The sequence below is a fragment of the Narcine bancroftii genome, chromosome 13 (assembly GCF_036971445.1).
Source record: "Narcine bancroftii isolate sNarBan1 chromosome 13, sNarBan1.hap1, whole genome shotgun sequence".
NCBI lineage: Eukaryota > Metazoa > Chordata > Chondrichthyes > Torpediniformes > Narcinidae > Narcine > Narcine bancroftii.
In genome coordinates, this window is record NC_091481.1 from 67,193,543 (window position 1) to 67,315,438 (window position 121,896).

General features: G+C 47.2%; 1 protein-coding gene and 1 pseudogene across 5 annotated transcripts; both read left to right on the forward strand.

Moving 5' to 3' along the window:
* The first annotated feature begins 6,717 nt into the window (after positions 1–6,717).
* ppfia3 (PTPRF interacting protein alpha 3) lies at positions 6,718–121,371 on the forward strand. Of its 5 annotated transcripts, none has more exons than XM_069908100.1 (29): positions 6,719–7,107; positions 21,116–21,449; positions 49,174–49,275; positions 51,098–51,262; positions 53,463–53,537; positions 55,842–56,054; positions 59,218–59,364; positions 60,778–60,912; positions 62,267–62,350; positions 64,932–65,063; positions 74,913–74,975; positions 77,514–77,599; positions 79,498–79,645; positions 84,161–84,384; positions 85,231–85,468; positions 86,544–86,692; positions 87,537–87,664; positions 87,757–87,795; positions 90,379–90,472; positions 91,802–91,883; positions 93,408–93,608; positions 94,397–94,459; positions 105,585–105,760; positions 107,441–107,538; positions 110,523–110,698; positions 113,061–113,129; positions 115,164–115,332; positions 117,749–117,820; positions 119,229–121,371. In XM_069908100.1, exons 2-28 carry the CDS (start codon positions 21,216–21,218, stop codon positions 117,805–117,807), a joined length of 3,549 nt encoding a protein of 1,182 aa, XP_069764201.1. In that variant the 5' UTR covers positions 6,719–7,107; positions 21,116–21,215; the 3' UTR covers positions 117,808–117,820; positions 119,229–121,371. The 5 variants fall into 5 exon arrangements, with proteins under 5 accessions (XP_069764206.1, XP_069764201.1, XP_069764203.1 ...); XM_069908101.1 differs by lacking the exon at positions 6,719–7,107 and adding an exon at positions 7,511–7,556; XM_069908102.1 differs by lacking the exon at positions 87,757–87,795.
* Positions 66,625–66,753, forward strand: LOC138749073 (U1 spliceosomal RNA; annotated as a pseudogene).
* Positions 121,372–121,896: the final 525 nt, after the last annotated feature.

Sequence of the window (121,896 nt, forward strand, 5' to 3'; positions counted from 1 at the left end):
GATAGCACATAAAACAGTAAATCTCAGGAACAGGCCCTTTGGCCTGCACGTCTTCACCTAACATACACATTTAAAATTTAGATATACAGCAGGGAAACAGGCCTTTTTGGCCTTTAAGGAGTGTGCACGTTCTCCCCGTGTCTGCGTGTGTTTTCCTCAGGGGGGGTCTGGTTTCCTTCCACCCTTCAAAAACAGGGGGGTGTAGGTCAATCAGATGTAATTTGGTGGCACAGGTTCATGGGCCGAAATGGTCTGTTACCATGCAGTATGTCTAAATTTAAAATTTTAATTTAATTTGCTACTCCTCCTGTGTATTTCAGGCCCCGAGCACTCACCCTGTTAATTATTTGCCTCACACATCTCCATTATACCCCCTCCCCACCAGTTTAAATGCACGTACACTGGTGTGTGAACCTTTTGCAATGGGGAAAGGGTTCAGATTGTTTACCCCATCAAGGCCTCTCATGACTTTGTAAACCTTTCCAGTCACCCCCTCAGCAATATATTCTCCAAGAAAATAACCTATGTTTGTCCATACCATCTGATTCAGATAACATCCTGGTAAACATCTGCTGTTCCTTTTCCAAAGCCACCACATCCTTCCTGTCATTTGGCAACCAGAATTGGACACAACCATCCAAGTACAACCAAACCAAAATGTTATGCAGCTGCCACATAACCTCCTTACTCAGTGCCCCACCAATCAAAACCAACCATACCATCACAGGCAAAACCCTCCCCACCATCAAGAACATCTTCAGGGAACGCTGACGTCAGAGAGCAGCAGCGATCATCAAGGATCCACCCCGCCCAGCGCACGCTCTGTTCTCACCACTGCCATCAGGAAAGAGGTATTGGTGCCACAAGACTCGCACCACCAGGTTCAGGAACAGCTGCTCCCCCTCCACCATCAGTCTCCTCAATGACACATTTCTCATTTAAAGACTCTTATGTGCATTTTATTGATTTTCTTTTTGTTCTCTCTGTATTGCACAGTCAATTTGTTTACATTTGTTATCTGTTTACTGTTCTTGATTTGTTTACATATTTTCACTGTGTACGGTTTTTTTCTGCACTGCCAATAAGTGGTAATTCTGCCTCGCCCGCAGGAAAAACATTCTCAGGCTTGTATGTGATGTCATGTATGTACTCTGACAATAAATCTCAACTCTGAAGGATCAAGACTTGCATTTCTGTACCGCTCTTCACAACTTCCCACTGTTCCAATGAAGAATAGTCATCATGATCTGTAAATGCACAGCGACATCCCACTAAAAATGACCAAATCACTTTCTCATTAAAGAAGATAAGTTGAAGAATACACGTTTATGTAATACTTGGGTAATAACCCTGCCCTTTACTGAAGTTTTGGGATCTTTTTGTACATAGTTCCCCTATTTCAGGGCATCATAATGTTTGGGGCATTTGACTTGCCAGGTGTTTGTACTCTTGTATGTTTAATTACTTCATTGGTGGAGGTATACAGAGCTAGGCTTTTGATCACCTTTGGACTCTACAGTTGCCATTTTGAATATGAGGACCAAAGTTGTGCCCAATGAAAGTCAAAGAAGCCATTATGAGGCAGAAAAACAAGAATAAAACAGTAACATCACCCAAAACTTTAGGACGACCAAAATCAACAGTTTGGAACATCATTAAGAAGAAAAAGTGCCCTGGTGAGTTCAGTAGTCGACCAAGAAAACTCCACTGCTGATGGCAGAAGAATTCTCATCACAATGAAGAAAAATCCCCAAACTCCTGTCCGACAGATCTCCAGCAGTCAAGTGTCGACGTGTCAATGACGACTGTCCGCAGAAGACTTCATGAACAGAAATACAGAGGCTACACTGCAAGATGCAAACCACTAGTTGCCCACAGAAACAGGACGGCCAGGTTACAGATTGTCAAGAAGTATTTAAAATTCTGGAAAGTGGTCTTGTGGATAGATGAAACCAAGATTAACTTGTATAAGAGCAAAGTGTGAAGGTGTGAAGGAACTGCCCGAGATCCAAACCATCCCACCTCATCTGTGAAACATGGTGATGGGGGGTGTTAAGGCCTGGGCATGTCTGGATGCCGCAGGTACTGACACACTTATCTTCATTGCTGATGGCAGCAACAAAGTGAATTCTGAGGTGTATAGAAACATCGCACTTGCTCAAGATCAAGTAAATGCCTCCAAACTCACTGGATGGCACTTCATCCTGCAGCAGGACAGTGATCCCAAACGTACTGCTCAAGCAACAAAGCTAAAAACTGGACAATTCTCGAGTGGCCAAGTCAGTCACCCGATCGAAATCCAATCGAGCACGGCTTCCATATGCTGAAGAGAAAACTTAACGGGACAAGCCCCTGAAACAAGCAGGAGCTGAAGGTGGCTGCAGTAGAGGCCTGGCAGAGCATCACCAGAGAAGATACTCAGCACCTGGTGATGTCGATGAATCACAGACTTCAAGTTGGCATTGTGTGCAAGGGATATGCAATGAATTGCTGGACATGACTACTTTAATACATATACCATTGTTGTTCCAAATATTATGATGCCCTGAAATGAGGGGACTATGTATAAAAAGAGCTGTACTTTCTACATGGACAAACCAAAATGTTCACAAATAACCTTGAATAAAATCTAGAATGTGCACTTTAATCATGTGTGAATTGCTTGATTTAAAGCTGTGCAGCACAGGGGCAAATAAATTTGAAGTTTAGACATATAGCATGACAACAGGCTCTTTCAGCCCACAAACCCGTGTGGCCCAATTACACCTGTTTGACCTAAATGTTTTTGAACGGTGGGAGAAAACCGGAGCCCCTGGGGAAAACCCACACAGACACGGCTGAGAAGGTACAAACTCCTCACAGACACTGAGGGATTCGAACCCCAGCCCTGGTCACAGTCACTGTGACAGCTAATCGCTACGGCAACCCTGCCGCCCCATATGCGGGAAAATGGTGTCTTTGCCCTAAACCTTATGGTTAAACAATGTTTAACGTCAGATCTGAAAGTTGGCCCCTCTGATGTTGCTGCTTTGGGATTGTAAATCCAATTTTCTGATTCAGAAGCAAGAGCAAAGAAGTGAAAATTTTGCCTGTAAAAGAATCCTTTAATAGTTGGAAAGATCAGCGTCACTCTGAACGCAGTGTGTGCCAAAAATAAATTGCACAGCACTTTTATCGTGCCACTTGCAATGTTTCGCTTCGTGGTGCCTTTTCAAGGCTCCCCCCCGTGCTCTGCAAATGTGGAACAGCAGCCAAGCATCTCGATTGGAGGAAGTCAGGACATGACTCTTGTCAATGTGAACATGAGGCTCCAGATGCCACGAAGCATATATTTTCATATATCAATCCAGCGTCGTGCTGCACCACTATGGCCAGACTGCCAATCTCCCAGCATAGTTTTCCAATTGTGAATACATTTTAAGTACCACAGTAGCATAGGATGTTCTGCACAACCACGACTTGGATTTCAAGTCCCTCAAATGTGATGTGTTGATCCACAGGAAGTAGCATCAATCAACACATTGACACTGAATCAGAATCAGACTTTATTGTCATGAACTTGCCATGAAATTCATTGATCGTCACAGTCAAAACATTTCTATAAACCACCTTCCAAAATAAATAAAAATAGGGCAAGAAAAAGAAAAAGTCCAAGTGAGGCCAGGTCTGTGGTTCATTGTTCATTCAGGAATCTGATGGCGGAGGGGAAGAGACTGTCCTTGTGCCGCTGAGTGCTCGCCTTCAGGCTCCTGTACCTTTTTCCCGAGTGAAGAGGGCATGGCCTGGGTAGTGGAGGTGGGGGGGGGAGGTCCTTAAGGATAGAGGCTGCTTTCTAAGACACTGTCACTTGCAGATGTCCTCGACGGAGTGAAGACTGGTGCCCATGATGCCAAGTTAACAAGCCTCTGGAGTTTTTTTCTTGACCTGAACGTTGGCACCTCTGTACTAGACAGTGATGCAACCAAACACAAGGCTCTCCCTGGTCCTCCTGTAGAAGTGTCTTTGGTATCGTACCGAATCTCCTCAAACTCCTCACCAAGTCTAGCCGCTGGTGAGTCTTCTCCGTGATTGCATCGACACGGAGGCTCCAGAACAGAACCTGACAGATGTTAACACCCAGGAACTTGAAGTTCTTGACCCTCTCCTCTGCTGTCCCCTCGATAAGGACTGGTTCATGTTCTCCTGACTTCCTCCTGAAGTCCACAATCATCTCCTTGGTTTTGCTAACTTTGAGTGCAAGGTTGTTGTGACAGCACTCAATGAGCTGATTGATCTCTCTCCTGTGCACTTGCTCATTTGCCGTCTGTTTTTCTGCCGATGACCATGCTTTCATTGGCAAATTTGTAGATGGCATTGGAATTGTGTCTGACCACGCAGTCATGGTTGTGGAATGAGTAGAGCAGTGGGCTAAGTACGCATCTTTGAGGTGTGTTGATCGTCAGTGAGGAGGAGACGTTGCTTCCAATGTGTACTGACTGTGGTTTTCCGATGAGTAAGTCAAGGATCCATTTGCAGGTGTGGGGAGGGGTAGTATAGAGGTCCAGGGTTTGGAGCTTGTTGACCATCACTGAGGTGGCTGAGCTGTGGTCGATGAAGAGCAGCTATATGTGTGAGTTGCTGTGGTTTTGGTGATCCATGCTAACCTGCAGGGCCAGATAATGGATTGTTGCCATTCTCCCCCGATCTGGACTACTTGTGACTTCAGCCCCAATTAAATGACCTCCAAAAATGGCCCAGCCAAAATCACGAGTAGGTGATGGGCCATAAGCATTAGCCTTTCTCTAAAAACACACGTGCAGCCTATGACTGGATATTTCAGTGAAAGTACGGGTGACGAGAGTGTCGAACAAAGGGGTAAGACTCCTTGACAGGAAAGTGGACAAAGGAAGGGAGGACAATGGAGGGCGGGTGAGCAGAATCCGGAGAAGTCGATGTAAAAGAAACTCCAGAGGGTTGTGGCCATCACGGCCACTAGTCTTCACTCCATCAAGGACATCTACAAGAGGCGGCATTTTGAGTACCCTCCCTTCTCCCTTTTTCCTCTTTCCTCCAGCTCTCCACCCCCCTTCCCCTCTCCATTCACTGAGCCGCCCCCCCTCCCCCCCCCCCCCCGCTGGCTGCTGTGCCCTCCCTCCCTTATCCACCTATTACCTCCTGCTCCTCCCCCTGCCCCTCCTTCCCATGCCATTTCGTTCAGGCGCCTGCCCACATTTTGTCCTTACCTTGATGAAGGGCTCAAGCTGTACAAAGTCCACTCTTTGATCTACTGAGCTTCTGCAGTTTTTACCTCAACCACGGCGTCTGCAGACTTTCATGTTTTACTTCCACTTGGAAACAAAAGTTGTGGTTTGAATCCAGTTCTCACAAACTCACACAAAATTCAGGCTGCCCTTTCTGAGAGGTTCTGCACTCAGGAAGGTCCCACCTCTCTGATCTGAGCTAAACATTAACCCCACAGAGGCTGCGGTCTGTACCATTGACAACAGTCCAACCCCGATTCCCAAACTCAGAAAAAAAACAAGGATAATGATGCTAAAACAGAGGAGTTTGATCGAGGTGGGGCAGATGTCAGCCCTAATGCTGAATAAGATTTGGAGAGAGTTAAGACAGCAGAGTTTGGATTAGCACAAATCTAGGCAGGTAGGAGATGGAAGACTGCCAGGCAATCTGCTTTATTACAGTGACAGTATTTTTTTTAACTTTGCATTCAGCTCCCTGCAGAACAAGATAATATTGGTGTCAATGAAAGGAAGCGTGCAATAAAACCTTTCCAGAAAATGGTGAAGGAGACTGTGGAAAACAAACATTGCAAGGGAAGGCACTGACTGGCCAGTGCGAATAGAAGCTGGGTGTCCGCGAATCAGATTAAATGTGGGTGATTTGTGGAAATCATACCCTGCAATATGCCAGGTGCTTTCACAGGAGGATGACAAGAGTCCTGACCAATCGCACGACTGGAAGGAGAAAGAGGGGTCAACCCGATGGACCTGAATGTGTGTGGCAATGGATGGGGCACGAAGCTGGGCCTCTGAGATCAAACTGTTGTTCCAAGGGCTGTGTACGGAGTAAGAATCTGCTAGGTTTTTTTTAAAAAAAGCCTGCTCATGGTTGAAACCCGGAATAAAATGAAAATGCAGAATTTGCCAAGTCTCGAAAAACGAAAAGAACAGGTAAAAGGGTCACCTATTAACTATTTGAGAATTCTCTCTCTCTCTCTCCACACACAAGGCTGCCAGTATATTAGCAAGAGAGGGGGTGGGGGGGTTTGTTCTCGTTTTGGAGATGAATGTGAGGTGCTTATGTTGCATGGATTTAGCACAGCCCGTTCGGGGGATTTAAAACATCTTTATTGAATGGTTCCATTTACAGGACTGAATTAAGTCATTTGTTTTGAATGGGAAATTCAAGCTGTTGGTGGTGGTGGGGGGGGGGGGGGGAATGGCTTTGCTTTTATTCTAATTTAGCATTGTTCAAACTTCAAGGAAGAGATAAATCCTATTATTCTTGTTCTGAGGTTTGCAGGATGACAGATTGCAGGAATTTGGGTTTGAATGTACCCCAGGTTACCGCACCTGGCCCAGCCCTGGAATGACATCACACCCTTGAGCAATGACATCATCCCTATTGAAGCCCCGCCCCTCCAGCCGGCTCCCACTGGCCGGCCGCGGCCCGTTCCCACCCACTCCACAGGCTCCCGAACCCCCGTCAATCACCGCCGCCGCCCCGCCCCCTCTCCTGCCTCTGCAGTTGCCGGCCGCGGCTCCGCGCGCGATTGGTCAGCTCAGCAGTCAGCGCGTGTGATTGACGGCCGCCGGGTTGGGAGGGGGTGGGTTCTGAGCAGCCGTGGCTGCAACTCCTGTCCGTCTGGAGTAAATGTGGGCGGGAGTTGCAGGGACGGATTCTGGGTCCTTTTTTTTCAATGGGAAGTAGTGGATGAGTGAGAGGAATTTTGGGGAGGGGGGGAGTTTGATATTAATTGCTTTTTCATTTCCCCCCCTCCTCCCCTTTCAGGTGAAAGGAGCTTTGGAGAAGAATGCAGGGGTAAAGTGAAAAAAAGGTGGGGGGGGGAAGTGAGAAGAGGAGAGGGCGAGAAGCCGGCTTGCAAATGTGAGTATCTTCCATGCCATTAAAATTTTCTGTGCGATTGGAGGCAATTTAGTGGTTTAATTCTATTTCATTGCGAGCACAATGTGGTCTGGTCATTGGCCTTGGGTCTTCGTGATGCTTGGAGGCTGAGATTTCTATCTGCACGGTTTCAATCCCCTCCCTCTGCCTATTTGTAAAGGAAAAGGGGCAGAAAAGTGGGAACACTCTCTGGGTGGGGTATATATTTATTACAACATTTGTTGCAGTCCTCTGACTGAGGATGAGGGGGGAAATGCGCTGGTTTGTGAGGTTGGAGATGCCTTTTTACAAGGGGGGGGGGGTCAAATCTCCCTCTCTGTCAGTGCATTGGGTTGGACGTAACAATTTTGCACTGAGCTGGACGTGTGTGGCTCCCAGTCTTCATGGGCGCTCGGGGTACGCCGAGAGTTGTCAGGTCTGAATGAATTAACGTGAGTTTTCGCCCCCCCTCTGTGGGATGCAGCGGTGATGGGCGCTCCGTCTTAACCTACATTATCCCTGGGTGCAATCAATCGGGGTGGAGGGGGGGGGGAGGGTCCACCCTGTCAACCCCCACTAACCCCAATCTCTGCCAGAGGGCTTTTGGGTCCCTCGCTGATCTGGGCACCAAATTTTTAAAAAAGGAGTTCAGCGCTGATGAGGGTTTCGTTTTATCCACTCGACTTTTTTTTTGCATTTAAATGCCCCCCCCCTTCCTCCCCATGTCTGTATTCCCCCCCCCCCCCACTTCTTGCCTCGGTGATTTATAGACGCTGACGCTTCCATTGCTGGACATGAGAGGGATCTCGTTTAAAATGCAGTGTTTATTGCAAAAGGCGGGGGGGGGGGGGGGATCGATTCTTTATTTCCGAATGGGCGTATTTTCATTCACCTGGTCAGCTCTGTATCAATGATCGCCGCTGACGATGCGAGCAGCGGGTCAGCTGCAGGCGCCCACTCAGTGCTGGGGCACTGCGCTGGTCTGGGGTGGCCCGGACCGGGGCTCCCGAGGATCCGCAGTGAAGAAGTCGGGGTTGTGGTGTAGTTCCCTGTGATTGATGCCTCCGAGGAGGGGTTTCGTGCTGTCCTGTGTCAGGCCACCCTGGCCCCGCAGTCGTGGAAGGTAATGAAAAACGTGTGCACGAATCTTGAGCCTCTCGACGCTTTCAAGGGGGGGGGGGGGGGGGGGGGGGGGGGTTGCAATCATGTACTGTTGCTTTATCACATGTCCTTCTCATTCTTTTGAAATGAAAAGCACATTTAAATGCATCAAGGGTTGGCTCATGAGATCAAGGGAGGGGGGAACTGTTTCCAGGAGAGGGGATTTCTGAACAAGAGACCAGATGATTTCACATTCTTGGACACCATTGGGCCGGAGAGGCTCCCAATGGGGTGATTGCTCCCTGACCTTTCCTTTACCTGGACAGCCCACCAGGCTGCCCTTGACGGGGATGTCCTCTCAGGAATTTTGAGCCCCTCCAGGCTGAAGGCTCAGACATTTGGTGCTCGAATCGATGCCTTGCCTCTCTATCTCTCTCTCTCTTTCTGACAATTCATAATTAATTCATCGTGGATGAAATACATATTCAGCATCTTTTTGGGGAGCAGCGGGATAACTGGATCTCTTTACCCAAGTGCGGCTTGGCAAAAGTATCTCAAGGGGTGACGTGATGAGATGGTACTAAAAGGTTGAATTGGTGTCTGTTCATTCACCTGGCTTGACCCAACAATGTAAACCACAAGTAAAGCACCGAGCTTTAGCTATGTTAATATTCTCTTGAATTAGAATCAAAGTTTACTCGAAACAAGTCACGAAATTCGTGGTTTTGCAACAGCATCACGGTGCAGACATTTATATAAATCACCTTACAAAAGAAATAAAAGTGGTCCAAGGAAAAGTCAAAGTGAGGCAGTGTCTGTGATTCATTGTTCATTCAGGAATCTGATGGCGGAGGGGAAGAAGCCGTCCTTGTGCTCATCTTCAGGCTCCTGTACTTTTTTCCCTGACGGTGGCAGAGTGAAGAGGGTGGTGGGGGAATCCTTGAGGATAGAGACTGCTTTCTTAAGACACCGCCTCTTGTAAATGTCCTCAATGGAGTGAACACCGGGGCCCGTGATGTTGCAGGCTGAATTCACAGCCCTCTGGAGTTTATTGTCCTGTGCATTGGCACCTCCAGACCAGACAGTGATGCAACCAGATGGAATGCTGTCCATGGTACACCTGCAGAAGTTTTCGAGTTTGGTGACATACTGAATCTCCTCACAAAATATAGCTGCTGGCGAGCCTTCTTCGAGATTAGGATCCCAACAATAATTAGTATTGTCGTAGCTTAGGATTGTGTTTAGGATAAAATAACATTTTTTCCCAAAGGGTTTGTTTCCTGAAATAAAAATGGGGATTAGTATAGACGGCTTCAAGCTGAACTCAAAGATAATTTCTGATTCGTTGTATCACGTAGGAAGTTGGAGAAACATTAAATTACCTTTGATTGAATTTAGTATATTTAATCGCACAGTGATGCCAACACGTTGCGTTAGTTCAACTGACCTAAAAATGTTTTGCCGCTGATTTTCATTTGTACTCAGCATCTGATGCTTCTCGTGTCAGTGTCCAACAATAGTTGGCCGGCACTGACGGATTTCAGTTGCCCCGGTATCGCTTTTTCACAGTTGCCATGTCCTGGTGAAACCTTTCCCCGTGTTCATCACCGATGGCACCAAGATCAGCAGGGAAGACGTCCCAAGTGTGAATGCAGAACATGAATTTTCAATGGTTTTGTGTGCAAAATCTGAGGAAGCAGACTCTTTGTTGTCCAGTGTAGTTGGTGTTGGCTAGTGGTTTTCAAACTATCCCCCTAAACTCACATCCCACCTTAAATATTCCCTATGCTGTAGGTGCTCTGTGATTAGTAAGGGATTGCTTAATGTGGGATGTGAGTGGGGAAAAAAGGTTTGAAAACCACTGCTTTAATCGTCCCTAATTGACTCGTTATGTGCACAGTTTCATAACTCCCAAAGGAAACGGGCCAATGACAGTTTTTCTCAATATTTCAATAACAATTGGGTCTAGAGCAGTGGTTCTCAACCTCCCCTTCCCGCTCACATCCCACCTTAAGCAACCCCTTACTAATCACAGAGCACCGATGGCTTAAGGATTACTTAAGGTGGATTGTGAGTTTAGGGGGTAGTTTGAAAACCACTGATTGAGATCATGTTTGTGGCTGCACCTGTGCCTGAAGATCATTTGCATTTATTGGTGTGGGGAAGATGGTAACTAGTGTTTGAGGCTGTGGTCTTCTCCAGGTTTTTCAGTCTGTCCTTTGCTGGGACCACTTGCCCCAGTTGCTAGGAACTCCTGTTACTGCAGGGGACTGCTCCGAGGGTTGTCTTGCACAATCAATCCGCCATCTGGTCCTCCCTGCCTCAGCTCCATGAAGAGATGGCCCCCTCTTTCTTGATGATGTACCTCAAGCACCCGAGAATGTACAGTCGGCAACAATGCCCCATTTGCAGGCTGTGTTTGATCTCAGCATTGGTCATTCAATTCTGAAACTTGTCCCAGTTGCTGTTTGCATCTGTCCCAACCAGGCAAAAACAGGAGGTGCTTGGCAGATCAGAATTCAACTTCAAGGTTAAGGACCCTCCCTCAGAACTGGGTGGCGACCTGCTTCTCTTCCCATGGGTGTAGTCCGTCCTGCTAAGTATTTTTGGCATTTTCAGATTTTTGTTTTTAAATTTCCAGCCTCTATAGTAGTATTTTTACAAAGGAGCTGCAACCAATGTGAAGATAGAAATGGTTGTAGCTTCCAGAGTGGATGGGAATGCTCTCTCCATGAAGACCCTGGCAATGGGCTCACCATGGGCAGGGCCTTTCCCTTGTTGAACCATTCGTGAGCCACTGCTTGTGAGTGGATTTCCCATCCTTTGTTTCTGGTGAGCACCTCCTACCTCTTATCTGGGCCAATCAGCAGGAATCGAACATGTCCTGATTGGTCTTGAGGAGATCAGCTTTTCACACACCTCCTCCTCACCCCTGCTGACTCTTCAAGCGTTTCTGGAGACTTGCTGTGGACAACACTTGAATCAGCTCGAGTAGTTCTGCCTGCCCTCTGCTTGGAACTGAGCTCTCATTGGCAGGCCTGGCGGCTTAGCTTGCAGACCATTTATATTGATTGCATTTGTACAGCACACCTATTGTCAGAAATCATACTGACAACTGGTGCTCAGAAGCAGTAATAAATGGACTGTGCCAAACAGTTTCCAGAACCGCTATGCTATTGATGATTAACAGAAAGGGAGCAACATCTCTCAACCATTGAATCGTAAATTCATCAGTTTTGTATTTGAATGTGGTGTTTTGAAATATGAAACATTCATGATCCTTTCCTTCAAGTTCAAATTCATTATTCAACTGGACGAAACAGTGTTCTTCGAACCTTGGTGTAAAAACATGCTAATGCATTTAATGACGTATTTACGAGTGATTTATATGTGGCACGTGTAGGGATCATATGAGCAGTTCAGCAGTTTCACTGCCTGTGCGAAGAAGCTGTTCCTCAGCCTGGTGGTGCTAGCTCTGATACTCCTGTATCTCTTCCCCGATGGGAGTAGCTGAACGATGCTGCGTGCGGGGATCGTAACGTCTTGGCAAGCCCCCTTCAGGCAACACTCCCAGTAGATCATGTCGATGGAAGGGGAGGGAGGCCCCAGAGATCCTCTCTTGTGGACCTCTGATCCATTTCTCTGCAGCCACCAGGCCGAACTGTGATGCAGTTGGCCCGGATGCTCTCGATAGAGCTCCTGTGGAAGGTTGACGTAAAGGTGGCCTTACCCGCTTCAGGCCTCTCAGGAAGTGGAGTCGTTGTTGGGCCTCCCTGACAAGTGAGGAGATGTTGAGTGTCCACGATAGGTCACTGGTTAAGAGGACTCCAAGGAACTTGGTGCTCTCCACTCTCTCCACTACAGTTTCATGCATTCACATCTGAGGAATACTGGTTTGGGTTATTTTGAGGTGGTCCAGCTGGGCAGAGTTGCTGCCTCAGCATCATCTTTGGTTCCCTATAACTTTTGACACTGATCATAAGTACACAATGGTGGCCTCCACAGTTCAACAAATTCCATTGCCAAGGTTGTGCCATCTGAAACGAAACTCTCCTACTACTTCCTGTCCATTCCATCTAGTTTTTTCAATATCACTAGACAACAAATTTATTCAAAATGTTTGCTTCTTGGGGGGAAAAAATTGGGGATTATAATCGACAACTTCATGCTGAACACAACGGTAATTTCAGATTTGCTGAATCACGCAGGAAGTTGGAGAAACATTAAATTAACTTTAATTGAATTTAGCCTGTTTAATCGCATAATGATGCTGGCACATGGCCTTCGTTCAACTGACCTCAAAATGTTTTGCCGTTGATTTTCGTTTGTACTCAGCATCTGATGCCTCTTGTGTCAGTGTCCAACAATAGTCGGCCGGCATTGACGGATTCCAGTTGCCCTGATACCTTTTTTCCACGGTCGCAATGTCTTGGTGAAACCTTTCACCGTGTTCGTCAGTGACGGCACCGAGATCGGACAAGTGCAGAAAATGAATTTTCAACGACACATTGCACTTCGTGGTTTTGTAAGCTTGAAGTTGACTTAAAATATGACAGGAAATCACAAAAATAGGTTGTATCTTTTTTTAAAAAAGTACATGCCGGAAAAATTTTAAGGTGATTTTCGTGACTGCAGACCAAAATCCCTAAAATATACCCAAACATGTTGAAGAAGCAAAATCTTCGTTGTCCAGTGTCATCTGGATCCAAGATGGGGAGAGAGAGGGACCAAAAAGGTTAAGGATTATGAAGGCAAAGAAAGCGTTGAACAGGATGAAGGAGAAACACGAGGTTAGATGAGGAAACTTGGTGTTTATCATACTGCAAGTGGCCCAACTGGGAAAGCGGATGAGCTGGAGGGTGTGGGTAAGTACAAAACACAGAAAATTTTAGTCATAGCAGAGAAGTGATTGAACTGACCTCAATGCTCCAGGGTCCTGTGGTTACAGGCGCGATGGGAACAGAGGGAAGAGAGGTGGGGAAATAATGGTCAGGGAAGATATCTCAATAGTAGAGGTGACATTGCCAGAGAACTATCGTGCGAGGTGGAATTCGGGAACCGAAAAGGAATACTGCAGGCAATTTCATACTGGGGAATGTCAAAGTGTAAGGGGATTGGATGGGGTGCCTTTTGTTAAGTGTGTCCAGAGAATGTAGTCCAGCAATAGGTGGACTGGGGAGGGGGCAATATTGGGCCTTGTACCAGGGGAACGAGGCTAGCCAGGTAACGGAGGTATCAGTAGGGGAACAGTTTGAGAAGGTTGACCACAATTTTATTAGCTTCAGTCAGGGAAAGCCATAATGCAGGCCCTCCACTTAGAATCCTAATATGGGGCAAGGCTAATTTCGACAGGATTTAGGTCACACCGCACTCGGGAGTGCTGTGAGTAGTTGTGGGTGCCAAATTCCAAGGAGAAGGTCCAGAGGAGGGTTTTGAGATTGATCCTGGAAATTAGAGGGTTACCATTTGAGAAGCATTTGATAGCTCTGGGACTGTACTCGCTGGAGTCTAGAAGGATGAGGAGGGTCCCATTGAAATGTACCAAGGATTTTGCTTCTTGAACATATTTGGGTATATTTTAGGGATTTTGGTCTGCTGATAATAAAAATCACCTTAAAATTCTCCTATTACCTACCCTCTTTTAGATATAACCTAGTTCTGTAATTTCTTGTCATATTTTAAGTCTAATTGAAGCCGACAAAACCATGAAGCGCAATGTGTCGTTGAAAATTCATTTTTTGCCTTCGCTCTTGGACGACTTCCCCGCTGATCTCGGTGCCGTCAGTGACGGATGTGAGGAAAGGTTTCACCAGGACATGGCGACCACCAAAAAGTGGTGTCAGGGCAACCGGAATCCATCAGCGCCGGCCGACTATTGGTGGACGCTGACAGGTGAGGCATTAGATGCAGAGTACAAACGAAAATCAGCGGTTTTGAGGTCAGTTGAACGAACGCCATGTGTCAGCGTGATTTAATGTTTCTCCAGCTTCCGACATGATACAGCAAATCTGAAATTGTCTTTGTGTTCAGCTTGAAGTTGTCGATCCATAATCCCCATTTTGTTTTCAGGAAGCAAACCTTTCGGGGTGGGGGGGGCGGAAATAACATGGTCTCGTGTAAAGTGAAAAAGAATGACTTGGAATTAAGTTTTGCATCCATTTGGGTATTTAAGAGCATGCTTTTTTTAAAAAAAAATGTTTGGTCTTGTCAAACTCCCAAAAGACATATTAGTTAAAGATTCCCATTGGGCCTAATTTGCTGAACTAATCCATCTCTGGTAAATGGTGCGAGGATGAGAGCTGTCACTTCCACACTACATCACACACGTCCTGATTATTTGATGAAGGGAAAGGATTGACTATTACAACTTCCTCCCCCCGATTGATGCCAACTTTCTCCATCTGCATCCCCTACTCCAACTCTCAGGTCAGTATTTTATGGTGACTCTTTTAGCCTCCTTGTTGGACAGTTGGTGTTTTGATCTGTTCCCAGTCACTTGATTCCTGCATGATCTCTGGACCCTTCTAAGAACCTGGTCTGTTGTCCCTCTCCGCCACTTTCTCTTGCTTAATTCTGTGATTGAATTCCCAGTTACAGTCCTGTTTTTGAGGAGGGTGTACTGAGTGCATACCATTTGGTCACCCTCCCCTCTCCCCCACCTACCTGAGATTCGCGCTTCCCGTAACTTAAGTGAGATGGACTTTGCTGCACCACCTATCTTTCGTCGAAAGGTGTCTCCAGAACAACTCCTTCGAACACAGGGCCATTAGGCAGTGGTCAGCACGGAATGTCCTGAAGAAACTGAGAGATGAGGACTCGATGGGCCTGATGGGGGGTTCCTCGAGCAGACTATCCAGGTTGTTTGGTGGAATGCCTCATCGCCAGGGCTCACTAAGAAGCACCAAGACTTGGCCTAGCTGGTGGTGAGAGGGGCCCACCCAGTGAGTTCCTTCCTGAACGAATGGATCATTACCCTCAACACACACTGTCCCCGAGATGACTGTGGTGGAGTGGAGACCGTCGACCACCTTCTTTGCAATGTGCAAATTTGCTAAGAGTATGTTGAGAAGGGGGCAAGGGTCCTTTTCACAGTCCATCCCCAGCATCAATGTGACAGAAGGTGCTCTGTCCCCGGGGACGAACATGGAGTCAGATATCTAGAACTGCTGGATGACCATCAGCTCGGTGAAACCTGGCGGTCCTTCAGCACATGGAGAAGTCAGTGGGGGAATGCTCCCGACTGCCACATTCCAGGCTGCAGGAGGATGTCCTGAGGGACACACTGAGGCTTGGTGCAGCCAACACGAGAGTGTTGTGGGGAAGGGCCACCGACCAGATAACTTCTGTTCCTGGACATGGAGTGATTGGTATCCCTCAAACAACATGGTGGGGGGGGGAGGGGGGAAGAAATGACAAGGCACCACAGTGCTGTAAATGGAGAATGAATGCAACAATGTATATTGATGGAAATGTATGGGTGTGACGCTAAGGATGTGAGAAGACTTTCCTTTATTGTAAAATCATCATGAATATAGTTTATTTTTAGAAAATAAATCCCTCCCCTTTGTAATCAAAGAGATAAAGGCATGAGAATCAGAATTTATTGTCATGAACAAGTCACAAAATGCAGTGTTTTGCAGCAAATGTTCATATCAACCACTTGTACAATAAAACTAAGGCGTTGTCTGTGGTTCTTTGTTCATTCAGGAATCTGATGGCAGCGGCAAAGAAGTTGTCTTTGTGCCGCTGAGTGCTCGTCTTTGGTCTCCTATGGTAGCGGAGTGAAGAGGGCCTGGCCTGGGTGGTGGGGGTCTTTGAGGATAGAGGGTGCGTTGGTAAGACACCACCTCTTGTAGACGTCCTCGATGGAATGAAGGACAGGGCCGTGCTGTTGCAGACCGAGTTATCAACCCTCTGGGGTTTTTTTTTTCTTGTCCTGAGAGTATGTGTGTGGCTGGACCTTTGGTTCCATCTGTTACACTATGGGCAGCTCGTGGTTGGTCGCATCTGGTTACACAGATCCCATAAACAAGGATAATTTGTGTACCTCATTTTCAGGGAACAAAGCATAACCAAGGGAGGGAGGGAGGGACTTCTATTGAAGAAAAGGGAAGACTTGAGAAGAACAGATCCACAAATTACTGAAGACAGCAGTGGTAAGAAGATAATTTAAAGAAGATTTAAGCAAAAGATCATCGGCAAGTGCACTCCACTGAAATGCAGAATAGACATGATGACCAGACTTTGCACCTGTTTCGACACGTGAAGGGCTGGGTTTTGTCCACCTCTGAGAATGTTGACACTGGACAACGAAGATTTTGCTTCCTGAACACTTTTGGGTGTATTTTATAGATTTGGGGCTGCTGTTCACGAAAACAGCCTTAAAAGTTTCCTACCACGTCCTGGTTTTTTTTAGATATAACCTATTTTTGTGATTTCCTGTCATATTTTAAGTCTACTTCAAGCGCACAAAACTAACATGTCATTGAAAAAACATTTTTGCATCCGCACTGGGACTTCTTCCCGGCTGATAATGAAGCTGTCAATGGCCCCTTTCAAATTGCAGCACCTCTTGGGACCTGGGTGCGATAACTGGGGCAAAGGCACTGGAAGCACTTTTCAAATCGCGGGGGGGTGGTGGGGGGGGGGGGGGTGTAGACCCATCAAATGCTGACGTCACCAGAATAAGCGGGAGGGCCATTTTCCTGTTCAAATCGCCTGCGGATGCGACCTGGGTAAGTTTAACTGGGTTTCCCCAACTACCTCTGGGGTAGGTCAGGGACCTGGTTGGGTTCCGACGGGGTTGGACCCTTTCTAACTGCCTTGTAACTGGGGTGCTAACTGTGCAAATTGACCGATTAAACCCCATTTTGCACAGCAGCTTGAAAGGGCCCTAGTGACGAACATGGTGAAAGGTTTCACCAGGACACTGTGACCGTGGAGAAGTGGTATCAGGTCAACTGGAATCCATCAATGCCGGCCGACTATTGTTGGACACTGACACAAGAGTACAAACAAAAATCAGCGGCAAAAACATTTTGGGTCCGTTGAACGTGCCAGCCTCATTACACGACTAAATGTGTTAAATTCAATAAAAGATCATTTAATTTCTCCAACTTTGTACACGATGCAGCAAATCTGAAATTATCTTTACGATCAGTTTGAAGATTTCTATCACGATCCCCATTTTTCTTTTAAGGAAGCAAACCTTTTTTAAAAAAAAATTGTCCAGCGATTGGAAGGTACAGGATGAACTGGGAGTTGATTTACAACTCTGATAATCAGATTACTGTAAAACAGTAGAGTGTGTGGCCTTTTTGCAGTGCAGAAGGTTTAATGGAGTCACTTGCTTTTCCTTACCAGAACCCACGCCAGTTTGAAAACCTCTTCGATTCCTGGCCAGTTCATTGCAAGCGCAAATCGGAGCCCCTGGACCAGGGGTCACATCAAAGCAGTTCAATTCAAGCCCCATGCCTCACAATAACTCGTGGTGCCCAAGAACAGCCCTTCGGCCCACAGAGTCCATTCTGACCATTCATACTCCCACATCAGGACTCGATTTCACCCCTCACCTATATGCCAAGGGGTCGCCGAGGAGCCCCACGGTTCACAGGGAGAGCACGCAAGCTCCATACGCGCAACAAGGTTTGAACTTGGTTGACTGGAGCTGTGAAGCTAGCGGTGCCACCCACACTAACCAGACCGGGTTTCGATGACAAGTTTCCAGATGGGTTTTCTGACCATTATTACTACTCCTTTTAAATTGTGGTTTAATTGAATTAGCATCCTGGAGTTTTCAGTTACAGTGCCAACAACCCGGGTTTGAATCCGGGGCTATCTATTAGGAGTTTGTACGTTCTCCCTGCGTCTGTGTGGGTTTCCCCAGGGGCTCTGGTTTTCTCCCACCGTTCAAAACATTCGGGGGAGGTAGTTTAATTTGGTGTATTTAGACAGTACGGACTCAAGGGCCTGTTAACGTGATAATGTCTAAATTTATATTTAAAAATTCAATGCAAAAAATTTAAATTTAAAATTTAGATACAAGCCCTGCTGTCAAGGGAGGAAAGAAATCAGACCCGAAAATCTGAGACAGAAATGCTGAAACTCAGCAGGTCAAACAGTGTCCTTTAAAGAACAAAGACTCAGGTAGCCGTCTACATTTTGTCTTTACCTTGACAAAGGGCTCAGGCCTGAAACGTTGATTCTGAATCTTTGACCTGCTGAGCTTTGTGTTTCTCCACGGAGAAACAGCCTCTCTGTTATAACTCGAACCCTCCGGCTCCAGTCGCACTCTCGTGAATATTTCTGCCCCCTTTCCAGCTTAATGATATTTGTCCCACAGCTGGATAACTCCTGCAGTCCGTGCCCTGACTGAAGGCACGTGCAAAACGTTGTCTTCACCACCCACTGTATCTGTGTTGCTTCTTTCATTATCTGATTGTACCTGTGCACCCTGGCAAAATGGTGTTTGGCAGCCCACAGCGCAAAAACACATAAAAGCATAATACACAGGCAAAGGGGAGCTGGAGCTCACCAAAAATGGCGACAAGGAAGTGCTCGGAGCAGCCCCATGGGGTGCCTGATTGAGTTTGTTGTTGAGGAGTCTGATGGTGGAGGAGTGACTGCTATTCCTGAACCTGGTGGTGCGAGTCTTGTGCCATCAATAACTCTTTCCTGATGGCAGCAGCGAGAACAGAGCGTGCTCTGGGTGGGGTGGATCCTTGACGATCACTGCTGCTCTCCGACGGAAGCGTTCCCCGTAGATGTTCTTGATAGTGGGGAAGGTTTTGCCTGTGATGGCCTGGGTGGTGTCCTCTACCTTTTTCAGGGTTTGACACTTGTGGGGGCTGCGGGTGTCCCCAGACCATACCCTGATGCAGCCAGTCAGCACACTTGCCACCACACATCTGTAGAAATTTTCCGAAGCCATATCAAACCTCCGCAAGCCCCTGAGGCAGTAGAGGTGCTTGTAAGGATTCTCGAAGGAAAATGGCTTTCAAGTTCAACCACTCATGTAATTGACAGCATAAGGCGAGCACCTTGAAGTGTTGCAGGTCAGGAAGGCACTTCATTCACTTCAAGGGTAATTATAGATGGGACTTTCCAATGATGGTTAGCTCCTTAAAAAAATATAGTGTAGAATTTGCAGGGAAGGATCTTGAGGATGGGTCACACTGACGATGCTGTAGTCTTTTCCCTCTACTCCGTCCTGACCCACTTGGAGAAGGGTGTCTCGTATGCCAAGCTTCAGCTCGGGGTTTAATACGATCATTCCCCAGAGGCTGGTGGGGTTGCCGTCCTCGCTGGGACACGACATCCCTTTCTGTAACTAGATTCTGTTCTTCCCAACGGAAAGACCAATGTCTGACCGGGTCAGTAGCAGAACGTCGAGCCGAGCACAGGCCTGCATAGCCAGGGCCAGATCCAGCTCCAACAGAGTCATCGAGTTTGCAGATGACAGGCCAGCCATTGGCCTCATCAACAACAAAGATGAGTTTCCCTGCAGAGAAAGGTAAAGCTTCCATTATTGGAAGCTAATACTACATCTAGAATTTAACAAGCTTTAAATTCTTTAACTTTGTCTCAGAGAGTCACCACTTTTTCCAGTGACCCTCATAGAAATGAGGAACAAACTCGCCACCCCTGGTTTACAAGACCAGTGCTCTAACCACTGAGCTACCGGATCCTCAGAGGAAAATCTCGTGAAATGGTGCAAGAGGAATAACCGGTTTCTCGTCGTGGACAAGACGAAGAAGATGATTGCGGACTTCATGACTGCCAGGAACGACTACCCTCCTGCTACACAGCAACAACTCTGTATTGGACAGAGTCGAGGGCTCCAGGTTCCTTGGAGTCCATTTAACAAGTGGTGTATCGAGGACACGCAACATCTCACTTGTCAGGAAGGCGCAACAGCGACTGCACTTCCTGAGAAGACTGAAGAGGGCACTATCATGTTGACCTTCTGCAGGAGCTCTACCGAGAGCGTCCTGGCCGGCTGCATCACCATGTGATACGGTTGCTGCAGAGAATTAGACCTGAGGTCAATCCACAGGACCATAAGAGTGGCAGAAAGGATCACTGGAATCTTCCCCATCCCCCTCCCCCCCCCCCCCCCCCCCCCCCCCAAATCGACGTGATCTACCGGGATCATTGTCTGAATAGGGCGTGCAAGATAATTGAGGACTTTCACCCTCCACACAGCATCTTTCAGCTGCCCCCGTCGGGGAAAAGATCCAGGAGTATCCGAGCCAGCACCACCAGGCTGAGGAACAGCTTCTTCCCATGGGCAGTGAGAATGCTGAACGACCAAAGGAACTGCTCACACTAACCATGATCATGAAACAATATTTGTTTATTTATATATCTGAATACTTGTTCTGCATATGTGTTGCTTGTCTTTATGTGAGATGTCTGGTTGTGTGGACCGCGGACCGGAAAATGCTGTTTAGTCGGGCTGTACTTGTATAATCAGATGATAATAAACTTGACCCAGTTGCAACAGAACCCTACACTGTGATCTGAAGTTGCATCTGCTGGAGATTGGGTGTGGTGGAACACTGGTTGAATGGTCAGAAGTTGTAATCTTTTGGATCTTGAGCTGTCTGTAAAACTAATATTTCCTGCATCTCCTAATACAGTCTTGGAAATACTCTGGCAACATCTGTGGATAGAGAAGGTATTGGTGTTTTGCATCTGATAGTCTTCATCAAGAATAAAGGAAAGACTTCGGATAGGGGGAGACCAAATGGTCCAATGTGGCATTTGGAAGCCCATCATTGCTTTTGTCTTTGCGTTGATGATAGCAGGGGTGTTGCAGGATGCTCAGTAGACCAGACTGTGCTAATAGAAAGATGCTCTCCACAGGCACTGATTTATGCTTCTCATCATTATCTCTGTGTATCTGTAGCATCACTTCACCCTGGCCCGGGAAACCGTCTATGAGCTTGCTGCTACAATAGCCGCCATCCTGTCTCTCTCGTGATTTCCAATGGTCTAACCCGGACAAGATGATGTGCGAGGTGATGCCGACCATCAGTGAGGACAATCGCCGGGGGTCCCAGTATGGGGCGGACGATGCCAATTTCGAGCAGCTGATGGTGAACATGCTGAACGAGCGCGAGCGGCTGCTGGAGAGCCTGCGGGAGACCCAGGAGAGTTTGGCCGGTGCCCAGCTTCGCCTGAGGGAGCTGGGGCACGAGAAGGAATCGCTGCAGAGGCAGCTCAGCCTCGCGTTGCCACAGGTAGGAGACTTCCTTCAGCAAAACTCAGTAAAACCCCTGGTTTCCAGCTCACATGGGGATTTGTAGATGCCGGATAAGTGTATTTTCCGGCTGCTTAAGGCTTGCTCTGTCAATGGTCAAGAATAAACAGTTTAAAAGACAAAAGTACTATACTGTACTAACACTGAACAAACTTCACTTGCATGATATAAGAGTTGGGATGTTATGGTAAAATTGCATAAGACATTGGTAAAGGTTTCATTATTGTAACATTTCATTTAGAATGTAATGTACATGAAATTCTTTAACGTTTGTCTACTGTAAGGCAGACAGAGTCACCATTTCAGTGCCCCTCACAGAAACCCACAGCTCCTGGTGTTCCAAGGCGGTCTTCCCTCCAGTTACTGACCAGGCCTGAGCCTGCTTAGTTTCCGAGATCAGACAATCACAGGTGAATTCAGGCTATTAGATGCTATCACGTGAGGTCAAATTTGGAGTATTGTGTGAAGTTTTGGACTCGATAAAATAGATAGAGAGCAGAGAAGGTTCACTAGGATGTTGCCCGGACTTCAGGAACGGAGTAACAGGCTAAACAGGTTAGGACTTTATTCCCTGGAGTGTAGGAGAATGAGAGATTTAATAGGGGTATTTAAAATGATGAGGGGGATAGACAGTAAATAGGCTTTTACCACTGAGGGTGGGTGAGATACAAACCAGAGGACGTGGGTTAAAGGTAAAAGGAGAAATGTTTAGGGGGAACTTCTTCACGCAGAGAGTGGTGGGGGTGTGGAATGAGCTGCCAGCCGAAGAGGTGAATGTGGGCTCAATTTTTAATATTTCAGAAGAATTTGGACAGGTTCATGGATCGGAGGGATGACACAAGATATTTTCCATCTACTATTCTGTAGTTTAAAAAACACTTGCCAGTACAGCAAAATCCCCATTATCAAGTTCAACCAACCAGTAACAGAAATTGTGGAAAATTAATAGGTTTTTTAAAAAAAATGCTAAGTCAATTGGTGCACCCTACTGGTTAGTTTACCAATTGCGCCACACGCAATCTCAAGCAACCGGAAAATTCACTGATCCAGCATCCACCATAGGTGCAGGATTCTGACGGCTTTTACTGTAATTAGTTGAATTAGAATTGAGTGGGTCCTGTTTTTTCGATCGGTGGGTGGGGGGGGGGGTTGGTGGGTTGGATGAAGTTACAGATTTACTCAATAAATTAGAATACATTGTGAGGATTAAATATATTTCTACGTTCAGAAATGCGAGTAGCCCTTCACCAAAGGGTGCCGTGAGCTTTCTCTCACGTGGAGGATGGGGTGACTGACTTTACTTTCAGTGGGGGGTGCTGAGAGGAGAAGCAACAATGATGATCAAAATTAAATCCTTTTGAAGCCATAAACACAAATCTCATGACAGCAGCAGAATTTAAATTCATGAAAATTAAATTCATTTTGGTAACTAACTGTAAACCGCTTTGACTCACCAATGTCCTTTTGAAATCTGCTCTTCAGTCCACATGTGCTTGTATCTAAGCTAAAGAAGTGCAGAATAAAGACGATTACCACTGACTGGTGCAAGATCCCTGGAGGAGGTTGAAGCGGAAGATGAGAATTTCTTTTGTCAGTGAGTTGTGATCTGGGGCAGTTGTGATCTTTGATTCTTGAGACCAGAGGATGAGGGTGGAAATTGGAGTTGAGGTGGAAGTAGCAACTTTCAACAAGGAACTTGAAAATTATTTTTTTTTTCTTTTTCATGTATTTATCAGATTTATTGTCAGAGTGCAAACGTGACATCACATACAACCCTGAGATTCCTTTTTCCGCAAGCAAGGCAGAATTTACCACTAATTGGTAGTCCAAAAAATAAGCTGTACACAGCGTAAACATGTAAACAGATGAGGAATTGTAACCAGATAGTGAATTTAAACGAACTGTGCAATACAGAGTGGGGGGAAAAAAAAAGCACATGTCTAAGAGTCCTTAAATGAGTCCCTGATTGAGTTTGTCGTTGAGGGGTCTGATAGTGGAGGGGGAGCAGCTGTTCCTGAACCTGCTGGTGTGAGTCTTGTGGCACCGATACCCCTTTCCTGATGGCAGCAGTGAGAACTGGGCTGGGTGATGAGGGTCTTTGATGATTGCCGCTGCTCGCCGAGAGCAGCGTTCCCTGTCAATGTTCTCAAGTAGTGGGGAGGGTTTTGCCTGTGATGTCCTGGGGGAATGTCCCAAAGTGCATCTTGAAGCTGTGCAGTAAAATCACTGTTATCCGGAATTCAAGCCACAGGCAACAGGTTTTGCCGCCCATTAACCCTGGTACATTCTGAAAGGCGAGAGGAAACTGGAGAACTCGAGCAGGCGTGGAGAGTACGTACAAATTCCTTACAGACAGCGTGGGGGTTCGAACCCCTGTCCCAATCACTAGCGCTGTAACAGTGTTGCGCTAACCCCTGTGCCAATCGTGTTGATCTTGGAGAACCTTCCTTGTTGTCCACCAAACCACCGACTATTTATTTATTTATTTATTTTTAACGTATACTCTCCATTCATCTGCATTCTGAATCAGGTCAGTAATAGAAATAACTACCCACTGGCCTCCAGTCTGAAAAGCAAACATCCACATCCACCATCTTTCTCCTGGTGCCAAGCCAACTTTGTATCCATTGGGCAAGCTCGCCCTGATTCCCTCGTGATCTGACCAGGCGAGAGAAGGATGAGAGTGCAGAGATTAGAAAAGGATTAGTTTAGCAGATGGGTTAAGAAATGGCAGATGGATGTTAATGTAGAGATAGCTGTGAGACCATGCATATTGAAGCAGGAAACCTGACATGTGAGTAAGTTTGATTTGGCATGGACTGCTTGATCAGTTTGTCATTTGGCAGTGCCTTAGAGTTTGCACATGGGTTCAGCTGTGGCATAGAGACAAGCACATCTGTATTTTGTTACAGCTGTTGCATTTTGAGTCCTGTATCTTTCTAATTTTTTATATAATCGTAGGAAGCTTCTGCAAGCTGTCTTGGACTTTTCTATATGCTGAAATAGAGAAAGGTGAGGGGGGAACTTCAAATGCTGAATCAGAATTTATTGTCACGAGCAAGTCACAAAATCCGTGGTTTTGTAGCAGCGTCACAGTGCGGGCATTTTCATATAAACCACCTGACAACAATAAATAAAAATAGTGCACGAAAAATGGGGCAGTGTCCGTGGTTCATTGTTCATTCAGGAATCTGATGGTGGAGAGGAAGGAGCTGTCCTTGTGCCACTGAGTGCAAGGTAGCAGAGTGAAGAGGGCATGGTCTGGGTGGTGGTGGGGGTCTTTGAGTCTTTTAAGTCACCGCCTCTTGTAGATGTCCTTGATGGAGTGAAGTCTGGGGCCCATAATGTCGCAGATCGAGTTAGCAACCCTCTGGAGTTTTTATTTTCTTTTCCTGAGCATTGGCGACTCCGTATCAGACGGTGAGGAAACCAGCTAGAATCCTTTCCACGGTCCACCTGGAGATGTTCTCGAGAGTCTTCCGTGACATAACGCAAAGTTGTTGGCAATGCACCCTTCAACGTGCTGATCTTTCTCCCTCCTGATGCTTTCACATTGCCATTCGTGATTCGGCCGACAACTTTGGTGTCATCGGTGAATTTGGAGATAGCATTGGAATTGTGCCTGGATGGAGTGGACATTCTTGGTAGTGCCTGGGTAGCGTGGACGTGCATGGTATTGCCTAGGTAGTGTGGACATGCGTGGTAGTGCATGGGTAGCGTGGACGTGCGTGGTAGTGCCTGGGTAGCGTGGATGTGCGTGGTAGTGCCTGGGTAGCGTGGACGTGCGTGGTAGTGCCTGGGTAGCGTGGACGTACGTGGTTGTGCCTGGATAGTGTGGACGTGCATGGTTGATTCCCATGGAAGGGAAGAAGTCACAACTTCAGAATAAATTTAAAATAGATGCAAAAAAAAAATTCTTTAGTCAGAGGGTCGTCAGTCTGGAACTTGCTGCCACAGGCGGCTGTGGTGAATTTAAGGCAGAGATTGACAGGTATTTGATTAGTCAGGGGATCAAGAGTTACGGGGGGAAGGCTGGGGAGGTGGCGCTGGGAGGGTGGATGGATCACCTCGTGATAGAACAGTGGAGCAGACTCTGGGCCGATTGGCCTACTTCTGCTCCTCTATCATGTGATCTTGTATCTCAGAGTGGCAGTTCTCAAGCAGCCAGCAGAGCCTTTCCCATCTCCCCTTCTAGTTTCTGCATTCTTGTTTTTATTAGATGACTTCAGAATTATCCTAAGGAGTGATCGAGTGTTCTTCCAAGCACAGGGAGTGGGAGGTGAGGTGGTTGCCAGAGACAACCATTTGTGAACCTTGAGGCCAGTTTTCTGTTTTGGAACTGAGAAGAAATGTTCATCCTGTGATTGTGAATCTCTGAATTCAGTTACAAAGGTCAATGAATGGTATGATGAGGGTATTGAAGGCTGGAATCTGTCGGAAGATTTTCACATCTTGATACAGGTTAACCTCTTTAATCTGGTGACGTTGGGACCTGGCCATTGCTGGACCGCAGAAAATAGCAGTCAAAGGTGCAGTCGGTGCCTCGATCCCATTTTCTGAGCTAAAAGGATCAAATATATCACAAATCAAATCGCGGTTAGTGCAGCGCCAGCGATCGGGACCGGGGTTTTGAATCACACGCTGTCTGCAAGGAGTTCGTACCAACGTCAGCAGATTCAAAACGTGCCGGCCAACGTGAGTTTCTGAACCACAGAGCCAGATAATAGAGGTTCAGCCTGTACACGTGACAATAAACTAAACCTCTAAAGATAAACGTTTGCAGGGAATCAGGGGTGAGTGATTTGGACGGGAAGGATAGTGTTGTAGAAACAGGTCTTTTCAACCACTTGTCTACCCTAATCCCATATTATTCTCCCTGCGTTTTAACCAACTTCTATCTCCCCCCACCTCCGCAACCTCCCCCCCCCCCCCACCCCACCACTGTGCAATGGCTAATTAACTTGCCAACCTGCACGTCTCTGGATGGTGGGTGGAAACCAGAGCAGACCCTGGTGTCCTCTGTGTGAGAGAGAGAATGTGAATTCCACACTGGATGGCTCTGGAGTTAAAGCGCTGAGAGTATCGGCCATGCGGTTTTTGACCAGTGACCAACCCTGAACAGAAGAAACGGGGGTTGGCTCAGCCCGGTCTCATGGCAGCCTCTTGTTTGCTTATTTATAATGCAGTGTTTCTGAGCAGAGACAGGAGATGGTTTTCTCTTGGCGAGGTTGGGAGACGACAAGACATCTGTTCTGAGCTTGGCTTCAACTTTCAGCTACAAACTGTTGCTACTTCCAATGGTACCAAAATGCGCAGCTCTCTTTCTGTGGCTGGAGTGTGCAATTCTTATAACGTGGATGATATCCATTAGCGAGGGGTCAGCTCGGCTAAGAAAGAGGATGGGAATTTTCCAGGTGTCATCCTGAATAGTAACCATCTCTAAACCAACATTGCTGAAGACACTAAATCAGTGGTTTTCAAACCTTTTCTTTCCACTCACATCCCACTTTAAGTACTCTCTGTGCCATCGGTGCTCTGTAAGGGATTGCTTAAGGTGGGATGTGGATGGAAGGGAAAAGTTTTAATCATCCCTCATTGACTCGTTATGTGCAGGGTTTCAGAACTCCAAAGGAAATGTGGCCAATGGCAATTTTTCTCAAGCAAAATATCTCAGTAACAATTGGGTCTAGAGCAGCGATTCTCAACCTTCCCTTCCCACTCACATCCCACCTTAAGCAATCCCTTGCTGATCACAGAGCCCCGATGGAGTTCCTAGGCAGTTGCCCCTCCAAGTACCGCAGGCAGAGGAATTACTTAAAGTGGGATGTGAATGGAAAGAAATAGTTTAAACCACTGCTCCAGAGCATTGGATCAGAGGTTAATCCACAGGACAGTGGTAGAGAGGATCATCGGGGTTTCCTTCCCGCCTCCCCCCCCCCCCCGCCCCCACCCTGATCGACGCGATCCACCAGGATCATTGTTTGAAGAGGGTGCAGTTGATCGTTGAGGACTCCTACCACCTCACCTGCAGCACATTTCAGTTACTCCCATTGGGAACAAGATACAGGAGTATCAGAGCCAGAACTACCAGGCCGAGAAGCAGCTTTCTTCTTACGGGCAGTGAGAATGCGGAATTACTGCTGAACTGCTTTTTGGGTATTTGCTATTTACTCACTTTTTAAAACATGTATATAGGTAAGGATATTTGTTGGGGCTAACCTTATGGTCTTATCAGACAGGATGAAGGATTAGAATGGTTATCCATGTGTGGGTGTAACTGGGCAGCACGGGCTTGTGGGCCGAAAGGGCCTGTTGCCGTGCTGCAGGTCTAAATTTTACAAATTTGGAACTGTGAAGGCAACTATTGTTGAGAGGTTCGTTCAAGTGTCTGAAAATAGTGAGAAATTGTCCTTGAAATCTAGAGATGCACGAACTTGCAGTCAGATAGAACACGACAGCCCCTTCACCCTCGATGTTGTGCCAACCTGTATATTCCTTAAAAAGCACTGAACCCTCCCTACCCTGAAACCCATCTATGTGTCTCTTAAATGTTACAGCCTCCATCAGGGCATTCCAGGCATCTACAACTCTCTGTGTATATTTTTTTTAAAAAACTTGCCCCTGATGTCTCCCTTCAACTTCCCTCCCTTAACTTTGTGCAGATGTCCTCTGGTGTTTGCTGTTCCTGCTCTGGGAGATCGGGTGGATGGCCAGCATCTATCTATGCCTCTCATAATCACAAATCTTCTCCACTGGAGGAGGATGAAGTGCATGGCTGAGTTTTTTAACGTGTTGTCATCATTTCTTAGATAGTGGGAAAGATAGTGGACCTATTTCTATCCATATAACCATATAACCATTTACGGAGCGGAAACAGGCCATGTTGGCCTTTCGAGTCCGCATTGGTTCACTGATTTGTAAAAAGTTCACCAGGCTTCCTCTGCATTTGAAATGCCTTTCTTGCTTAGATCAGAGACTTTTCTAACAAGTGCACATTCAGGTAACCATTCTCTTTGAACAGATGCGACCACTAGGCCGGCTGGTAGTAATTTGCAGTGGCTGCCCACGAACCAGGTTGACCTGACACCGATACAATAGTCTCTTCCCTATTGCAACAAAAGGACAAATGGAATAAATGCTGTTTATTACTGGTGAATTCAATTGAAGTTGGAGGCAGAGTTCTGTGCTTGCCTGCCACACATGATATCAGATACAAATGCTGTGAATCGGAAATTAAATGCCAAAATCCAAAATAAGGCCAAATATGCTGAAAATAATTTGCATTTCTGGGGACATCTATGGGGAGAAGGGGTTAAAGTTTCAAGTGGGTGATTTGGAAGAGCATCTCCAGGCAGAAGAGGTTATGTGGTGGTACACCACCGGCCTACTGCAGGGGGCAACCTCTGTACCTGCAGGAGTGTAAGGGGACAGGACAACACCTGGCCGGCTGTCGATCAGTCGGCTTAAATGGATCAAGCCCCACCTGGTCGGTGTCAATCACCCTCCGAGATATAAGCCTGAGCCGGCCTCCCGAGGCCTCACTCAGAGCTACAGCCAGCCTGGCTCTGCGGAAGTCTTTGTGGATTAAAGCCTGTTGTACAGTCTTTATCTGTGTGTCTCTGATTCTGGTTAACAACACACCACAATTTAATCCACAAAATTTTCCCACGGCTGCCATGGAAAAACTCCTGAGCGCAGGGAGCCTCGAAGTCGACCCACACAACCCAGAAGCCCAGACATGCTTCGAGATCTGGCAGCACGCGGTCGAGGCAATCATCGAGGCGCATGCAGGTGGCATCCTGGACTCAGATCGGAAGAGGCTGGTCGTACTCCAGTTGAAGCTGGGTTCCCATGCCTTCCAGGCAACCAAAGGCTGCTGCACGTACAAGAGCGCAATGGACACTCTCAAGAAGTTGTACAAGCCCCCCATGAATGCGGTCTGTGCAAGGTACCTCCTCAACACCCTAGCCCAGCAACCCGGGGAGACGGCTGAGTCTTACCTGGGACACCTGTGAGAGTTGGCCCGACAGTGTCTGGCTGAACCCGGGGTAGGCGCAGAGGAGGTCAAAAGGCTGATCTGGGACGCCTTCGTCCGAGGGCTGGCTACGCTCGAGGGCCATCCGGCAGAAGCTGCTGGAAGATAGTATCTATGCCCTGACCAAGACAGCGGAAGTGGTCCGAACCCTGGAAGCTTCAGCCTTACACATCGAAGCCTTCGATTCCAGATTCCCCCAGGCTCCCTCATGGCCCTCTCACACTGCAGATGCAGCCCCAAACCGAGCTGGAGAAGAGAACGTTGCTGCGGCAGGCGCCCGGAGCCCCTGTAAGTACTGTGGGTTCTGGTGTGGGTTGGATTGATGAAACTGTCCAACTAGGAACCAGTACTGTTCCCGATGAGGCAAGAAAGGCCATTTTGCAAAAGTGTGCCTCTCAAAACCAGTCGGCAGCTCAGCGGCCCTCTATGACCACCCTGTGGACCCCTCCATGTGCGCGTGCCGGGCAGTGCCATTGACCCGCTACAACTTCCGCCTTCCCCGACTGGTGCAGCATCCAGCTCCGCCAGCGACGATCGTAGCATGTGCCCCAAGCACCCAGATCAGCCCTCACCAGTGCCGCTTGCCGAGAACTACAGTGACATTACTTCTGGCTCATGGCATGACGTCACATCCGGCAGACGCAATGACATCACTGCCACCGGCCGCGTAGACGCCACTTCCCACGGTGGAACGAACACGACTGGGGAAGGAGGCCAGCCACGCAGTGGACCCCCACATGCCGCCGCCATCTTGGGCCAGGCAGCGGCCTACACGGAGGGTCCCCGATGATGAGGAGAACAATTAAGTCAACATGGGTAATGACCAGGCCACCCAACTGACACTCTCCATGCCTCCGTATGCCATCAGCTGCCGCACGCCGCACCCTGGTCAACACGGGCGATGACCAGGACGCCCTCCTGATGCTCCCCACACCTCCGGACGCTGTGCACATGTGGAGAGCGACGACTCTGACCCCGAGACAGTCCTGGCTGCCACCACGCTGACCAGGGATATCCCTCATGACCTCGGGCGCTCTATGATGGAAGTGCAAATTAACGGGCAAGTAACAAAATGCCTGATTGACAGTGGCAGCACCGAGAGCTTCATTCACCCAAGCGTGGCCCACTCCCTGAGATTAAAAGTTCACCCCACCACCTGCTCGATCGCCCTCACTGCCAAGGATAAGACTGTTGGCACCCTTGGGTGCTGCTCGGCCAATATAACTGTGGGAGGGGAAACTTACTCGGAGCTCAGGCTCCTGGTCATGCCCAAATTCTGCACCCCAGTCCTCCTGGGACTAGATTTCCAGTGCCACCTGCAGAATGTTACTCCTGCCTTTGGGGGGCCCCAACCTCCACTCACGTTACACAGTACGCCAAACTTCCAGCCCCGGCCAACCTGTGGCTTCTCTACACTACACATCACTCCACCGGCGCTCTTACCACATTTTATGCTCGGCTGCAAGCCGATTGCCGCCAGAAGTAGGGGCTATTGCACCACAGACAGAGACTTCATCAAGGCGGAAGTGCGGCGACTCCTGGCGGAAGGTGTCATAGAGCCCAGTAACAGCCCTTGGAGAGCCCAAGTCCTGGTGGTCAAAGGGGGAAGTAAGCAGAGGATGGTTGTGGATTACAGCCAGACCATTAACCGGAACACCCAGCTGGATGCCTACCCTCTGCCTAGGATCGCCAACATGGTCAACAAGATAGCCCGTTACCGGGATTTCTCCACGATTGACCTGAAGTCGGCGTATCACCAAATCCCCATCCACCCTAAGGACAAGCCCTACACCGCCTTCAAGGCAGACAGGCGCCTGTACCAGTTCTGCCAAATTCCCTTTGGGGTCACGAATGGAGTCTCCGTCTTCCAGCGGGAGATGGATCGCATGGTAGACCGGCACAAGCTAAAGGCGACATTCCCGTATCTGGATAATGTCACTATCTGCGGCCGTGACCAGCAGGACCACGATGCTAACCTGGAAAAATTCCTCCAGACGGCCACGGAGCTGAGCCTCAGTTACAACAAGGAGAAGTGTGTGTTTAGCACGACCCGCCTCACCATCCTGGGGTACATCATGGCCCATGGGGTCGTCAGCCCAGATCCAGAATGGATGCGCCCATTAATGGAGCTACCTCTCCCCCCCCCCCCCCCCCCCCACAGCTAAAGGCCCTCCACAGGTGCCTGGGTTTGTTCACTTATTACTCGCTTCTCGGACAAGGTCCACCCACTTGCCCAAGCTACAACTTTTCCCCTCCCACCCGAGGCAGAGGCAGTCTTCATCCGCATCAGGCAGGACATCGTGGATGCCACAATGAAGGCCGTGGATGAGGACTTCCCCCTTCTAGGTGGAGAGCGATGCCTCCAAGGTAGCCCTTGCCGCTACCCTCAACCAAGGCGGGGGGGTGGGGGGGGCGTCCCGACGCGTTCTTCTCTAGGACCCTCCACGGCTCCGAGCTAGGGCATTCCGCCATTGAAAAGGAGGCCCAGGTGATTATGGAAGCGGTCCGCCACTAGCGCCACTACCTGGCCGGCAGGTGATTCACCCTCCTCACAGACCAGCGGCCCGTGGCGTTCATGTTTAACACTACCCACAAGAGCAAGATCAAGAACGGCAAGATCCTGCACTGGAGAGTCGAGCTGGCAACCTACAGCTACAACATTCAGTACCGCCCCGGGAAGTTTAATGACTCCCCCGATGCCCTCTCTCGGACCTGTGCTTCTATGCACGACGACAGGCTGCAGGCATTGCATGAGTTCCTCTGCCATCCAGATGTCACCAGGTTGTACCATTTCATTAAGTCCCGGAACCTGCTGTATACCATCAGGGACGTCAGGGACATGACCGAGGCCTGCCAGGTCTGTGCATAGTGTAAACCCCGTTTCTTCCGCCCATCGCAGGCCCATGTCGTAAAGGCCACTTGGCCCTTCGAGCATCTCGGCATGGACTTCTAGGGGTCCCTGCCTTCCATGAACTGAAGCGTCTACTTCCTCCACGATAGTGGACGAGCACTCACGCTTCCCTTTCGCTATCTCTTGCCCGGACACCTCCACGGCCACCGTCATCAGGGCCCTGGGGCAGATCTTCACTATGTTTGGCTATATTACCTTCATCCACAGCGACTGGGGGTCTAGTTTTATGAGTGACGAGCTGCGCCAGTACCTGGCGAGGGTCATCGCGACTAGCCGCTCGACGAGTTATAACCTGAGAGGCAATGGGCAAGTGGAACGCGAAAACTGGGTGGTCTGGAAGGCAGTCCTCCTGGCTCTCAAGTCGAAAGGGTGGGCCATTGAGTACTGGCAGGACGTCCTGCCCAAGGCGCTCCATGCCATTCGGTCGCTGCTATGTACGGTTACCAACGAGACCCCTCAAGAACGTCTATTCTAATTCCCCAGGAAGTTGGCGACTGGAATGTCCCTCCCAGCATGGCTTATGTCCCCGGGACCGGTGCTCCTGCATAAACACGTACGGACACACAAGGCTGAACCCCTGGTCGAGCAGGTCTTCCTCTTACACGTGAACCACAACTACGCCTATGTTAGGTTCAGCGGTGGCAAGGAGAACACAATCTCAACCAGCAGGCGCACCCACCACTCCACGGCATCCTTCAGCCCAGGCTGATGCTGACCGGACATACATCCCTGTCCCCAGGCAGCTATGAGGCGCGCAAGACCTCCTTGACCACCAGGGGCCCGCTTTAGCCCTGGGGGATGAACCTGCCGCCCCCCCCCCCCACCCATCCAATACGACTCGACCTTGGCCACCCCTCCGCTCTGCACCACACCAGTCACACAGACCCCTGCCGCCTTCCCTTCCGACCAGTGACCAGGAGCCAGTTCTATGACGCTCACAGAGACCCTGGCGGCCGCCAGATCATCTCAATCTGTAAATTTTATGTAGTGGTTAGGATTCCTTGTTACTGTCCCCCTCCTGGGACAATTTTAAAGAAGGGGGTGAATGTGGTGGTACACCACCTGCCTACTGCAGGGGGCAACCTCTGTACCTGAAGGAGTGCAAGAAGACAGGACAACACCTGGCCGGCTGTCAATCAGTCGGCCTGAATGGATCAAGCCTCACCCGGGCGGGTGTCAATCACTCTCTGGGATATAAGCCTGCGCTGGCCTCCCGAGGCCTCACTCAGAGTTGCTGCAGCCACAGCCAGCCTGGCTCTGTGGAAGTCTTTGTGGATTAAAACCTGTTGTACAGTCTTTACCTTGTGTGTCTGATTCTGGCTAACAGCGCACTCTACGTGAACTTTTCTTCTATTAGTTCACACTGTAATTCAAGAAGTTAGGACAAAGGTAAAAGGCAAGATAGATCGTCCACCCAATCTGCAGATCATTGCTATGGAAACAGGTAACCAAGAACGTACATGGTTTGGAGGAAACCCAAGTGTGAAATCAGTGGAATAATTTAATATTTGTTCCATTCAAATGTGCAGCTTTGGACATGTCTATACTGGTTGAAAATGGAGCATCTTTGGTATTGCTTTCATTTTCTTTTGCTGGGGCTTGTAGGTCATTTCTCGTCCAGAGGTATCTACAGGGTCTTTTAATTCTCGAGAGTTTGTGTCTCTTACCATTTCAGGAGGCCTGGAATAGCCAGTCTCTGGAGAGGTCTAGCACCCGTAATTCTCCAACTGAAGCAAAGGTGCCAGCAAATGAAGGAGAATTGGTGAACCAGTTCCTTTCACCAGAGCACTTGGGCAGTGCTATGCCTGGCACGTTGCCGTCAGACCATTTATCCACTGAATTCCTGGAGTTATCCTTGTGGCCATTCCTGAATGCGGGTTGATATATCAAAGGTTTGTTTCGCCATCATCCTCCAGACGTCATCTCATGGTTGATCTATCCTGGATAGGGGCAACCTGCCTCAACCTGCTACATCGTCTCTTACCAACCTTGGTATTTTCAGTGGAGGCTTCACATTGACAAACCCTCTGCAATCGCAGCAGTTCACCCTCCTTCTTGCTGGCACCAAACATGCCACGCATTTCTCCCCCCCCCCCCCCCCCCACCAGCTTGTTTCAAAATTCTCTCTCTCGAATGAGAGTTGGCAGTCTGGGCGGGTGATCTAAATTTCTGTCTGTTTTGGCCTCTGGTTCCTGAACAATGATGCGATGATCTTTCTGAAAGAATAACATAGCAAAACCCATGGTATCCGGCCCCTATGGAGATTGGTAGATGCCGGATCCAGATAAGTGTATTTTCCGGTTACTTGAGTTTTGTAAAGTGGGGTATACCCTTATAGATAATTAATCCCCACTCCTTCCCCAAGTTTACAGGTAAAGCCTCTGACCAGGGGTGACTCTAACTCAGCAGGGATAAGGAGATGCTTTAAGAGAATCACCCCAACGGTGAGCGGCATCGACCAGCTCTTCATCCTGTTTGAATTCCAGATACAAGGGGTTTTACTGTCCTCATACAGCAGGTAAACAGTCCCTTTGCCCCACAGAATCCACGCTGACCAAAGCGTTATTCTCCCACATTTCTATAGACCCCCCTGCCTATTTTGCCACTTACCTACACCCTAGGGGCGATTTACAATAGGGAATCAACCGTTGCCCTTAACAGGGAGGAAGGTACCGTAACTGGGTGAAACCTACAGGTGAACGTGAAAACTCCACATCCACAGCACTGGATGTGAGAAATGAACCTGGTGCAGCAGTTGAAGGTGGTGGCACACCATTGCCTCCCCACGGACATTGAGGGTGGGTAGAGAATGGCAGTGATGGCCACATTCCATGAATGAAGAAAGTTGGCACTGATTGTCACCTGGTGGTGTCAGAAGGGCCTTGATTGACGTGGATGCTAATTCCTGCTGGGAGCAGATTGTCACCCAGCCTGCAGGCTCTGATTATAGCAACAGCTCCAAGTGATTTAATCTGTCCGCACAGTCACTGTCATTGGCCCTGAAAGCTGCATGCTGATGGAGGCATGTGTGGCTGCCAATTGTACCATTGGAGTCTGGGGCAAATGCATCCCCTCCTCCTCGAGGAGCTGTGAGAAGAGAAATGTGACCAGGGCACCAAGAAGTACTTTTGTAGATTTTGGGAAATGAGTAGAAAATGCGGGCCAATGCTGAGCGAGCGCCCGTCAGACTTGTCTGCCGTCATTCAACTGTGGTTCTCCTGCAACTGTACGAGGTACTGGTGAGGCTGCATCTGGAGTTCTGGTCTCCTTATTCGAGGAAGGCTTTGGAAGTGGCGCAGAGGAGGTTCACCAGGTTGAATCCAGAGAATTGGCCGATGAGGAGAGATTGAGTCATCTGGGGCTGCATAAGAGGGTATTTTATAGAGATGTATAAAAATATGAAAGGCATAGCTAAGATAGAGGTAGGTAAGTTGTTTCCATTGGTGGGAGAGACCAGAATGAGGGAACATTGCTTCAGGATTCAGAGCAGTAAATTTTGGACAAAGATGAGGAGGAACTGCTTTTCCCAGAGGGTGGGGAATCTGTGAAATTCTCTGCCTGTTGAAGCAGTGGAGGCTTGGGTAGAATTTTACGAAGTAGTCAGTGAATTAAGGGACACGAGGAAAAGACAAGACGGTGGAGATGAGCCCATCATCAGATCAGCCATGATCTCAATGAATAGGGTCGATGGGCCGAATGGTCTACTCCTCCTCCTATTTCTTATGTTCCTCTCTTTGGTCTCAGGTGGTTGGAAAAGGATCTCGAGTTCATTGTTTAAAAGATAAAAGTGCAAACATTCTCTCCTCTACCTACACACACATCTACACCCTCTCTCACGCACACACACCCCTACCTACACCCTCACGCACACACACACCCCTACCTACACTCTCACGCACACACACCCTTACCTACACTCTCACACACACACCCCTACATACACTCTCACGCACACACACACCCCTACCTACACTCTCACGCACGCACACACCCCTACCTACACCGTTGCACGCACTCCCGCCCGCGCTCCCGCCCGCGCTCCCGCCCGCGCTCCCGCCCGCGCTCCCGCCCGCGCTCCCGCCCGCGCTCCCGCCCGCGCTCCCGCCCGCGCCCCCGCCCGCGCCCCCGCCCGCGCCCCCGCCCGCGCCCCCCGCCCGCGCCCCCGCCCGCACCCCCGCCCGCACCCCCACCCCCGCCCGCACACACACCCCTACAGGCATGCACCCGCACACACACACCCCTACAGGCATGCACCCACAACAAGCACAGCAAGTATATAATGCAACCTTGTCATTGAGCCCAGAAGCTGGTACCTGGAGCAAACAATCCCCTGCTCAGGGAGCTCAGCTGGTCAGGCAGCGTCCATGGAGAGAAATGGTCAGTCATTGTTGTGGGTTGAGGCCCTTTCTCGACATTAAAGTGGGAGAGAAGTATCAAGTGGTGGACGAGGCTGAAGAGGACAGGGTTCCTTTGGAACAGAGGTGGCTGAGTGGAGATAAAATGAGAAGGGTCGTGGCGAGAGCTGATATGATCTCAGCTCAAAAACCAAGGGAATGTAGCTTAAAGCTGATTGGGAGAAGTGTTCAAGGGAGATGGGGATTTTTTTTTTCTGCATGTACGCCGTATGTTCAAGGAGCGTTTGAAGTGGGATGAAGTTTCTGGACGTTGTCCAGAATTGCATAGGAGCTAAAATTAATTCACACAAGAATTCGGAGCAGAGGAGGCCATCTGGTCCTTCGAGTCTGCTCTGTTATTCGTGGGCAATAATATTAATAAATTGATGGTGGATGTTGTAAGTTCTAACTCCGCCTGCCAGAATTTCCCCTGGCAGGAGAACTGTAGAGGAGAGGGGTTCAGAAGATGGCAGGAAGGGTAGAAAAGGATGCCTGTCTTTGTTGGATGAGGCACTGAATGCAGGAGTGGGGAGGTCATGCTCAAATTCTATAAAGTACCTGCTGTGGCACAGACTGTGGGGAGTGATTGTAGTTAAACCACGGAAACACTGGAGGAACTCGACTGGTCTCGCACTGTCCACAGGAGGAAAAGCTACTTCACCCACATTTTGACCCAGAGCCCTTCTTTGAAGTATAAGCAGAGAAGAGAAAGACGTCTGAATAAAGACTGAAGACTGGCCGGGGGGTGGGGGGGGCGAAGGGAGTCGAGACCAACACCCAAAATATGCTCATTGGATATGATGAAAATTGATTTTTGACTCTGGGAAAGGGAAAATTGAGAGGCAGAGCTGGGGGAAAGGCGACGGGGGACGAAGAAGAGGTGGGGTTTAATGGAAATCGGAGAAGTCGGCGTTAATGCCATCTGGTTGGAGGGTGCCCAGACAGAAGATGTGACGTTTTTCCTCTAATTTACGGGGAAGTTTCAGTCTGGCCATGCACGAGACCGTGGACAGACATGTCAACGAGGGAATGGGATGGGAAATTGAAATGGGCATTTACCAGGCACAAACTGTACAGTTCAGGATGGATGAGAGGGTATTGGGAGAAAGGGCTGGAGAGACTGTCTGGCCTGGGGTAGTCTGCCTTGGTGCAAAAGAGCATCACAGGAAATTTCATTAAGGCTAAACAGTGACTTGTAGACAAATTGAATTAAAAGAGATAATAAAGACACAAGATAAATAATAAATATTCACAGTAATTTGAGTTCAAAAATTATGACTCTGCAGTGTAGAATGGCCTTTTGTGCAATTGCAGTGGTCTGTGATTTGCATATCAAGGGGGTAGTTCAAGAGTCCAACAGCTATTGTTCTTGAACCTAGAGGTTCTCTGGCTTCTGGCTGAAGGTAATGGTGAGAAGATGTTGTGACCGGGGAGGTGGGGATGCTTTGTGATGGCTGCCTTCTTGAGGCAGTGCCTCATTTAGATGGGTGCGAGTCCGGAGCCTGTGGTAGACTTAACTATTTAAATTTTAAATGTAGACGTACAGCAAGGTTACACGCCATTTCGGCCCATGTCACCCAATGACACCCAATTAACCTACAGTCCTGGAATGTTTTGAACGGAGGGAGGAAACTCGTGCAGACATGCGGAAAACATACAGACAGTGCCAGACTCGAACCCCAATCACTGGTGCTGTAACAGGGTTGTGCTAACCATGTGCTTTCCGGTCCTCGGTGCAAGTATGCAGACGTAACACACTTACAGATAGACAGTACATATCCAGGACAAGTATTCATATGTACAAATAAATAATGTTATTTTGTGACTATGAGAGTCTTGGGTGATCAGTGTGAGCAGTTCCTTGGGTCGTTCAGTGTTGTCACAGCCCGTGGGAAGAAGCTGTTCCTCAGCCTGGTGGAGCTGGCTCTGATCCTCCTGTATCTCTTCCCCAGTGGGAGCAGCTGAAAGATGTGTGCAGGGTGGATGATTTTGCGCTACCCTCTTCAGACATCAATCCCGGTAGATCACATCGATGTGGGGTGGGGGGAAGAGAGAGAGAGAGAGAGACGCTATTGATCCTCTCTGCCACTCTTATGCACCTGTGGATTGACCTCCGATCCATTTCTCTGTAGTAGCTGTACCAAACTGTGATGTAGCCGGCCAGGACACTCTCCATAGAGATGCGGTGGAAAGTTAACACGATGGTGGCCGGTAGCCTTCCCCGTTTCAGTCTTCTCAGGAAATGCAATTGTTGTAGCACCTTCCTGACAAGTGAGGAGATGTTGTGTGTCCACGATAGGTCACTAGTGAAGTGAACTCCAAGGAGCTTGGTGCTCTCCACCCTCTCTTCTACAGCGTTGTTGATGTGTGGTTGTCCCTGGTCCTCCTAAGTCCATGATCATCTCCTTCGTCTTGTCCACGTTGAGACTCAGGTTGTTCCTCATCTCAGATTTTCCGCCTCGTCTCTGCCGTGCGTCTCATCGCCATCGCTGATGAGGCCGACCACTGTTGTGTCATCTGCAAATTTGATAGCACTGTTGGACCCGGATCTGTTGACACAGTCATGGGTCAGTAGCGTGAATGGAAGTGGACTGAACGCGCGGCCCTGAGGTGCGCCAGTGCTCGACGTTCTGCAACCGACTCAGACTGTGGTTTCTCTATTAGGAAGTCCAGGATCCAGTTACAGAGAGGGGTGTTGGGTCCCAGCGAGGATGGCTTCTCCACCAGCCTCTGGGGAATGATGGTATTAAACACCGAGCTGAAGTCTGGCGGGTGAGGTGTTATTCTCCAGGTGGGTCTGGAGGGAGTGAAGGGACAAGGTGATTGCATCGTCTGTGGAATGGTTTCTTCAACAGGTGAATTGAAATGGATCCAGCGTCCCTGGGAGATGGGCTTTGATGCGTTCCATCAACGGACGCTTGAAGCATTTAATAATGGTAGAGGTCAGTGCTACAAGGCGCTAGTCACTGAGGCCAGTTACTGTGGACTGTTGCAGTGATGATTGAGGCATGATTGATGATGAACAGGCTTGAGGGGACATGTCCTGCTCCAATTTTCTGGTGTGAGTTTTTGTGTGTGAACAGATTTAAAGGCAAGAATGAAGATTTAAAAGTTGCACTCACTTGACCAGGAACCGATGTTGTCAAATAGTTCAGCCAAGCAAAGAATGAATCCAAGATTATGGTAAATGTCGGGGTAAAGGATGATAGCCAGGAGAGCGGAACAAAGGAATTTGATATGAATGTTTCAGCAGAAACACGAGTTACTTGACTGGTCGCCATGATTCCTGCTAATATTGTATCTCTCGACTGGGTCTGGGCAGAGAGCCTGACATGATGAACTCCCGCGGCGCTCTCTGCCACCACGCCAGACAGCAAGCCCAGCATGGTTAGCTTCCTGTGCGTAAAACTGGGCTGCAGCCTTCAACCCATTCGAGGAGCTCTCTTTTTTAATGAGGAATCTGAGGTCTTTTACAGACTCTTTATACAAAGAGGGCATTAAATACCCAGCCTGAGCAAAGTGCTCTTTGAAGATGGGGTTGTGCTACCCCAGAGAGCCCCGTGACCCGCTGTTCGCTCCTGACAACGCACACTTTGGAAAACCGGGCAATGTATGTAAGTCTAAAAGTACACAGCAAGATGTTCATCAGTGCTTGTGGAGAGAATATGTTGGGGGCACGTGTGGAGGTAGGTGCTTTGAGGTTGTGTTTTCTTCTTGTTGGGGCCTGAGACCCACTTTATAGCCTTGTTTCTGGGGGAGTTGGGGGACCGCTTGTGTTGGCCCTGAAGGGTTGCGAGCAGATTGTGCCGATTTCAGACAGTGATCAGTTGTTTGGCTCAGTTGTATTGGGAAGAACAAAAAAAGCTCACCAATTTTGCAAAATATACGCACAATCGTCCACAAAGCGAATCAGAATTTATTGTCACGAAATTCATTGTTTTGCGGCAGCGTCGCAGTTCCAACATTTAAATAAACCATCTGACCAAATAAATAAAAATAGCACAAGAAGAAGAAAGGTCAAAGTGAGGTCGTGTCTGTGGTTCATTCAGGAATCTGATGGCAGAGGGGAAGAAGCTGTCCTGGTGCGGCTGAGTGCTCATCTTCAGGCTCCTGTACCTTTTCCCCTGTTGGTAGCAGAGTGAAGGGGGCACAGCCTGGGTGGTGGGGGTCTTTGAGGATAGAGGCTGCTTTCTTAAGATATCGCCTCTTGTAGATGCCCTCGACGGAGTGGAGAATGGTGTCGATCACTTGTGTTCGCTGTGACCCAGGCACGTTACCAAGACTGGAAGTCGTGTGGTTGAGTGGACACATGAGATTTGGGGATAATTCTCCACAGATGGAGAACAGGGCTCAAAATGATCAGGATTGTACTCCCGGCAAGTGGCTGGGGCTGTGTTGAAGTACTGGAGTGGGAATTTCATTGAAAGATGCCTTCATTGAACTTGATCGAGCAGGATGAGACAGTGTTGATTTGGATCACCTCAGAGGTAGATAGGAGAAGGTTTGATTTATCACTGCAATATTGTGGCCTCATCGCCCATGTCCCATTGAGAATCCTCATTAATTCCACCTGTGCCTTTGAGGTGGGGGACGTGCAATAATTCTTGCTGTTGGGTCTTGAATGAGTTTGTTCCTTTGCAGTCCATTTGTGCTGAAGTTAGTGCAATGGAAGCGGCGGGAACCAGAGAAGGTCGGAATAGATTTTTACATAGTAGGGGAAAAGGCAGGTCGGTGGAGATGAGCTGATCGTCAGACCTCATTGAATGGCAGAGCAGGTGCGACGGGCTGAATGGCCGACCCTTTGCTCCTATTTCTTCTTTGAAAGCATGGGTGGATAGGATGGACCGGGAGTGCGATAGGCTTTTGCAATAAAAGCAGAAAATTGTTTCCACCGGCTTTTATTTGGAAAGGTTGCTGGGTTAATACACATAGCAGAATATTCTGGGGTTGGATACTCTGCGGAGGAAGCTACAGTCTTCAAACCAAAGTGATGGTTCGACAATGGAAGCAATTTCATGGTCACTTTCAGAAAGGATTGACGAGGAAGGGAAGAATGAGGGATTATAATTGTCGGTCTTTTAAAATTTAGACATACAGTACAGTAATGGGCCCTTTCAGCCCATGAGCCTGTGCTGTCCAATTAAGCCTGATTGACCTACAACCCCTGGGTTGAAGGGTGAGAGGAAACCGGAGCACCCGGAGGAAATCCACGCAGACGTGAATATAGACAGCGCTGGATTTGAACCCGGGCCGCGGGCGTTGTTATAGGTTTGTGCTAAACCATGCCGCCCATCAGAGGTAAAAGTGGACTGGTACAACATGGCTGTAGATTCGCGAGAATGTTACCAGGACCAGAGGACTTGAATTGAAAGGAGAGACCAGACCGGCTGGAACTTTTCTGCACTACCTCTGCCCACCCTGTCTTCCTGGTCAATGAGTAGCCGCTGGAATTAATCTATTATGTATTTGTAATCCATAACCCTGTTGGAGGCTTAGGGGTGGCCTGATAGAGGTTTATAAAATCATGAGGGATATTCATAAGGTAAGAATCATAGCCACTTTCCCACGGTAGGGGAGACACAGACAGCAGTGAGGGAGACAGCAGTTGGTTGAGAGGTGTCCCACCAACAACCCTGCACTCAACGTTAGCGAAACCAGGGAGATGATTGTGGTCAGGAGAACCCAAACCAATCCTCATTGAGGGGTCAGCAGTGGAGAGGGTCCTGAACTTCAAATTTTTGCATGTGAAAAACTCCGAGGATCCGTCCTGGAGCCTCCACGTCGAAACAATCACGAAGAAGGCTCACCAGCCTTTGTGAGGAGATCGGTATATCACCACAGACTCTCGTAAACTTCTACAGGTGGACCGTGGCGAGCATTCTGGCTGGTTGCACCACTGTCAGGACAAGAAAAATCTCCGGAGATTAACTCTGCCTGCAACATCACGGGCACCAGTCTTCACTACATCGAGGACATCTACAAGAGGTGTCTTAAGAAAGCAGCCTCTAAAGGACCCCCACCACCCAGTCCAGGCCCTCTCCACTCTGCTACCATCGGGAAAAAGGTACAGGAGCCTGAAGATGAGCACTCAGCGACACAAGGACAGCCCCTCCGCCATCATATTCCTGAATGATTGATGAACCACAGACCCGGCCTTAATTTGACTTTTCTTGCAGTATTTTGATTTATTTTGTGAGGTGTTTATGTAAATGTTTGCCCGGCGACGCTGCTGCAAAACAACAGATTTTATGACTTGTTCATGACAATAAACTCTGATTCGGGGGGGCACAGATTTAAGTGAGAGGGGAAAGATTTAAAAGGGACCTGGGGGGGGGGTGTGGTCACCTTTTTCACACACAGTGGTGGGTAGAGCAAATAGATTAAATTTGCAAAGTTAGAAATAAGGCTGCAATGCTAAGAGTTTGAAATTGCATGTGCTCCACAAGCCAGGGCAGTACACGGGAGCAAGGGGGGGGGGGACAATTTTTAAAAATATTTAGACAACAGTTTCTTTTGGCCTACGAGCCCTTGCCACCCAATTGATCTGCGGCCCTCTGGAACATTTTGAATGGTGGCAGGGAACCAGAGCCCCCCACCCCAGGGAAAACCCATGGAGAGAAAGGGCAAACTCCTCACAGACAGAGCGGGATTCGAACCCCAGTCCTGATCGTCGGCGCTGCAGCAATATTGTGTGAAGTGCCGTGCCCGCCAGGGTGCCACAGTGGGCCAAGTGGCCTCCCGCATTCCGCGTGGAGTGCCTTGCTGGTTGAAGAGCTTCCCCTTGTCAGCCGGGTACAGTGTGCTCCTGGAACAAGGCCAGCGAAATAATGATTTGCCTGCAGCATTTTGCTCTTGCTGTGGAATTTGACTGAGCAATTTTCTAGGGGCCATGACTTGCTTGATGTTCATTCATTCCTCTAATTAATAGACCAAACGGTTTTATTTTGAGAGGCATCAGATTGGTGGGCTCCCTTGGACTTGGGCCATTTGTTCTGCAGTCAATGCTAATTATTGAACTGATGTTCCTGCAGAAAACATCCGTAATCTCACTATTGTTTCAGTGTCAGCTCCTGAAGCAGAGAGCTGGGGGGAGGGGGGGGGGTCCTTTCCTGTCTGGTCCTAATCTGCTGTTGCTCCAACTGTGAACCACGCCCATCCTTACCTGGTAAACGAGAAGTGGCTGGGAATCGGTCCATTTGTGCTCCATAATTCATAAGCCTGGCGACTGCTGTGACATTCCAGTTGGAACTGTTCCTGGAAGTTTTGTCATGTGACTACCAATTGCTCTCCTGCTTGACGTGTCCATCCTCAGGCTACCTGACCAAGTGGGAAAATTATGGGACTCTTCATTTTTCTCATTGGATAATTCTTCATGGCCAGTCAACACCCCCGATCACTTAAAGTTGGGATTTGTACACGTGGTTCAAAGCTGAGCTACACTGGTGATGAGTGGGAGGTGGTTGTGGAGGCAATGAGAGGTAGACGATAATGGTGGTGGAGTGAGGTGGTATGGTCGAAGAGGGCTGGGATGGCTGAGGAGAAGGTGGGAGAGGGTGGGTGATGAAGTTTGGATGGTGAAGTTTGACGTGGAAATGAAGCCCAGATTCAGTGTTTACTCTGAGAATGGCAGAACTCTCTTACAGTATTGTGTCAATGGGCTGAATGGCCTCCTCCACTATAATATTTCTTGATCTGACAATCCCACTGATCCCTTGGTTTTTGAGCCAGATACAACTACTTCCATTTGTAGGTCATCATTAATGCAGCAAAATACCTGGTATCAGGGACCCATGGGGATTGGTAGATGTTGGATAAGTGAATTTTCAGGTTGCTTGAGACTGCGTGTTGCGTGGATTGGTGAACTAACAGCAAGGCCTGCCAATTTTAAACCTTTATATTTTTTACCTATTTATTTTCGTGATTCTTTTTTTGCCAGTTGCTCGAGGTTGCCGGTTGCTTAATTCCAGATAACAGAGGTTTTACTGTACTAATCACAGGAGGTATTGAGCTGAAAGACTAGAGGGTGGGTTCTGAGAAATGTCTATTCAAGGAGGAGAGTAAGGTGCAGATATTTCTGGGAGGTAATTGCAGAGCTTGAGGCCCAAGAAACCGCTGGCAGTGGGATAGATGTCAGTAATGATTTAAAGAGCCCACATTGGTAGAGCCTAGAGATTGTGAGCTGTAGCCCTGATGGGGGTTGTCATGTCCATGGAGAAACCCAAAAACCAGTTCTGAATGTCACTACAGGGACCAGGTCTTGAACTAATAGTCTTGAGATAGAGGGTCACACAGAGCATAACAGCACAATACAGGCCCTTCAGCCTACTATTTTGTGCCGACCTAGAAATACCTACCAAAATAAAAACTAAACTCTCCCTCCATTTTTCTTGATCATCTGCCTGTCAGCTTAAATGCCCCCATTGTTCAAGCCTCCATGGCCACCCCTGGGAATGTATTCCAGGCCCCCACAAAAAACAAAAATGACTTACCTCTGATGTCTTCCCTAAATTTCACTTTGTACAGACATCCTCTGGTGTTTACTACTCCCAACCCGGGTAAAAAGACGCTGGCTTTCCACCTTATCTATGCCTTTCATAATCATGTAGATCACTATTAAGTCTCCTCATCCTTCTACCCTCCAGAGAGAAAAGTTCCAGCTCTACTAACCTTGCCTCATAAGACATATTTTCCAATCCAGGCAACATCCTGGTAAATCTTCTCTCCTTCCACATCCATCCTATAATGAGGTGACCAGAACTGAACACAATACTCCAGGTGTGGTCTCACCAGAGATTTGTAGAGCTGCAACGTGACCTCCTGACTCCTGAACTCAATCCCCTGATTCATGAAGCCCAGTGTCCCATTGGCCTCCTTAACTCCCCAATCGACCTGCGAGGTGTGGTTGTCCCATGAGGAAAGGTGGAGATGAGGAGGAATCCCTTCTTCTGATGGATCATGGAAGCTTCCTGAAAGCCGTGGAGACGGAGGCATTGATAATGGTCATGGCTGGGGGGGGGGGGGGGGGGGGGGGGGGGGGGGGGGGGGGGAACAGGGGTTCCAGGGAATAGGCTGGCACACGGAGTTGAGGCGACGATGAAATGACAGAGCGTTAATTGCTCTCCTCCACACCCCTATTTGCAGTTTTTTTTAACAAAAATTTTTTAAAATCAGTCTTAAATATAGTCACGTTTTAGAACCCTGCGGGTGGGAGGGAAATGTACCACTTCATAAATCTGGGCCTGCAGATCAATCCAGTATCACGCCAATGGAATGCGTCAAGTTTCAGAGCTACTTGGAAGATTGTGTGCAGTTCTCATCGCCAACCACGAGAGATGGCGCAGAAAAGATTCGCTGAGTTGTTTTGCTGAGACTGGTGTGTTGGAGTCTTGAGGAGAGATTGGGACCATTTTCCTTGGAGTGCAAGAAGCTGAGTGGTGACTTTGCAGAAGTGTATAAAATTATGAAGAGCATAGATAAGGTGGGAGCTCAGTCTTCTTTCCAAGAAAGGGGGGGGGAGACTAAACTAAAGGGCTCCCCAAGCACAACAATTTAAAGAGGACAGGAGGAAGATTTTTCACAGAAAGTGGCATTAAGTGACTGGAATGTTCTGTCAGGGAAAGTGGTAGAGATGGGTACAATTGAACGTAAGAATATGAAGAGAGAAGAAATGGGAACAGGAGTCGGCCATCCAGCCCGTCAAGCTTGTCCTGCCATTCAAGGAGATCATGGCTGATCTCTTGTACAGTCAGTTTACATTTCTTTATTTGTTTACATGTGTATGTTGAGTACAGTTTTTTGGACAACCAATAAGTAGTAATTCAGCCTCGCCCACAGGAAAAAGAATCTCAGGGTTGTATGTGATGTCAGGTATGTTCTCTGGCAATAAATCAGAAATTTCACTGGTCTTTCGGGCAGTATAGTCCAGGCCACAAATCTCAGGGGTGAGAGTCGATGTTTTTCTGCCAAATATCCAAGCCCTTTTTCAGATTGGAAATAGTTCTTCCTGATTTACTCAGCACCTGAGAACTTTGAATTACTTTTTAAAACTCTCCCACTACGCTCTCTTTCCTTTCAACTGGAGCCACTCAACCCTGGGATATCTAACCCAGTTCCTCTCCAGAACCTTGTCCCCTCTTAAAATACGCAAGAAGATCTGGGAGGAATTGAACAATGTGCAAGAGATTGAAAATGATAACCCCCTTGGATCACAAGGAATCATCGGTGCTGAGCAGCTGCTTAGGTAATTCTGGGGATGCATCTGCAGAATTTAAAGATGAAATCAACAAACTTGCTAAGTTGTTATACAAATACCCAGTGGTTGGATCAGTGAAGTCTCAAGGAACAGAGGGATCTTGGGGTCCAACATGCATCTTTCAGGGTCGCTGTGCAGGTTGGTAGGATAGTTAAAAAGGTCGATGGGATGCTGGGCTTCATTAATTGGGGGAATGAATTCAGGAGTAGAGAGATCATATTGCAACTCTACAAATCTCTGGTGAGACCACACTTTTTGTATTGGTCACCTCATTACAGGAAGGAGAGGGTGTAGAGGAGATTTACCAGGGTGTTGCCTGGATAGGAAAATATGTCTTATGAGGCAAGGTTAGCAGAGCTGGGACTTTTCACTTTGGAGCAAAGAAGGATGAGAGGAGAATTAATAGAAATCTATGAAAGGCATAGATAGGGTGGATGGTCAGCGCCTTTTTTCCAGGGCAGGAATAACAAACAACAGTGCACATCTGTACAAAATGAGAGGAGGAATATTTAGGGGAGACATCAGGGGGAAGTTTTGTCCCCACACAGAGAGTAGTGGGTGCCTGGAATGTATTGCCGGGGTGATGATGGAAGCTGGAACATCATCTTCACACAGAGAGCAGTGGGAGTGTGGTTCAAGCTGCCAGCTGAGGTGGTGAATATGGGCTTAATTTTAACATTGGACTTTGGACAGGGACATGGATGGGAGAGGAATGGAGGGCTATGGACTCGGTACAAAAAAAAATGGTTCAGCACAGACTAGAAAGGGCCAAAGGGCCTGCACTGTGCTGTAATGTTCCAAGTGGGAAGGGGTGGTCACTCCTGGCCTCCAGTGGCAGAATGAGCCTCGTATCACACAGAGCAGCCCCCTTCAACCTAACCCTGAGGGATTTCCGGTCCAGCAGCTACCAGACCGAGGCATCTCAGAAGGGGGTAATAGTGCCAGTCGGTGGCTCGGTGGGGGGGTGTGGTGGGGGGGCAGATACAAAGATCTCAAGGAAGCGTTCAATTCAATTCTGATACTGCTCGAAACACCGGCTTCCTCCAGCAGATCGTTTTTATGCAGCTGAACAGATACTTCACAATGACACTAACATACTCTGTGACTCTGTGGATTGTACAGTGTGTTAATAGGCCTTTCAGCCCAACACTACCATGCTGACCTGGATGCTCATCTACCCAAATCCCATTTGCCTTTGCTGCCAGTGTACCTGTTTAAATGTCTTTTAAACATTTCAATCATTAATATTTAAATGGCAAGCGATTGCTACGCGCTGCTGTGCGGAAAGACTCGGGAGGGCTTGTGCATGAATCGCAAAGGTTGGGTTGCAGGTGCAGCAGGCGATCGGGAAAGCAAATGGAATGTTGGCCTTCATTGCTGGAGGGATTGAATTTAGGAGTAGGGAGGCTCTGCTGTAACTGTCCGAGGTCCTGGTGAGGCCGCATTTGGAGAACTGCGGGCAGTTCTGGTCTCCTTACTTGAGGAAGGATTGACTGGTTTTGGGGGCGGTGCAGAAGAGGTTCACCAGGTTGATTCCAGAGATGAGGGGGGTTGGCCTATGAGGAGAGATTGAGTCGTCTAGGACTGTACTCGCTGGAATTTAGAAGAATCCAAGGGGATTTTGTAAAATTATTAAAGGTGTAGATAAGATAGAGGTAAGCAAGTTGTTCCCATTAGTGGGGGAGACCAGAACTAGGGAACATAGTCTCAAGATCCAGGGGAGTAGAGGACTGCGATGAGGAGGAACTGCTTTTCCCAGAGGGAGGTGAATCTGTGGAATTTGCCTCTCATTGAAGCAGTGGAGGCATCCTCAGTAAATATATTTATAGCAAGGTTGGATCTATTTCTATAGAGTCAGGGAATGAGGGTTATGGGGAAAAGGCAGGTCGCTGGAGATGAGCCTGTCATCAGATCAGCCCTGATCTCATTGAATGGGAGCAGGCTCGACAGGCCAGTTGACCGACTCCTGCTCCTGTTCCTTATGTTCTTATGTGGCACAATATGCTGAATGACTATCCTTCATACGTTCCTTTCAGATCAAGGTCTCCTTTTCATCTCCCCCTAAAGTTTCCATTTCTCCACCGTACAAATGTTTTTCTCTTTCCCCTGCAGGAGTTTGCTGTCCTCACTAAGGAGCTGAACTTGTGTCGAGAGCAGCTTCTGGAGAGGGAGGAGGAGATTGCGGAGCTGAAAGCCGAGAGGAACAACACGCGGGTGAGCACCACCCCCCCCCCCCCACCCCTGCAGCTGCCAAACACACCTTGGGCTCTGCAGTCTCCATGCATCTCCTGGAGGAATTTCCAAACTCTCATGTACCCCCCTCCCCCCAATGTCCTCAAAAGGAAAAGGAAATCTCAGCAAGAGAGGCAATAAAAATGGTTCCCTGGTCACTGGCATCTTCTAGTTCTCCATATTTTTACATCTCTCTGGGAGCAGAACACAAAGGTAGGATTCCCACCCCCTGCCTCTTCTACAGCTGAAGCCTTATCCTAAAGGTGTAACACTTGAAGCTTCTGGTCCCCATCCCCGTAGTGACTGAGAGAATAATATTCTTCAAAATTTTAAATGTAGACATCCAGGCCCTTCTCGGCCCACGAACCCGTGCCACCCAATTACAAACCCCGGCATGTTTTGAACGGTGGGAGGAAACCCCAGCCCCCCGGAAGAAATCCACGCAGATACGGGGAGCGCCAGTTTCGAACCCTGGTCGCTTCACCAGCATTGTGCTAACCGGGCTGTCCGAGGAGTAAACCGCCTTTTACACTGGTTTTGCCTGTTTCACGAGCCCCTTTTACACAGAGCTTGAAAGCTGGGTGTTATCCGCCTTTCAAGTGCTGTTTGAAAGAATGGCAAGGTGGTTTGGGCGGCGGGGGGGTCTAGACCTACCTGTCTTAGATCCAGCGGTGGAGTATATTTGACTCACAGAGCCAGCTCTTTTCTGTTCTCTGTAAATACGTAAGCCAGCTTCCTAGGACAGGTCGTGGCTATGGGAATACCGCAGCTTTGCAGTATAAAAGGGGCTACTGATTGGACTCTTTGCTGGCACATTTTGTTTTCAAATTCCTCCATTCCCGCCCTCCTTAATACTTCCCTCAACTTCCTCCAATCCTCTAGCACGTCGCCAAGATTATAGAATCATCCGCATGAAAACAGGCCCTTTGACCCAGCATGCTCATGCTGTTATCAGACTATGGAATGGTCCTCTTATTAGTAAAATGACCCTGCCCTTGTAAAGTTTTTAACTACACCTTTTTTGCTACGATATTCTGCACTGTTGTTTCATTTTGAAGACCAGATAGATTGATGCTCGGATATCACTCAAAAGAAAGTTTCTCACTATGCATTAGTTCACATGGCAGGAAACATTTAAATTCAATTAGATGTTGTAGTCGACACCATGTAAAATCCGAACCCCCTATTGTTGGCCCCAGAAGCCCCAATCACGGACTCTTGCCTAGGCCCAGGCTCTCGACCCACTGGAGCTCCCAACGTTTCAGTCGAGCTTCCGACGCCCCAACCACGGACATCACCTGGCCACCTGCCCGTCTGAGCTCCCAGTGCCCCGAAGTACAGATTCTCACCTGTGTGCCACCCGCTCATCTGAGCTTGCATCGCCCTGACTGCGGACTTTCACCTGTGCCCTGGCCACCCACCCAACCGAGCTCCTAATGCCCCGACCACAGACCCCACCTGACCACCCCCCCCTCAAAGATTCCAATGCCCCGTCCGCAGTCTCTGTACCCTGGCCGCCCACTCATCCAAGCTCCCGATGCCCTGAACCACTTAACTACTTACCAGAGTCAAAAGTAGAATGTGTGTAATTGTCGACCCCCTAAATTTTACCCGATAAATTGTTCCACAAAACTCAACTATTATGCACATATGTACAGAAAACATCTCCGTGAGTCCAGAATCAATTGCAACTATGCAGGCCTCTGAGACACTGTGTTCCCATTTAGGCAGGATTTTGCTGTGGGCTGTCTGCGCCGCCGCACATCTGCGGTCTCAGCTCGACGATTTGCTCTATCCTCTGCAGCTGCTGCTTGAACACCTGGAGTGCCTGGTATCACGCCACGAGCGCTCCCTCAGGATGACGGTGGTGAAACGACAGGCCCAGTCTCCTGCTGGGGTCTCCAGTGAGGTCGAGGTGCTCAAGGCCCTAAAGTCGCTCTTCGAACATCATAAAGCTCTGGATGAAAAGGTGATGTCTTGTTTTGTATTGTCTCTGCGCCTGAACTTGCTGAAGTCACGGGAAAGCAAGAGAGAGGCCATTTGTTCCATCATAGTTGTGCTGGTTCGTTGAGAGCATTCCTTTCCCGTGAAACTGAAGTTCCACATTCAAAAATACAGATTGCTTAAGAATACATATTAAAGTTTAAAAAAACTTGCGCTTAGATCATACCAGTTCATCCGGGTAGCTAGCATTCCGTTTTTTGTAATAATTTTATCATTTTAAATATATTTAACAATCATATCAAGTACAAAACATCACCCTTCTATATGTCCCATTAAACAAAGAAAGAAACACACAAAGATTGTCAGTGCGTACAGTATAACTTATGGAGACTCGATAATCCCACAGTGTTAAAACCTTTACAGAGGTCTTTGAGCCAGCCAGTCGCAATCTTAACCCTAAATTAGCGCTAGTGAGGTACCTACATGCTCTAAATAAGGCTGCCAGATTTTTCGTAAGGTGTTAGATCCCTTCCTGAGATTGTACGTGACGTTTTCAAGCTATTAGTCTCCGAAGATCACCTATCCATGAGTAGATGGGAGCCAGACTTCCATGTTACTGCGTCACGTAAGGCAATTTCTGTGAAGTTGATCTGAGAATGAGTTAGTGATCTACCCACCGTGGTGAAGATCCCCAGGAGACGAAGCTCTGGGTCGACTGGGATGTGACTCCCATGATCGTGGTCAGGGTGTCCCAGAGGTCATACCAGGAGGGCCTCACCTTCATCCAGAGCCAGAGAGAATGAAGAAAGGAACCCACCTCTGCACCACACCTAAAACGCGTCTCTGATAATTCGAGTTTCTTTTGGTAAAATTTCTGTGGGGTGGGGTACAGTGGATGGAGAAAGGTAATGGTCCCATCTATACCTGGCATTGATAGTATCCAGCAAACATCCCTGACCAGAGTTAATTGTTGTGTCTAAGTCAGACTCCCTAGATTTTGGGATCACCCCGTATCCTCAATATTAAAGTTTTAAAAAATCTAAACTCCCTACCAAAAATGAAGCTGTTTAGCCAGGAGAGGGGAAAAAAAGATTTCCTAATCGGAGTCAACACCTCTGCATTCATATTAAATCAGAGATTCTGAAAATAATTCAGGAAAGGTGCCTGCAGTGTTTGAACATTTAAATTCAACTCGGAAACTGAGCATTCTAAATTTAAATGTGGCATGACGTCGCGTAGCATGAGTAGGTGGAGCCGTGTCCCTTCATGAAATATCCTTTTTGTTTTAAAATGTTACTGTTGAATATGAATTAGACCTTTTGATTCAATCACACCTCTGTGTGGAAATGTTGCCCCCTCACCACCTGTTCCGTTGTTTCCTCTGGTTCCTGCCTCTCCTGCGCCGGAAATCCTCTCTCCTGCTCTGCCAAAACCCTTCAAGCTTTCAGAAACTGCCATCAAACCTTCCTTCCTTTCTACTGACTGCTCCGCGTGATCCCACCTCCTCCCAGCTGGCAGCCCAAGTGCATCATGCGCTCTTGAATGGTCAGAGAGTTGTCAAGTCAGCCCAGTGGGTCTGTAGCGAGTATTGTCAGATGTGCACCCCTCTTCCCTCGTTGACCCCACATTTGCTTCGTACCCCAGCCCAGATGCACTCAGGCAACTGACCCACCGAGCCACGCATCATGGTGCACAGAAGGAATCCGGAGTACCTCCCCATGTACTCTGTTCCCTGACAATGTGGTGTCCGCAATTCAGATTTATTGTCAGAGCACATGCATGGCATCACGTACAACCCTGAGGTTCTTTTTCCTGTGGGCAAGGCAGAATTTACACTTAATAGCCGTGCAGATAAAACTGTTCTCCGACGGCAGCGTTCTCCGTAGATGTTCTCAATGGTCAGGAGGGTTTTGTCTATGATGTCCTGGGCTGTGTCCACTACCTTTTGCAGGGCTTTACGCTCGAGGGTATTGGTGTCCACAGACCAGACCTTAATGCAGCCGGTCAGCACACTTTCCACCGCACAGCTGCAGAAATTTGCTGGGGTTTCCAATTTCGTACCAAACCTCCATCGCAGAGATCCATCCAAGGGATAAAAGTGGTTGACAATGGCCTGCGTGTAGATCTTGCCTCTACTGTTCCCAAGGCTGCAACTTCCTTTGTGTTTTGTGCTCTTCAGTTCTGTCAATCCTTGGGATGTTGAGCATTAATTGTGTGATTGGTAGGTTCGGGAGAGACTGAGAGTTGCTCTGGAAAGGGTTTCGATACTGGAAGAAGAGTTGGAATCAACAGCGCAGGATGTGAGTACCTGTTATAAAATAACAACAAAATAGTACTGAGTGAGAGGGCATCCTGTCTTCCCAATTGCAGGGTCACATAGCCCAGAAACTGGCCCTTTAGCCCATCTTGTCCATGCTAGCCATCCAATCCATTTACCAGTACTTGCTCTGTAGCTTTCTCAGCCGTGGTGATTCCATAATCTTTTAGATGATTCTTCACTAAGAGATCTCACCAACCTCAAAAGCTTCAGCTTTTGTCCATCATACACCAGGTAGTCTCTGATTTACGATCGGAATTGGGACTGAAGAATCGGTCTTGTCTCCGAATGGACACGTGTGGAGTACCGAAGTCTTAAAGCAAACTTTTTATCAAATCTTTTTATCATCGTAGATTTTTGTGCATTTGACCAACTATGACAGGGCACAAAAGAGCCAAAATGTGCATTCTTGTTAGTCGACGTTCCGGGGTCCGTAGGCTGGGCGCGGCCATCTTGATTCTTGGGCATGGGTTTGTGTATTGGAGTTCGGTTGGCGCATGGGCGAGAGTTAAGGGCACAAATTCAATATCGTCAGGGCGTCTAACTCCCGCGCATGCGCCAACCGAAGACACTCACATTCGCCCAGGAATCAAGATGGCCGTGCCCAGCCCACGGATCCCGGGATGCCAATTAACAAGGTAAGTACGCATGTTTTGGCTCTTACATCCCCTGTATCCCTATTATAATTTGTTAAATACAACATAAAATCACACAAACTTTCTATATTTTATCATCGTAGACAAAAGTGGATGGACATAAGTTTGGGTTGATTTGGTGGCCATCAACGAGCACATCAGATGGTTGTGAATTTTGCTTGTGTTCCAGGGATGACAGAACCCTGAGCCTAAATGTTGGTTGGTGCACTCCACGCTCCCCCTCCTATCCAGTGGTTCAGTGATTGCTTGTGTTGGTCACACTGAGGAGTATGTGCTGGCAGTGAAATCCCATCATCCAACCCCGATTCTTTCAGCGGTAGGTGACTGTAAAAGGATTCCGTGGCTCCTCTCCAGGTGGTCTCGTGACACTCTGGAAGTTCCACTGGGCACATCCTGCTTGATGCCCATCCATGTTTATTTCCTCATCAGTCCTAATTACCTGATTCCTCACCTCCCTTGAAGTACAGCAGGAAAATTAGACCAGGAATGGACATGTTGGACAGACCCAGACATGGTCTCATCTTTTTTTATGGGACCTCCTGCCTCCCTAACCAGAGAACCCAAGACCCCTACCTATGACCCACTTGAATTTCTTTCCGTCGTGCCCAATCTTTCTCCCAAGTCATCTACCAATTACACTGATTATCTGTTTCACCTCTAACTCAATCTTGCGTGATTCATGCACAAACCTGCTGCAGTTTTTCACGATTTAAATATTCACTGGACAACTACCTTTTTCAAAAGATTTGCTTCCTGAAAACAAATTGAGGATTATGATCGACAACTTTTAGCTGAACACAAAGATAATTTCAGATTTGATGTATCACGTAAGAAGTTGGAGAAACATTAAATGAACTTTTAGTAAATTTACCATGTTTAATTGCATAATGATGCTGACATGTTGCGTTCGTTCAACTGACCTAAAAATGTTACGCCGTTGATTTTCGTTTGTACTCAGCATCTGATGCCTCTCGTATCAGTGTCCAACAATAGTCAACCAGCATTGATGGATTCCAGTTGCCCTGATACCACTTTTTCACGGTCGCAATGTCCTGGTGAAACCTTTCACCGTGTTCGTCACTGACGGCACCGAGATCAGCAGGGAAGACGTCCAAGTGTGAATGCAGAACATGAATTTTCAATGGCATGTTGAACTTCATGGTTTTGTACACTTGGAGTAGACTTAAAATATGACAGGAAATCACAAAAATAGATTATATCCCACAAAATGGTACGTGATAGGAAAATTTTCTTGATCAGCAGCCCAAAGTCTATAAAATACACCCAAAAGTGTTCAGGAAGCAAAATCTTCATTGCCCAGCATTATGGGCTGGTCAAAACCCATCCCCTCTCCCTATGTCAGTATTCCGTATCCCAAGTGACTGTGGGGTTGTGACTACACTCCACCATCCTTCCCCAGAGCTAGCCCTCGTCCTGAAAGCCAGGTGGTATGAATGAAATCATGTTTATGGTTGACACTGGTGCTTGGGCCTTGGAGCATGACCACAACAAAATAATTGTGGCCCTTCCTGAGTATTTCTTGGCTTGGTCAGGATGTGCATGACGATCTTAGACATCAGAGGGGGTGTGGATGTCCATGACGAACGTGCAATGCCCTTGTGTATCCTCAGAGGCTGACGAATGGCACAGTGCTGGCTGGCGACGGCGATTCCGAGTGCCAGGATCTGATTGAGAGGCAGAGCTCGGAGCTGCTGCAGATGAGGGAGCGCCTGGCTGTGCTGTGCCGGAAGGTGGCCGAGGTGGAGGAGGAGCTCAGTACGGCACGGAAGGACCTCATCAAGTCTGAGGAGGCCAACACCAAACTCCAGCGGGACTTGAAAGAGGTACCTGGTCTCCACCTGTGAGCATGGGGCCGGGTCTGGGTTCACAACCAGTGCTCTGGGGCATTGAGAGGCGACTCGAGTTCCAATGCTACACAGCACTGGGGAATTTAAACTCGGGGAGTTCAAATGAACTTAAAAATAAAACCAAAATCCAGTTAAAATTCCCATTTTCCAGTGCATATGGGGATCATGGCTCTCAGGCCCACGACGCACCTTCCTTTCAGTTCAAACCCCGTTTGCAAGCACTGTAACAGCGACTGTCATAATCAACCCAACTCCTAATATATTTAATAACATAAAGATAAAGACTCTAACCAGGCAGGGGTAGGGAGACACTTTGGGAGAATCGCCCCAGCGCCGTCAGCTGGCTCTTCATCGTCCAGTGCCGTCAGCTGGCTCTTCATCGTCCAGTGCCGTCAGCTGGCTCTTCATCGTCCAGTGCCGTCAGCTGGCTCTTCATCGTCCAGTGCCGTCAGCTGACTCTTCATCGTCCAGCGCCATCAGCCAGCTCTTCATCCTGGGCACCACCATTTTATTCAAATGCCCGCTGCGTTCCGCTGTCTGAGTGTTTCTTCCCAAGGGATTGTGCGTTGCTTTGGAGAACATTTACAATTTAAAATGTTTATTTATTTTAATTTAATTTATTTATTTCCACCTTTATTTTTGCTAGTTGTTTGAGTTTCTGGTTGATTGAATGCTGGATAATGGGGATTTTACTGTGCCTGGCAGGTCGGTAAGCAACTGTGGGGAGAGGAGATGAGTTAATGTTTCAGGCTGATGACCTCTCATCAGAACTCCGATGAAACTGAGTTAATGATTTTGGAACTGAAGTTAATGATCTGGGGTTAACGATCTTGGACCTGTTAACTCATTTCTCCCTCCTTGAGGGCTGCCAGAATATTCCCAGTAATCCCTGATTTCAGGTTTCCTGCATGTTTAGTTTTGCTGTCCTGGAATTGCAGCTGATCCCAGATGATACAAGCCCATGGTTTTGCTGATGTCCCACAGGCAAAGAAAGTTGCCACCATTACCAACCGCATAGGACGATTCAAAACACTTCACCTTAAAACCAGGGTCTAAGAATTTCTTACCTTAACGCCAAAGTCTCAACGTCTTCCTGCTATCTCTGATACAATCTTGCGCACGCCCTGTCAGTTATCAGCGAAGTGTCGGCGCTCCTCCACAGGGTCCATTCACCCGGTCCAACTGCTGTTGGCTCTGTACGAGCTTTAAGCGGCCTGTACAGGATCCGACTGTGGTTTATTTTAAGTTGGCCAAATGAAATAGAAGCATTTAACATACAGCATGGTAACAGGTCATTTTGGCCCACAAGTCCGTGCCGCCCAACGTATAGCCTGATGAACGGTTGGAGGAAACTGGAGCCCCCGGAGAAAACCCATGCAGACATGGGGAGAATGTACAAACACTTTCCAGACAGCACGGGATTCGAACCCCATCCGGTCCTGATCGCTGGCGCTGTAAAGGCGTTGAGCTAACCACAACACCAACCTTTTCACCTGTGGTAATTTATTGTTAAAATATCGCGATTTGCTTTTAACAGTATCCACGGGTCAGCGGTAAGTGCCACATTTTGAGGGGTCCTCTTATACAAAAGGTATCACTCAAAATCACCTATACACAAATTGTTCAATCTGACGGCATATAAGGTAGTCAAGCCTAAACGTGACTCTGAATCACCAATGTGGTCGACTTCAGTATCTCTTCCGTTCAAGGACAACTAGGCGAACGCATGATGTGACTCAGCATTTGTTGTTATCGGACGGAAATCCTGTCCTGTTTTTTGGGGCCATTTCTGTTCACATGAGTGGGAATGGTTTTCCTGTTGGATGACCAGCATTAATAATATTTGGTCCTCCCAGGTGAAGGAGCGGGAAACCTTTGGAGACATTTGAAACGGGTGGTGTGGTGGGTGGGTCCAGCACTTCACAATCTCCAAGGGCCCATGTGTGATCTTGACCCTCAGGCCCTGTGGTCACGCAGGATTTTTCTACTTCCCTCTCTCACGTCACAAAGCTGTGCTGGTGGGTAAATTGAGTATGTGAATGACCCCTTAGTGTAGGTTAGTAACAAGGAGAATTGTGGGAGTCGGCGGGCATGAGTGAGAGGAGCTGAGTTACAGGTTAGGACTTTATTCACTGGAGCGTAGAAGAATCGGAATCAGAGTTTATTGTCTTGAACATTGTTTTGCCACAGTGTCATAGTGCAAACATTTCTATAAACCTCATTTCAAAATAAATCAGATAGTGCAAGAAAAAGATAAAGTGAGATCGTGTCTTTGGTTCATGGATCATTCAGGAATCTGATGGCGGAGGAGAAGAAGTTGTCTTTTTGCCGCTGGGTGTTCGTCTTCAGGCTCCGGTATCTCATAGTGAGAAGAGGGCATGGTCTAGGTGGTGGGGGTGGGGGTCTTTGTGGGTAGAGGCTGCTTTCGTATGACCCCGCCTCTTGTTGATGTCCTCGATGGACGGAAGTTTGGTGCCCGTGATGTCGCCGGCCAAGTTCACAACCCTCTGGGGTTTTTTTTCCTGTCCTGACCATTGTAGTTTCCACACCAGACGGTGATGTACGGACAGATGGTCCGTACATGGTACCATGGAGAGATTTGATAGAGGTATACAAAATAGTGAGGGGTCCAGAGGCAGGCTTTTTCCACTGAGTGTAGGTGAGATACGAACCAGAGGACCTTGGTCAAGGGTGAAAGGGGAAAAGTTTTGGGGGAGCATGAGGGCCGACTTCTTCACACAGAGAGTGGTGGAATGTGGAATGAGCTGAATTGGTGAATGCGGACTCAATTTTAACATTTAGGAAACATTTGGACAGGTACATGGATGGGAGGGGTATGGAATCAATGGCCTGGGTGCAGGTCACTGGGAGAAGGCAGAATAATAGTTTGGCACAGCCCAGAAGGGCCTGTTCTCTGTGCTGTAATGTTCTAAACTGTATGAGCACAGAGAGATAAAGGCGTGGGTTAATGTGGCTGAATGACTTGCAGGGCTGGGAGCTGCCTGGACCAAGTGTCTTCCTCCTCAGTCCGTGTGCTTTGGCAGTGTAACTGGTTGCTTCTACTGCTGAAGGTTGGTCCCTGTGCGCTCAGACCATTCCACTTCCCTGTGTGAGCTGTGGATCATGCTTTCCTGCCCAGGCCTTGGCTCAACGGGAGGACATGGAGGAGAGAATAACAACACTGGAGAAACGCTATCTCAGCGCCCAGCGGGAAGCCACATCCCTTCACGACACCAACGACAAGTTGGAGAATGAGCTGGCCAGCAAGGAGTCCCTCTTCAAACAGGTAACTGCTTCCCCATGTTACTCGGTCGCACGACGGGCCTTTCAGCCCACATCCGTGCTCCCCCTCGAATCCATCAACGATAATCCAATTTACTCACGTGATGTCTGTAGATTTTTGGCCCTCAGCCAAATTCAAGTATTCGTTTTGCTGCTGCTTGAATCTCGTGAGAGCCTCTGCCTCCGCCGTCCCGTCAGGCAGGACCCTCCAGATTCCAACCACCTGCTCGGGGAGAAGTTAAGCCCCCCCTCAGATCTCCAGCCTCTCACCTTGCACAGATAAAACTCCACCACAGTCTAACCCGGACCCTTGGTTGAGTCCATGAATTGCCTCTTTAACCAAACCTGTTGGGGATACGATCATGGAGCAATTTTTAAATCTTCTGCAGAAGGAGGAATTTAGTTCCTTGTATTTTAATGTGATCAAGGCCAACCTCCAGCTCTCTCTATTTACCTGTGGTGATTGCACCTCCTTTGATGACGTGGTCAGACTTTGTTTTTTTTTAATCGGGACAGACTCAATTTTTCACATTTTCTGACAACATTGAAGTCACTATTTGAATCCATCAGTCCTGTTCTCCCAGAGACCTATTCATGGCCATTATCTCCACCATGCCTCCGTTCTCCTGCCATCGCCTCTGTGGGGGCACTCATTTATCCAGACAAGTTTATTGTCACCTGATTGTACAAGTACAACCCGATGAAACAGGTTGATCATCGGTGCAAAGCACGCAGACACACAACCAGACATAACACACTTACAGACAAAAAAATACACATGCAGGACAAGTATTTCATCTAAATCAAAAAATATTGTTTCATGGATATGAGACACAGATGGTGAGTGTGAACGGTTCCTTTGGTCCTTCCTTTGCCCGTGGGTTCCTCAGCCTGGTGCTGCTGGCTCCAATCCTCCCGAATCTCTTCCCCGACAGGAGCAGCTGAATGATGCTGAGTGTGAAGGGGTCCTCAATTATTTTGTGCAATCCCGGTAGACCACATCGATGGGGGGAAATCCGCCAACACGTCTGTGGGATTTGAGAGAAAACCCACGCTGTTCACAAGGAGAGCTGGCAAATTCCACGCAGGCGGGGTTGGAGGTCAGGACTGAACCCAGGTCATTGGAGCTGGGAGGCAGCTGCACTAACCTGCTGTTCCTTCCACTTTACCCTGAGCAGCTTAGCTGTGATCAACTCACTCTTCCCCTTGTGCTTTTCCCGATGTGACTTCAATGTGCTGTGGCCCCCAATGAGAACGGCTGGTTTAGACCAACCTCCTTTCATTTGGAAATCTGCAGCCAAAATCCCCAACTCCTGCATTCAGGTGGGCGGAGGGCAGTGCAGGGCACGTGCATGGTGGGATGTCAGCTACCCATGCCTCTCCCTGCAGTCAATTGCGCACGTGCTCTCCCTTTCAGAGCGAGGACAAGAACCGTCAGCTCCAGGAATGGCTGGACTCCTCCAAGCAGAAGCTTCAGCAAACCCTACGGAAGGCAGAGACGCTCCCAGAGGTGGAGGCTGAGCTGGCGCAGCGAGTCGCTGCCCTCAACAAGGTAGGCTTGGTCCACCAAACCTCTAACGCAAGTACAGTGAGACTCATGGGGGCCCATTACACCATCAGGACACACACTTCACACCCTCTCAGTATTACTGTGGTGTGCCAAATCCATGCCCAGCCAGATCCCACAAAGCAATTGGGGGTATGTCTTGTCCTGGGACAATGAAGGAAGGATTTCTCTGAAGTAAGCTGACGCCTCATTTGAATGGCATTGTCTCTGACAATTTGGCAGCTCCTCCATCCTTATTGTCATGGAGTATGAACCCATCACATCTTGAGTCGAGGGGTTAGAGGCATTTGGGCATGGAAGTGTTCCTGCGAAATGTAAGTTGTCCTCAAGATGACAGTGGTGGAGCGGAGACTGTTGCCCATCTCTTCGTTGATTTTCCAAGAGCATGTGGACAAGGATGTATGATGGGTCCTTGTCGCGGTTTATCCCCAGCAGCGGTGTGACAGAGGACTTTCTAATCTACGGGCTGTTCCTGGGGATGCATCCAGAATTGCTGGAAGGCCATCATCTCGGTGAAAGATGTCCTTTGGTCTGCCTGGAACCTGTTGGTTCTTCAGCATTCCAGGCTGCAGGAATACATGCTGAGGGCTTGGTGCAGCCAACGAGAGGGCACTGTGGGGAAGGACCCCAGTCCAGAGTCCTCTCATTACTGGGTACTAAGGGGAAGCCCCTCGAACGAGGGTGTGGGGGGGGGGGGGTGGGGAGAGAAACGACAAGAAGCCACAGTGGAGGAAATGGAATCAAATTTAACAAGGCTCAGTGATAGGATTGTATGAATACAATAGTAAGGGTGGGTATAGACTGAATGTTTTTTTTTGGTAAATCATTTATTGTGAATAAAATCTATTTTTTGGGAAAGAGGTTCCTGCAAACACTGAGTCTGGGACTGATAGTGTTAAAGCAGACAAGGTTGCTTGAAAGCTAGCATGAATGCAGATGTGAAAATAAATTTTAATCACTTTGCAAAGCGCGAGAACTCCTAATGGAACACTGACTTGCAAGAAGCATTGCCACGAGCAGCTAGTCTCACCCCAAGAGAGTCTGCCTTGTGGCTTGCAAGTCATATATTACCATCAGACCCCTAGGTTTTGAGAACATTTGATCAGACTGCTCCATATATTTCTTAGAATTTTCTTGGGATTCGTTAATCAGGGTCTTTTCCCTTTCCCAATGGTTAATAGTCTTTTACCACCTTACTAAGGAGGTCGTTATTCGCTCCAGCTGACAACAAGAAGAGAAGGAATGTGGCTAGCTTCCCTCATAGAGTCAACATTTTAACACCTGCATTCTCAGTAGGTTTGGAATTGGATCATATTAACCCAGAGCCTTTCCTCCTTAGGCCGAGGAAAGACATGGTAACATCGAGGAGAGACTGTGTCAGCTGGAAGCGGAGCTGGAGGAGAAGAATCGGGAGCTGCAACGGGTAAAGTCTCCCGATGGGAATGCTCTCTCCTGCACACGAGTACTGTATGAGAATTTATTGTCGTCCACACAAGTACAATGAACAGATCCATGGTGATGTTACTCAAAGTCCTCGAGGAAACATTTATATTTTTTACACAGCTGCTGCATTCCAGGAAATTATTCCCCTTTTCCCAGAACGCATGCTGTGTGTAAAAAATAAATAAATAAATACTTTAAAAAGCTTGGAATGGGATCAAGGGTTCCATTCCCGTTCCGACATTTTACCTCTTGGACCCCTTGTAAATTTCATGTCATTGATACGTCCTCTTCATTCCGTGAACAATGGGCTAATGAATAGGACATGTCGATGATGCGTAAAGTGCACTCCGGTACGCTGTCTAAACTCGCTTAAAGAAACTGAGATTTGAAGTTTTGGTTGCTCATGTGTCAATGACCAATTCCGAGATGCCAGAAATTTTTCAGACTGGTTAAATCACGCAAAGTCCATCTAAAAAGCATAACAGATTCTAAACAGTCGCACATTTCTAGAGTGAATGTTTGTTTCTTTAAATCTTTTAAATCAGCAATATGTTGTTGCCCATTTTTCTAGAGCAGTGGTTTTCAAACATTTTTCTTTCCGCTCATATCCCACTTTAAGTGTTCCCTGTGCCATTTGTGCTCTGTGATTAGTAAGGGATTACTTAAGTTAGTATGTGAGTGGAAATAAAAAGTTTGGAAACAACTATTTTAATCATCCCTCATTGACTTGTTATGTGCACGGTTTCAGAACTCCAAAGGAAATGGGCCAATGACCATTACTCTCAAACAAAATATTTCAGAAGCAATTGGGTCTAGAGCAGTGGTTTTCAACTTTCCCTTCCCTCCACATCCCACCTTAAGCAACCCCTGTGTCATAGGTGCTCTGTGATTGCATTTGGGGCATCAGGAGCTCAAATGAGTGGGCAGCCGGGGCAAGGGTCCGCAGCTGTAGCTTTGGGAGCTCCGGCGGGCAGGCCATTAAAATGAAGTCAGGGTATCTAGAGGCTCTGGTGGGTAGGTAGCCATGGCGAGGGTCTGCGGTCGGGGCATTGGGAGCTTGAATGGGTGGGCATCAGGGCCAATAAATGATGGGGAGGGGGTTGACTTATACATGGGTCATATGAAAACGCGCAATTTTTGGATGATTAAAGATCGACTATTACATGGTATCGACATCTACGGAATATTTTCAGCTCTTGTGGTCACCTCATCACCGTTACTGATAGTGGGCCACTTCGTTTAATTTAGGTCACCCAGTCTTCAAGCCTCCAGATCAATATTCTAGTGGCATAATTATCATTTATCCAATCAGTCCAAGGCACATTTTGTGTGTAGATTCACTAAAATTTAATCCAAGACTCCGTGCCATGTGGATGGGGTTTTGTGGAGATTTTGGGAGTGAGGGTTTGAATTAGGACCCCCCTCATTCTCCCTGGATGTGTGATGACAGAGCGTGGACCCAGGACTCACAGGTCATAATGGAGTTTCCATTAATGGGGCATCTGAATTATGGAGTCCTCCGGAGGGGCTTCCCAGGAGTGTTAAACCAAGAGCTGGGTTTAAGAATGAATTTCTACAGATTGTTGGGAAGGTGGAGAACATCATCCAGAAATTAGGACCTTTAAAACAGAGTAGAAGGATTGAAATCACCCAAATTCAAGGTGCTGGAACTAGAGGGTTGGGCTGGTGGAGGTGACAGGAGTCAGAAGGGAGTGAAGGCAAGTCATTTTGGTCTGTCTTCACCATGAGTCAGGGTGGGTTCATCAACACTGATGTGTGAGTTTCCTTTTAAGGGTCTGGATTTCGGAGCAGGGAAGTTCTGCTGCGACTGTACAAGGTACCGGTGAGACCGCATCTGGAGCACTGCGTGCAGTTCTGGTCTCCTTTCTCGAGGAAGAATGTACTGGCTTTGGAGGCGGTGCAGAGGAGGTTCACCAGGTTGATTCCAGAGATGAGGGGATCGGCTGATGAGGAGAGATTGAGTCGTCTGGGGCTATACTTTCTGGAATTTAGAATGAGGGGGATCTTATAGAAACATAAATGAGAGGAGATCTTATAGAAACATAAAATTATAAAAGGTATACATAAGATTGAGGTAGGAAAGTTGCTTCCATTGATGGGGGAGACCAGAACTAGGGGATGTAGCCTCAAGATCCAGATTTAGGACGGAGATGAGAAGGAACTGCTTTTCCCCGAGGGTGGTGAGTCTGCCCATTAAAGCAATGGAAGTGACCTCACGAAATATATTTTAGACCAGGTTGGATAGATTTTTACATACTAGGGAATATGGGGAAAAGGCAGATCAGTGGAGATGAGCCCATCATCAGATCAGCCATGGCAGAGCAGGGTCGATGGGCCGCATGGCCTACTCCTGTTCGTATTTCTTATGTTCTTCTATCCCAGTTGTACCCCAGTGATTTGTGAATGAAAATTCCGAGTGGCAGTGAAGGAACGGGGATATCCCAGCAGGGCATATCTCATTCAGCAGTGCTGGTGTTCCCTCCCGAGACAGGGTGTCCACCCGTGGCTCTCGGCTTAAACCTTCCCTCTCCTCCACCCAGGCTCGGCAGAGGGAGAAGATGAATGATGAACATAACAAGCGTCTGTCCGAAACAGTCGACAAGCTCCTCTCTGAATCCAACGAGCGGCTGCAGCTGCACCTGAAGGAGAGGATGGCGGCTCTGGAGGAGAAGGTGAGACCTCCGCTTGTGAGGGGGAATGGGATGGGAGGAGAAAGGGTAGGGGATCCCCAGAGCTCAAACTACTCCCCCATTCCCTCCCCCATCAGAACATCCCCTCCTCTTCGCCACTCCAAGCCATCAAACCCCTTCCAATTCATTACCCCCACTCACATAGCTCCCCCTCATTCCTCTTGCTCTCCTTCACTCTCTCAGCACCCACTACCCTGTTCAGTATGACCAGGAACGACCACCCTCCACTACACATCAACTTTGTAGTGGAGAGAGTGGAGAGCACCAGATTCCTTGGAGTTCACTTAACTAGTGACCTATCCTGGACACTCAACACTCAATTTGTCAGCAAGGCCCAACATCGACTGCACTACCTGAGAAGACTGAAGTGGGCAAGGCTACTGGCCATCAATATGTCAGCCTTCTACAGGAGCTCTATCGAGAGTACATCACAGTGTGGTACGGTTGCTGCAGTGAACTGGAGTGGAGGTCAATCCATGGGAACATAAGAGCGGCAGAGAGGATCAGTGGTCTCTTCCTCCCCCCAGCCCCGACCCTTTGAAGCGATCTGCTGGGATCATTGTTTGAAGAGGATGTGCAAAATCATTGAGGACCCCTTCCACCCCGCACACAGCATCTTTCAGCTACTCCCATTGGGGAAGAGATCCAGGAGGATCAGAGCCAGCACCACCAGGCTGAGGAACAGCTTCTTCCCACGGGCAGTAAGAATGGTGAACAACCAAAGGAACTCCTCACACTAACCACCCGAGACTCCCAAATTCATGAAAAAATATTTATTTATATATTGTATATATGAATATTTGACCTGCATGTGTATTGTTTATCTATATGTGTTTTATGTCTGGTTGTACGCCTGCATTCTTTGCACCGAGGACTGGAGAACGCTGTTTCGTCGGGTTGTACTTGGTGCAATTGGATGACAACAAACTTGACGACTTGATCTGACGCTTGTCGCTTCAGCGATTAGTGCCGTAGAATCGTTTGAAAGAAAAGTGAATCTCAGAGAGCTAGATTCACACTGTGGGATGAATGGCCTCATTACCAAAACACCTAAGACGTCCTCCGCTCGGGTGCAGCATGAACAGGGCCATTTCTGCACCACACATCCCCGAGCTGGGATCATCTGACCTTTGCTCGTCTCTGCCACATGCCTGTGTCGTGGGACGATTTAGCCCACTAAACCTTTGTTGGTCATAACAGATCAGTTCATAGCCCAACAGCTTAAATACTTCACTGCCTCATCCAGGCGCTATTTAAATGTAGTAAGGTGCCTGCATCGTTCATCATCCTTTTGGTGAGTACTTCCCAGCACTCAACAAGTTATCTACTCACTGATTCTTGCCGAACCGCTATGATGGATGGGGTACCGTCCCGGATCAGCCAGGACCCTGCTATGCGAATCAAGCAAGTGACATCTTATTGATTGAAAGATTGATGTGCATTTTTATTGCGCCTTTCACAACCTCATGACACTCTGAAGAACTTTACACCTAATGAATTGCTTGTTTGAAGTGTAGTTGATATTGTCGGAAATGAGGCAGCCATACTTACCTGGCAGGGGAGAATCGGTGGTCTTGATGGCCGATCTCCCAGGACGAGGCTAACCCATTGCACTTTGGGTGTGCTGACACCTGCAATGTCCCCAAATGCGGGATACTCGACTATTATTTAAAAAAAAGGGAAATGAGGCTGCCAATAAATGCCCAGCAGCAAGAGAATTGCTGTTATCATGCTGTTGACTGTAAGATCCTTTAAACTCGTTTGGATGTCACTGGAAATACCAGTTATTATTGTCCATCCATAAGCTTTGTTAAGAAGATGTGATGAATGGCCGTGAACCTGTGGAGAAGGTGTTGAGGATGGGGGAAAGTCACATGATGGAGTAGTGGCCGGACGGTGAACTCCAGCCCTCTCCAGAAAAGTTGAAAAAAATAAAGGAAAGCACAAAGGCACAAAAATAAAAATTAAAGTGAATATAAAGGTGGAAAGAAGATGGCGACGAAAAAAGAAAAGTCGAAACCAATGGTAAGAAGAGAGGAAGAGAAGACAACGGAAGAAGAAGGAGAAGGCCTTACTTGTTCGAAGAGGCCCGCGGTGGAGAGAGAAGCCCGCTCCCTCAGGTCGGTAGAAAGTGGACTACAAAAATGGCTCGCTGAGCCGAGTAAAAGTGCGCAACCGCGCATGCAAAATAACACACCGACGGGAGGGGCGACCACCTGGGGAGTCGATCTCCACAGCCGGCAATGACAGCTACAGAACAGCAGCAGCAAGAGGAGAACATAGAAGACAACGAAAACAAGAAAGAAGAGAAGAAAAAGAAAACAAAGAAACAACAGATGGCCAACCCAGAGGAAGAAGAAGAGGAAGAGCACAGTGAAATGGAAGAAGAAGGGAAAGGCAAGACAATGGATATATTTTCTTTTATTAAAGAATACATGGATTCATTTAAAGAATGCCAAGCACAAGAATTTAGTGATTTAAGAAGAAGAATAAACAGTACAGAAGAGAAAGTGAATAAAATAGATATGACCATATCAGAAATAGGAAAAAGAATGGACAAGGTGGAAGAACGAGATGCAGCAGTAGAAATGGAGGTAGAGGACTTAAAAAAGAAATTAGAAGAATCTAATAAAAAAGTTAGAGACACAAGAGCTGTTAGCTCAGAAAATAGATATAATGGAAAATTACAACAGAAGAAATAATATAAAGATAGTGGGCCTTAAGGAAGATGAAGAAGGCAAGAATATGAGAGAGTTTATAAAAGATTGGATCCCCAGGATCTTAGGATGTCCAGAACTACAGCAAGAAATGGAAATAGAAAGGGCACATAGAGCATTAGCCTTTAAACCACAACCACAACAAAAGCCAAGATCCATTTTAGTAAAATTCCTAAGATATACTACAAGAGAAAAGGTACTGGAGAAAACAATGGAGAAAGTAAGAGAGGACAACAAGCCACTGGAGTACAAAGGGCAAAAAAATTTTATTTATCCAGATATAAGTTTTGAACTCCTGAAGAAGAGAAAGGAGTTCAATACAGCAAAGGCGATTTTATGGAAGAAAGGATATAAATTTATACTAAAGCATCCAGCGGTATTGAAAATATTTATTCCAGGACAGCAAAACAGACTATTCTCGGATCCAGAGGAAGCACGAAAATTTGCAGAACAATTACAAAATAGACTGAGAGATGAAGACGTGTAACGAGAGTACAAAAGACTGCGAACTAAAAAGACGTGTGTATAGGACTATATACATATATAATACATATATTACATAAGTGTATGTGCATTTAAAAGAAAATATATAGTGTATAGAGAAGAATTAATGAGGGGAAAAAAGGGGAAGAGAGGAGTAAAGAGGGAATTTAGAGAGTGACCTTTGTTGTATATAAAAATTGAAATCTTTTCTGGGGGGGGCTGGGTAGGGAGAAATTACGGTCACTGCAAAATCAGTTGACGCTTGCGAGTGAATTCGCAAATCCAAATGGAGAGGGGAGATGTGGTTGCCCGACAAGGGATAATGGGCAACTCAGGAAGGGGAGGGGACAATTGGGTTAAAGAAATATTAGGTAGGAGAATAAGGGGAATGTTTGATGTGTTAAAAATGTTGTCATATAAACTGTTCAAAGAAAGAAAGCAGAAATGGATGAGAAGGAAAGGTGATGATGAGGAAACGGAAGGGAAAGATAAACAAAGTATAAAATGGCTACATTAAACTATATGACTTTAAATATTAATGGAATACATAACCAAATCAAAAGGAAGAAACTGCTAAATTTACTGAAAAAAGAAAAAATTGATATTGCATTTGTGCAAGAAACACACTTAACTGAAGTGGAGCACAAGAAATTAAAGAGAGATTGGATAGGACATGTAACGGCAGCGTCATATAACTCAAAAGCTAGAGGAGTGGCTATATTAATCAGTAAAAATGTACCAATTAAAATAGAAGAGGAAATAATAGATCCAGCAGGAAGATATGTAATGATAAAATGTCAGATATATTCGGAGTTTTGGAATTTACTTAATATATATTCGCCTAATGAAGAAGATCAAAAATTTATGCTGGATATTTTTCTGAAGGTAGCAGATACGCAAGGGAATATATTAATAGGAGGGGATTTCAATCTCAATTTGGATTGAAACATAGATAAAACCGGGAAAAAAATTAACAGAAAGAATAAAGTAACCAAATTTATAATTAAATCGATGCAAGAAATGCAACTTTTGGATATATGGAGGAAACAACACCCAAAGGAAAAGGAATATTGATATTATTCGGATAGACATAAAACATATTCAAGAATAGATTTATTCCTGTTATCAGCTTGTATACAAGATAGAGTTAGGGAAACAGAATATAAAGCAGGAATATTATCGACCATTCACCCTTGATATTGACAATAGAGTTAGAGGATATCCCTCCAAAAATGTATCTTCTTTCTTTGGCTTGGCTTCGCGGACGAAGATTTATGGAGGGGGTAAATGTCCACGTCAGCTGCAGGCTCGTTTGTGGCTGACAAGTCCGATGCGGGACAGGCAGACACGGTTGCAGCGGTTGCAGGAGAAAATTGGTTGGTTGGGGTTGGGTGTTGGGTTTTTCCTCCTTTGCCTTTTGTCAGTGAGGTGGGCTCTGCGGTCTTCTTCAAAGGAGGTTGCTGCCCGCCAAACTGTGAGGCGCCAAGATGCACGGTTTGAGGCGATATCAGCCCACTGGCGGTGGTCAATGTGGCAGGCACCAAGAGATTTCTTTAGGGAGTCCTTGTACCTTTTCTTTGGTGCACCTCTGTCACGGTGGCCAGTGGAGAGCTCACCATATAACACGATCTTGGGAAGGCGATGGTCCTCCATTCTGGAGATGTGACCCACCCAGTGCAGCTGGATCTTCAGCAGCGTGGACTCGATGCTGTCGACCTCTGCCATCTCGAGTACTTAGACGTTAGGGATGAAAGCGCTCCAATGAATGTTGAGGATGGAGCAGAGACAACGCTGGTGGAAGCGTTCTAGGAGCCGTAGATGATGCCGGTAGAGGACCCATGATTTGGAGCCGAACAGGAGTGTGGGTATGACAACGGCTCTGTATACGCTTATCTTTGTGAGGTTTTTCAGTTGGTTGTTTTTCCAGACTCTTTTGTGTAGTCTTCCAAAGGCGCTATTTGCCTTGGCGAGTCTGTTGTCTATCTCGTTGTCGATCCTTGCATCTGATGAAATGGTGCAGCCGAGATAGGTAAACTGGTTGACCGTTTTGAGTTTTGTGTGCCCGATGGAGATGTGGGGGGGCTGGTAGTCATGGTGGGGAGCTGGCTGATGGAGGACCTCAGTTTTCTTCAGGCTGACTTCCAGGCCAAACATTTTGGCAGTTTCTGCAAAACAGGACGTCAAGCGCTGAAGAGCTGGCTCTGAATGGGCAACTAAAGCAGCATCGTCTGCAAAGAGTAGTTCACGGACAAGTTTCTCTTGTATAGATGGAGATTAAACTCCATGCTACTTAAAAGACAGGATTTTAGAGAATTCATAGAAAGACAAATTAAAATGTATTTTGAAATAAATACGGAATCAGTGAAGGATAAGTTTATATTATGGGACGCAATGAAAGCGTTCATCAGAGGGCAAATAATAAGTTACGTAACTAAGATGAAGAAGGATTACAATCAGGAAACAGAACAGTTGGAAAAGGAAATAGCAGATATAGAGAACATATTTCAAACATATAAGGTGGAGAAAAATATAATGAAGACAAAACAGAAATATTACGAACTAGGAGAAAAAAATGCACAAAATTCTAGCGTGGCAGCTTAAGACAGAACAAACTAAAAGAATGGTATTGGCATCAAGGAAAAAAGACAAACAAATCACATATAATCCAACGGAAATTAATGAAAATTTCAGAGAATTCTACGAACAATTATACCAAACTGAAAACGAAGGGAAAGAAGGCAAAATAGATGAATTCTTAACTAAAATTGAACTACCGAAATTACAAACAGAGGAACAAAATAAATTAATAGAACCATTTGAAATAGTAGAAATACAAGAGACAATAAAGAATCTGCCGAATAATAAAACACCAGGAGAGGATGGATTCCCAATAGAATTCTATAAAACATTTAAAGATTTATTAATTCCTCCCCTCCTGGAAGTAATCAACCAGATTGATAAAACACAAAGCTTACCAGATTCATGTAAAACAGCAATAATTACAGTAATACTAAAGCAAGGGAAAGATCCACTTGCACCAGCGTCATATCGACCAATATCTCTACTTAACACAGATTACAAGATAATAGCTAAATTATTAGCAAACAGATTAGCTGATTATGTACCAAAAATAGTAAGTCTAGACCAAACTGGATTCATAAAAAAAAGACGAACAACAGATAATATTTGTAAGTTTATTAACTTAATTCATGCAGTAGAAGGAAAGAAAACTCCAACAGTAGCGGTTGCTTTAGACGCAGAGAAGGCCTTCGACAAAGTAGAATGGAATTATTTATTCAAGGTACTACAAAAATTTAGTTTACCAGAGAAATATATTAATTGGATTAAAGCATTATATAAGGGTCCATTGGCAAGAGTGACAGTAAATGGATATGTATCAAAACATTTTAACTTAAGCAGATCAACAAGACAGGGATGCCCTTATTGTTCATGTTAGCCATAGAACCACTAGCAGAACTGATAAGAACAGAAAATAAAATAAAAGGGATAAAAATAAAAGGCAAGGAATACAAAATCAGTTTATTTGCAGATGATGTTATAGTATACCTAACGGAACCAGAAACATCAATAAAAGAATTACATAAGAAATTGAAGGAGTATGGAGAAGTGTCGGGATACAAGATTAATGCAAATAAAAGTGAAGCAATGCCAATGAATAATGCGGATTTCTCAAAATTCAAGAAAGAATCACCGTTTAGATGGCAAATGCAAACAATACGATACCTAGGTATACAAATAAATAAAAACCTCAGCCATCTATATAAACTTAATTATTATCCACTAATGAAAAAAATACAGGAAGATTTAGAGCATTGGAAAGACTTACCATTAACACTAATAGGAAGGATAAACTGTATTAAAATGAACATTTTTCCAAGGATACAATACCTATTTCAGCCACTGCCAATACACTTGACAGAAAAATTCTTTAAGGAGTTAAAGAAAATAATAAGGAAATTTTTATGGAAAGGGGGGAAACCGAGGATAGCACTAGATAAATTAACAGAATGGTATAGACAAGGAGGCTTACAACTTCCAAATTTTAAACATTATTATAGAGCTGCACAATTAAGATATCTATCAGATTTTTACCAAACAAAAGAAAAGCCAGATTGGACTAGATTAGAGCTAGACAAAATAGGGGAGAAGATACCTGAACATATATTATATAAATGGGATGAAAAATTGGTAAAATTTTCCAGTATTGCACCATTTGCTTAATATTTGGAAGAAGATTCATGTAAAAAGAAATAAAACAAGCTACCAATTATCAAAACTAATACTGACGCAAAATCAGATAATCCCTTTTACGGTAGATAACCTGTCTTTTAGAGAATGGGAGAAAAAAGGGATTAAAAGAATAGAAAATTGTTTTTCGGGGAATAAATTATTATCCTATCCTTTGAACAAACGAAGAATAAATATAATATAACTCAAGATACAGTGCTGGCATATTACCAATTGAAATCCTATTTAAAGGATAAATTGGGAAGTAGTCTGAAGTTACCAGAAGGAAGCAATTTTGAATATCTGATTACAGACACAATGATAATTAAAAAATTTATAACAAACATGTATATCAAATTACAAGAAAAGGAGAATGAGGAAATAAATGATAAAACTAAACAAAAGTGGGAACAAGATCTAAACATAAAGATAAAAAAGGAAACATGGGAGAGGTTATGTTTAGGAACTATGAGAAATACAATAAATACGAGATTACGTATGATACAATATAATTGGATACGTAGGTTATATATCACTCCTCAAAAGTTAAATAAATGGGATCCAACAGTATCTGACAGATGTTTTTGTTGTAAAAAAGAAATAGGAACAACAATTCATGCAATCTGGACTTGTGAAAAGGTGAAAAAATTTTGGGAAGATCTAAACCAGATATTAAATAAAATTACAGAAAGCAATATACCAAAAAACCCAGAGATCTTCCTCCTAAGTAACATAAAAAATAAAGAATTTGGACTTGATTTGGAGGGTGTACAAAAAAGATTTGTTAAGATAGCCCTAGATGTAGCAAAAAAATGTATTATGTCAAACTGGAAATTAGAAGATAATTTGAAAATACAGCAATGGTATATAGAAATGAATAAATGTATTCCATTAGAAAAAATAACATATAGTTTAAGAAATAATATAACATTATTTGAACAAATATGGGAGCCGTACATGGAATATAATAGAGAAAACCTACCAGGACATCTATCACCTAAAATGACAAAAGGAAAAGAGAATGGAAAGAATTGACTCAGTGGAAGTTTTTGTTCGTTAATGTTGAGTGACAACATTGTTTGATGGGTTTGATGTATCTTGGACTCAGAGTTTTGAATGGATGGAGGGGGAGGTGGGGGGGGGGAGGGGAGGAGGGAGGGGGGAGAAAATGACTATATATTTAAAAGGAGAAATGTGTATATCTTGAATAATGTGATCTATAGTGTGAAAAATTAAAAAAAAGAGAAGATGTTGAGGATAGAGATCGTGGACGTAGGCCCACCAGGGATATATTTGCAAGTCAGAATGATGGAGGAGAAGCTGCAGGTGGTGGTGTTCTCCAGAGCCTGCAGCCTGTGTCATTGGCCAATTGCAGAAGCTGCAGATTTGGAAGGTGCTGTCAAAGTATCCAGGAGAGTACCTGAGATGGTGCGGCTGTGGGACATCTGCTGACTGCGCCCGTTGCAGCCACTGGTGCTTGTGCTGGGGTGAGTTAATGTCAGGGTGGTGGATGGGCCAGCAGCCAATCCCTGCTGCATTGTGCATCAAGGCCTGGACAATAATGAGGCTCGGGTCGGTGAGTGACATTTCCATCACAGAAGGAAGGAGATGCACAATAAGAGGTGAAATATAAATCATTAGGAGGTAAAAGGAACTGCAGTTCCTGGAATCTCGAGCAGACAAAGGAAAGCTGGAGGGGCTCAGCAAGACAGTCAGCTTCCAGGGGTCAATGGTTTAAGAGTGAGGTGGGTACGGCGATCACAAGCATCAAAATGAAGGGGGAGGGGAGGAAGTGATTGCTGGAAGGGACACCCATTGGCTTTGAAAGAGCGCCATCAGATTTTTCATAGATGAAATCTCAGTTGAACCTCAAAGAATCCCTCTGGTAATGCTGCTTGTCCAAGTCCTCATCTGGAGAATCAGACAAGGTCCTTCTCATCTAATCCTTGGAGTGCAGCTGGAACCAGTCGACCTGTGGAGACGAGACAGCCAACTGTCCGTAGACCTGGGTGGATGGCTGACGGACTCGAGGCGAGCGCGGGGCCCAACACCTATTCTGGATCATTTCACTTTGCCCCAAAGGAAAATCTTGTGTCACAGCTTTACCTGTAGTAATCTTCCTGCAAATTAATCCTCTGTCCTTGAGAGCCAGGGCCTATAGCAGCTGCTTTGAAGGAGAAGGGACCAGCAAGGTAATGTGGTGTGATTTGGTAGGTATTCTCCATGCACTGAAATGTTCACTGGTGAGCGGATGTGACCATTTTGTTTGGCCCCTTCAAATCCTTCTGCTCTATTGTCTGACACCTGACTTATTCTAATGCCTGTCTTTCTCTCCCTGTCTCTTTCCTTCCCTCCTCTTTCTTTTAACTGCTTGCTTCGATAGAACGCACTAGGTCAGGAACTCTCTAACATCAAAAAGATCCACGAAGAAGTGCTGCTCAACAAGGTATTTCCTCTCTGACAGCGACAGGAGGGTGGGGGCAACTAGATCACATCAAGCTAACGGGCAATTGTTTCGTCGGGTTGTACTTGTACAATCAGATGACAAGAAACGTGACCTGAGATGGTGTGGCGCTGACGGGAGAGATCACTTAATCCCCATTTGTATCCTGTGGCAGGATCAAGTTCTGTTCCTGGGGGTTGAATCCAATAATTCCAATGAGTCTTCACCACCACCTTCTCAGGGGTTTACATGGTCTGTCCATCCACCCCTACCCCCAGCTCTCCTACCGTTGAGCTTTGCCTTTCACAAGGACTCTCACAGCTGACTATAATTCCCAACCATTTCCCCACTGTCCCTTTCCTGCTCAATACATTATCAATCCCTCCAGCGATGAAGGCCAACATTCCATTTGCCTTCCTGACAGCCTGCGGACGGGCCGGATGGCCACCTCCTGCTCCTGTTTCTTGCGTTCTAAGTCAGCAAGTTCCCTGCAGATCTTTCTTTCCCAGGGAGCGTGGTGCCCCAATACTTGTGCAGGGCTACTCCCCGTGCCGTGACCTGGAGTAACTGAAAGGAAACCTTCGCTGAACTACTGGTGCCCTCTCATCACGTGCCTCACTGCAAGGATGGAGGGGAAACCCACAGGTGGTGACAGCTGTCATCTGGGCAACCACTTTGTCTCCTGTAAGAGTTTAGCAGTTCTTCTCTCTGCAAGTATCCCCTCAGGTGCCTAATAGGTTAAAAGATGATGTAAAGTAACAATAGTACGGGCAGAGATAGACCCTTAAGCCCGTGCCAAGCATCATTGTCTTGTACTAATCCCATTGCATTGTCCGAGTGTTCCTGTCGGAGGTCTCTACTGCTCATCTAAATGCTGGGGGCGAAGTAGTATCCAATTAACCCGCCACTGACGTGGGAGAAAACTGGGGATGTGGGAAAAATCCACGTGGTCACGGGGAGAATTCGCAAACTCTACGCAGACCACGCCTGAGGCCAGAATTGAACCTGGGTCTCTGAGTTAAACAAAAACATCTGGAGATGCTGGCATCGAGTGCAAGATGCAGAACCGGCTGGAGAAACTCTGCAGGTCACGCGGCCTGCGTAGGAAGTGAAAGGGTAACCGAGGTTTCAGGCCTGTGAGCTCTGAGCTGTGAAGCCAGGGGTAGACCCTCTCACGTCCTCCCAGTCGGGAAAAATACCTCCATATTCATATCATTATGCCGGACTTTATTTCCAGGAGTCACATGTAGAACACTACAGCATAGTACAGGCCCTTCGACCCTCGATGTTGTGCTGACCTACATATTCCTATCAAAGTAAATCTAAACCCTCCCTACCCTGTAACCCTCTATTTTTCCTTTGTCTGTGGGCCTTGTCTAAGAGTCTCTTTAAATGCCCCAGCCTCCTCCACAAGACATTCAAGGCTCCCACAACTCGCTGAGTGGAAAAATTCACCCCTGGTGTAACCCACAAAAACTCCATCCCTTCTCTTTGTACACACGTCCCCTGGTGTTTGCTATTCCTGCGCTGGGACAAAAGGGCACTGGCCGACCACCCTATTTATGCCTCTCATAATCTTGCAGACCTCTATTAAGTCTCCTCTCATCCTTCTACGCTCCAAAGAGAAAAGTCCCAGCTCTGCTAACCTTGCCTCATAAGACTTGTTTCCCAATCCAGGCAAATCCCCTCTCCACAGCTTCCACATCCTCCCTGTAATGAGGCGACCAGATTGAACGCTATACTCTAAGTGTCATCTCACCAGAGATTTGTAGAGCTGCAACGTGACCTCCCAACTCTTGAGCTCGATCTCTCGACTAATGAAGCCCAGCATCCCATCGGCCTTCTTAATTATCCTATCAACCTGTGCGGCGACCTTGAGAGATGTATGGATTTGGACCCCAAGGTCCCTCTGTTCCTCCACACTGTTAAGTATCTGACCATTAACACCCGTCAGGTAATTGTATTTCAGAGTCTGCAGTGGATTTGAGTCATGGAAAATGTAACGTATGATATAATTAAGTAAACACCCTTTAACTGACCACTGGTTTGCAGGACAGAAAGGGGTTTTGAGACGTGAACTCTGTTACCCCAGACCTCTCACTAGTGTCCCATCTGCACAAACCCCTTGCTTCTTTTCACATGTTTGCCCCTCCCTCTCTTTTGTATGGTTTCTTGACGTCCAACAGCCAGCGTGTTGGAACAGGTGGTAGGAAGTATCACGGAGGAGAGGTTTACGAGGAGATTTCAGTGCCAAAAAATTGGAAGCCAAGGCGGGGCTGCCAGTGGAGCAGTTCAGTCATTCCTGGATCTTCCACAATCGGGAATGGGCATCACCAGGAAGGGATTTGTAAAGTTCAGCACTGAACTGACTCTGCTACCATTGTTGAGTGGGTGGGTCTTGTGTGGGCGCGCTTGTGTGCGTTGAAACAGCAATCTGGGCTGAAAGTTTTATAAATATTGATAATGGCTTTGAAGCCAACATAACCCAGTTGGCTGGAAGGAGTTTTGATGAGTGGCCATTAACCCATTATCTCCTTCCAGGAACAGCTCATGGCAGAGGTGGAGAGGATGCAGACTGAGTTGGAACAGTTGCGAACGAAGACTGGGATGCGTGATGCTCATTCAAGGTAAATAAATTATTCCACAATGGAATTACTGTATATACTCGTGCAATAGTTGAGTTTTTTGGATAAAACTTTTGGGTCAAATTGGGGGAGGGTCGACTTTAGCAAGGGTTATACATTTGATACTTTTGATTGCGGTAAGTGTCTGCATCGTTCAAGGTGTCAGGAGATTGGATGTCTGGGATCAGGTAGTGTAAGGCAGCGAACAGGATGTTGGGAGCTCGGATGGGCGGATGGCTGAGGCGCGGCTTCACAGTCAGGGTGTCGGGAGCTCAGATGGATGGAGGTCAGGGCAAAAAGTAGGGGTTTGACTTTTACACAGGTCATGAGGAAAGCATGCGATTTTGGGGCCATAGAAGTGGGTGGTCGACTTTACGCGGGATCGACTATTACACGAGTATATACAATAGATTAATGTGGCCCAACTTGTCCATGCTGACAAAGTTGTCCACCATTTGGCTGTGGCCTCACCAGCATTGTCCACAGTTGTAACACGATGCTTTCTTCACCACCCTGCCCACCTGCATCGACTCCCCCAGGGAACCCTCAACTCCAGGCCTCTCGCTCCACAAGGCCCCACCACCCACTATGGTCCGACCTACCTCGCCAAGTATGTTCTGGCCATCTCCCTGCCCTTCCTCCCGGAATTCCATCTGTGGTCACAGCTTCTGGATGCTTTGTCACATGACCTTACACTCCCCCACCCCACAACACAACCCAGTTATTGATCTGTCTCCCATTACATGACCAGAGGGAGAGCTGGAATACTTTTGGTTAATTAACTGGTTTAATTTTCACTGATTGTTGAACAAAGTATTTTCCCATTTCTAATGTTTAAAGAAATGAAAGTACAGTAAAATTTTGCATTATCCGGAATTTAAGCAACCAGCAAAAAATATCACGAAAAATGAATAGGTGAAAAACAACACAAGATTAAAATTGGCACTCCCTAGTTGTTAGTTTGCCAATCCATGCAACATGCAGTCTCAAGCAGCCGGAAAATGCACACATCTAGCATCTACCCATCCCTGTATGAGCCAGATACCGGGGGATTTTACTGTATCTGAAGCAATATTTCACTCCTTGAATATCTGTTAATGATGATTTCTATTTGTTCCTGAATCCGTGGAGAATCTGAACCCCATTTGTAACAAAGTCCTCAGGCGAGTCCCCCCAGACTTGCTGGAAATCTGGGTGTCAGTAGTTGAGGAGGGCCTGCTGTGTTCCTATCCAAGAAGGACCTTGGCCTCTATAATATATTCCTGGCTTTAATCATGGAGAAACTCAGCTGGTCAAACAGCGAACTTTATAGAGCAAAGATAACGTTTGGGCTTTAGCCCTTCATCAAGGTATGAATAAAATGTGGACAAAATGGTGGGGTGGGGGAGAGGGGGCAGGGAGAGGAGCAAAGGCCTACAGGCGGGAGGTTATAGGTTATAGGTCCAAATCTCGGGGTGGGAGGGGGCACCTATGGAAGGCTGTCACAGCAGCGTATCCCAGGGGATGAGGTCTAACAGTGGGAAATTCTGAGTACTTGCAGAGGAACTGCAGCCAATTGGTCGTTTTGTGGTAAATTTCTAAGCCGTATCCATTTTTAACCCCATCCAAGAGTTATGATTGTAGATTGGAAGCGAATACCAGCACATACAGTGAAACCCCTGGTATCTGGCACCTATGAGAATTGCTAAGTGAATTTTCCAGTTGCTTGAGATTGCATCTTGCATGATTGGCGAACTTACGGCGAGGCGCGCCAATTTTAAACTTTTTTTTTAACCTATTTATTTTCCGCAATTTTTTTCCTTTTGAATTCCGGATAACAGGGGTTTTACTGTGAACGAGTGCCGGGCCATTCTCCGGACTTTGGATCCACGGCACTAACTGCACCCGACTTTGAATGACAGGTCGCTCCCGGGCAGTGCGTCGGAGCTGCGTTACACCCACAGCTCCGGTGTTCCGATGAGCAACCATGTGGACATCTACAGCACGACCGGCGTCCTTCGCAGGCCTCACAAAGGCCGCTGGGCATCCCTCAAGGATGACCCCTCCAAGGTAAGCGGGAAGATCTGATGGGATCCATACTCTCCGTGGCATAAACCTGCCTAATCATCCCTCGCGAGGAACAAAGCACTTTCGTCCCAAGACTCAAGCTTGTGAATCTTCCCTGAATTCCCCCCAAGTACATTCAAGATGTAAGAAAATCAGATGGTTACGGGCTGTGAGGAAGGGAGGGGTTGGATTGATGGTGGAGTGGGTTTGTGTCATGGGCTGGAGGATCTGTGCTGTGCGATTTGTGACAGGGTCACAGAATTTGCTTTCATCTGCTGAAAGGCAGACAGATTCGCCATCGGGAGAAGTTGCCTCTTACAGTCAGGGAGAGTCCCCAAATGTTTGTGGATTCGCCTCCAACATTCCCACAGCCTCAGAGTCCATTCCAAACCACTGGCAGCCTGAGGTCCAGATCTGAACTTCCAACATGATTGGCACCCTCTTGCATCCTGGTCCCGATGCCTGCTGCCCCTTCAGCCAGTCTCCAGCAGCCCGCCTCCTGGCGTGACTCCCTCGACTGCAGCCACCCACAGCTTGCATGCTCTTTGACCCTAGGACCCCCCTCGCTGCCGCTGGGGTCACTGACCCCTCTGCTTCTCCTTCTCAAATGGGAGGCATTCTTCCCCCGTTTTCCGATGCCCTGAGCCAGTCCTCTGCTCCCCCGGAGTCTGCAACCCCACCCCACCACCACCCCTCCCCCCCCCCCCCCCCCCACTGTGGCCGCTGCCGATTACAACCACTGCAATCTTAGGCACAGACCCTGCAGTCGTGGAATTTTTAAATAAAGCCACCGTTGGCTCTGTTAAAAGGCCGTTTAAAGCCTGTGCGGGGCTGACTGCAGTCGGACTGGCGCGGTTGGACCCCGCGGGAATGCCGTGCCTCTGCTCCCTGCCTCTTCATCAGAAGCAGAGCTGCCATTACTGCAGTTCCTGCCATTCACCTCATTGAAGACAAGCACAACATCAATGTTTTGCACGTATGACCATTGAGAAAGGGTCGTGGAGAGGCACCGCCCTGAGCACAAACGCCCTTTCAATCCAATTCTCTCCAAATTCTCACCATCTCCTCCTCCCAGCTTCTGCCCCTCTCCCACACCGGTCAATCAGCCTCAGGGAGGGGGAGCTTTCTCTTCCAAATGCAGGGAGGAGCATGGGATTGTACACCACAGAAGAAGACCATTCATTCTTTCATGCCAAAGAAGCCGTTCCGTTCACCGCAGCTCCCATTTCGTGACCCAAGTAATTGCAGATCCTAGTTCGGAACCCTCTCCCTGAAGCACGATGGCTTCAGGGTGAGAGTTGGGGAAGGTGCCTGAGGGGATGTGGGGTTGGAGATGAGGAAGGGAGGGGTTGGATTGATGATGGAGGAGGTTTGTGTCATGGGCTGGAGGATGTGTACTGTGCATCGGATGTTAAATCATACCTCTGGATGCCAACACCGTGTCTGCGCGCAAGCCTCTCACTCTCACTCTTTCAAACCTCTCTCCTGCTTCTCTCTACGGATTCTGTAGCACGTAAGTAGCATTTTTGTTTAAACCTGCTAGTGTGAAGCAACGGGTAATATTTGTGGGCTCTGCCGCAGCAGATCGGGGTCATTTGGGGTGGAGCAGGGAAATGCTGGCGGGTCATCTGTCGTGAAGTGACATCACAAAGCTGGAGAAACTCAGCAGGTCAGACCGCGCACTTTGCACAGCCAACGTTTTGGGCTTGAGCCTTTCATCGCAGTTGTGGGCAGGTGCCTGAACAAAATGGTTGGAGGGGCGAAGAGGAGCAGGCAGGAGGTGGATGGGGTGGGGGAGATGGCTCCGTCATTGGAGAAGGAAGGGGGTGGAGAGCTGGAGGGAAGGAGACAGAGGAGTGGAGAAGAGAGGAAAACGGAGAGTGGTCCTGAGACAGAAAATTAGGTGTTTCTCCTTCAATTTACGGGTGGTCTTGGTTTGACAGCACATGAGGCCATGGACAGAGATGTCAGCACGGGAGTGTTCGCTGGTGTGCCCTCCCTCCCTTATCCACCTATTACCTCCTACCTGTGGGACCGTGCTCCTACCCCACCCCCCCCACCATGTTGTTTGGGGCCTGCCGACATTTTGTTCAAACCATGGTGAAGGGCTGGAGCCCGAAACATTAGTTCTGTATCGTTATCTTTCTATATAAAGGACCTGTTGAGTTTCTCCAGCATCGAGTCCACAGACGTTTGTGTTTTACTTCTTCTCTGTCTAGAATCCTGCCTTTAAAATCCTTTCATAAAGCATAGTTGGGCCTCCTCTGAGTAACAAAGCAAATAGGAGCTAGAGGAGGCCATTCAGCCCTTTGGTCATATGATTCAATACAATCATGGCTGATCATATCATTTCAATCCTCCTGTTCCTACTTTCTCTTCAAATACATTGATCCTTGAATCTATAAGGGTCACATCCAACGATCTTATCTAACACTAACATCCTGTTTATTTATCGAAATAGAGATTCCCTTCTCATTTTACTTTAACGTTTATTTATTTTTCAGGAGCTAACGTTTATACACGTGTAATAGTCGATACCATGTAAAAGTCAAACCCCCATTTTTGGCCCAAAAATCTGATATTTTCCATATATTGTGTGTAAAAGTTGACCTCTCTAATTTTTGGCCCTGCTCGCCCAACCTAGCTACTGACGCCCCGACCGTGAACTCTCGCCAACGCCCTGGCCGCCCGCCAAACCGAGCTCCTGACGCCCCGACTGCAAACTCTCACCAACGCCCTGTCTGCCCACCCAACTGAGCTCCTGATGGCTTGACCACAGACTCTCAACAGCGCCCTGTCCGCCCGCCCAACCGAGCTCCCAACGCCCCGACCACGGACTCTTACTAATGCCCTGTCTGCTGGCCCATCCAAGCTCCTGACCGCAGTCAGAAGTAGTATGCGTGTAATAGCCGCCCTCCTAAATTTTCCCGAAAAACTGGTCCACAAAATTCGTCTATTATACAGCAGGTCCTGCCAGCATTTGTGGGTCTAGAATTTTGTGGCCTTCACTGGGCCACTTCAGAAGTAACTCCACTTTGAAGTAGCTTTGTGCGCCATGTTTTGGCTCAACCTGTGAAGGAGGGAAAATTTGGGTCGGGGCCTGAGTGATCCTGTCAGCCCTGTCCGTGCAAGCCTATAAGAATCCATTGAAGCACCAAATACTTTGGAGGAAGAGCTCGGGGCTGAAAAGCCCGTAATACATCATTGCCTCCTCTGGGCTGAGCTCCTCCACCATCTCTGTACTTTGCCCATGTATCCATTCACATGGATGCCATCTCAGGCGTGTCAGGGTCTCGCTCCAACATATCAACCAACCCTTTGTCCCTGTGGATGCTGCCTGACTTTTCTCTGGCACCTATGGCTCAGGATGTTAAAAGTCCTCTGTGGTTAGTAAGGGATTACTTAAAGAGGATTGTGGGTGGAAAGAACAAGGTGGAGAACCACTGCTTTCGGCACCAGATTCCAACCTCCACAGCCTCTTGTGTTGTCAGTTTATTCCCTCCACGCTCCCATCACCTTCCCCAGCCAGTCAGGGCGAATCACAGCGGCCAATTAACCCACCAACCTGGAATGTGGGAGGAATCCAGAGCACCCTGGGGAAACCCACACAGTCGCAGGAAGTCTGTGCCAACACTGTGCAGACAGCACTGGAGGTTGGGATCAAGCACAATTCGCTGGGAGGTAGGAGCCGTGCCTGCTGCACCTTCCATTGGATGTGTTTGGTGTTCGATGGCTGGCACGAGGTGTTGGCAGGGTACTCTATGGCAGTGGGTGGTGGCCATTAAACCATTGGTCTGTTGCTTCACTCCCTCCACAGCGCGAGCCGGACACCACTGCAGATGCATGGCGGTCTGTTTCATCTGAACTGCCGCAAGCTCCAGGAGAATTCCAAACCTCGCAAACAAGCACGTGCATTGATTTGAATCCCGCACTGTCTGCAAGGTGTTTGTATGTTCTTCCCACATCTGCATGGGTTTCCTCCCATCTTTCAAAAGCGAACAAGGGTTCTAGGTCAATTGGGGGTAATTCGACGGCACAAGCTCGTGGGCTTGAAGGGCCTGTTACCGTGCTGTAGGTCTAAATTAAAATTAAATTAAATAAATAACAGATTTCGATCCACTGTCAGAGTACCTATGTGACATCACATGCCACCCTGAGATTCTTTCTCCTGCGAGCCGGGTAGAATTACCATTGGCTCTTAAAAACCTGACTCTACGTACACATGTAGACAAATAAAGAAATGGAAACAAACGGTGTGCTCCACAGGTGAGTATTTCACAGTAAATTTAACAGGAACGTTATTCAGCAGGCCTGCAGAGCGTTGCCATAGATCGCCTGTATTTGGCACCAAGAGTCATGGGCATTTTCAATACCTGTACAGCACAACTGGCCAGTGTTTGCGGGATTTGTTTAAATGAGGGAGCTTGGGGCGGGGGTGATGGAGCAGGGTGGGGGTGGGAGGTGCAGGGTCTCCAAGGGTGACCAGTTGCCTCTCTGAGGGTTGGCCATCCTGACCAGGTGCAGACACTGAACGAGCAGGAGTGGGAGCGTGCCCAGCAGGCCAGTGTCCTGGCCAATGTGGCCCAAGCCTTCGAAAGTGACGTTGACGGCTCCGACATGGAGGATGAGGACCGGGAGACGATATTCAGCTCGGACATCCTGTCGCCAAGTGGGCAGACCGATGTTCAAACCCTTGCTCTCATGCTCCAGGAGCAGCTGGAAGCCATCAACAAAGAGATCAGGTGAGGGGTTTGCGGTGGCGTTTCTGGGCATGGAGGTGCTGACAGGCAAAGCGAGAGCAGGAAACCGCTGGAACAAAGCTGAGTCAGGGTTCAGGGGGCCTCGAGGCCCGCAGCCTGTCCATGCCCACTCACACCCTGAGCCTCTCAGGGTTGACTTTCCCCTCTGTTGTGCCCAACTCGCCGTGACCTGTCACCTTCTTTCCATCATTACCACCTTGGATTTACTTTCCCCTTCCCCCCCCCGCCCCCAACCAGGAACCCAGGAGTAGGGGGGGGTGGGGTTCAGTGTCCAGCATGGAATGGGAGGGGTTCTGGGTCCGGCATGCTTTGGGGAGTTTGACAGGGAGCCCCAGTCCCTGCATGGGATGGGGTGGGTCCGACATGGGATGGGGTGGGTCCGACATGGGATGGGGTGGGTCCGACATGGGATGGGGTGGGTCCGACATGGGATGGGGTGGGTCCGACATGGGATGGGGTGGGTCCGACATGGGATGGGGTGGGTCCGACATGGGATGGGGTGGGTCCGACTTGGGATGGGGTGGGTCCGACTTGGGATGGGGTGGGTCCGACATGGGATAGGGTGGGGCCTTCCACAGAATGGGGGGCCTTCCACAGAATGGGAGGCCTTCCACAGAATGGGGGGCCTTCCACAGAATGGGGGGCCTTCCACAGAATGGGGGGCCTTCCACAGAATGGGGGGCCTTCCACAGAATGGGGTGGGCTGGGGTTCTGGCACAGAGTATGGATACTGGGGTATGGCATGGAGCAGGATGGTACAACCATAATGGGCTTGGTGAGAAGGACCGTGCTTTTGGAGGTAGTCGGTTCCCTATCGTTTGCTTTCAGGATGATCCAGGAGGAGAAGGAAACGACGGAGATGAGGGCAGAGGAGATCGAAAGCCGGGTGGGCAGCGGAACCCTGGAGGGGCAGCAGTCCGGCCGTTACCGGGCCTCTACCCTCCCCCACTCAGTCACGGCATCAACCCTTGCAAGCCCCTCACCCCCCAACAGCGGGCACTCCACACCCAGGATGGCCCCACACAGCCCAGCTCGAGAATCTGACCGGCTCAGCCTCGGACACACGGTCAGTATGGTGGGAGTGGGGGGGGGGGATCTGTGTGGGAGTCTAGGGTGGAGTGGTCACCATTTGGGGAAAGGGTTGAAGGTCCTCGCCGAGGGGTGGGAATATTGGGGATCCTCGCCGAAGGGGGGGGAAATGTGATTCTCTCCAAGGGATGGGGGAGCTCTCCAGGGGTGGGAGAGTTAGGGGTCCTTGGCCCACAACATAGACCGCTATTTTTTGTGACTCGCTGAGTTCCTCCAGCAGATTGTTTTGCTTCCATTTCCAACCTCCGCAGCATCTTGTCTCCATGGTGTGAGACTTGATGATGCAGACAATTCCAACAGACCCTCCCAAATGGACCCTCCCGAATCTTCCCCCTCTTTTTCCTATAGACCTTCGAGCCTGCTCCCTTCTTTTACAGACCCTCCCGAACCTGCCTGCTCCTTCTCCTACAGACCATCCCGAACCCGCCCCTTCTTTCTCCTTCAGACCCTCCCAAACCTGCCCCCTCTTTCTCCTTGATCCTCCCAAACCTGCCCCCTCTTTCTCCTTGATCCTCCCAAACCTGCCCCCTCTTTCTCTTTGATCCTCCCAAACCTGCCCCCCTTTCTCCTTGATCCTCCCAAACCTGCCCCCTCTTTCTCCTTCAGACCCTTCCTATCCTGCCTCCTCCATCTCCTACAGTCCCTCTCAAACCTGCCCCCTCAATCTCCAACAGCCCCTCTCCTATTCCTGCTCCCCTCTGCCACTAACACATCAAGGGCAGCAGGATGGTCCGTGGTGCGGGAGCGCCCCACCTGCATCTTCCCCACGAGACACACCCATCCCGATTCGGAAACATTTCACCATCTCTTCATTCTTACTCAGTGGAAATCCTGCGTCCTCTGCCCATTAGCATGGTGGAGGCACCTTTGCGGTGCCTGCGTTGATAGTCTAAGGACACTAGAGGAACAGGTGAGGTACGTGGGCCATGACTCACCCATTCAACACCATCCCAGCAGCCCACCTTCCACCTCCTTCAGTTCCCTTCGTCCAAAGGTGCCCTCGGCCTTGCATAAGGTTACCATTTGACGGGTGTTTTTATCCCCCGTGCCAGAACTCACTGACCCGGGAAGACTCGCGTGAAGATAAGACCACCATCCAGTGCGAGACCTCGCCACCTCCCACCCCTCGTGCTGTACGACTGGAGAGGGTGACCCAAGCTCTGCAGGCCAGCACTCTGGATGACGGGCGAGAGCCTCGCAGGTGAGGGGAGCGGGTTCTTCCCCTGTTGGCTGGGGTGGAGAGAGGGATGATGATCCTCTCTGTCAGGAGCCAAAAGGCTGGCCGCTCAGTTACGCTCGGAGTGCTGAGAATGTGGATCTCACTCCCATTAGGAAATGTTGATTGCTCTAGGCCCGGGATGTGGATCATGATGTAAAGGAGCAAGAAATGGAATGAAATGCAGATTGATGATGGCAACACAGTGGTTAGTGCCTTGGTTTAACACTGGATTCCAAACCATTGATCTGGATTTACAAGTACAGTAAAACTCTTGGCATCCTTCACCCATGGGGATTGGTAGATAAACTCATTTTCCAGTTGCTTGAGACTCTTACAATGCCTAACCAATACACCTGCATTAAGAATAAACAGTTTAAAAAATTAAAAATTCTACACTTGCATGAATAAATTTTACTTTCAGTCACGTTCTTTGAAAACATTTAACTGTCGCTGCACCACCCCCTCACGAAGCCACACAAACATCAAACAATACCATTATACATAATTTCCCCCCCCAAGTTTACAGATAAAGCCTCTGCCCGGAGCGACTCTTGCTCAGCAGGGGTAAGAAGGCACTTTAAGAGAGTCGCCCCAACAGCGAGTGGCATCAACCAGCTCTTCATCCTTTTCTAATCACAGAGGACCGATGGCATCGGGATTACTTAAGGTGGGATAAGAGTTTCAGAAGCAGTTTGAAAACCACTGTTATAGTCTGGTGAGTGCGGGAGCAGACGGAGCGGGTGCCTCTGGGCTTGTGAGGGTCTTGGGCGAGTTGCTGGTGGACCGGTTTGCATGTCGACTCACGGTACTCCTGCATCACTGTCAGTTTGTCAGGGTTCCAGGATGGCCTGGGGAGCAGCAGTAGCAACAGCAGCCAGGACTCCCTGCACAAAGTGCCCAAGAAGAAGAGCATCAAGTCGTCCATCGGGCGCCTGTTTGGAAAGAAGGAGAAAGGTGCGTGTGCGTGTTTTGTATCACTGCACCAAGCAAGAATTTGTGCAGCTGTGCATTGTGCTTGAGTATATGACAATAAGTTCTCACCTCAGGTCGCTTGGGACATGGTGTCAGGGACTTACCATCGCAAGGTAGGCTTCTCGCAGCTGGAATTCCCTTTCCTACGGGCAGAGGGGCAAGTGGAACAGGTGGGTTAAGCACGAAGAGCTGCCTCTTCCCCGGTTTTTTGGGGCGGGGGGTGGAGCAGAGGTGCTCACGATGTCCGAGTAATAGACCACACAAGACTCTGTCACGGGGATGAGATGACTGGCGGGATCTCGATCCCAGAATGAGATGATCGGCGGGATCTCGATCCCAGAATGAGATGATCGGCGGGATCTCGATCCCAGAATGAGATGATCGGCGGGATCTTGATCCCAGAATGAGATGATCGGCGGGATCTCGATCCCAGAATGAGATGATTGGCGGGATCTCGATCCCAGAATGAGATGATCGGCGGGATCTCGATCCCAGAATGAGATGATCGGCGGGATCTCGATCCCAGAATGAGATGACTGGCGGGATCTCGATCGCAGAATGAGATCATTCTTCAGAGGGAGGAACAGGGATTGGGAAGCAGTGCTCCTGCCTCATAACCAGTGGCCACGGGTCAATCCCAACTGTGTGGAGTTTGTACATTCTCCCTGTAACCGTCTGGGTTTCGCCCAGGTGCTTGAGTTCCCTCCCACGTCTCAAAGACAGGTAGGTCGGCTGGTTAACTGACCGCCATAAATTACTTGCAATTGTGTTGGAGAGGGGCAGTGAGGGGTGGAATCGATTCCAGGATGTGTTCAGTTAAGAATGGATTAAGTTGCATATTTGAAGTATGAGAGATCGAGGTGTAGGTGTGGGCAATCCTCACCGTGTTACCAAGAAGGTTTGGGAGGAATTTCACTTCATCAGACAAGAGAGGGCAAAAGAGGTAGCCTTTTAAAAGCAGATTTAAGGAAGGAACTACCAACGATGGAGCAAAGGGTGTGAGGTCCCGACAGCGCATGGAATTGCAGGATCACAAGAGTGGTTGGGTTTAAGATTGAGTCAGGGCGTCAAGGGTTATGGGGAGAAGGCCGGGGAGTGGAGCTGAGTGGGAGGAATGGTGGAGCGGACTTGATGGGCTGATGGGCCCACTCCTCCCCTTATCTCTTGTGATCTTGTACGTGACAGACACTTCAGATAGACCCGAGCCAAAGGACAAATTTAAATTCATTCCAAGCAGAATACAGGGCTGAAGGCAACTGGTTGAAAGCACAAGGGGCTACTTGTTAATGGTGGATTGGCTGACATGTGGTGGAGTAGATAGGCTTTCGGTTCTGTACCCTTGTGGAGGGCTGAAGTGCCCTGGGGAAACGGCGTATCTGTGTCTGAGCAGTTCCCTCTGACCCTTACCTGGCAAACCTATTGGAATTCTTTGAAGAAATGACAAGCCAGTTGGATAAGGGAGATGCAGTTGATGGAGTGTATTTGGATTTTCAGAAGGCCTTTGGCAAGGTGCAGCACATGAGGCTTAATTAAAAAGCTATGAGCCCAGGGTATAAGAGGAAACGTACTAGTGTGGGTGGAGCATTGGCTGATTGGCAGGGAGTTGGAGTACAGGCATCACATTCTGGTTGGCTGGAAGTGGTCCTCGAGAGTCGTGGGGGGGGGGGGGGTGGGGGCACTGCTTTTAATGTTGCACATTCGTTATTTGGGTTGTGGTCTTGTGGCTAAGTTTGCAGATGATACCAAGGTGGGTGGAGGAGCAGATAGTGTTGAGGAAACATGGAGGCTGCCTAAGAGGTTGAGACTGGTTAAGAGAATGGGCAGAGAAGTGGCAAATGGAATATAATGTTGGGAAGTGTACGGTGGGGGGAAAAAATAACGAGTAGACTATTTTCTAAATGGGGAGCAAATTGAAAATTCCCAGATGCAAAGGGACCTGGGAGTCCTGGTGCAGGACAGCCTGAAGGTTGAGCTGGTGGTGAAGGCGGCAAATGCAACGCTGGCATTCATTTCAAGAATATAAGAGCAGGGACGGGATGTGGAGGTCTCAATAAGACACTGATGAGACCTCACTTGGAGTATTTTTGGCTCCTCATTTCAGAAAAGTTGTGCTGACGTTGGAGAGGGTTCAAAGGAGGTTCACTAAGATGATTCTAGAAATCAAAGGATTGTTGTGCAAGGAGTGTTGCCCTATTTTCATTGGAATTTAAGAGAATGAGGGGGGAGAGAATTGAAGCACCTCAGATGTTGAAAGGCGTGGACAGAGTGGATGCTGATAGGCTGTTTCCCTTGGTGGGAGGGGCGAGGACGAAAGGGCACAACTTCAGGATTAAAGGGTGTCCACTTAGGACAGAGATGCATAAGTATTTCTTCAGCCAGTGGGTGGTAAATCTGGGGAATGTCTTGCCGCAGGTGGGTTGTAGAGGTCAGGTCATTGGGTGTATTTAAGGCAGACATTGATAGGTTCTTATTGAGCCAGGGCTTCAAAGGTTATGGGGAGAAGGCTGGACAGTGGGAAAATAGATCAGCTCATGATTGAATGATGGGGAAAGCTCGATGGGCTGAATGGCCTATTTCTGCTCCTATGTCGTTGACTCTCTGCAGCTTCAACAGCGCACGGGCTAATTGCTCTGCATGTAGATCTTTCTTACTCAAGAAATGAGAGTTTAACATAATGTGATCTGTCTCTTCCTCAGCTGGGACACCGGAGATGGAAGTCTCTCCACAGGACTCCATGGGACTCTCCAAATTGGGAGGACCGGTGGATAAAGACCGGAGGAACAAGAAAAAGTATGTTTGTACATTCCTATTTTTGGAGGGAAATCTGATGTTAAACATGCATCCTAACCCCAGTGCAGATCTCTACAGTAAAACACAAGTCATCCACACCTCCTCCTTCACCACCATTCGAGGCCCCAAACAATCCTTCCAAGGGAAGCAATATTTCAATCTTGAATCTACAGGGGTCGTCTACTACATCCGGTGCTCCCGCTGGGATCTCCTCTGCATCGGAGAGACTGGGTTTAGACTGGTAGATCGATCACTTGAACACCTCGGCTCTGTCCGCTGCAATAGCGTGGGCCTCCCACTTCACTGCCCTGTCCCATTCCCGTCCTGATGTGCCTGTCCATGTTCTCATTTGCTGCCAGACTGAGACCACCTGCAAATTGGAGGAACAATACCTTATCTTCCATCTGGGCTCCCTCCAACTGGATGCCATCAACATCAACTTTCCTGTTTAAAAAAAAAACTACCCTCCCTCCTTCTTCCCCATCTCCTTCCCTCAGTTCTCTCCCTCTCCCTCTCCCTCTCCCTCCCTCCCTCCCTCCCTCTCCCTCCCTCCCTCTCTCTCTCTCTCTCTCTCTCTCTCTCTCTCTCTCTCTCTCTCTCTCTCTCTCTTTCTCTCTCTCTCTCTCTCTCGCACTCACTCACACAGAGTTAAAATCAATTCTCACCTTTCCTCGTATCCAATAAACACCTTTTGTTGGTCTGGACTCTTCCCCCCACCCCCCTTTTATTTCATCCACGGTGTCTGCAGAATTTAATGTTTTACTGCTGTTTCTTGGATCTTGTTGTGCAGACGGGCTCCAGAGTTTCCCGTCATTAAGCCCCATTGGTCCCAAGACTGCCGAATTCTGTTGACATCTTGTACTGATGAACATGCTAAAAGCCCTCCAAATAAAGAATGCTCTGGACTTCAGAATGAATCCATGGTGGGGCATAATGTTAAATGTCATAAATTCGACATTCATGGGTACATTGTGGAAAGAACCAGGATGTTGATCAGAAAGGTGGCCGCATGAAGGGAGCAAAGTTTAGGGGAGACATTAAGGGTACTTTATTACACATCGAATTGTAGGTGTCTGGAATGTTGCCAGGGGTAGTGATGGAGGCTGGTACAATAGAGACATTTAAAAGACTCTCAGACAGGCACATGGATGCAAGAAAAATAGAGGGTAATGGGTGTGAGGGATGGAAGGTCAGCACAACATCATGGGCTGAAGGGCCTGTACTGCGCTGTAATATTCTGTGTTATCAGTAAGGTCCTGTGACAGGACAGACTGCTGGGCCAAGTGGCCCTTTCCAGTGCCAGTGAAGTAACGGACTCTTGCTCCACAGGCATGAGTTGCTGGAAGAGGCTTGTCGTCAGGGGCTGCCTTTCGCCTCATGGGACGGGCCGACCGTTGTGGCTTGGCTGGAGGTGAGTGGGGAGGCGGGTCAGTGATTCGGGAAGAGCAGAGCTGCTGCCTCGCAGCTCCAGTGACTCGGCTCGGATCCTGACCTTGGGTCCTGTCTTTGTGAGGTTTGCACATTCTTCCTGGGACTGCATCATGCCCCAACTCCCCCAGTCCCCTCCCATGATGTACAGGGCCAGATTAAGGCCAACTGGTCTCCTAATGGTTCCCCCTCGACCCTTCCATTGTCCAGCTGACAAGACGTGAATAAGTGTTGAATACGAAATAATAGATTAAAAATTCCACTTTCTTCAGGCCAAACCCCACAACTATATTAAATATAACCTGTGTGTGTGTGTGTGTGTGTGTGTGTGTGTGTGTGTGTTTTGTTTTCATTTATTGTGGAGGCCCCTGTTTTGTGGGCCCTGAGTTCAGCCACACCCTGATAAATCCGGCCACTGGAAAAATCTCAGTGGTGCCCCCTTCCATCGGCGCCCTAAGCACGGGTTTATTTTGCTTTACAGTTCTCCTAGGCCTGATGATGTGGGAGATGGTAGGTCAGTTGGTTGCCCTAGTGTTCAAGTGAGTTTTGGAATCTGGTGGGGAGAATTAAATAGGATTTGTGTAAATGGCTGGTTGATGTGGACTCGGGCTGAAGGGTTTGTCTCCATGTCTCTGACTCTAAGAACCAAGCCCCTGGCATTCAATTGCTTACCCAAGCAGTATGCTCCAGATTTTCTTTTTATAATTTTTTAAAAACTGAATATGCTTTTCATTTATACGTGGGGTGTAAGCTCCTTTGGAAGACCACCATGCTGTCCAACTGAAATTGCCCCTGGGGACTGAGTGACGCAGTCATTTCAGAGATTGGCTGGTGTATACCCACAGGCCAGACTGGGAACAAGCAACAGATTTCCTTTCCTTTGTTAATTTCAGGGCAGTCTAATATTTTCATGGCTGCTGTTTCGAGATGAGTATTTAATTCCTGACTTAAGTTCCTCATCTTTTGTCTTGGAGTACCAACTTGTTCTTGGGTGAGCGTAATTCTTCGTATAGTTCGGGATGGGGAACTGCTGCCCACTACTTTGTCCAGTGAAGGGGCCTCAACGGTATCGATGAGAGGAGTTTCTCACGCTGAACGGGAAACAGTGTCGTGCAGTATGGTGACAGGCCCGTTCAGCCCACGAGCCCATATTGCCCAATTACACCCGATTGATCTACGACCCCCGGTAACATCTTGAGCGGTGGGAGGAAACCGGAGCCCCCGGAGGAAACCCATGCAGACACTGGGAGCTCGTGCAAACTCCTCACAGACAGTGTGGGATTCATACTCTGGTCACTGAAGCAAGTTTTGTGCTAATTGCTTTGCTGACCATGCTGGATCACAGGGTTAATTCCCTGGAGTATCACGGGGTTCAATGAAAGGGGTTCGTGGGGTTGAGGAGGTGGGTCTCTCTGGCAATGTTGCAAGAGTTGGGGGGTGGAGGGAGAAGAAGGCAGGGTTGCCACCTTGGTTGTGCTCATGGACTTTCTCTGCCTTCTCTCTCCAGCTGTGGGTGGGGATGCCAGCCTGGTACGTGGCTGCCTGCAGAGCCAACGTGAAGAGTGGAGCCATTATGTCAGCCCTTTCCGACACGGAGATCCAGCGGGAGATTGGGATCAGTAACCCCCTGCACAGGCTGAAGCTGCGACTGGCCATCCAGGAAATGGTGTCCCTCACCAGCCCTTCCGCACCCACCACGTCGCGAATGGTACGGGCTGCTGTGTGGAACAGTAGGACACATCTGCTGTGATCGTGTGGTCATGTCTTCGCTTGGAGGGAGGGAAATCTCAGAAATCCTCTGCCCCCCCCCCACCCCCTCCCAAGAACAGTGAAAGATAAATCTGTCAATGTAGATATTATAAAGATCAGGGAATTCAGGGCGGTGGGGATCTGGCACTGAGGGGGTTGAGACTGGTGTAGAACAGCCATATTCGTATCCAATGACTGGGTGGACATGAGGGGGATGAGGTCTTCTCCATCTCCAATTTTCCTCTTTTTCATCCCCCCCCCCACATCCACTGCTCTCTCTATCTCTCTGACTTTATCACTCTTTGAGATTCTCTTGTTCTTTCTCTCTCTCATTCTTCATCTCTCTCCCCTCACTCTGTCTCATTCCCCTCATCCTCTTTTCCCCCACCCTAGACCTCTTCCCCCCCTTGTCTTATCTTGTCCCCCCCCCAGTATCCCCATCCTTTATTGTGACCCTCTTGTCCTCTCTCGTTTTCCCCATTCTCTCTCATGCCCCCACTCATCCTCTCATCCCCTGCTCAACCTCTCTTCCCCCCCCCATCCTCTCTCTCCCCATCACCATCCTCTCCCCCATCCCCCTCGTCCTCTCCCCACCTCCCATCATATAGGGCTGTGTCAAGGGGGTGATAGTGTAGCTCAGAAGCACTGTTTGCATGCACCGAATTCTGGTTGGGATACTGAATCCATCTCTCCCCCTCTTTCCTGGCGGTCCTTTCCTGCCTGTTCCATCCTTGACCATGGGACCAGAACACAGGCAACGTCTGGGTGACACACGAGGAGATGGAGTCTCTGACTGCAGCCACAAAGACGGTGAGTGGTCACATCTGTGCTCCTCACCAATGGGGGCCTTGTTGTCAAGCAGCATTTTAAGCTGAACGTCTGCTATTGGCCTTTGAATTGGTGCCATCTCCTGGTCGAGTGATTCTGCCACCCTCGTTCTTCCCTTTGTTCCTGTGGCCCGGTGTACCTTCCTTCAGGTTGACTGCAATCCCCATTGAATGGCTCGTTTTATTCTGATTCCACTGCCCTTGCATGCAAGGAATTCTAGATCATAAGTCTGCCTCACGACCTTCTTGTTTCAATCCCCATTTTTAAATGGAGCTGCGGATGGGAACAGCTGCTACTTGGTGATGTTTCCATGATTTTGTCCACCCCATCTGATTTTGTGCTCGGTGGAGGTGATTTTGCAGTTTCTCGTGTGCTGGGTGCATGTACCCTCTCTGCAATTCTCCATCTCCTCCTGACTCACGGTTCCACCTTCTGTCCTCACGGCCTCACTCCCTGAGCCCTGCACTGGAGTGACAGCAGAGACTTGGTGCTGGAGTGGGGACTGCAGGGCCCTCCACAACAAGTGGGACAAAGACGCCTTTTTGTTTCCCTGTCTTTGCCCCTCTGCTCCACAGTTTTCAATCCATAATCAAACAATTCACACGAGATTAAAGTGCACATTCCAGATTTTATTCAAGTTGATTTGTGTACGTTTTGATTTGACCATGTAGAAATTACAGCACTGTTTTTATACATAGCTCCTCCATTTCAGGGCACCATAATATTTGGGACAATTGGCTTCACAGGTGGTTGTGAGTGCTCAGGTATGTTTAATTGCTTCACTGGTGCAGGTGTCAGAGAGCTGGGCTTGCTTCTAAGCTTTTGATCAGGGTTGGAGTCTGTAGTTGCCATTTTCAACATGAGGACTGGAGTTGTACAAATGAAAGTCAAAGAAGCCATTATGAGGCTGAAAAACAAGAATGAAACAGTAATATCGTCCAAATCTTAGGATTACCAAAATCAATGGTCTGGAACATCATTAAGAAAGAGTGTCCTGGGGAGGAGTCACGTGATGGAGTAGTGGCCGGTAGGGGAACTCCAGCCCTCTCCAGAAAAGTTAAAAAAAGATAGAGAAAAAGCAAAGGCACAAACTTAAAAACCAAAACAAAGTGAAAGTAAAAGTGTGAAGAAAATGGCAGCGAAGAAAGAAAAACCAAAAACAACGGGAAGAAAAGAAGAAGGAAAGACGTCGGAAGAAGAAGGTGAAGGTCTTACCTGTCCGAAGAGGCCCGCCGCAGAGAGAGAAGCCTGCTCCCACAGGTCAGTGGAGGTCCCGGGCTTGGGACTACAAAAATGGCTCGCAGAGCCGAGTAAAAGGTCGTGACTGCGCATGCGCGATGCGCATGGGAAAAAAACACACTGACGGGAGGGGGGAACCACTGCGGAGTCGATCTCCACAGCTGAGAGAGACACCTGCAGCACAGCAGCAGGTGCAGAACACAGACAATAACGACAACAAGAAAGAAGAGGGTAAAAAGAAAACAAGGAAACAACAGATGGTCAACCCAGAGGAAGAAGAAGAAGAACAGAAAGAAGTGGAAGAAGAAGAGGAACAGAAAGAAGTGGAAGAAGAAGAGAAAAGCAAGACAATGGATGTATCTTTTTTTAAAGAATATATGGAATCAGTGAAAGAATGGCAATTACAAGAATTTGATGAGATAAGAAGAATTAAGAATGCAGAAGAAAAAAATGAATAAAATGGAAGTGGCCGTATCAGAATTGGCAAAAAGAGTGGAAAATATGGAAAAACGAGAAACATTTGTAGATATGGAAGTAGAAGACTTAAAAAAGAAATTAGAAGAATCTAATAAAAAAGCTAAAGAGGCACAGGAGCTGTTAGCTCAGAAGATAGATATAATAGAAAACTATAATAGAAGAAATAATATAAAGATAGTGGGCCTTAAGGAAGATGAAGAAGGCAAGAATATGAGAGAATTTATAAAAGATTGGATCCCCAGGGTCCTGGGAAGACCAGAATTACAGGAAGAAATGGAAATAGAGAGGGCACATAGAACTTTAGCCCCGAAACCACAACCGCAGCAAAAACCAAGATCCATTTTAGTAAAATTCTTAAGATATACAACAAGAGAAAATATATTGGAGAAAGCAATGAAGAAAGTAAGAGAGGACAAAAAGCCACTGGAATATAAAGGTCAAAAAATTTTTTTCTATCCAGACATAAGTTTTGAACTCCTGAAGAAGAGGAAGGAGTTCAATACAGCGAAAACGATCTTATGGAAAAAAGGATATAAGTTTATGTCAAGGTACCCAGCGGTACTTAAAATAATTATTCCAGGGCAACAATACAGACTATTCTCGGATCCAGAGGAAGCACGAAAATTTGCAGAACAACTACAAAGCAGACAGAGAGATGAAGACATGTAATAAGAGTAAAAATGACCACGATCTATATGTATGTGTGTAAAGGGGTATATGTGTGTGTGTGTGTATATATATATATATATATATATATATAGTGTGCATACATGAATGTATCATATTTAGAGGAAAATATAGAGTATAGACAAGAATTAATAAGGGAGGGAAATGGAATAGAGGGAATAAGGAGGGAATTAAAAGAGTGACCTTTGTTACATATGAAAATTGAAATCTTTTCTGGGGGGGCTGGGTGGGGAGGAGTTATGGTCACGGCAAAATCAGCTGACGTTTGCGAGTGAATTCGCAAATCCAAATGGAGAGGGGAGATGTGGTTGCCCGACAAGGGATAAATGACAACTCAGGAGGGGGAGGGGAGAATGGGGGTTAAAGAAGTTTTAAATAGGAGAATAAGGAAAATGTTTGATGTTTTATAAATATTGTCTTATAAAGTGTTCAAAACAAGAAAGCAGAAATGGATAAGAAGGAAAGGTGATGATGGAGAAACGGAAAGGGAAGATAAACAAAGTATAAAATGGCTACGCTGAACTATAGACTTTAAATATTAACGGAATACATAACCAAATTAAAAGGAAGAAACTGCTAAATTTACTGAAAAAAGAAAAAATTGATATAGCATTTGTGCAAGAAACACATTTAACTGAATTGGAGCACAAGAAATTAAAGAGAGATTGGGTAGGACATGTAACAGCAGCGTCATATAATTCAAAAGCAAGAGGAGTAGCTATATTAATTAGTAAAAATGTGCCACTTAAAATAGAAGAGGAAATAATAGATCCAGCAGGGAGATTTGTAATGATAAAATGTCAGATATATTCGGAGTTTTGGAATCTACTCAATGTATATTCACCTAACGAAGATCAAAAGTTTATGCAAGATATTTTTTTGAAGATAGCAGATACGCAAGGGAACATATTAATAGGAGGGGATTTCAACCTGAATTTGGATTCAAATATGGACAAAACTGGGAAAAAAATTAACAGAAAGAACAAAGTAACCAAATTTATAATTAAATCAATGGAAGAAATGCAACTTTTGGATATATGGAGGAAACAACACCCAAATGAAAAGGAATATTCATATTACTCGGCTAGACATAAAACATACTCAAGAATAGACCTATTTTTGTTATCAGCTCGTATGCAAGATAGAGTAAGAAAAACAGAATATAAAGCTAGAATATTATCGGACCATTCACCCTTAATATTGACAATAAAGTTAAAGGACATCCCTCCAAGAATGTATAGATAGAGATTAAACTCCATGTTACTCAAAAGGCAGGATTTTAGAGAATTCATTGAAAGACAAATTAAAATGTATTTTGAAATAAATACGGAATCAGTGAAAGATAAGTTTATACTATGGGATGCAATGAAAGCGTTCATTAGAGGGCAAATAATAAGTTATGTAACCAAGATGAAGAAGGACTATAATCAGGAAACAGAGCAGTTGGTAAGGGAAATAGTAAATATAGAAAAAGAATTAGCAATGAAGGAAGATACAACTAAAAGAAGAGAATTGGCAGATAAAAAAATAAAATATGGAACACTACAAACATATAAGGTGGAGAAGAACATAATGAAGACAAAACAGAAATATTATGAACTAGGAGAAAAAACGCACAAAATTCTAGCATGGCAGCTTAAGGCAGAACAAGCTAAGAAAATGGCATTGGCATCAAGGAAAAAAGACAAACAAATCACATATAATCCAAAGGAGATCAAGGAAAACTTCAGAGAATTCTAAGAACAATTATACCAAACTGAAAACGAAGGGAAAGAAGGGAAAATAGATGAATTTCTAACTAAAATAGAACTACCAAAACTACAAATAGAGGAACAAAATAAATTAACAGAACCATTTGAAATAGTAGAAATACAAGAGATAATAAAAAAATTCTTCTTTGGCTTGGCTTCGCGGACGAAGATTTATGGAGGGGGTAAAAAGTCCACGTCAGCTGCAGGCTCGTTTGTGGCTGACCAGTCCGATGCGGGACAGGCAGACACGATTGCAGCGGTTGCAAGGGAAAATTGGTTGGTTGGGGTTGGGTGTTGGGTTTTTCCTCCTTTGCCTTTTGTCAGTGAGGTGGGCTCTGCGGTCTTCTTCAAAGGAGGCTGCTGCCCGCCAAACTGTGAGGCGCCAAGATGCACGGTTTGAGGCGTTATCAGCCCACTGGCGGTGGTCAATGTGGCAGGCACCAAGAGATTTCTTTAGGCAGTCCTTGTACCTTTTCTTTGGTGCACCTCTGTCACGGTGGCCAGTGGAGAGCTCGCCATATAATACGATCTTGGGAAGGCGATGGTCCTCCATTCTGGAGACGTGACCCATCCAGCGCAGCTGGATCTTCAGCAGCGTGGACTCGATGCTGTCGACCTCTGCCATCTCGAGTACCTCGACGTTAGGGGTGTGAGCGCTCCAATGGATGTTGAGGATGGAGCGGAGACAACGCTGGTGGAAGCGTTCTAGGAGCCGTAGGTGGTGCCGGTAGAGGACCCATGATTCGGAGCCGAACAGGAGTGTGGGTATGACAACGGCTCTGTATACGCTTATCTTTGTGAGGTTTTTCAGTTGGTTGTTTTTCCAGACTCTTTTGTGTAGTCTTCCAAAGGCGCTATTTGCCTTGGCGAGTCTGTTGTCTATCTCATTGTCGATCCTTGCATCTGATGAAATGGTGCAGCCGAATAATAAAACACCAGGAGAGGATGGATTCCCAATAGAATTCTATAAAACATTTAAAGATTTATTAATTCCTCCCCTCCTGGAAGTAATCAACCAGATTGATAAAACACAAAGCTTACCAGATCCATGTAAAACAGCAATAATTACAGTAATACTAAAGCAAGGGAAAGATCCACTCGCACCAGCGTCATATAGACCAATATCTTTACTTAACACAGATTATAAGATAATAGCTAAACTATTAGCAAACAGATTAGCAGAGTATGTACCGAAAATGGTAAATCTAGACCAAACTGGATTTATTAAAAAAAGACGCACAACAGACAATATTTGTAAATTTATTAACTTAATTCATGCAGTAGAAGGGAGTAAAGCGCCAACAGTAGCAGTTGCTTTAAACGCAGAGAAGGCCTTTGAAAGAGTAGAATGGAATTATTTATTCAAAGTATTGCAAAAATTCAGTTTACCAGAGAAGTATATTAATTGGATTAAAGCATTATATAAGGGACCATTGGCGAAAGTGACAGTAAATGGATATATATCAAAGCAATTTAACTTAAGCAGGTCAACACGGCAGGGATGCCCACTATCACCCTTATTGTTCGCGTTAGCTATAGAACCACTAGCAGAATTGATAAGAACAGAAAATAAAATAAAAGGGATAAAAATAAAAGACAAGGAATATAAAATCAGTTTATTTGTGGATGATGTTATAGTATACTTAACAGAACCAGAACTATCAATAAAAGAATTATATAAGAAATTGAAGGAATATGGAGAAGTGTCGGGTTACAAGATTAACGTAAAAAATGAAGCAATGCCTTTGAATAATGCGGATTTCTCAAAATTTAAGAAGGAATCACCATTCAGATGGCAAATGCAAGCAATAAGATACCTAGGTATACAAATAAATAAAAATATCGGCCAACTATATAAACTCAATTATTATCCACTAATGAAAAAATTACAGGACGATTTAGAGCATTGGAAAGATTTACCACTAACACTAATAGGAAGGATAAACTGTATTAAAATGAACATTTTCCCAAGGATATTATACCTATTTCAGGCATTGCCAATACACTTGACAGAGAAATTCTTCAAGGAGTTAAAGAAAATAATAAGGAAATTTTTATGGAAAGGGGGGGAAACCGAGGATAGCACTAGATAAATTAACAGAATGGTATAAACAAGGATGCTTACAACTGCCAAACTTTAAAAATTATTATAGAGCCGCACAATTAAGATACCTATCAGATTTTTATCAAACAAGGGAAAGGCCAGATTGGACTAGATTAGAATTAGATAAAATAGGGGAAAAGATACCTGAACACATATTATATAAATGGGATGAAAAATTGGTACAACATAGAAGTTCTCCAGTATTACATCATCTACTCAATATTTGGAAAAAGATTCATGTAGAAAGGAATAAAACAAATTACCAACTATCAAAACTAATATTGACGCAAAATAAGTTACTCCCTTTTACAATAGATAACCTTTCCTTTAGAGAATGGGAGAAAAAAGGGATCAAAAGAATAGAAAATTGTTTTTCAGAAAATAGATTATTATCCTTTGAACAAATGAAAAATAAATACAATATAACTCAAGATACAGTGCTGGCATATTACCAATTGAGATCCTACTTGAAGGACAAATTAGGAAGCAGTCTGAGGTTACCAGAGGGAAGTAACTTTGAATATGTGATTACAGATACAATGATAATCAAAAGATTTATAACAAATATGTATATTAAACTGCAAGAAAAGGAGAATGAGGAAACAAATGGTAAAACTAAACAAAAATGGAAACAAGATTTAAATATAAAGATAAAAAAGGAAACATGGGAGAAGTTATGTTCTGGAACGATAAGAAATACAATAAATACGAGGTTACGTATGATACAATATAACTGGATACACAGGCTATACATTACACCTCAAAAGTTAAATAAATGGGACCCAACAGCATCTGATAGATGTTTTCGATGTAAAAAAAGAAATGGGAACAACAATTCATGCAATCTGGACATGTGAGAAAGTAGAAAAATTTTGGGAAGATCTAAACCAAATATTAAATAAAATTACAGAAAACAATATATCAAAGAATCCAGAGATCTTCCTCCTAAGTAACATAAAAAACAAAGAATTTGGAATTGATTTGAATGGTGCACAAAAAAGATTTGTTAAGATAGCTCTAGCCATAGCAAAAAAATGTATTATGTCAACCTGGAAATTGAAAGATAATTTGAAAATACAACAATGGTATATAGAAATGAATAAATGTATTCCATTATAAAAAATAACATATAGTTTAAGAAATAATATTGAAATATTTGAACAAATATGGGAGCCTTACATGAAACACAATAGAGAAAACCTACCGGGGACATTCACTACCTAAATTAACGAAAGGAGAAGGAAATGAAAAGAATTGACTCAGTGGAATTTCTTGTTTATTTTTTATTGAATGACAACATTGTTTGACTGGTTTAATGTATCCTAGATTTTGTACTTTAAATGGACGGGGGGGGGAGGTAGGGAGGGTGGGATGGGAGGAGGGGGGGGAGAAAATGGGACTGTATATATTTGAAAAGGAAAAAATATGTATCATGGTTAATGTGGTTTATGGTGTGAAAAATAAAAATTTTTTAAAAATAAATAAATAAATAAAGAGTGTCCTGGTGAGCTCAGTAATCGCAGAGGGACTGGTTTGCCAAGGAAGACCTCCACTGCTGATGGCAGAAGAATTCTGATCACAATGAAGAAAAATCCCTAAATGCCTGTCCGACAGATCTCCAGCAGGCAGGTATTGACGTGTCAATGAATACTCTCCGCAGAAGACTTCACGAACAGAAATACAGAGGCTGCACTGCCAAATGCAAACCATTCATTCGCCTCAGAAACAGGATGGCCAGGTAACAGTTTGGTTTGGACATGTACGGCTGGTTCACTTATCTTTATGGATGATGTAATTGCTGATGGCCGCAGCAAAATGAATTCTGAGGTGTATAGAAACTCTTGCTCAAGTTCGGGCAAATGCCTCCAAACTCGCTGGACGACTCTTCATCCTGCAGCAAGACAATGATCCCAAGCATACTGCTAAAGCAACAAAGGAGTTTATCAAAGCTAAAAACTGGACAATTCTTGAACAGCCAAATCAGTCACCTGATCGAAATCCAATTGGGCATGGCTTCCATATGCTGAGGAGAAAACTTAACGGGACAAGCCCCTGAAACAAGTAGAAGCTGAAGATAGGTGCAGTAGAGGCCTGGCAGAAGATGTTCATCACCTGGTGTCGATGAATCATGGACTTCAAATAATCATTGCGTGTAAAGGATATGAAACAAAGTTCTAAACACAACTACGTTAATATTACAGACCATTGTTTGGTCCCAAATATTATGGTGCCCTGAAATGAGGGGACTATGTATAAAAAGAGCTGTAATTTCTACATGGTCAAACCAAAATGTACACAAATACCTTGAATAAAATCTGGAATGTGCACTTTAATCACCTGTGAATTGTTTGATTACAAATTTAAAACTGTGGAGCACAGGGACAAACAAAGGAAAAAAAGTGTCTTTGCCCCAAACATTGTGGAGGGCCCTGTACATGCACAACTTCTGGGGGAGACGAAGGCTCTGCTCTTTGGGGTGGGTGGTGCACTCTGGTGCCCAGAACAGAGGAAGTCTCCTTATTGAGGAGGGTGGAGCAGAAGGGGGAACCTTTTGCCACCAGTCATCATGGCAATGTCACCTTCCCCAGTTCCATGCTGCTCTTAACCCTGAGTGATTTGTAACGTTACACTAACACTGAACTAACTGTGTTCTTGCATCCTTTCACCTACCTGCCTCACTAACCTTTAACCTGTCCGATGGCAGGAAGCCAAGGAGATCAGCTGGGACCAGGTGGGTTTTTGTTCTTCTTTTAACATCGAGATCCAGTCTTTATTGTTGTGGAAAGGCCTAGGGCTTGGCAGGTGGGGGACCAGGGGTTCTGGAGCAGGGTCCTGGGGCATGGCAGATGAGGGACCAGGATGCTGGAGGCCTGTGTCCTGATACTCAGCAGGTGAGGGGCCAGGATACTGGAGGCCTGGGGAACCAGGATGCTGGAGGCCTCAGGTCCTGATACTTGGGGGAAGCAGGGTGCTGGAGGCCTGGGGTCCTGGGGCATAGCAAATGAAGGGACAGGGTGCTGGAAGCTTGGGGAACCAGGGGGCTGGAGGCCTGGGTCCTGATAATCGGCAGATGAGGGGCCAGGATTCTGGGTGCTCAGCATTCTGTTGGCTTTGCAGATGGGGGCTGGAGGCTTGGGGGGGTGGGGGTGGGGAAGAGACAGGGGGAGGCCTGGGGTTCTGGGGGCTTGGGGCTGCCAGGGTACTGGACACTGGAGGGGAGAACTCCTTGAGATCTGTGAGTATGGGGACTGGATCTGGCAGCCACGGGTCTGGGGCCCAGCCTCCAGTGGGTGAGGTGGTCCTCTGATTTTGGGGAGAGTTGATATCCACCCTATTGGATTTGTGGAGCCGCCCCCCCCCCCCCCCAAATAAAAGAGGAAATGACCACAATCCCAGATGGTTGTTGAAACCAACACAACTAATGAACCAAAGAGGGGAGGGGGGGGTAATGACAATTGGCTTCTTTTATTTCATTGATGAAATTCTCAGCGTGGTGTTTTGTGGGAGTGGGTGGGGCAGACCTGTTTGATTGACAGCTGGGCATTGTATTGTGGACATGTTTGGTTGGAGGAAGGGTTGCGGAAGCACAGCTATTGAATGAGGAGGGTCCTGGGCCTGACCAATAGAATTGGTGGCCTAGCATTAACCAGAGGTGGCCTGAAGGTCAACTGTTATTATTTCACCAGAGAGTGAGGGGAGGGGATATTCAGAAATGCAGTTCCTAACATTTATTCAGGGCATTTTTTCTCAATTTGTATTTAACCAAATAAGTCTGTCAGGGGTGTCGTTTGGCTCACAAACATTTGAGAAAGGGCCAGAATCTTTATTCTCCCACTGCCACAGAAATGATATTCGCTGCCACTAGTTGCTCTGAGAAGTCGGTTGAACTGGCTGTTCAGTAAAAATCCCTGCCTACGGCCTTTTGGCCTTCTCTGCGTTGAAGAGACTCTGGGCATAGACTGGGAGATCACATTGCTGAGCACCTTCGCCCTGACCGCATCAGTGGCGGGGATTTCCCCATGACCGAGCATGTCAATTCCCCCGCTGACGCGTCTGTCCATGTACTCTCACACCAAGACCACCTGTAAGTTGGAGGAGAAACACCTAATGTTTCGTCTGGGCCAACTGGACGGCATTAACGTCGACTTCTCTGATTCCTGCCACCCTCCTCCCCATTCTCCCTCTCTTCTCCATCCCTCGGTCTTCTTTCCTCCAGCTCTCCACCCCCTTCTCTCTCCATTTACAGAGCCGTCCCCCTTCCTCCTGTCTCCTGGTGTGCCCTCCCTCACTTGTCCACCTATTACCTCCTGCCCCCTCCACCCCATCATTTTGTTCTGACCTACTTTTTTTTAACCTTGATGAAGGCCTCAAGCCTGAAATATTGGTTTTGTATCTTTATCTTTGCTGTATAAAGTAGACTGTTTGACCAGCTGAGTTTCTCCAACGTGTTTACTTCAGCCATGATGTCTACAGAATTACCTTGGCCTTGTTCACGCCTCATTTCCATCACTCCTCTCCTGGCAGCTACTCCAACTGCTAAATCTCAGGCTCTGGAATTCCCTCCCTGAAGCTCCTTCCCTTTCTAAGAACACCTTCCAACTTGCTGGTTGCTTTTTCCCAATATTCCCTGTCGTTCCAGTGCCTTGTATTCGATTCATTTCCTGCAAAGATCCTCCAGACGTTTCACTGTGCTCATTGTGTGTGTGTCGAGCAGTTGAAGTGCGCCGTTGAATATCTAGCTGGTCCCACCCATTCTGCTGAATCTTCACCTCCCCCCACCCCGAACGGAGACCCAGACCCTGATAGTTGCCCGTTTCTTACGCGACTTTCTTCACTTTGGCACCTTTAGATTTTGGCTCATGGTGACATGAACCATGAATGGGTGGGGAATGACTGGCTGCCCAGCCTTGGACTACCACAGTATCGCAGTTACTTCATGGAGTCTTTGGTTGATGCCCGTATGTTGGATCACCTGACCAAGAAGGAATTGCGAGGCCAACTCAAGATGGTGGACAGTTTCCACAGGTTTGGAATTCTTGGCTGACCCAATCCCAATGCTGGCTCTCTATGCTCCCTCCGCTCAGTCACCTCTTCTCCTTGGGCACAGCCCCATTGTTCTAGAACCCTCACTAACCACTAACTAATGTCACTCCAGCCCGTTATATAACGGTGGTCGTGTGATCGCGCTGCTTGCATTTAGCTTTGCTTTCTTTATAAAAAAAAAGGGTCATCCTCAGTTCCTGGAATTGGGAACATAGAATCATCTGCTCTAGAGTTCACTGCGTCTCTGTGCCGACAGAGTTCTCCACACTGACGGGGTTTGACACGCCTTCATGCCGGCGAGGTCCACTGCATCTTCACGCTGGTGGGGTTTACTGCAACTCCGCACCGACGGGATTCACTGTGTTCGAGTTAATTGGTCTAAAATAGACTGATACAGTGAAAACTCTGATAACACTGGACAACAATTTTTTTTTCCAAAAGGTTTGCTTCCTGAAATAAAATTGGGGATTAGAATAGACAACTTCAAGCTGAGCACGAAGATCATTTCAGATTTGCTGCATCTCGTAGGAGGTTGGAGAAACATTAAATTAACTTTTATTGAATTTAGCCTGTTTAATACTGAGCTGAGCTCTCAAGGTCACCAATTTTACATCTGAAGTAGAGCTCATAGTGCAGTCAGGCTGCATCTTTGAGCCTTAAGCGAATATTTGCCACAAATGTAACACGATCTATCGCAATTGTTGGGACATTGACGAGACATTTCTGCTGTATTGAATCTTCCTGAAGACAATTAATGCTATTGTTAAGTCCACTCACTGTGCTATTGCTTGAAGAACTTGTGGATCAGCATATATTCAAACTATAATCAATGTAATGCACAGCGTCTGTATATGTGAGCTGCTTTTATAGCCTCTCTGCATCTATCCTGACTACGCATACCTAGGCCTAAGACAACATTTGTATAGCACCTACACTGAGTGCATGCCCAGGAATGCATAGACTGACTAAAACAGCTTGCTTTGCTAGTAGACTTAAAATATGACAGGAAATCACAAAAACAGGTTATATCCTTAAAGAAAACAGTACGTGATAGGAAAATCTTTCAGTGATTTTGGTGATCAGCAGACCAAAATCCATAAAATACACCCAAAAATATTCGTTGTCCAGTGTTATCTTGCATCGGTGGTTTGGAAATCTTGACGGGTAGGTACACATCCTCATTGCCCAAAGATCCAAATCCCTGTGGGTCCACATGCTGATGAGATATGTGTGTGGGAGCGTGACCGGAGCTGGGGTTTGGAGCCAAGGCTCTTGTCACACACTTAATTGAACTTTCCTTTAATCTTCAATCATCGAAAGGAAGCAACCTTGTAACTCTGTCCCATAGTAAGTCCTGGGAACCTGCCACACCCCATCCATGCCATGGCCACGCCTTGTCAGGAGAGCTCAGTTAGATGCAGTGCATGCAGTATTTTACACATTGCAGCTTGACCTCCTCACTGCTGCAGAGACTGGCCACTCCCTGAGCAAGAACCTCAACCACTGATTCTCATTAGGCGCACTGGGCAGAAAGCCCACCGATCCCAGCAGCCAGTCATTCTATGCCTCAGCGGGCTAACCATCTAAGGCTCCTGATTCCTCTGTGATTCTCTGTGTCACTGCAACCCCTGCCACCCTGATCCAAGAGTTTCTGTGTTGCAGGATCAGTCTGCACTATGGGATCATGTGCCTGAAGCGGCTGAACTATGACAAGAAGGAGCTGGAGAGTAAACGAGAGGGGAGCTTGGCGCAGGTGAAGGGTGAGTGAACATAGAACATGACAGCACAGTACAGAACCTTCAGTCCACAATGTGGTGCAAGCCTGTAGAACGATAGAACATCACAGCACAAAAAGCAGGCCCTTTGGCCCTTCTAATCTGTGCTGAACTATTATTCCACCTGGTCCCACTGACCTGCACCCAGTCCATAGATCTCCATACCCCTCCCATCCATGTATCTGTCCAAATTTTTTCTTAAATGTTAAAATTCAGCCTGCATTCATTACTTCAGCTGGCAGGTCGTTCCACACTCTCACTGCTCTCTGTGGGAAGAAGTTTCCCAAAACTCTTACCCTTTCACCTTTAACCCATGTCCTCTGGTTGGTCTCTCACCTCCGAGTAAAATGGCGGTGCTGGCTCGACGGGCCGAAGGGACTACTCAAGCTCCTATTGTCTATTGTCATTCTTCTACGCTCCAGGAAATAAAGTCCGATGCTGTTTAATCTTTCCCTGTAACTCAGTTCCTGAAGTCCCGGCAACAATATTCTCTGGACTCTTTCAAACTTAGTGATATCTTTCCTGTAGTTAGGTGACTAAAACTGCACAATCCTCCTAACTTGGCCTCACCAATGTCTTTACTATAACATCCATCTCCACAACAATCTAATTCTTCCTTACCTCCCACCAGTTTTCTTGTATCCATGTGTCTGTCGAAGAGTTTTAACTGCCTCCACCACCACTCCTGGCAATGCATTCCACGCACCCACCACTCTCTGAGTAAAGAAATTTACCTCTGATGTCTCCCCTAAACTTTCCTCCACTCACCTGGAACAGAAGTCCTCTGGTATTTGCAATTGTTGACCCAGTAAGAAGCTGTCCACCCTCTCATAATCTTATATACTTCTATTTAGTCACCTCTCATCCTTTGCCACTCCAAAGAGAAAAGCCCCTGGCCCTGTAAACTTTGCTTCATCAGACATGTTCTCCAATCTGGGCAACAGGCCAGTAAATCTCCCCTGCACCCTCTCCAAAGCTTCTACTCCCATCCTGTAATGAGGTGACCACAACTGAACACTCCAAGTCAGAATCAGAATTTATCGTAGTGAGCTAGTCACAAAATTTGTTGTTTTGCAATAGCATCACACAGTGCAAACTCCACGCAGACAGGTAGAATTTGGGTGCGTGGAGCAGTGAGGCAGTGGCTCCACTGTCCCACTGTCAAGTTTATCGTCCTCCGATTGCACAAGTACAACCCGACGAAACAGCGTTCTCCAGTCCTCGGTGCAAAACACGCAGACACACAACCAGACATGACATACAGACAGACAAAAATACCCATGCAGCACAAGTATTCATATGTACAGATATAAAGCCTGGCGGTGCTGGCTCTGATCCTCCTGGATCTCATTCCCAACATGAGCAGCTGAAAGACGCTGTGTGTGGGGTGGAGGAGGTCCTCAATGATTTTGCGTGCCCTCTTCAGACAATGATCTCAGTGATGGAGGGGTGGGAGACTCCAGTGATCCTCTCTGCCGCTCTTATGGTCCTGTGGATTGGCCTCTGAGCCATTTCTCTGCAGCAACCGTCCCGCACTGCAATGCAACCGGCCAGGATGCTCTCTATAGAGCTCCTGTATAAAGTTGACATGATGGTGGCCGGTAGCCTTGCCTGCTTCAGTCTTCTCAGGGAAAGCAGTTGTTGTACCTTCCTGACAAGTGAGGAGATGCTGTGTGTCCACAATAGTAAACTCCAAAGATCTTGGTGCTCTCCACTCTCTCCATACTAGAGCTGGTGATGTGTAGTGGAGGACGGTCGTTTCTGGTCCTCCTGAAGTCCGCGATCATCTCCTTCGTTTTGTCCATGTTGAGACTCGGGTTGTGCCAGATCATGGGATTTTCCACCCCTTCTCTGTAGGGCGACTCATTGATGTTGCTGATGAGGCCAATGACTGTTGTGTCCCTGTGCTATCCATTCCCAGCAGTCCGAGAATCGACTGTGGGGAACCAGCAGCACCTTCGGCCTTGAGTAAAGACAAGCCCCTGCCTTTCTGCTACCCCCTTACATGCAGAAAGAGGCTACTCAGCCTCTTCTCCACCATTCAATAAAATCTTGGCTGATTGGATTCCTATTTGCCCTCATAACCTCTCAGCTTGTCATCCAGCAGAGCAGGGAGATCTCCCATGTCCTAGACCCCACTCTCCTCATCGCAAGGGGATCAGTTTCTCAGCATCGACCCCATCAAACCCTCCCATCAGTCCATCAGTTCTTCAGTGAAAGTCCTAAAATCCTGACTGCTCAGAGATTGGGTTGGTCCAAATTTTCAGATTTTCCGGATTCTCGGGCAGTACTTTTAACATTCAAATATAAGGAGAAATGAACAGATACATTTTGAAAGTTTATTCATTTGCAAATACTGCAAAGCCTTTACAATGCCAGCAATCTAGACTGGACCGGGATTCGAATCCTGCGCCATCTAAAAGGAGTTTGTACGTTCTCCCGTGGGTTTTCCCTGAGGGGGGGGGCTATGGATTCCTCCCACCCTTCAAAACATACCGGGGGTTAAATGGGTGTAAGTTAGGTGGCACGGACTTGTGGGCCGAAATGGCCTGTTTTACAGTGCTGTATGTCTAAATTTTTTAAATTAAATTAAAATTAAACAATTTTAAAGGTAAATAGAGTCAATACTTGACAAAAATTGTAAACACTAATGTTTTTCACTGCAAAAAAGAACATTTTAAGGCTTGAAATCATGTTTAAAAATGAACACTGTAAAAAGAAAAAAACAGTATACAAATGAAATCATTTGTGATAACATTACCTGCATTGAACAAAGTCGTTTGTTTCCATTGTTCATCTGTGGTCCTTACACACGCAATCAAAACCCGCTAAATTTTAAAAGTTTGAGAGTCTCGAACAGATTCTCAGGTGGTCCAGATTTCTGGCATCTGGATTTTTGGACTTTTACTGTATATTTTTATTGGAATTGGGTGACGAAGCAGGTCAATTCTATTTCATGTTCTCTCCAGATGTGATGGTGTGGACGAACGATCGAATGATGGGCTGGGTCCAGGCAATCGGTCTGAAGGAGTACAGTAACAACCTGCAGGAGAGCGGAGTCCACGGGGCATTGATAGCCCTGGATGACACCTTCGATCACAATGACGTAGCGCTCCTGCTGCAGATCCCCATGCAGAACACACAGGTGCGATCCCCTGCCCCTTCTCTCAATGACAGCACCTTCCACGCGGTGAATGTACTGAAGCCGCTCTGTGGCAGGGTCATCAGCCAGCACCGAGCCGCTAAAGGGGGTGAGAGCAAGGTCGCGGAGTGGGAGTTGAGAAGGGAAAGGCTGCTCAAGGTTACAGCTCAGTGTGCTGGCTGGCCTTCCACACGGAGGGAGGGGGTGAGTAGTGGAAGAGAGAGTAGTGCCAAACTTGGGCAGCTGACTTGGCCCAGGTGAAAGCCTCAAGGGGAACTATTTCTTTCAACAGACTTTGGGAGGTGTTGGGAATAAATGGAAAGAGGGAAGCTGTTAATTGGGCAGTGTCGTGACCTCCAGAAGATCATATAAAATTCCTGGTGTCCAGCACCTAGATGCCGGATAAGTGAATTTTCCATTTGCTTGTGCTTTTGCGTGATTGGCAAACTAACGGCAAGGCGCGCCAATTTTAAACTTCTGGGTTTTTTCTTTAACTTAGTTATTTTACATAATTTTTTTTTTGCCAGTTGCTTGAGGCTGCCGGTGACTTGAATTCCAAATAACAGGGGTTTTACCATATCCAATCAGAGCTGGGGGGATGGGATCCCTGGTGGTTCAGCAGTGCTGGGAGTGGAGTTGGTCAGACCTGGTCACGAGGTGAAGAGCCTGTGGGATATTGTTGATGAGAGAAGATCGGATCAAAGTTCACGTCTGGCCTCCATCGTCAGACTGGAATAGGATTTGAGAGAGAGGAGTACAGTTAAACCCATGGTATCCAGAATTCAAGCAAGCACCAGCCTCAAGCAACCGGCAATAAATTTATTTTGAAGTGTAACAGAGGAAATGCATCAACCACTAAGTGCTCAGCAAGATCCCAATAACCTGGATTTAAAGATTGAAGGATTTGTATTGGGTATGGCACTTGAGAAGATTTGTCAATATGCAGCCACTTAATGTATCCCTGAACTGGTGAAGACTTTGCAAGTGATGTTCACATCTTTAAAATAATTGTACAAAATTTTTTTCAAAATAATCTGTTCAGGCGTCTTAATGATGAAAAGCAAAATACTGGAAATGGGAAGGAAAAAGCAGACGATCGAAGGCATCATCTGGCTGGGCCCTCTGGGGAAGGAAACGGGGTTAATGATTCGGGCTGATGACTTTTCGCCTGATCACGGCCAGACTGAGACCACCCACAAATTGGAGCAACAGCACGTCATCTTCCATCTGGGGCAGTCTCCAACCGGAGGCTACTAAACTCTCCCATCTCCTGCCCCTCCATTCTTCCTCCTACCGCCTTTCCCCAGTGTATATACACACAAACACACACACACACTGTCTCTCTCTTTTTCTCTCTCTCTCTCACTTCTCTTTTCCCTCTCTCTCCTTTCACAGAGCCAAAATCAATTATCACCTTTCGTCTTATATCCAATTAACACCTTTTAGCTTTTTGTCTCGATTCTTCCCCCTCCCATTCTTCCTCCCCCACCCACCCCCATTCTCTTTCCGGTCTTTATTCAGATGCCTTACTGTTATTTATCACCAGAGAACATACAGGCATCATGTACATCCCTAAGATTCTTTTTTCCTGTGGGTGCGGCAGAATTACCACTAATTGGTAGTGCAAAAAAAGTACATAACGTATACATGTAAACAAATAAAGAACTGTAAACAGGTAATGAAATGTAAACAAACTGACTGAAGAATAATTTTTTAAAAAATCAATAAAGTCCAAAGATCAGAGTCCATGAACAAGTCCCTGATTGAGTTTGTCGTCGAGGAGTCTGATGGGGGAGGGGGAGCAGCTGTTCCTAAACCTGGTGGTGCGATTCTTGTGGCACCAATACCCCTTTCCTGATGGCAGCAGCAAGAACAGAGCGCGTGCTGGGTGGGGTTGGTCCTTGATGATCACCGCTGCTCTCCGACGGCAGGGTTCCCTGTAGATGTTCTCGATAGTGGGGTGGGCTTTGCCTGTGATGTCCTGAGCTGTGTCCACTTAAGTTTTGGAGGGTTGACACTCGAGGGTATTCGTCTCCCCACCAGACCTTGATTCGCTTTTAACTTGAAGAAGGACTCAGGCCCGAAACGTCGGTAATATAACCTCCTACGGACGCTGCGATACCAGCTGAGTTCCTCCAGCATTTACTGTGTTTTTACTATAATCACAGCGTCTGCAGCATTCCTTTCACCTGATGACCATTGAAGGCCACGAGCCTGAAACTTGAGCTATATTTCTCCCTCCACAGATGCTGCCCCACTTCAGATTTTAAAGAAGATTTGCAGCAGTGTTCTTGGAGCTTCTTGGGTACGATATCTTCCTTGCGTACCCCTGAGCTCCCTCTGATTCCGTTTCTTGTTTCCACAGGCTCGTCAGATACTGGAAAATGAATTCAACAACCTCCTGCTTCAAGGAACTGACAGGCGAAACGAAGAGGTCAGTACAGGTTCAGCTGATCAGTCAGTGACTTAGAACGTTGGAAAGAGGGGAACAGCTCTCGGAAGGAGGTGAATGCGCACAACCATGGCCCTGGACCCAAGATGGGGGTTTGTCCTAGGCACCCAGCATCACCCTTGTCTCGATGGAATTTGTGTGTGGCTACATCAGGTAGTGCGTAAACTGAGTCTTACTGTGTACTGTTATACAGGTCCCCAATATTGGAGAGGCATAAAGGATAGAACACTACATCACAGTAACCAGCCCTTCGGCCCATGATGTTGTGCCAACTCGTATTTACCTATCATTAAAAAAACGAATCCCTTCCTACTCATAACCCTCAATTTTTCTTTCATCCATGTGCCTGTCTAAGAGTCTGTTAAATGCCCCTATGGTTCCAGCCTCCACCACCACCTCTAGCAAGACATTCCAGGCACCCACCACTCCCTGTGTAACAAAAAAACATACCCCTGACGACACCTCTAAACTTCCCTCCCTTTGCTCTGTCCTCTGGTGTTTGCTACTCCTGCCCTGGGAAGAAGGCGCTGGCTGTCCACCCTATCTGTGTCTCTCGGAATCTGGTCGACCTCTATTAAGTCACCTTTCACCCTTCTTCGTTCCAGAGAGAAAAGCCCCATCTCTGCTAACCTTGCCTCATAAGACGCATCTCCTCTTCACCCTCTCCATAGCTTCCACATCCTTCCTGTAATGAGGTGACCAGAATTGAGTGTGGTCTCACCAGAGATCTGTACGTCACCTCCCCACTCCTGCACTAATGAAGCCCTCGTTCCATTGGCCTTTTTAACTATCCCATCAACCTGCACAGCCACCTTGAGAGATCTATGGATTTGGGCCCCAAGGTTCATCTGTTCTTCCACACTGTTAAGTATCCAACCATTAACCATCTACGCTGCTTTCGTTTGACCTACCAGAACGCATTTCCTCACAATTATCTGAAATAAACACCATCTGCCACCTTTCTGCCCATCTCTGCATTCTGCTTCTAATCCTGTGGTCACCTGCAACAGCCTTCAACACTACGCACAACACCCCCAACCTTCGTATCATCCGCCAACTTACTGACCCATCCCTCTATGCCTTGGCCTTCTTTGTGAACCCTAACCTTGACCAGTGGTCAGCCAGCACAGAGCCAGCCATGGGAGAAGGACACGGTGGATCCTGTGAGAAGTAATTTAGCAGGATGCTTCTTTGCCAGGATCCACACACACAATCCTGCTCAGTTGGCAGTGAGACAGATCCTTTCCTTAAGAACCTTGTGTAGTCAAGACACACGATCCTGCTCAGTTGGCAGTGAGACAGATCCTTTCCTTAAGAACCTTGTGTAGTCAAGACATTTATTTTAGGCACACAGCACAGAAACAGACCCTTTCAGCCCATGAGCCCGGGCTGTCCAATTGACCTACAAGCCCCTGTACGTTTTGAGTGGCAGGAGGAAACCCACGCAGACATGGGGAAAATGTACAAACTCCTTACAGACAGTGCCAGATTTGAACCCAGGCCATTGGCGCTGTAACAGTGTGGCAGTAACCGTGCCACTAATGGGGTATGCAGACAGGAAAAGTGTAAAACCAAATGCAGGCAGATGGAACCTGCCTGGTCAGCCTGGGCAAGTGGGCTGAAGGCCTGGTTTTGTGTTTCAGAACTCTTGATTCCAGAAACTCAATCCCAGTGCACGTTAGGACGGACGTGCTAGAGGTGAGATAGTCGTCCACCTCTTTGTGGATGTGCATTTGTCAAGAGGAGATGGCAGTTGTCCTGACAGAGATGTGCCCCAAGAACCTCCCTGTGCAGGCAGCCACTCTCCCAGTGGGATGCAGTTCAATTCAATGTGGCTTATCTTGCTTTTCAATCCTATCCCTCTAGAAGTGGTCAGCACAGGCTTCATGAGCTGAAGGGCCAGTTTCACTGTTCTAAGTCTGAGGGTTTGCTGTTTTTTTTAACTTATGAGTTGCTTTCTTCTTCCTCCTTCGGTCCCTAATGGATTTTTCCCCTTTCCCCTTTGACCATCTCCAGGGCGACGCCAAGAACTTCAGCCGAGCCCCTTCGTGGCGCAAGCGGTTTCGGGCAAAGGAGATGCGTGACATGACCTCGGACACATCCGAGACTCTCCCGGCCAACTTCCGGGTGACCGCAGCAGCCATTACCTCACAGAGCGTGCAGCTGCGCAAGGTGCAAACCGATAGTAAGTACTGTCCCGACCTGCTTCTCTCTTCACGTGTGCTCCCCGCGTACTTTTATTTCAGATTTACAGGGGTCTGCAGCATTTTGCTTTTGGTCCATTGAGATTGCAGAAGCAAGGGTTGGAATTGGAAGAACGATGACAAAGACTGACTGATCTGGTGAATGGAATCATTCTTTTTTTGAATATTTATAAATTTTTAAACCACAATAATAATTATGTTCAATTCTAAATTATTTCAAAAGAAATTATGCATGTTGTATATAAATGGTCTCCACCTACGAAGTTCTGCATCCCATCTTTCCAGGCCTAAATCGATTTCTGACTTCCATGTTATTGCTATACATTTCCTAGAAACTGCTAAAGCAATTAACACAAATTCAATTTGATAAATATTTAATTTTAATTTTGCCCTTATAGCCTTAATATTACTCAATAAAAATAACATCGGGTCTAATGGGAGTTTGACCACTGACCAAAATTGTCTAACTCTAAGACATTGCCAAAAAATGTTCCAACCTCCTCGGATCTACATCTAAAACCTAAATCCGATACGGCAGCATTTAATCTATTTCATTTTTGTGGAGTCAAAGGACAGAATAATTCTTGCCTGAAGTGTTGTTGAACCGTAACAAACAGAAGTGAGAGGAGGCCATTCACCTGCTGTACTATCTGAAGGGATCATGTTTAGCCCAGTGTCATTTTCCTCCACTAACTGATTTCTTTAATATCCAAGTAAGAAAGCGACGTGATTCAGTGACCTTGCAACAAGTTCAAGGCTGAGGCGCATGAATCGTTCCACCTTGCTGAAGTGGATCTTTATCACCTCATCCACCTTCTCCAGTGGTGCAGCATGACTGGAGGCAGCTGAAATGGGACTCGAGCCCACTTCTGGGCCCCACTCTCTGGGCTGCGTATGGGGGAGGCACTAGCAGCGGGGGTGGGGGAGATGACCAGGAGCTAGATGCTGAAAAGTGGCGGCAGACGTGGACGAGGTGGCAAAGAAGACAAGGAGATGCTGGCCTTAATTGACCAGAGTCCAGACCAGAGGTGGCCAAACCTTTTTTGGTTGTAGGCCACTGTCCACATGTAGAAAAATATAAAGAGTTACGGGCCAAACAATATTAAACCCGGAGTTTTCAACCAGTTACACTGCAAGAAAACGGTGTTTTTATACCAGAAAGCCCCAATGCCATCAAAAATTAATTTCCTATCAAGATAACTGTACGACACGACTGAACAGTTTGTTGACATTTCAGGCGTTTATTAATGTGCTCACATATAACATTTCTGTGTCCTCTGCTCTTAAATTTAAATGAATACAATAAACCTCTTTAAAACCTTCATTCAAAGAGCAGAGCAAAGTAAAAAGCTGGATGCAAAATATCCCTCCACAACTCTCAGTGGATACAGTTCACGGCCCAAGTATCCACCTTACTGATTACAATGCCATGTGTACATCTGTAGACAGGCAAATAAAATTAACAGATTCCTTTTGAATCAAACAAACACACATCCCGTTGACCTTGGTGAAAAACTATTCATTTTTGCACCGTGTCTGAAATGTTTGGCGCTCCCTCGCTATTTTCCATCTTTTTGGTTCCACCATGTTTAATCAACTGAGGTAAACTTTTTTTAATTGAGGTAAAAGTTTTTAACTGAGGTAAACTTTTTTAAAACTGAAATAAACGTTTTCATCGATGAGTAACATTGCAATGGTTGCTCTAGTAGTTGTTCAAAATGGCAGCAACATCTAGTGTTGAAACTAAAAAGTGCAATTACATCCAGTGCAAGTTATTGTTAGAGACCATGTTCCATTTTATTTTTAAAATTCACCCTGAGCCACTTAAAAATGGGTGACAGGCCTCAGTTGGCCCGTGGGCCGTAGGTTCACCACCCCTGGTTTCTAGACTATGAGAGCCCAGGGCGTCATGCTACAATTTCCTTCACCTTTGGTTGGGCTATAGCTCCAATGTTATGTGCTGTTCCAATCTTAGGAAGGACATGATTGTGATGGAGAGGGGGTAGGGGGTGTGACAAGGACAAATAATGGGAGGATAATGAGAAATGTTCTCCATGACACTGATGTCCAAAACAAGAAGGCAAAGGTTTGAGAAGGGAGAGCTTTGGAGAGGATCTGGGGAAAATATATTCACGCAGAGATTGCTTGAAACAAGGAACATGATGCCCAAGGTGATGGCGGGGTATGTGAATCACCATGGGAGACAAGACCATAAACTGTGCTGGTAAATGGGATTGGTGTAGTACAGTAGGCAGTATGGTGGGCTGAAAGGCCTGCGATATTCTGACTCAGAAGGTGAACTGAAGGAACAACCCAGGGCTGGTCTTCCACCGAACCAATGCAACACATTGCCAAAAATTCAAACAATTTTATATCTGTGCACTCTTGTTTAATCAGGTAATGCCTCAGGGACTCCGCGCGCTGACACCCCATCGATCCGCACATACTCGTGCTAGCACCACTCAGCAGGTAAGATCCAGTTGTAAGTCCCATGGAGATATTGGGCCAGGGCCGCCTGTTGGGGTGGAATGTGCCTGCACGATGGGACGTGGTTGGGGGGGAGGGGAGAACATGGGGTCGGGGCACAAGAGGACGAGGGCTATGTGAAGATCATTAAAGTCCTGCAGCTCATTGCTGTGTTAGGCAGAGTCTGCGATATCCCGGTGCCGTGCCTCGGTGGGTATGGGGGCTGCCTCACGGCTCAGGACACCAGGGGTCAGTGCAATCCTCAGCTGCTGTCTGCGTGGAGCTTGCACAACCCAGCTTACCCCAGCACTCTGGTTTCCTCCCACATCCATATCGGTTGGTTGGGAGACGAATAAACCTGCAGATACAGGAACTCAAAGCAACACCCCAGAATCATGGAGAGGGGAAAGCAGTTAATGTTTGCAGGTGCTGCTCAGAGCTGTGACAAGACTGGTGGGCCCAAAGGGCCAGTTTCTGTGCTTCACAACCTCACCCCCTCCACTCCTTCCCAGACCACCATCATCATCCTGGGAGTCTCCACCAGCCTCCTTCCCTGTCCCAGGACTCTCCACTCGCCTGCATCCTCCCATCTGCGACCTCAGATCATCGAATGTTATCATTGGGTCCCTCCCTCAGCCAACTCTTCGAGTCAAGTTAGTCTTGACCTGAAGCACTGTTTTTCATGTTGCAGAAGGGCTGTGCTCCTGGTAAAGGCTGGGCCAATGCAGTAAAGTTACTTTGGTCCAGTGGAGACTTATTGTCAGAGAGCATACACGACATCACATAAACCCCTGAGATTCTTTTTCCTGCGGGCCAGGCAAGATTGCCACATATTGGCAGTGTAAAAAGAAAACTGTACACAACGTACAGATGTAAACAAATAAAGAACTGTAAATAAACTGTGCCATAACAGAGAGAAAAAAAGTGCAAAAGTAATCATCTTTAAACGAGTCCCTGATTGAGTTTGTCATCGAGGAGTCTGATGGGGGAGGGGGAGCAGCTGTTCCTGAACCTGGTGGTGCGAGTCTTGTGGCATCCATACCTCTTTCCTGATGGTAGCAGCAGCGAGAACGGAGCGTGTGCTGGGTGGGGTGGATCCATTGCTGCTGCTCTCCAACCACAGCCTTCCCTATAGATGTCCTCGATGGTGGGGAGGGTTTTGCCCGTGATGTCCTGGCCTGTGTCCACTACCTTTTTGGAGGACTTTACGCTCAGGAGTATGGGTGTCTCCATACCAGACCGTGATGTTGTCTTTGTCTCTCTGTAAGGCTGCACTGCCTTTTTACTGCAGCACTTGGGGTCGACCAGATGGGCTGCTGTCAAAGTGAACCTCCTTGCTTGTTCCATGATGCGCGCGCAGTGGCTGGTCGGCGTGCGCCTCACTGACCCGGTGTGACCATTCTTCCCGCAGATCCTGAGAGTGTTGGGTTGAGCAGCTGTCATGAGTGTGTCCCACGGCAGGAAGAAGGAAAGAGCAAGCAAAGCGCATCTGACTGTTAAGAGCGAAAGGCTTCCTTCGCGTCCAGGGAGAGCAGGCAAAAGCCCAGGGAGACTCTTCAAGAACTCTGCGACGCTGCCTTGCTTTTTGTTCTCCTGTAACTCTATGGATTCCATGTCCGAGGTGGGAGCCCTGGCGTCCATCTTGCTTGGCTTAGATTGCCAGCAGGTGCACCTTTACAGAGAGGCTCCACACCAGTTTAAAGCACCATGGGTTCATTTCAGTCCGGAATGTAAATAGAACGATCCTCCCTCCCATGTCCCCTTGTCCGAGGCTGGGGTTTTATTTGTGTGCACGTGCGTGCGAGTCTGAGCGTGTAATCGTGAATCTCCAAGTTTTCTTTTTAGCCCTGGGGCTTGCCCTGAGCCCTCAAGCTGGATCTCCTCCACCCCCCTCCCCCTCAGAGTCGGAGCCCGCACCGTCGTCTCATTGGTACAGTTCAAGAGGGCGGCGCAGTCAGCGCAATGCTGTTGCGGCACCAGCGACCGGGGTTTGAATCCTGCCCTGTCTGTAAGGAATTTCTCCCCTGTCTCTGCGTGGGCTTCCTCCGGGGGCTCCGGTTTCCTCCCACCCCATTGGAAAGTGTACCTGGGGTTGGTGGGACATTTGGGTGTAATTGGGTGGCATGGGCCCGTGGGACGAGAGGGCCTGTTACTGGGCTGGATGTCTAAATTTCAAAAGTTATAATAAATAAACTGGACCCAAAGTCTATGCCTGGAACAGCAGTGTCTAAATAACAGACCCCAAGCTGAGAGACAAGGTAGAGATTGGGTCTTTTATATTTTAGTTTTACCTGTCCAGGGACAGTATGATGGGGACTTATCCGACCCATTGCCTGCTCCTGACGTGGTAATGGCTGCACGGAGGGTTGGATTTAAATCCACTGGGAGTGTGTGTTGGGGCAGACTAAGAGAGACACCTAACCTTTGCTGACCTTCATCTCAGTCCTTCATGCTGAAGCCTTCTGTGTGGGAGCTGGTTCACCGGAGCAGGAGGCACTACCCTCCAGGCCGCTCAAAAGTCCGGGAGTGACAGGAGGGAGGTTGCCACCACTTTCCCGATGAGGCTCCTGAAGAGGGCTTTCTGCGGCCACTGGAATTCAGTGGCTCGAACCTGGAGCGCTGGACCAGGGGTGGGTGGGGGGAGGGGGGAGAGTCTGCGGCGGGAGACTCTGCCCCACCTGGTACGGTGCTGCTCGTCCACTCCTGGCCCTCTGTGTGTGTGTGTGTGAGTGTGTATGTGGCACAAGCTGAGGCCTTGACCCCACAGCTCAGCCTTTTGTTCCAGTCCCTCGCCCCCAACCCGAGTCCCCACCAGTGCTGTGTGGAACTGAGTCTTGGTTTTATTTCTATCGATATTGAGCATGTGTGTATCTCAAGGACTCTCACTGCCAGCGAAGCATTGGAATATATTTAATTCATCCGAGGGGTGGGGAGGGTCCAGGCAGGGACCAGCCCGATCACCGAATCTCGCTGAGGTCGGAGGCCAGGACTCTCTCGAATCATCCTGCGCATTGCCCAGCGAGGCCCAGGCCACACTCTGTGCCACAACTGCGGGATGCCGGCAATGTGGTGACGGGCTGCAGAGAGATTCCTTCCACAGTCCTCCACTGCAGTGAGCTCCCACTCACTGCGCCACCCCCTTCCCACTTCGCCACTGGCCCCCTCTACCCCTCAGGATCATCTCATGTTGGGACTGGCACCAATCTGAGAGAGTCCTAGCGTGAAATATGGTCAGTTTAAATCTTATTGTAATTGTAAATTAAGCTTTGCTGTCAGTGCACTGAATGGTTTCACACCTTCAGTGATTCTTTTTTGTAAATGGACGATGACTACTTATTTAACTCGTGTAATGTTCTATCATTGTTCTGGAACATTCTTTGACATTATTTTGCTAATTTTTACTCTACTTCGAACGAAGAAAAGACTCCTTTTTATATCAGCCTGATGCACTTCATTGTCCCGTCTATTTTTATTTAATTTATTTGTGCCACGCGCGTTACCAGGTGAGTGAATTGTATTTAATGTATTTACATAAAGGTCTGTGTCAAAACTTGCACCTCTTAGCTTTATTGATAAGCCTGGGTCCAAATCCAAATGTAAACCAGAGCCATGCAGAGGTATCCCCCTCTCTAACCAATGCTCTTCACTCCTCCTCGCCTCCATTTGTGATCTTGCGGCAAGATTCAGGGCCTACTAGTTGGGTGCTACTGCGTGAATAATTCTGACGCAAAGTCCGCAGGCTGTCCAACGAGCTTAAACCTAAACTTGTGCCCACTGGGTCTCAGTATCTTTGCTGGCTCCACGTGTCTGGCTGCCCCCAAAGGCCAGCTCGAGTCTTTATACGGGCCAGTGATTGACAGCCAGCCAGGTGGGGCCAGCCACCCAGGTTGCCTCCCTGCAGGTACAGTGGTTGCCCCCTGCTGGCAGGAGTGTGGCCAATGTAGTGGTTGTATCGCCACAGGATGACACTGGACAACGAAGATATTGCTTCTTGAACACTTTTGGGTGTATTTTATGGATTTGGGGCTGCTGATCACAAAAATTACCTTCATATTTTCCTATCAATTAAAGTTTTATTA

Bases quoted from the DNA above. Each gene is read 5' to 3' on its own strand.
- ppfia3 (XM_069908100.1), top strand. From the start codon at position 21,216: ATGATGTGCGAGGTGATGCCGACCATCAGTGAGGACAATCGCCGGGGG. The intron at 91,884-93,407 runs GTGAGTGGGGAG...TTCTCTCTCCAG, and splicing joins CCGTTGTGGCTTGGCTGGAG to CTGTGGGTGGGGATGCCAGC. The intron at 105,761-107,440 runs GTTTGGAATTCT...TCTGTGTTGCAG, and splicing joins ATGGTGGACAGTTTCCACAG to GATCAGTCTGCACTATGGGA.